We start from the raw sequence: 144,179 nt of genomic DNA on the forward strand, positions 1-144,179 counted from the left end.
AATGTTTACCAGATATCAAATTTAATCCAAGACAAACAAAAGAGTTTGTCAGCTAAATCACAGCATTAAAGCCTAGGTGTTCTGCTTATTTGTTTTGGGCAGTGAGAAATCTCCACTCACTGATTTCAGGGTGAAGTGAGTTTTATTAATTTTTAGCAAATGGCAAGGGAAAACTGTCTACAACTGCAAGTGTGGTCATTTTTCTTTGACTGACATTTGGCATCATTCATCAAAAACAGGAATAATATTCATATAAAGGCACAATTACACTACAGGTACCAGTTTGAGGCCTGCTCACAGCAACGGGGGCTGCGATTTCGCCTACCGAGGCGGGCTCAGTGCGGCCAAGGTGAGTGGTAGGTTGCAACCCCATTCCCGGCTCCATCCCGCTGTGTGAGAAGAATTTTCCGTTGATTGGGCTTGTTAAGCCTGCCCTGCAAGGTTCCTGGCCATTTAAAACAAGACCTGGACGACATTCAGGCTTGGGCTGATAAGTGGCAGGTAACATTCGCGCCACACAAGTACCAGGTAATGACTATCTCCAACAAGCGAGAGTCTAACCACCACCCTGTACAGGTAACTGTAGCTGTAGTAAAGACAGCTGCTTGACGGCAGTCGGATAAATAGGAAGCCATCTTGGCCATGCGGCAGTACTACATGAGCTGGCACTGATTCAAGACCTAATAAAGAGCACTCAACAATATCTACTCGTAAGCCTCTTAATACTACAATATAAGATAACATTACATGGTACCAGGATTTATAGAACGCATGATATGGGCATACCACAACAATGGAAGGGATAAAACCACCGACTAGCCTGCAACTTGAAGGAAATCTGGACGAAAATTGGCACGAATTCAAACAACGCTTTCTTCTCTACCTCACAGCGATCGACGCCACGACTAGCTCTGGAACACGTAAGGTAGCTTTGTTGCTAACAGTGGCTGGCTCACAGGCAATCGAGCTGTATAATACATTTACGTTCGCAGCTGAAGGTGACAAAAATGATCTGGACAAGGTGGTAGATTTGTTCGATAAATACTGCACACCTAAAAAGAATTAAACGTTCGAGAGATTTGTTTTTCGCTCCCATGGGCAAAAGCAAGGAGAATCCTTTGATGTTTTTCTGACGGACTTAAAAACAAAAGCACAAACATGTAACTTTGGAGACTTGAAGGAATCGATAATACGCGATCAGGTCATTTTCGGAATACTTGACAAGAAGGTGAGGGAGAGAATGCTTAGGGACAATGACTTAACTTTGGATGCTGCAGTAAAAATATGTCATGCTAGTGAACTCTCAGCCATGCACACACAAAAATTCGATGGGAGAACTACAGCAACGGGTGTGAGAGCGCTGGGACTGGACAACCTACCAGTGGATATAGTACACAGGAGGGACACAAGAGGGCGCACAGAGTTCAGGACTATGACGCCATATGATTGCAGACGGTGCAGCAATAGACACGTGGCAAGACAGTGTCCGGCTTATGGGAAGAACTGCGCAAAATGTAAAGGCAGGAATCACTTTGCTAAAATGTGCTTTTGGGAAGAGAAAACCGAAGGTAAAAAGACAGTACATGCTATTGAGACTGAAGACACAGAATCGGAGACTTTGTATGTTGGAATGGTGCAAAATGACTTAAAACAGGGTAAAGATATGGAAAAGGAAGTACATTCCGTAGGACTAAAGACTGAAGTTTGGTTATCCCCCTTGCTGGTAAATGGCACCATTGTTCCCTTCAAGCTAGATACAGGTGCTAAGGCAAACCTCATAAGCTGGAGTGATGCATGGAATCTCAAAGTGAGACCAAAAATACTGAACAAGACAATGGCTTTGAAGGCGTACAATGAACAAAGTATTGAAACAAAAGGAACGTGTAGGCTGAATGTTAAGGTAAAAAATTGCATTCACCCATTGACGTTTGTTATAGTGCCTGAAGGACATGAGTCACTGTTGGGGGATAAGGCATGTGTGGATTTCGGCTTGGTAAAACGAGTCTATACTATTAATGAACTGAACTGTGTGCAGAGTGCCCCCCAAGACAGTACAAATATAAAGCATGATGCTATAACACACAAGTACGCGGATGTATTTCAGGGTTTCGATGCACTGCCCTTTACATACTCCATCAAACTGAGAGATGACGCACAACCTGTGATTCACGCACCCAGGAGAGTTCCGGTGGCCCTCCGTGAGAAACTGCGGAAAGAGCTAGACCACATGGAGGGACTAGGTGTCATAAAGAAGACTGAGGAACCGACTGACTGGGTAAATTCCATGGTTTGCGTCAATTCAAAAAAGACTGATAAATTGCGTGTCTGCATGGATCCCAAGGACCTTAACACTAATATAAAGAGAGAGCACTATCAAATCCCAAAGAGAGAGGAAATAGTCAGTGAAATGACAGGAGCAAAATTCTTCTCCAAGATGGACACCTCGCATGGATTCTGGCAGCTGAAACTTGATGAAGAGAGTACTAAGCTGTGCACCTTTAACACCCCGTTTGGTCGATCCTCTTACCAGCGCTTGCCCTTCGGCATTAGCTCCGCCCCAGAAATCTTCCACAGAGCAATGGAGCAAATCATCGAGGGCCTGGATGGTGTGTGGGTGTACGTGGATGATCTGGTAGTATGGGGCTCCACTCAGGGAGAGCACGACACCAGACTGGAAAAAACACTTCAGAGGATACGGCAGTATGGACTCAAATTAAATAAAGACAAATGTCAGTTCAGCGTCAATTAAATCACATTCCTCGGGGACAAGATTTCTGCAGAAGGGATTCAGCCAGACAAGTCAACGGTAAAGGCCATACATGACATGGAAAAACCCAAGGACAAGAAAGGGGTTCAGCGGGCCCTTGGCATGGTTAATTACCTAGGGAAATTCATTCCAAATCTGGCAGTGAAAACCACTCACTTGAGAAAACTGCTGCACCAAGAGACAGAGTTCCAATGGGGACATGAACATGAGAATGAATGGAAGGGGCTGTTACACATTCTAGCAAGTGAACCCCTACTGAAGTTCTTCTGCCCTGAAAAGAGGACAAAAGTGTCCACAGATGCCTCTAAGGATGGATTAGGGGCTGTCCTTCTACAGGAAGATGAAGGAGAATGGCGACCAGTGGCATATGCGTCACGCTCCATGACGGCTACAGAGTGCCGGTATGCGCAAATAGAGAAGGAGTGCCTGGGCTTGGCATTTGGGTGTGAAAAATTTCATACCTACATCTATGGACTTCCCAAGGTTATCCTAGAAACTGACCATAAGCCACTGCTAGGGATCGCAAAAAAGAATCTGTGTGACATGTCATCACGGATACAGCGCCTAATTATGAGACTACAATGTTATGATTTTGAGCTCACATATGTGCCAGGGACACAAATGTTCATAGCAGATACACTATCCAGGGCTGTGCCTCATACCACACAAAACAGTGAAACAGAAGAGGATGTGGACCTTCATGTGGATATGGTCTATGCAGCATTGCCCGCCTCACAGGAGCAACTATCAAAGATAGCAACAGAGACATCAAAGGACCCTGTTCTGAGGAAAGTGGTGAGAAATCTTCAAGAGGGTTGGAAGAAAGGGTCATGTAAACAATATCATCATATTCAGTCTGAGCTTTCTGTGGTCAATGGACTACTGCTTAAGTGTGACAGGATTGTAGTGCCCATCTCTATGCGACGAGAAATGCTTAACAGGATACATGAAGGGCACCTGGGTGTGGAAAAGTCAAAAAGGAGAGCACGTGAGGCACTCTACTGGCCAAACATGAACTCTGATATTGACCAGATGATCAGTGAGTGTGCTACATGTCAGGAGTATCACTACAAGCAAACAAAAGAGCCCCTCATTACCACAGAGCTCCCATCACAACCTTGGGAAAAGGTAGGAACTGATATTTTTCACTACGAAGGAAAAGACTATTTGTTAGTTATTGATTATTACTCTAATTATCCTGAGATTGCTCTCCTACCCAGCACCACGTCAAGAGCTGTGATAACTCACCTGAAGTCAATCTTTTCCAGGCAGGACATCCCTCTAACTCTGGTCTCTGATAATGGCTCTCCCTATGCCAGTCATGAGTTTCAGTCGTTTGCTACAGAGTATGAGTTTAAGCATGTAACCTCCAGCCCGGTCTACCCTCAAGCCAATGGAAAAGTGGAGAAGGGGGTGCAGATTGTAAAAAGACTATTAAAGAAAGCAGCACACAGCAACACTGACCCATATCTGGCATGATGTCGTACAGGGCGGCCCCGCTGGAAAGTGGCAAGTCTCCAGCTGAGCTCTTACTGGATCGCAAAATCCATACTCGACTTCCCAGGCATGTCACACCTGATCACAGAGATGAGGTATGGGCAGACAAGGCCCGGAAACTTCAGCGGAAACAAAAAACGCCCCATGACCGCACAGCCACTGCACTAGTGCCTCTACAGGAGAAGGATGTAGTTCACATTGAAGGGCCTGGGTCATGGAATCAAAGAGCCACCATTCTACAACAGGTTGCCCCCAGGTCATACAGTGTCATGACAGAAAATGGCAATGTGTATCGCAGAAACAGGAGGCACCTACTGAAAACCACCGAGACCTATCAGCCGCAGGAGGACAGAGAGGATGAGCTGATGATGGAAATCCGACAGAGTGATAAGGGGGCGAGGGCAATGCCACAAAGTGATGAAGTACACAGGAGTGACAATGAGACAAGGGATCCATGTGGTACAGACATGAACTTAATGGGCACAACTGGGTTGGCCCAGCAAATACCCGCGCAGCTATGCAGGTCACAGCGCACCAGAAAGCCTGTTGTTAGACTCGACCTGTAGACAAGGGAAAGACTGTAAACAGCTAATGGACTTCTGGGTGTGGGTAGTGTTTATATGTACCGGCAGTTATTGCAAGGTATAGTTACACTGACAGTTTTTACATGTTGTTAATAGTAATTAATAGTAGTTACACTGACTGTTTTTATATGTGTTAATATGTGTTCTATGTGTTATGTTATGTTATGGTGTTTACTGTTTATGTCATCGTTGAGGGGGAAAGATGTACAGATAACTGTAGCTGTAGTAAAGACAGCTGCTTGACGGTAGCTGTAGTAAAGACAGCTGCTTGACGGCAGTCGGATAAATAGGAAGCCATCTTGGCCATGCGGCAGTACTACACGAGCTGGCACTGACTCAAGACCTAATAAAGAGTACACAACGATATCTACTCGTGTGCCTCTTAATACTACGATATAAGATAACATTACACACCCCTTGACATTCAATGGCATTACCATTGCTGAATCCCCCACCATCAACATCCTGGGGGTCACCATTGACCAGAAACTTAACTGGACCAGCCACATAAATACTGTGGCAACAAGAGCAGGTCAGAGGCTAGGTATTCTGCGGTGAGTGTCTCACCTCCTGACTCCCCAAAGCCTTTCAGCCATCTACAAGGCACAAGTAAGGAGTGTGATGGAATACTCTCCACTTGCCTGGATGAGTGCAGCTCCAACAACACTCAAGAAGCTCGACATCATCCAGGACAAAGCAGCCCGCTTGATTGGCACCCCATCCACCACCTTCAACATTCACTCCCTCGACCACCGGTGTACTGTGGCTGCAGTGTGCACCATCTACAAGATGCACTGCAGCAACTCTCCAAGGCATCTTCGGCAGCACCTCCCAAACCCGCGACCTCTTCCACCTAGAAGGACAAGAGCAGCAGGCGCATGGTAACACCACCACCTCCAAGTTCCCCTCCAAGTCACACACCATCCTGACTTAGAAGTATATCGCCGATCCTTCATCATCGCTGGGTCAAAATCCTAGAACTCCCTACCTAACAGCACTGTGGGAGTACCTTCACCACATGGACTGCAGCGGTTCAAGAAGGCAGCTCACCACCACCTTCTCAAGAGCAATTAGGGATGGGCAATAAATTCTGACCTTGCCAGTGACACTCATGTCCCATAAACGAATTAAAAAAGGGACGCGAGTCGGATGACGTCATTTGATGGCGTGTCATCAGCCGGTTTCCTTAAAGGGGCCATGTCCACTTTCATTCTGACAGTTGTGCTGTCAGTGTTCTGCAGCATTGAGGTGCTGCAAACACTGAAAAGCACTGCACAAAGGTGCACGGCTGCATGCTTATGGGGGGAGTCACAGCAAGCAGGGAGGTTCTCTTCCCTTCCAATGGATGGAAGAGACCTCACCAGGAGACCACGCAGCCTGGTTGCAAAGCAGGGCACAAGCAGGGATATGGTCGGAAGGACCAGGCTGCAGTGGCACAAACCTTTCAATGATCTCAATAGATCACGAAACGTTATTACAAAGCCACACTCAACCTCATCCTGCTGTGCCACTCATCACATCCCCATCACTCTGCTTTCCCTACCCTACTCCTGCACATCCTTACTCACACCAACTTACCTTGCACCTCCACCCATCCCCATCTCACAGGCCACCCCACACACTCACCCTCATCCTTGTCCAATCATAACAACTAACAACACACAAGGGTAGGCACTTGGGTGTTTTCACCAATGTTCGTGTAAAATTTCTGTTGATGTGTTGCCAAACATTGAAATCTTTATTTTCCATGTTTTGCCTTCTTGGACAGATTTGTGTGCACCTTTGGAAGTGGCTTAGTGAGTTGCAGTGAATAGTGAGACCTAACATTACACCCCGCAATAATGATGAGTGTGAAAGGAATGGCTTGGGCATTGTAGGGATGCTTTATGGTGCTGGTGCGGGGTGGTGCCAACCTGGCGCATAATTTGGTAGCCAGGGTGTACAGCGTCAAGTGAAGTAAATCTGGCCATGGTAAAGCTATCCCTGGCCTCCCGGGCAGCAATGTGGTCGGGTACTGATGCCCTGTGTCCTGTGCAGCATCAGGTGATTGCGGAACAGGTTGGTGTTGGTGATGCTGGTGTGCCTGGTGATGTTGGTGTTGGGGCTGATCGTGGTGAGATACTGAGGATGAAGGTGAGATTTTTTCAAGGGTACCGATGCTACTGGAATGGATGGCAGCTGAAGTTGAGATGGCAGAAGCGATCTGTCAATGGTGAGAGAGGTTGCACCAAAGAGGTGACAGTGGGTAGAGAGTTTACTCCAAACACTTCCGAACTGCATAAAGCTGAAAAGTGTATTCCAAATCCTGAAGGCTCCAGCTTCTCAGATTGGAACGTGAACAGCTATGAAATGGTAGCTTTTATATCACTTTTGCAACTGTCAACTATTCAGAGGAATGGACAGTCATTGACCGCCCAACGAACTTACCTGACGTGATCCCCGAGCGCCGGGAACCTCGTGAAAAAGTGGTAAAATGGTAAGTACATGGTAAAATGATGTTTAAGTACCTTTTAACAGGCTCTTAAATATCTGAATTGGCTCCCCCGCCGCTTGGTGTCGGGTCTGTAAAGCGCAGACAGACCCGACACTTGGGAAACTGACATGGAGACGGGATGACTTTTCAATTTTGACAGCGGACCCGCCTCCAAACCCACCCTCTGAGCACTGGCAAAATTCCGGCCGAGGATTTGGCAAACCCGAGCTAAACTGCCTATTCTGTATTGTTCTCTGGCCAGAGAAAACAGGATTCTCCATATAAGTCAACTCTTGCTAATATTAAAATGATGAAAATTGATGCTTACAATTTGAGGCAGTCTGAAACCGCTGGCCAAAATTTGACTCAAGAGAATCTACATAATTATTTTAAATAATGTCATATTAGGGGCTTGTGGGGGGAGAAATTGGAGTGAACTTGATTCTGCTGCGTTCATACCCCTTTTTCCATCCATTAAAATTTCCGTTCCATTTGGGGGCCGTCGTATAATACACCGATCCATAACTGGGCAGTTGGAATGCAATGCCATCACTACATCATACAATGTAATTCCTACAATTGGACCCTTAGAGGCAATGGGCATCAGAGGTGCCTGTTCATCACCAGCATCCAGCATTGTTAGGGCAGTGGAGGCAATTAAACTTTAAAAAGCCACAGAGTGATCGACGGTAAGATGTGAACCAACCAAAAAAAACAACACATTTTTTCTTTGAATTTCTTCAGGCTGGCATTATTAGTTATTATAATGATGACAAACCATCTCTAAAATTCTCACTATTACTTTTTATCATGCAGTCGGTACAATTTCAGTCTTTGTTCAGGTTCAAGTCCAATATTGTTCTACATGCTCAACTGCTTCTGTAGATATGTAAGCTCTCCAGCTCTAGTATATGACAGCAAGCAGTATGGCAAATGACATGTTGGCCTTTATTGCTAGAGGGTTGGAGCACAACAGTAAAGAAGTCTTGCTACAATTGTAAAAGGCTCTGGTGAAACCACACCTGGAGTACTATGCAAATTTTTGGTCTCCTTATTTAAGGAAGGATATACTTGCTTGAGAGCGCGTGCAATGAAGGTTCACTAGATTGATCCCTGGGATGAGAGGGTTGTCCAATGAAGAGAAATTGAGTAGATTGGGCCTATACTCTCTGGAGTTTAGAAGAATGAGAGTTGATCTCATTGAAACATATAAGATTCTGAGGGGGATTGACAGGGAAGATGCTGGGAGGTTGTTCCCTCTGGCTGGAGAGTCTAGAACTAGGGGGCATAGTCTCAGGATAAGGGGCAAGCATTTTATGACTGAGTTGAGGAGGAATTTCTTCACTCAGAGGGTTGTGAATCTTTGGAATTCTCTGCCCCAAAGTACTGTGGATGCTGAGTCATTGAGTATATTCAAGGCTGAGATAGATACATTTTTGGACTCCAGAGGAATCAAGAGATATGGGGATAGAGCAGGAAAGTGGAGTTGAGGTCAAAGATCAGCCATGATCTTATTGAATGGCAGAGCAGGCTCGAGTGGCCATATGGCCTACTCCTGCTCTTATTTCTTATGTTCTTATGTTCTTAGTATGGTTTTACCATTTGCATGATATGCTTTACTTAAATGAGTGTATGTCTGCTTTATTGTGAATTGTTATGTGGTAAAAACAATTGTTCAGCTGTTCATCAGGTTTCATTTTCATTATGGAGATCAGGGAGGAATTAGTTATAAAAGAGAGTTGAACTGGGAGGTGTTGCTGATTCCCAGAAAAGAACAGCTTCCACAAAACCAAAGACAGCGTTGGAAGATTGTTTGTGATTTAAAAGTGGCAAAAAATTGTTTTCCTAGTTCTGCAGCAACAAATCCTTTACAGAGAGCAAATTAATCCCTGTCTGTTTGATCATTAATGTCTTTAGTATTTGCCTAATCTTTATCCTGTTTTTGTGCTTCTGTGTGCTCTTTGAACTGCAATAAACACAACAGTAATTTTAACCTGTAAATGCTTTGATCTGTGTGGTGATATTCTGATTATAATTTCTATCAGAAACAAACATGAAAGAACTGAAGATGATGGGTGATTGTACATAAAGTTTACTGCAATTAGAGTAATTGTTAATCCTGAGTCACATAATTTCATCAAAGGCAAATCATGTGACCAGACAGCATCTGGATTATGGGTCACAAGAACCATTTATTGAAGTCTCTGTGAAGTAGCTGGAAAGGGATACAGTGCTTTTAAGACCCAAGTTGTAACATGCACTCTGAGAAAAAAAAGTATCCATTCAATGGAACAATTTCTCAAACACCAAATCATTCCCCACACTTCATTCGCAATTTTACAAACCTCGGCGGGTTCATGGCAGGCGATGTCGGTGGCGGGTCCTGACCCCACTGCTGGCTACATCCCGGCCTCTGAAATGAATTTCCCCACCCACCGCATTTCCTGGCCAATTACATGAAGCGGGTCTGGTGACATCATTTGATGTCATCAGCTGGTTTCCTTAAAGGGACCATGGCCAACTTTCATTGACATTTGTACTGTCAGCGTTCTACAGCATTGAGGTGCTGCAAACACTGGCAATGACTGCACAGAGGTGCAGGGCTGCACCCAGGCTCTCCTATGACTCCCTCCATATGCTTATGAAGGGAGTCACAGCACAAAGGGAGGTCCTCTTCCCTTCCCATTGGCAGACGAGACCTCCCTAGGAGGTCAACACAGCCTGGTTGCACATTGCAGAGGAGGGCACAAGCAGGGATGTGGTCAGGAGGACCTGGGTGCAGTGCCGCAAACGTTTCAATGATCTCAATAGATCACAAAACGTTAGTACAAAGCCACACTCAACCTCATCCTGCTGTGCCTCTCATCACATCCCCATCACTCTGCCTTTCCTACACTTCTCCTGCACATCCTTACTCACACCAACTTATCTTGCATCTCCATCCATCCCTCTCTATCTATCTACATTATCACTTCCCCATCTCTCTAGCCACCCCTCACACTCACCCTCATCCTAGTGCAATCATACCAACTAACAACACACAAGGGTAGGCACTTCGGTGTTTTATGCAATGTTCATGTGAAGTTTCTGTTAATGTGGTGTCAAACATTGAAACCTTTATTTTCAACACTTTGCGTTCTCGGACAGATTTGTGTGCACCTTTGGAAGTGGCTTAGTGAGTTCCAGTGAATGGTGAGACATAACGGTACCACTGCCCCCCCCCCCCTGCAATGGTGATTAGTGTGAAAGGAATGGCTTGGGCATTAGAGAGATGCTTTATTTTGTTGGTGTGGGGTGGTGCCAACCTGGCGCATCATGTGGCAGCCAGTGTGTACAGCATCAAATGAAGTAAATCTCGCCATGGTGAGGTCAGCCCTTGCGTTCCGGGCAGCAATGTGCTCGGATGCTGATACCCTGTGCCCTGTGCAGCATCAGTTGATTGCAGAGAAGGTTGGTGGTGTTGTTGTTGATGCTGCTGGTGTTGGGGCTGATCGTGGTGGGTTTCTGAGGACCAAGGTGAGAGAGTTTCAAGGGCACCTATGCCAATGAAATAGATGGCAGGTGAAGTAGAGATGACAGAAGCGATCTGTCAATGGTGAGAGAGGTAATGAGGTCAGACTGGATGGAGACTTGTGTAAAGACTTGCAGCATGCTGAATCTTTTGTGGAAATGCAATGAGGAAGTGTTTGTGGCTGAGGGAAGATATCTCTGTCAGGTGGGAGCTTTTACTGTATATTTGAAGCTGTCAACTCAACAGCTGATTCAATGGCCACTGAACTCCCACCTCAGCTTGGCAGATGTGATCCACGACAAGCGTGGACCCCATGGGCAAGCTGTCAAATGCAGAAGGTGAGCTGAAATTCATTCTTAAGTGGCTCTAAACAAGCCACTAATTAATTACCTGAATGGTCCCCCGCTGTGAACCCGCCACTGTGCGTCGGGTCTGCTTTGTCCTGACAGACCCGACATTTGGTAAAGGTGCGTGGTGCCAGGTTAACAATGGAGTCCCGACCCGCTGGGGAAAAAAACACTTTCCACTCGGCCCACCACCGATCGCACCCGCTGACCCCCAGGAAGTACAGCCCGAATCTATATGAAGCACATCCAGGTCAGGGTTAGAGCTGGAGTACAGTTCACTTACAGCGTATCTTAGCTCCCTTAAGTAGTAGTTTGGCATTTACATTTCGGCGTCATTGCCAGTTTAGTACCAAATTATGGTCAGTTTTGTCCTGTGAACCATTGTTGAGGCAGTCCCGACATTATTTAACCAGTAAAATCTTTATGGTCGACAGAGAGCGGAAGCTTTCATCTTATCATTCTAGACTGCATGCAAACTCAAACCAAAGGTGAAAGGATAATATTCCAATTCACTGTGGTACTAAGCCTTCTTTATATACAAGCTAGTAGAGCACACCATATAAATGGTAAAACAATACTGCTTTCATCATACATTGCAGCTGTATAACTTTTACTCTGTCAAAATCTGCGTATCAACAGAAGCACTTGAGCATGTAGAACAACATTGGACTTGGACCCAAACAACAAATGTTCTCTTTGAAGTCCTGATTTATTAGCATAGAACTTCTGATCAGTCATGCTCACATATAAACCTGTTAATGCTTATATAACACACACAGGAATGTAGTATGAGCACAATTAAGCATTCGTACATGAACTTCACCTATTGCAAGTTCTAAACTCTAATATCATTTTTAAAAATTCCATTAAAGGTGATTATTAGGGAAAAAATGATACTCCACCAAATCTCTACATATAAGGCAAATTCAGTGTCCCAGACAGCAACTGTAATAAAAATCAAAGAGGGAGAAATTCAGTATTACCCCGTTTGGGGCGTTAGTATCGAGCGGGTGCGAAATTTTGCGCCCAGTGCAAATTATCGCCACCTACTGCTAAATTGACCTGCTTCGCCCCAGGAGGTGCTTGGAGCGCTAAAACAGGCGCTGCATGACTGTCTTAAGGCACTAAGCCTGAGAAGCAAGGCGCTACCACCGAGGGCGGGCACAGTGCAGGTGCGGCCAGTTAGCGATTGGACGCAGACACGCTGGCGCTGGTCAGCTCTTAAAGGGGAGGTTCCATCTTGGATTGCAGCCACACCCAGCGCATCGGAGCCCTGATTCTCGGCCTGGACAGACTTGCTTCCACATTCTTACGCCTCGGACCATGGAGAGGGTCAGGGAGCGAGCGCAGCGGTTCAGCGAGGGGGCCTTGCAGGTTCTGGTTGGCGCGGTGGAGCGCAGGCGATCTATCCTGTTCCCGGACAGTGGCAGGAGGCCGCTGCCCAATGACTATCGCAAAGCTTGGAGGGAGGTGGCTCTTAGAGTGACCTCCAGCAGCATGGTGCTTAGGACCCCTGTGCAATGCAGGAAGAAGTTCAATGACCTCACTCGGGTTGTCAGGGTGAGTACCCTTTTCAGAATCCTCTTCATCCCTGCAAGTCCACCTCACTTTATGGCCAAAGGGTCCTGAAGGCCCCAATGCCCAGCCCCCATCCAACACCTATGGGCCTTTCATGAAACTCACACGCACATTCAGCACTTTACACACTGTAAGGACTATTCCACCATGGGAGGCAGTGCAGCCAAGATCAGGGCTTCACACTGTAAGGGCTATTCCACCATGGGAGGCAGTGCAGCCAAGATCAGGGCTTCACACTGTAAGGGCTATTCCACCATGGGAGGCAGTGCAGCCAAGATCAGGGCTTCACACTGTACTCAGAGCCCGTCCTTTCTCTTGCAGTGCAAGCTGGCCCATAACAGGAGGCAGCAGCAACAGACCGGGGGAGGCCAGCCTCACCTTCAAGCCCTCACCGATCTGGAGCAGCGAGTCCAGCGGATTATGGCAGGCCGGATGATTGGCCCCATCGCCACTGGAGATGCCGACCCCGTTCAGGACAGCAACTTTTTGACCTCTCTCCTTCCACTTGTGCCTCACACCAGCATCCTTTGCCACTATTGAACCAATACAGTACATTGCAGCACTCATGCCTCCCTCGCTGCCACCCTGTCCTCACGCTAAAGCCACTCTTGCACTTCCCTGCTTTCAGATGCTGATTCGCCAGGTGAGGAGGCGGGCCCTCAAGCTGCCACTGTGAGTGACTCTGAAGGCGACGATGAGGAGGAAGCCGGACCATCAGTGCCACCCTCAGCCGTCTTCCCTGGAGGGGAGCAGGGGGGAATGGTGTGAGGAGGGTGAAGCTCCGGGCCAGCGGGCTGCAGCAACGTGGGGGGGGGATTAGGGAAGCTCGGTGGCCTTCTCCCCGGAGGGAGAGTGTGGCCTCGAGTTCTGCTACAGTGAGCGCAGAAGAGGTGCGGCTCCTCGCTGAAATGAGCGCCCAGGCGGAACACAGGCACACTGAGCTCATGGCTGCAGTGGCATGGATGCCCGAATCCATAGAGTCACTGGCAAGGAGTGTCCAGGACTTCGGCGCGTCACTGGCAAGGAGTCTCCAGGACTTCGGTGCAGCACAGGCGGCTGCCATGCAAGTGCTTAGTGCTGCAATGCAGTCAGTGGCTGGTCTCATGCAGACGCAGATTGAGGCCACATGAGCACTGACTGCTGCCACCCTCGCTGGATCGGGCACGAATCGCCGGGGCCCTCGCCACGCTGCAGCAGGCCAGCAGTCTGTGCTTCAGCAGATTGCTCCACATGCTGCAGTGCTGCCCCGTGGGAGTGCCAGTGTGTCGTCCAACCAGGGAGTTGCTGTCCTCTATCAGGATGACAGCATTCCTGCTGCCAACACTGTCACTTCTCCACTGCAGCTGCCACCACCTGTAGGACAGACTGTTACCGCCCATGCAGAGTTGGAGCAGTCAGCAGCCGGGCCCTCCAGGCCCAGAGCTGGTCCAGGCCATTCCTCAAGGGCATCTGCAGTCTCAGTTTCTGACAATCAGCAGCCTTCCCCCAGCCTTGCTGAAGCCACTGGGGTCCCATTGCGGAGGAGCTGCAGGGTGGGAAGGGGCGAATCTCGCAAGCGAAGCAGATCACCCTCGAAGGGCAAAAAGTAGGAGGTGTGGCAAAATGCTGTTAAATGTTTTATTGAAGGCCAAGGATCGTGGTCATTTTTTGGTTACTGTTTTGTTCATTGTCTCCAGGTTGTGAGAGCCAGTTATGTGACTGACTGCTTTTTTTGGGGTTTCTCTCTATTACTTTGTCATGCGGGAAGGGCACACAGTTTGTTCAATAAAGAAGTGTCTTTATTCAGAATGTGCATGTTTGCTCTTTGAAGTATTTGTTGCCTTGACCGGCTTAGGGGTTGCGGCATGGTTCCATTCATGTTCTTTCAATGGCAGAAGCCATTCCTTCAGAGGGGGCCTAGAACCGACTTGCTATAAGCCGCTGATGGACGGCCCTTGCACTTTGTGCCTCCCTCCCATCTTGGTGCTCCTCCTCCTCCTCCTCCTCTGCTGGTGCTCCAATGTCTGGTGGCAGTGGCTGAGTCCTGAGGATTGCCAGGTTATGCAGCATGCAGCACACAACAATAAAATGGGAGACTCGCTCAGGTGAGTACTGAAGGGCTCCCCCGGAATGGTCCAGACAGCGGAACCATTGCTTGAGCACGCCGATTGTGTGCTCAATGATGTTCCTGGTCGCTTGATGGCTCTCATTGTATTGTTCTTCAGCAGGGGTGCTGGGCGAACGGAGCGGGGTCATCAACCAGGTGCACAGAGGATAGCCCTTGTCCCCGAGAAGCCAGCCTCCTGGGTGAGCCGGGGCCTCGAAAAGGTCTGCCACAGAAGTCTGGCGCAGGATGAAGGTGTCGTGGCTGCTGCCTGGAAAGCGGGCATTGACAGCGAGTATCAGCTCTCTGTGGTCACAGACCAACTGGATGTTCAACGAATGGAACCCCTTCCGGTTGTGGTAATCCTCGGCATTCTCTTGCGGCGCCTGCAAAGCCACATGCGTGCAGTCAATGGCGCCCTGGACCATGGGGAAGCCCGCTATCTTGCAAATCCCATTGCGCGCTCTTGCTGCTTGTCCGGGGTCATGGGGAAGGAAATGTACTGATGTCTCCTTTTAAAGAGGGCATTCGTGACTTGACGGATGCAGCAATGTACCGTGAACTGGGAGATATTGGCAATGTCCCCAGTAGCAGATTGGAAGGAGCCGGTGGCATAGAAGTTGAGAGCAACTGTGACCTTCACTGCCACCGACAGAGATGTCCTGCTCCTCAGATGAGGCTGCAGATCTGGCTGAAGCAGGTGGCAGGGCTCAGTGACCACCTCACTACTGATTCACAGCCTCCGAAAACATTGCTCCTCAGACATGTTGAGGTATGAGAACTGTTGGCGGGATACCCTGGGAGGGTAAGGCCTCCTGTGCCGACGCCTGTTGGTCCTCCTCCGTCTGGCCATGATTGGCACTCTCTCTCGGCGTCTCTGAGCCCTCTCAATGTAATGGAGAAGCCCAACGTTCCCACCCATTGCAGCCCACATAGTATGTGGCCACTCAAGGTTATGCCAGTGAAAAAGCTAACCAACTAAAAAGTTCTGGTCAGAATCCAAAAGTACCTGTGCGAGCGCTGACTCAATGCAGAAAGCTCTCTCCCTTTGTCTCTCTGCAAATCTCTCTCTCTCTCACAGAAGGAGTGGTCCAAAAATGGCTACCACAAAGAAGCCAGGAAGAGCCCCCCAGCCCCACAGTGACTGGGAGCCGTTCCAGTCAACCAGTCGCTGGGAGCGACAGATGGAAAGGAGGGGGGCGCCACTGAATTTCCGGTTCGGGGCATCCCAAGGGCGTTGCACCATGAAATGACGTCAGGATCTGCGCGCGCAGCTGAGCGGGCGTTGCGGATTAGCGCCGCCACTAAATGTCCGCTCAATTTCGCAAGAGGCGCAGGTCTCGCCGTGCCCGGGCGCTAGCCGCCTCACGCCCCACTTATCGCCCTCTTAAGGTGCTAACGGGTGGCGCAACCAACTGAATTTCTCCCCCAAAGTATTTCTGTCCAGTTTTGGTTTGATACCTTTTTCTCTAAATCCTGTCATAAGTATTTTAAAAACAACTGCAGTTCAGCTTCTTGAATGAATTTCAATACAATGTTGCAAATTTCATCAGTTACAGGCTAGAAAGAAGAATAACTCAAAGGTAAACATTATTGTGTGATTGGCTTAGTTTATGGCCGACAGTTCCTTTTGAAAATTTGAGTGGTCAGAAATTCAAATGCCAGCAAGTTCTGGCAATCTTTCCTGCGATATAAAAAGCGTAATTCTGTTTGAATCGAAAAATTAATTTGAGAAGATTTGGTCAGTTTGAGACTCCTGAAAGAGAAAAAAAATCAATTTAAATTCCTAAGAAAATGTTATTAATATAGGCTCCCATCGTGGTAAAAAAAAATTCAAGAATCACTGGGGTAGATCTTAACTTTGTGCGATAGTGTGAAACAGGTCAGCAGCCCGTTTAACATCTCTCCCGATTTTATTTCCAGTGACTTTAATTGTACTAATGAATTGCACTTATGACATAATTCGTTATAACTGCAAAAGGAAAAGTAGCTTGTTTTAAGTGACTTTATTTCAGTTGATTCGGTACAATAAATAACATATTAATGATTACATCTCAATAACTATATGGCATTCCTAAACCCAGAACAGTCCACTTTACACAATTTGTTGAATACTTGGCACTGTTTCAATGTGATATCATTAAAACAACCACTTAGGGTAGTGGGAAACTATGCAGAGTTTTTATTTAAACAGGCCCCACTTTTGTTGCTGAGTTTGTTTTCTTATAAGACTTTAATTACTATTGGAAATTCTTTCCATACATTACAACTGCATCTCTCTGGACAAATTTTGAAAAATATTATCATATTTTGATTTCTATTTTGATAAGCATTATAAAACCGATAACTTTGTGTACCTTATCGCTCAAAGTAACTGCAAAGGACTGGCGGATGCATCTTAGACATTATTAAAAACTATAAAGGAACAGTTTGTTTCTAAGCAGCGCTAATGTTTTAATGCAATATATTTTCACTTTTAACAAATTGAAAGTTCCCATACAGAGCAATTGATTTAAAAAGTAAAGCTTCGAGTATTGCATTATTTAAAACCCCGTGGAGTGGACTTTCCGCTTTAGGCACATTCGGTAATCCGGGCACAAATTGAGCTCTAACGCCAACTCATTTGCATATCACCGTATGTAAAATCTGCCAATAACCAACACAATTGGGCAGCGACTTAGAAAGTAATTTAAAAAAAAATTGCATTAAAAAATATTCCTTGATATAAGACTGGTAACCCGGGGCAGTTTTATTAATAAAGCTGAAAATGGGTTTCTCACAAAAAATAAGCATTTTTAATCAGTGTCCAGTCCACCCGGTTTTAAATAACGAAAATGACTTGAAAAAACTATACAGAACCATTTACTAGTTTCTACTGGAGTACAGTAGTCAGTTTCTTAGTAAATTAATGAAAAAAATATTTGAAAGCTTTTAAAACGTGCCTATTAGTGCCCTTGCGCCTAAAAAAAAGCTTAATTTTAAGAGTCTCCTCAAAGGCCCGCAAATGGGCGCAATTAGTGGAAACTCACCACGTTGATTAATTCGATGTGCAGGCATGGCCAGTTTTGTGGGCAGGGCCAGCAATGATTTAAAACCAGCGCAAAAGATTGCGGAAACTCGATTAGCACTGAACATAACTTGCGATTAAAATTCCTTGATCTTTTGCGCTGGTTTGGCCGATTTAGGGCAAATTGCACTGAAAAAACACAGTGTAACTGAGCAGAAACTCCAGGCCCATATTTGAATTTTATTTTAAGTTCCTTGGAACATTTTAGAGCTGTGGATCCTGAATATTCACAATCCTAGCCTGTTTTATTGTCAAATGATAATATATTCAGCTTTTTTCAATTTTCAATTTACAATTTTTTGAAAAGGTGGTTCAGTGATCTGCCTTTAATACTAGAATTTTTACTGCCCATGGCACACCAGCTGCAATAATAATGCAACCCAACGTGCGTTGCTTGATGTCTGGGATCACCTTTACCAAATTGTTTTCCAAGCACCACAAAATATCCCTAACATGCCAGCTGGTCATACTTAGGTTGCAGTTCTTATGTGACAATTATACATAAATAGCTCATTGGTAGGGCCATATTTGCACTAGTACGTACAGTCTTAGGCCTCTACAACAGCTCTGAAGAAACTCGACACCATCCAGGACAAAGCAATCCACTTGATCAGCACCCCATTCACCTGCTTGAACATCCACGCCCTGGCTGTAGTATCTACAGGATGCACTGCAGCAACTCGCCAAGGCTTCTTCAGCAGCACCTCTCAATACTGCGGCCTCCACCACCCAGAAGGGCAGGGGCTGTAGGTGCATGTGAACACCATCACCTCCAAGTTTCACTCCAAGACCCCCTCCAAGTCACACATCATCCTGACTTATATACATATATATATTGCCATTCCTTCATTGTCGCTGGGTCAAAATCCTGGAACTCCTAGCTAAGCACTGTCGGAGCACCTGCACCACACAGACTGCAGCGGTTCAAGAAGAAGACCCACCACCACTTTCTCAAGGGCAACTAGGGATGGGCAATTTATGTCGGCCTTGCCAGCGACATCCATATTCCGAAAATACATTTTTAAAATTATCAGGTTACTCAGTCAGGAATAAAATTTAGAAGAATTCTTTTTTTGCCAGAAAGCATTGAAATTGGGATTAGAATCCCATCAAAAGTAATTATTTTGCAGACAGTTAGTACTTTTAAAGAGGAACTGATGGACATTCCATCACAAAAGCACAATTACAATTACTATAGAGGAAGGGTTGGCACAAATATTATGGAGCAAAATGGCTGTAGTCCTGCTGGGACTATGAAAATGTTGATTGTGGAATGCAATTAAGGTTGAATAATTTGGACTAATAATGAATTTTCCACTCAATTGCTTTCCAGCATTAGGGAAACATTTTACTGTTTCCTCTTTTTGAAACTGTTACTGATGACTATTTCTTTCAGGAGGTTAAATAAATTTGCGAGAATGTTTGACACTGTAAATTGTACAACAACTGTAAGGAGGAGTGGGCTACATCAGTCATGTGGTCCTTTTTATTCTTTCCATAGATTCGTACGCTCTCATATATGTACGTGGAGGAAGTGGAGCCATGAAGTTGAAGTTAGGTTGAATGTAAAGAAAACATTGACAGCAATTGAATGATCAAATGCAAAAGTCTACACACTAGAAAATGAAACTGGCTGCAGTAATTCAAGGCAATTTTAAAATTCTTGATTATGTAAGAATGGAGCAGTACAGTTCAATTTGCAGATGGTCGAATCAATGCAAAAGCTAAAGAACCCAACAGAAAGGAAATGTATGAGCATGGATTTTCTTCCTGAATGCTGCCCGTTTCCTGGAGACCGTACTGGGGCAGATGATGGTTGTAAATGGGCGGGGAGGCCACCTGCTGGAATTTTCAACCCACCCACCCATTGCCCCCCACCACATGTAGAGTGGGTGGGGCTTACTTCTAGATTTTCCTTTATTCCCGCCACCTCCATGCTCCCAGGAAATAATGCCACAAGAAAAGAGGCATAGAATGGTAGCGCAAAAGAGGTAGATGATTCTAAGGCCATCATTTGTTGATTTGCTGCCCAGATTTGTACAGAAAAGGCATTCTGCCCATCACTGAAAACTGATCCAGCAATTCTATGTGCCGTGCCGTGCCATGCATTGCCATGCCGTGCCGTGTACCTCAAGCAAAAGAAGGCCATTAGGTCCATAGGCACTGGTCGCATTTTTTGCTGGATTCATCGCCATGTTTGTTTGGACTTCTGAATATCCAACCTCACTTGTTGCTTTCTCAAATTAACTGGTTGGATTCTAGTTCTAACTGGCACCGTTACCTCAAGAATTCGATCTACATGTATGTTATCGATGTTTGATCATTTTAAATAATTGAATCAGGTCCCCTCTAAGTCTATGGGGGCGAAATTTCCCTGCGCCTCTGGTGGCACTGATCTTCTGCACCCGGAGATCATGGACCATATATTCCGATGCCTACGGGTGGGTACGTGCTGTGTACACAACCGTAGAGACATTGGAAATGCCAGTTTCAGGCATGCGAAGCACATGCGCTGAAAACCGGCATTTCCGATCTGTCAAGAATGCTCTTGACAGATCGGACGCCTGCCCTGGAGAAGGGCCTCTGCAAGCGGAGAGTTCCGCTTTCTGGAGAACCTCCGCCCGCAGAAAACCCTTAGAAATCTTACGCCTGGTAAACGCAGGCATAAGGCCTGCTTTTACCAGCATAAGAGTTGAAAAAAAGTTTTAAAAAAATTATTTTTTTCATTTATCATTTAAAAATACTTTTAAAAAAAGGTAAGTTTATTTTTAGCCCTGTAAAAATCTTGAATTATTTTTTTCAAAAAATTGCATTTTTGTTTAAAATATTTAATTTATTGTAATTTGAACTCATTTTAAAAATGTGATTTTTTTTTAATGTATTTAATGTTTTACTGTGTTTTTGGGGTGATCTCCATTCATATATTTGACAGGTCTATCTATCAAGTGTATGAAGGGAGGCTCCCTTCTCCTATTGGCTCCCCATGGCCCACGTGATCCCAGGGACGCTTGCGTATGCGCCTCTGGGATACATTTCGAGTTTGGAGAGGCCCAGGAGCGCAAGTGTCCGTACCTCGGGAGCCCTCAGGTAAGTTCGTAGATTTTTCCAGATCAGAGGCCTCTGCACGCAGGAAGCCTCCGATCGGAAAATATGGGTACATGACGTCATCTCTGGGCACAGCGCCCCAGCAGCGCCTCAGGAGAAGAATTCGCACTCGCGTCCCGCAGCAGCGCCAGGCGATGTTACCAACTGCTGCAGGGGTTGCGAACAGTGAGGCCGGCCGCTCACAGGACGCAACTTAAAGGCGCGGTGGGCTGACGGCCAAAAGAAATTCCAATTAAAAAAATGTATATTTTTGGCCACACCGGTTGGTGTGTCCGGGCCGCGATTGCTCAACCCGGCACTCTGCTTGAGTGCCGGGCCAGTCGCCCGGCACTCCTGCTCTCTGGTGGCCCAGAAATCTACAATGAAACCTACAGAGCTTGCAGAGTGGGGCCCTTCCCTTTAATACTGGGAAAAGCCCTAAAACGCGGCAGTGCCACACGTGGCCACACGTGGCGCTGCTGAGCACATCACTCCGGATCGGGGCATTCCCCGCCTCTTGCGCTCCAAGGGGCAAGTGGAGCACTTGATTTAGCGCTCCACTTCCTTCTTGGAGCAAAAGGTGGAAACTTAACAAATGTTTGAAATGGTTAGAGCCTGGCGCTAACTTTGCAAACATTTTCCACTTAGTGCCCCAAACGGCCCTCTAGGGGAATTTCTCCCCTATGCCTCCCCAGTGAATCCAAACCCAAGGCATGAAGTCTATCTTCCATGCTGAAAAGTGTGCCTGAGTGGGTGTTGGGTGAGGGTAGGATTGGGTTGAATTTTGATGCTTTCTGTGGTCAAATAGCCTGCTGACATTCATTATCTGGGCTCACGTATGAGGAATGGCCACTTGGGCAAGGCACTAGAGGATGACTGGTGCCCATGGAACCATACCCGAGCAAGGAGTCAACGTCTTCAAGAGAGAAGGGGAGAAAACTGACAGAAAAAAGAGGGAAATAAAAATAAGCATCTGAAGCGCTAATGAAAATATCGACGGTACAATTTCATGGGGGTTCTACCAGTCTCCTGCCGTAACTCTGACAGAAGACTGCTGGAATCCCCAGGGAAACATTTGAAAATGACTGTTTATGCCATTTCCCTAAGGGGTTCTGTCAGGCGCCCACCAGAGTTTCAGCAGGAGACCAGTAGACTTCCTCTGGATCTTTAGGGCTATCCTCTTCTGCATTTTCAGAACAGTTGAAAACAATTTTACAGTAAAGTCTCTTGCTACCCCTGAACATTAGCGGTTCTGTATAACACTCTCCATGGTGCTGCAAAGGAGTGACTGAAACAACAGGTATCCACATAGAAGCAATTTCATGTGTGTATTTGGATGTGGTGTATTTGGATTTTCAAAAGGCTTTCGATAAGGTCCCGCATAAGAGATTAGCGTGTAAAATTAAGGCACATGGGATTGGGGGCAAGGTATTGACTTGAATAGAGAACTGGTTGGCAGACAGAAAGCAAAGAGTTGGAATAAATGGCTCTTTTTCCGAGTGGCAGGCAGTGACTAGTGGGGTACCGCAGGGATCGGTCCTTGGACCCCAGCTATTCACAATATATATTAATGATCTGGATGAGGGAACTAGATGTAATATCTCCAAGTTTGCAGACGACACAAAGCTGGGTGGGCGTGTGTGCTGTGAGGAGGATACCGAGAAACTCCGGTATGATTTGGACAGGTTGGGTAATTGGGCAGAAGCATGGCAGATGCAATATAACGTGGATAAATGCGAGGTTATCCACTTTGGTGTCAAAAACAGGAAGGCAGATTATTATCTGAATGGCAATAGATTGGGAGAAGGGGAAGTGCAACGAGACCTGGGCGTCCTTGTGCACCAGTCGCTGAAAGTAAGCATGCAGGTGCAGCAGGCGGTTAAGAAGGCAAATGGTATGTTGGCCTTCATAGCGAGAGGGTTTGAGTACAGGAACAAGGATGTCTTGCTGCAGTTGTACAGGGCCTTGGTGAGACCACATCTGGAGTATTGTGTGCAGTTTTGGTCGCCTTATCTGAGGAAGGATGTTCTTGCCATGGAAGGAGTGCAGCGAAGATTCACCAGGCTGATACCTGGGATGGCAGGAATGACGTATGAGGAGAGATTGAGTCGATTGGGCTTGTACTCGCTGGAGTTTAGAAGAATGAGAGGGGATCTCATCGAAACTTATAAAATTCTAACAGACCTGGACAGACTAGATGCTGGAAGGATGTTCCCGATGGTCGGGGAGTCCAGAACCAGGGGTCACAGTCTAAGGATAAGGGGTAAGCCATTTAGGACAGAGATGAGGAGGAATTTCTTCACCCAGAGAGTGGTGAAACTGTGAAATTCTCTACCAAAGAAGGCAGTAGAGGCCAATTCATTAAATATATTCAAGAAGGAGTTAGATATATTTCTTAAGGCTAAAGGGATCAAGGGATATGGAGAGAAGGCAGGAACAGGGTACTGAATTTGGACGATCAGCCAGGATCTCATTGAATGGTGGAGCAGGCTCAAGGGGCCAAATGGCCTACTCCTGCTCCTATCTTCTATGTTTCTATGTTTCTATGTTTCAGTGTTACTGTGACATTGATGGCATGACTGAAAGAAAATGAACATCAAAACAAAAAGGAGTCAATTTGTGATTTTACCTTTGGGATACAAGTCACATGCATTCACTAGTATCTTAACATTAGGAGAGTGAAACAATAAGAAATGTCCTTGGAGTCCAGAGACCAGAGCTGACAAACTGACCAAGAAGCAGATACACAACTGTTGAGAACATGGTTCATTTAAGAACTTAGGTGGAAAGGAACCTGATGTGGAACAGACTAACTAAAGTTAGAACAGGCCTTAACATCACAGCTTTTGTTTCATTTTGCATTAAGAGTCATAATAAAATCTGATTCCAATAGTCAATTATTTTGTGTCCATGATACTTTTATTAAACTTTCAAGTATATTTAAAGAAATTGAAAACAGAGGAAAATATATAAAGAATATATAAAGTTTAAATCAAAAGTTCCTATTAACTTGCAAATATCTGAAGTTGCTGACATTAATACTGTAGATAGGTGGGTTAGTTGGATTGAAGGCCATCTCCTGCCTAAAGCTATGTTACTTATGTTTATATACGGATATTTTGATTTAGGACTCATCCAACAACGAGGCAACACTACTATGCACAGCCCTTTCCAAATCTCTAGACTCATGAAATGTGAACAGGAAAATCCAGCGAGTAAGAAATGTAAGTGCAAATAGATCTGAGTTGTCTGGGCTTTGTGGCTGGATTGCCAGTATTCAAGGACAGGACATGACCATTGTTTAGACACATGTGGGTTAACAGAACACTACTTCACATGACATTGTAATGTATGAAGTTACATTCTTATTGAGGAAAGAAAGGCAGTTTGACAAAATATAGCCCATAAAATTGCCCCAATATTTGATTTTTCATCTGCAAAATTGATGGCCCTGTATTTCTGTAGGGGGTGGCGTGTGGTGGTGTTTGGTGCGTGCGCCCAGTCAGTTATGCCTCTGACTGTTTATGAGCGGTTCGAATCGCTCCCATGCCCCTGGATTCTAGACACCGGACTTAGGTACAGGCAGCGATACAGAAAAGACTCGAGTAAACAGGTGGTTTGGATGTAAGCAAACTCAAGATTTTATTAAACAGAAAAATAACACAACCTTATGAGAAGTTATCAGTGTAAAATTACAGATGAATACTAACAATTATACTTATACAGGGAATGGGGAACACACGGCACATTGAGGGAAAACAACTATCTTAACAATCCCCTTATCCTTATCCCACCCTCTATACCTAACTAGATTAAGCTATGAGGGGCCAGAATTTATGCTCACCAATCAAAGATCTGCTGAACTCAAAACAGCGGTGGGATTCGGGGTTCGCTCTTTGTGCGCTCTGGAGCCTGCCGTCGTCACGTGGTCTCCGGGTGCTGCAAGGGTGTTGTCCAGGTACGAGTACCCCAAAGTTAAAGTCTCTGCTTGGGTACTTTGCCTTGCAGGGACGATGGTTCCTCTTCCTCGGTCGGCAGTTGAAGTTTATATGAAGATGGTCACAGGTTAGCTGAGACTGAAAGCCCGATCATTCGAAGCTTGTCTTCAATCGTCTTCCTTAATTCGTCTTCTCAATTCACCTCCTCAATTCGCCTCCTCAATTCGTCTCCTCAATTCGTCTCCTCAATTCGTCTCCTCAATTCGTCTCCTCAATTCGTCTTGCCTCCTCGCCTCGTCGCGTCCCGCCTCGCCTGGCCTGGATTGTCTGTGTCCGCCCGATGCAATGCCTGGGCGTTTCCAGATGGAGTGGGGAAAGGCACGGGCAGAGGCCAGGGGGTAAGCGCGGGACGGGGGAAGAGCAGCAGCCACGAGGGTGAGGAGCAAGAAGAGGCCAGAGAGAAGAGAGAGATTGCTACCCGGGGCCTTCAATTATACTCCTATGGATGGCCCTTATCTGCGTGCCAAATCAGGTTAGTTCTTTGTCTTAATCTTGGCGGGCTATTTTAAATAATGGTAGCAATCCATACTAACTATTTTTAGATGGCCGGTAATCGCATCTACTGGCTCGATAATTGACTTGTTTTGTTATTAATACACCTTGATGGGCCTGTCCAGCCTCGATGGCTTCCTTAATCTGTTCCCGATTACTTATGCAAACTGCTTGATGGCCGTAACTATAGGCCTAACTGGGTTTTGATTTCTCTCCAATTTGATCTAATACATAATTTAAAGTCCTGTCTGGTTTTCAAAATGCAAAGACTCTCTTCACAGAAACTGCAGCTTTGGTTTCGATTTCTCCACGAGCTGCCTGTTGGCCTTTCATTCATGCCTTGAAATTGCCGGTTCTCCACGTCCCTTCTGATGTTGGGCTTGATCAAATCCAGCCGGCATCTTAGGCTTCTATTGAAGAACATCATGGCGGGAGTTAGGTTTGTAACCATATGTGTTACATTCCTGTATGCGAACAAGAAGTTATCCACCTTGTGCTGAAGTTTTATGTCTTCATTACCCATGGCCTTTATGGCTTTCTTGAAGGTCTGGACAAACCTTTCAGCCAATCCATTGGTGGCGGGATGGTATGGGGCGGACGTGTAGTGCTTAACCCCATTGTTTTTTAAGAACTTCCTGAATTCTTCGGACACAAATTGCATTCCATTATCAGAACAGATCTGTTCCGGCAGCCCATTCCTGGCAAATATGATCCTTAATACTGTGATGGTTTTTTCCGTGGTGGTGGAGGACATCTTTATTACCTCCAGCCACTTGGAGTGTGCATCAACCGCGATTAAGAACATTGAGTCCATAAATGGACCAGCAAAGTCGATGTGTACCATTTGCCAGGGAGATGAGGGCCACTCCCATGGATGTAGAGGGGCTTGTGGTGGGGCGTTTTGGACCTTCTGGCATCCTGTACAGCTCTTGGTCATCTCTTCAATTTCTCTATCGATTCCCGGCCACCACACAAACGCTCTGGCTAAGTTCTTCATTTTTACCCCTCCCAGATGACCCTCATGAAGCTCATTGAGCACTCTATCCTTCAATTTGGGTGGAATTACTACTCTGGATCCACACATCAAGGTTCCTCTGCATACTGACAGCTGTTCTCTTCTCGGCGAGAATGCTGGCAGCAGTGGTTCGCCATGTGCTGGCCATCCCTTCACCGTTAAATCATAGACCCAGGAGAGTGTCGGGTCATTTCGTGTTTCCTTTTCTATGTTTGCATTCGTCACCGGGAGACATTCGACTATAGTCGAGTGGAATAACTCCACTGGATCCACTGCCAGTTCTTCTTCCACCGTCGGCAACGGTAGGCGCGACAATCCATCAGCAATCCCATGCTGTTTAGTTCCTTTGTACTCGATGTCATATTGGTGTACCCCTAGGAAAAGGGACCACCTCTGTAGCCATTGTGCCGTCATTATTGGTACGCCCTTCTGAGGGTTGAAAATGGAGACGAGAGGTTGATGATCAGCTAGTAGAGTAAATTTCTGACCGTGCAGGTAGTGATTGAACTTCCTCAACCCCCACACCAGGCTGAGGGCCTCTCTGTCAATCTGGGCATAGTTACGCTCGGCTGAAGTTAACGAGCGTGACGCAAAAGCTATCGGCCTCTCTGAACCATCAAGGAATTCATGTGACAGTATCGCCCCAATGCCGTAGGGAGACGCATCACACACCAGTCTTATCGGTAGTGATGGGTTGTAGTGAGCCAATACTTCTCTTGAAGTGATTAGGTCCTTACTCTTCTGAAAGGCCCGCTTACATTCATCGCTCCATTTCCATGCTACTCCCGTTCGTAGTAGGGCGTTCAGTGGGTGCAGAATTGTGGACAAATTCGGCAAAAACTTATGGTAGTAATTCACCAATCCGAGGAATGACCTCAGTTGCGACACATTTTCAGGCACTGGAGCCTTAACTACCACTTCAATTTTGCCAGGGGACTTATGCAACCCCTCTTCATCAATCACGTGGCCACAATACGATATCTGTTTCTTAAAAAACTCGCACTTGGGGTGATTGGCTCATAGCCCATGTTCACATAGTCTAGTGAGCACCTGCTCTAGGTTGGCAAGGTGTTCACTGTCATCTTCACCTGTCACTAGGATGTCGTCCAAGTAACACTGAGTCCCCGGAATCCCTTGCAGGACTTGTTCCATCGCTCTTTGCCATATCGCCGGAGCTGATGCTGCTCCGAATTCCAGTCGATTATACTGGTAAAGACCTTTGTGAGTATTTATCGTGAGATACTTCCTAGAGGATTCTTCAACCTCCATCTGCAAATATGCTTGTGCTAGGTCAATTTTTGTAAAACGCTTCCCTCCAGATAGTGAGGCGAAGATATCTTCTATCCTTGGAAGAGGATATTGTACTGTGTGAAGGATTGGGTTCACCGTCACCTTGAAGTCCCCACAGATGCGAACCTTCCTTGGCTCCTCAGACTTATTGTATAACGTTTTCTTCATGACAGGGACGATGGGTGTCGCCCACTCGCTCCAGTCTACCTTAGATAGCATGCTTGCATTCTCCAGATTCTCCAGCTCTGCCTCGACGGCTGGGCGAATTGCATATGGTTCCGGTCTTGCTTTGAAAAACTTGGGAATTGCATTCTCCTCTATTTTTATCGAGGCGGTTACGCCTTTAAGAGTGCCCAGTTCTTGTTGAAATACCTCTTTGGCGTCAGCTAAGATTGTTGACAATCATCCAGGAGTGACGTCGTCATCCTTTTTACCAGCCACCATCAGTGCCTGAATGGAGTGCCAGTCTAAACTTATCTTTCTGATCCATTCACGTCCCAATAACGGTGGTCCACCATCTTGCAGAATGTAGAGATACAATTTCCGTATTTTCTTGCCGTTGTATTCGACAGGCACCCTTATTTTTCCTCTGGGGTATACATTTTGCCCCGTATACGTCCTCAAGACAATGGATGTCTCTCTCAAGGGTATGTGTGAGAATAGCCGCTCGTAGTCTCGTCGATTCATGACGGTTAGAGCTGATCCTGTATCCAATTCCATTTTGACTTGGGACCCTGCTATCGTGAGGGTGACCCAAATGGTTCGGTGATCCTCTTTTGCGATTACGTTGTGAAGTTTGAGACAGCTTAGTCTCTTGTTCCCGGATTCACTATCGCTCATCTGGTCTTCGGAACTACTGTCCGTCATCTTTTGTACTTTCCTGTACGGTTCCTTAGTAGCCTTTTTGTTGTCGTTGGTCTTCTTCCCAGACCTGCAAACTCGTGCAATGTGTCCCATCTTTCCGCATTGCCTGCATATTTTGTCCTTGGACCAGCAGTCCTTCTGGTCATGGTTTGTTCTGCCGCAGCGATAACAGTTTGCAAATCCCCGTGTCATTTTGTGGTTGCCGTATTCCTGTGGCTTTTGTTGTATTTCCACAGCTCCCCTTGCTGCTGCTTCGTACGATACTGCCACGCTGAAAGCCTTATCTAGTGTCAGCTCTTTCTCTGAGAGTAACCTCTTCTGGGTTCCTTCACTCAGGAGTCCACAGACAAATTTGTCCCGTAAGGTATCTGCCAGTCCTGCTCCGAACTGGCAGTGCTTTGATAGCTTGCGTAGTTCCGTAAGGTAATCAGCATTGCTCTCATTTTTATGCTGATTTCTCCTGTGGAATTTAAATCTTTCTGCTATCAGCAGCGGTGTAGGATTTAGGTGTTCCTGTAGGATAGCAACAATTTTGTTAAAACTCTTCACCTTCGGTTTGGCTGGAGTAATCAGGTCCCGCAATAGGCCATACGTTCTTGCGCCCATTAAATTTAGCAATACCGAAGCCTTTTTCTCACCGGCTATTTCGTTTGCCTCGCAATATACCTCGACTCTTTCCACATATGTGGTCCAGTCTTCTATTGCATTATCGAAGGCAGTGATATCGCCAGTCTTTGGCATCTTGAAAATCTAAGATGGCGCCTCCCGCGCTTTGCTTTCTTCCCCGATTTAACAAAATGGCGCCTCCCGCGCTTTTGTCTTCTCCGCTGTTGCTGGCGTTTTATGCCTTGATGGCGACGCCCTATGGTCTTCGCGCACTTCCCCCCGCGCTGCTGCTAATGCCGCTCTCCGCGGTTTCCGTGGCAACTGCAGCTCCTCGCGGCTTTTTGCGCGTTTAATTTTAGTTTTATTTATTTCCCCGTCGTCAGAACAACCCTGCGGGACTCTTGCCTCCCTCTTCTCGGGTCTGTACGCCGTCCGGCTTCGTAGCACCGGCCGCGCCCTGTGTGCTCCACCCTCTCTCTCTCTCCTCTACCCGACAACGTTGCTCAGCCCCGTTGCAAGCCACCCACTCGAACTCTAGACCGCCGCAGCCCAGGAAGGATCAGTGTACAACCTGCCACCAGCCCGATTAGCTGAAGCACCATCGACAGGATAACCAAGCCCCGCTCTCGACAGCCTCTGCTGCAAATCTTCAACTCCGCTGACTCAGAGGCGGATGCCCATGGTCGACACCTGTTTCTACTGTTTCTTTCTTCCTTCTGGCCTCGACTTCTGATAACTTCAATTCAGGGATGGATCCCCATGAGGTGGTGCAGATTGTAGGTAAGTTCGTATCTGCTCGTCACCAGTATTATGTCCGTGTATAATTGAGACACGGAGTGCAAGAGTTGATTATAACAAGTCTTTACTGAATGGAGACAACCTGGAAACTGAAACTACAGAAGCCTGCTAGGGCCTTTTATACAGGGGTGGTCACTGCCGGTACTGCAGTCTGAGACCAGTCATTCCCTTAAAGGTACATACACAACAGAAGTTAAGGCCAGTTTTTCAGGGTGGTTTGAAATAGATAGTTGAGTCCCAGAGGATTCAGTTCTGGGGCCACTTCTGTTTACTTTTGATATAGACCTAAAGGGAGTGGTGTCGAAATTTGCAGATGATACAAAAGTAGGAAGTATTGTTACTGCTTTAGAAGACTAAAGGAAGCTGTAGTGTATGTGCCTTTAAGAGCCCCATGTGTACTGTAATGCCAGTAATGGCCACTCAGGCTATATAAGCCTGAGTATTGTGTTGTATCCGTTAGTTCCCCTCCAGACTTTGTTTAGTAAACACCTATCAAACCAACTCCTGTCTTCAGTGTCTCTATCAACACACAGACACAACAGTGGCGACGAGGTGGAAACGGACTTACCTACAATTCGGCAGCACCTCAAGGACATCGATTCTTCTGGCGTCCAGAAGAATCAAGAAGTGAAAGAAGCTGTTGTTTCACCAGCTGGCCAAGCTGGTGGCAGGTACTGCGGTAATCCTTCCTGGGCGTTAGGCTGGGGCTCCAGCGGCTGGCTCTACAGCTGGGCCAAGCAGCGGAATCGGAGGCAAGCAGTAACAAACGGGGAGGGAGCACTCGGGAGACGGCCGGCGCTGCAAGCAGGTCGGCACTCAGACCTAGAGAGAGAGTCCGGCGGGAACGAGTCTCCAACTGTAAATAAATAAATAAATTTTAAAAAGAACGGAAACCGCGGGAAACAGCGTTGTCATCGGCAGCAGCGGTGGGAAAGCACGGGAAGCGCCATATCTTTTCTGCAGAAAAGAAAGAAAAGCGTGGGAAGCGCCATATCTTTTATAAGATGCCTAATTCTGGCAATATTAATGCTTTTGATAATGAGATAGAGGATTGGACCACATATGTGGAAAGAGTGGAGGTATATTGCACCACAAATGGAATAGAAGATGAAAAAATAGCTTCAGTACTTCTAAATCTGATGGGCGCAAAGACATACAAGCTATTACGAAACTTAATCACTCCAGCCGAACCGATGGACAAGAATTTTAAGGAGATTGTTGATACCCTACACTGCCAATTCGAGGCAGGACTGGCAGATTCTCTACGAGACAAATTCGTCTGCGGTCTCCTAAGTGTAGGAACACAAAAAATGCTACTTTCTGAGAAAGATTTAACACTGGACAAGGCTTTCAGTGCAAGAGGAGCTGCAGAGATACAGCAAAAGCCACAGGACTTCAGCACCCATGAAATGACATGGGGTTTCGAGAGATGTTATTGCTGCGGCAGATCCACCCATGACCAGAGGGACTGCTGGTTCAAGGACAAAGCATGCAGGCAATGCGGAAAGATGGGACACATTACACGTGTATGCCAATCTGGAAACAAAAAAATCCACTAACAGGAACAAAATCAATAAGGAAAAGCACAGAAAGGTACAAATGATGACGGACAGTAGCTCCGAAGACCAGAAGAGCGATAGCGACTCCGGGAACAAGAGACTAAGCTCTCTCAAATTACATAATGTAATTGCCAAAGAAGATTACCAGACCATTTGGGTTACCCTCACAATTGCAGGGTCCCAAGTTAAAATGGAGCTAGATATAGGATCAGCTCTGATCGTCATAAATCGACGGGATTACGAGCGGCTATTTCTGCATATACCTTTAAAAGACACATCCATTATCTTGAAAACATATACGGGGCAGAAAGTATACCCCAAAGGAAAAATAAGGGTGCCTGTTGTATACAACGGCAAGGAAATACAGAAGTTGTATTTATACGTTCTACAAGATGGTGGTCCACCGCTGTTGGGACGTGAATGGATCAGGAAAATACGTTTAGACTGGCACTCCATTCAGGCACTGACGGTGACCAGTAAGGAAAAAAATGATGATGACGTCATACCTGAAAGATTAAAAGACATCTTGGCCAACGCCAAGGAAGTGTTTCAAGAGAAACTAGGAACCTTGAAAGGCATCACCGCCTCAATAAAAGTGGAAGATGCAGCAATTCCCAAGTTTTTTAAGGCAAGACCGGTGCCATACGCAATTCGTCCAGCAGTCGAGGCAGAGCTGGAGAATTTGGAAAAGGCAGGCGTATTATCTAAAATGGATTGGAGCGAGTGGGCAACACCCATCGTCCCAGTCATGAAGAAAGCATTGAAGAATGATAAATCTGAAGAACAGAGAAAAACTCGCATCTGTGGAGACTTCAAGGTGACTGTAAACCCGGTCCTTCACATGGTACAGTATCCTCTTCCGAGGATAGAAGATATTTTCGCCTCACTATCCGGAGGGAAACGTTTCACCAAAATTGACTTGGCACAGGCATATCTACAGATGGAGGTTGAAGAGGCCTCTAAAAAATATCTCACGATAAATACACACAAAGGTCTGTACCAGTACAATCGACTGGTTTTCGGAGTAGCATCCGCTCCAGCTATCTGGCAAAGAGCTATGGAGCAAGTCCTTCAAGGGATTCCGGGGACTCAATGCTACCTAGACGACATCCTTGTAACAGGAGAAAACGACAACGAGCACCTTGCCAATTTGGAGCAGGTGCTCACTAGGCTGAGAGAACGGGGCCTACGAGCAAATCGCCCCAAGTGTGAATTTTTCCAAAATCAAATATCATATTGTGGCCACATAATTAATAAGGAAGGGTTGCATAAGTCACCTGAAAAAATTGAAGCGGTCATAAAAGCCCCAGCACCTGAAAATGTTTCACAATTAAGGTCGTTCCTGGGATTCATAAATTACTATCATAAATTTTTACCAAACTTATCAACTCTTCTACACCCTCTTAATGAACTGCTACAAACAGGAGTAATTTGGAAATGGAGCGAAGACTGTAAACGTGCCTTCCATAAATGCAAAGACTTAATCACGTCCAAAGAAGTTTTGGCTCATTACAACCCATCACTGCCAATCAGGCTGGCGTGCGATGCATCCCCTTACGGCATAGGAGCAGTATTATCGCATGAATTCCCTCATGGCTCGGAACGGCCGATAGCTTTTGCGTCACGCTCATTGAACTCAGCTGAGCGTAACTATGCCCAAATCGACAGGGAAGCACTCAGCCTGGTATGGGGAGTGAAGAAATTCAACCATTACCTACACGGACAAAAATTTACCTTGTTGACTGACCATCAACCCCTCATCTCCATATTCAACCCCAAAAAGGGTGTTCCCATTATGACAGCGCAAAGGCTACATAGGTGGTCCCTTTTTCTAGGGGCACACCAATACAACATAGAATACAAAGGATCAAAACAGCATGGGAATGCTGACGGTTTATCGCGCCTACCGTTGCCAACGGTAGAAGAGGCACCTACAGTAGACCCAGTGGAGATGTTCCACTCAACCATAGTGGAATGTCTACCAGTAACAAATTCTGCCATTGAAAAGGAAATGAGAAATGACCCGACTCTCTCATGAGTCTACGACTTAACGGTGAAGGGATGGCCAGCACATGGCGAACCACTGTTGCCAGCATTCTCGCAAAGAAGAGAACAGCTGTCAGTGTGCCGAGGAACCTTGATGTGTGGATCCAGAGTGGTGATTCCACCCAAACTCCAGGATAAAGTGCTAAAGGAGCTTCACGAGGGGCATCTGGGTGGAGTGAAAATGAAGAACCTAGCCAGAGCGTTTGTATGGTGGCCAGGTATCGATGGAGATATCGAAGAGATGACCAAGAGCTGCCTAGGATGCCAGAAGGTCCAAAACGCTCCACCCCAAGCCCCTCTATACCCATGGGAATGGCCCTCATCTCCCTGGCAAAGGGTACACATCGACTTTGCTGGTCCATTTATGGACTCAATGTTCTTAATCGCGGTTGATGCACACTCCAAGTGGCCGGAGGTAATAAAGATGTCCTCCACCACCACGGAAAAAACCATCACAGTATTAAGGACCATATTTGCCAGGAATGGGCTGCCGGAACAGATCTGTTCTGATAATGGACCGCAATTTGTGTCCGAAGAATTCAGGAAGTTCTTAAAAAACAATGGGGTTAAGCACTACACGTCCGCCCCATACCATCCCGCCACCAATGGATTGGCTGAAAGGTTTGTCCAGACCTTCAAGAAAGCCATAAAGGCTATGGGTAATGAAGACATAAAACTTCAGCACAAGGTGGATAACTTCTTGTTCGCAGACAGGAATGCAACACATATGGTTACAAACCAAACTCCCGCCATAATGTTCTTCAATAGAAGCCTAAGATGCCGGCTGGATTTGATCAAGCCCAACATCAGAAGAGACATGGAGAACCGGCAATTTCAAGGCATGAATGAAAGGCCAACTAGAACCTTCCAGATAGGTCAACAAGTTTTGGCCCGGGACTATCGTACCGAGAAATGGCAGCCTGGAACTATCTGCACACGACTAGGACCGCTGATGTATACCGTGGACATCGGAGAAAGCATAATAAGGCGCCATGTTGACCAAATCATAGAGTCATCCGAAAAGGGACAACCTACACCACAACTCTATATGCCTAACGATGAAGTAGAGATACCCATATCTACCTCCAATCCGGTGATACTGGAACCCGATGAACCCGACACTGGCATTCAAGCCAAATCAGCCTTGCCAAAAGAACCTACTACACCACCAGAAACTACTACACCACCGAGGCGTTATCCGGACCGAGTCAGGAAGCCTCCAGAGAGACTGACTTATAATTAATTAACTGCAGCAATGTATAGATTATTTTTCTTGTAACATGTAATTAATAATTGCTTAAAATATTATGTACTGGTTAGCTAAACGGGGAGGAATTGTAGTGTATGTGCCTTTAAGAGCCCCATGTGTACTGTAATGCCGGTAATGGCCACTCGGGCTATATAAGCCTGAGTATTGTGTTGTATCCGTTAGTTCCCCTCCAGACTTTGTTTAGTAAACACCTATCAAGCCAACTCCTGTCTTCAGTGTCTCTATCAACACACAGACACAACAGAAGCAAAGGGATATTAATATGATAAGGGAATGAGCTAAAAGGTGGATGATGGGATTCATTGTCATTAAGTGTGAGGTACTGTAGTATATTTTGGTTAAAAAAACAAACAGCAGTGGGTATACTCTGAATCGAAATAGGCTCAGTATTGTGGAAGGGCAGATGTGGAATCAGCACTTCAGGTTGATAAGACTATAACAAAAGCTAATGAAATTCGGGGTTATCACTGCAGTATAGAATATAAAAGCTAAGAGGTAATGATGAGCCTATATGAATCTTTAATAAGACCTCAATAAGAGTACTGTGTACAGTTTTGGGCTCCACACCATTGAGGCTTTAGAGAGGATACAATGCAGATGCTGCCTGATATGAGGAAGTATAAACATTAAGAAACTCTTGAAAAACTGGGACTTTTATCATTAGAACGTTACAGATCACAGGGCGATATGATATAAATGTTTAAAATTATGCAAAAGAAACTTCTTTACACAGAGAGTTGTGAGGCTATGGAATTCACTCCTGGGTTAATGAATGAGACAGAAACGATGTCAACATTCAAAATTAGATTGGATAGGTAGATGCTGGAAAAGGGGATTAAAGGATATGGGAACAGGGCAGATAAATGTGATTAGGATTACTTGTTCATGTGGAGGTTAACTATGACACTGACTTGCTGGGCCGACTGGCCTGTTTGCATATTGTAACTTCTATATATGTCTAGGGAGGTACGATACTTGGTCAACATCCTTCCTCTCATAGCAGGACCCATAAGATCAGAGTCTACAGTCTTTTCAGCTGTTGTCCACAACCCACTCTTTTGGCTTCCATGTGCTCTGTGACTCATCCAGTGTAATATCCTTAACCCTGCAATCTGTTTTGCCCTGGTATATGTCTCTGGGCTGGTAAGTGGGAGAAAGTAAACAAGGGATGGGTGGTTGATATGGGAGTGCTATGCCCTAAAGCAGAGGAGCTTGGTTTCTTTCTCTCCTCCTTAACCTCCTCTGCTTTGCCTTCCTGTGATTCATCTGGAGAGGAAGGGAGATTATAATAATGGTTGATGGCGAACCAGAGATATTCAGAGCAGCAGTGGGAGTAGTAACAAGAATTCCATTGGAGAACAGTAGCCTGTGCTCCTGCAGCAGCAGATGGACGTAGAGAAGACACACCTATGGCTGGAACAAGCCCTCCAGTTTCTCTGTCCCTGACAGCCACCATGGTGTGCCTCTCCAGCAAATCCAGCTCTGGGTTTCTCTAGATGCCATGACTCTTCTGGGCATTATGTGCCCTCTTGTCCTCCAAGAAGGATGTAGACAGTATGAAAGGGCTTACATAAGAACATAAGAACATAAGAAATAGGAGCGGAGTAGGCCATTCAGCCCCTCGAGCCTGCCCCGCTATTCAATAAGATCATGGCTGATCTGATATTGGCCTCAACGCCACTTTCCAACCTGCTCCCCATAACCCTTGACTCCCCTGTAGCTCAAATATATGTCTATCTCCGCCTTGAATATATTCAATGACTCCCACTCCACAGCTCTCTGGGATAGAGAATTCCAAAGATTCATGACCCTCTGAGAGAAGAAATTCCTCCTCATCTCTGTTTTAAATGGGCGACCCCTTATCCTGAAACTGTGCCCCCTAGTTCTAGATTCCCCCACGAGGGGAAACATCCTCCCTGCATCTATCCTGTCAAGCCCCCCTCAGAATCTTCTATGTTTCAATAAGATCACCTCTCATTCTTCTAAACTCCAATGAGTATAGGCCCAACCTGCTCAATATTTTCTCGTAAGACAGCCCCTTCATCTCAGAAATTAACCTAGTGAACCTTCTCTGAACTGCCTCCAATGCAAGTATATCCCTCCTTAAATAAGGAGACCAAAACTGCATGCTGTACTCCAGGTGTGGTCTCACCAGCGCCCTGTACAGTTGCAGCAAGACTTCCCTACTTTTATACTCCATCCCCCTTGCAATAAAGACCAGCATTCCATTTGCCTTCTTAACTACTTGCTGTATCTGCATGCTAACTTTTTGTGTTTCATGTATGAGGACACCCAGATCCCTCTGTACCACAGCATTATGTAGTCTCTCTCCATTTAAATAATAATTTGCTTTTTTATTTTTCCTACCAAAGTGGATAACCTCACAACTTCCCACATTATACTCCATCTGCCAAATTTTTGCCCACTCACTTAACCTATCTATATCCCTTTGCAGACTCTTTGTGTCCTCCTCACAACTTGCTAACCCACCTATCTTTGTATCATCAGCAAATTTGGGTCCAGTACACTCGGTCCCTTCATCCAAGTCATTAATATAGATTGTAAATAGTTGAGGCCCCAGCACTGATCCCTGTCGCACCCCACAACCTGAAAATGACCCATTTATTCCAACTCTTTGTTTTCTGTTAATTAGTCAATCCTCTATCCATGCTAATATATTACCCCCAACACCATGAACTCTTATCTTGTGCAGTAATCTTTTATGTGGCACCTTATCGAACGCCTTCTGGAAATCCAAATACACTACATCTACTGGTTCCCCTTTATCCACCTTGCTCGTTACATCCTCAAAGAACTCTAGTAAAATTGTCAAACACGATTTCCCTTTCAGAAAACCATGTTTTTTATTAATTTGTTTTTATGGGATTTGGGCGTCGCTGGCAAGGCCAGCATTTATTGCCCATCCCTAGTTGCCCTTGAGAAGGTGGTGTGGAGCTGCCTTCTTGAACCGCTGCAGTCCGAGTGGTGAAGGTACTCCCACAGTGCTATTAGGTAGGGAGTTCCAGGATTTTGACCCAGCGACGATGAAGGATCGGCGATATACTTCTAAGTCAGGATGGTGTGTGACTTGGAGGGGAACTTGGAGGTGGTGGTGTTCCCATGCGCCTGCTGCCCTTGTTCTTCTAGGTGGAAGAGGTCAAGGGTTTGGGAGGTGCTGCCGAAGAAGGCTTGACGAGTTGCTGCAGTGCATCTTGTCGATGGTACACACTGCAGCCACGGTACGCCGGTGGTGGAGGGAGTGAATGTTTAAGGTGGTGGATGGGGTGCCAATCAAGCGGGCTGCTTTGTCCTGGATGGTGTTGAGCTTCTTGAGTGTTGTTGGAGCTGCACTCATCCAGGCAAGTGGAGAGTATTCCATCACACTCCTTACTTGTGCCTTGTAGATGGTGGAAAGGCTTTGGGGAGTCAGGAGGTGAGACACTTGCTGCAGAATACCTAGCCTCTGACATGCTCTTGTTGCCACAGTATTTATGTGGCTGGTCCAGTTAAGTTTCTGGTTAATGGTGACCCCCTAGCATGTTGATAATGGGGGATTTGGCGATGGTAATGTCATTGAATGTCATGGGGAGGTGGTTAGACTCTCCCTTGTTGGAGATAGTCATTGCTTGGCACTTCTGTGGTGCTAATGTTACCTGCCACTTATCAGTCCAAGCCTGAACGTCATCCAGGTCTTGTTGCATGCGGGCATGGACTGCTTCATTATCTGTGGAGTTGTGAATGATGCTGAACACTGTGCAGTCATCAGTGAACATCCCCATTTCTGACCTTATGTTGGAGGGAAAGTCATTGATGAAGCAGCTGAAGATGGTTGGGCCTAGGACACTGCCCTGAGGAACTCCTGCAGCGATGTCCTGGGGCTGTGATGATTGACCTTCAACCACCACAACCATCTTCCTTTGTGTTAGGTTTGACTCCAGCCAGTGGAGCGTTTCCCCCCTGATTCCCATTGACTTCAGTTTTACTAGGGCTCCTTGATGCCAGACTCGGTCAAATGCTGCCTTGATGTCAAGGGCAGTCACTCTCACCTCAACTTTGGAATTCAGCTCCTTTGTCCAGGTTTGGACCAAGGCTGTCATGAGGTCGGGAGCCGAGTGGTCTTGACGGAACCCAAACTGGGCATCAGTGAGCAGGTTATTGGTGAGTAAGTGCCACTTGGTAGCACTGTCGATGACACCTTCCATCACTTTGCTGATGATTGAGAGTAGACTGATGGAGTGGTAATTGGCTGGGTTGGATTTGTCCTACTTTTTGTGGACAGGACATACCTGGGCAGTTTTCCACATTGTCGGATAGATACCAGTGTTGTAGCTGTACTGGAACAGCTTGGCTAGAGGCGCGGCTAGTTCTGGAGCACAAATCTTCAGCACGATAGCTGGGATGTTGTTGGGTCCCATAGCCATTGCTGTATCCAGTGCGCTCAGCCATTTCTTGATATCACGTGGAGTGAATCGAATTGGCTGAAGACTGGCTTCTGTGATGGTGGGGACCTCGGGAGTAGGCCGATATGAATCATCCACTCGGCCCTTCTGGCTGAAGTTGGTTGCAAACGCTTCAGCCTTGTCTTTTGCATTCACGTGCTGGGCTCCATCATCAGTGAGGATGGGGATATTCTTGGAGCCTGCTCCTCCCGTTAGTTGTTTAATGCTCCACCACCATTCACAACTGGATGTGGCAGGGCTGCAGAGCTTTGATCTGATCCGTTGATTGTGGGATTGTTTAGCCCTGTCTATAGCATGCTGCTGCTGCTTTTTAGCATGCATGTAGTCCTCTGTTGCAGCTTCCCCAGGTTGGCACCTCATTTTTAGGTACGCCTGGTGCTGTTCCTGGCATGCTCTTCAACACTCGTTGTTCAACCAGAGTTGGTCCCCTGGCTTGGTGGTAATGGTAGAGTGAGGGATATGCAGGGCCATGAGGTTACAGATGGTGGTGGAATACAATTCTGCTGCTGATGATGGCCCACAGCGCCTCATGGATGCCCAGTTTTGAGCTGCTAGATCTGTTCTGAATCTATCCCATTTAGCACGGTGGTAGTGCCACACAACACAATGGAGGGTGTTCTCAGTGTGAAGACAGGGCTTTGTCTCCACAATGACTGTGCGGTGGTCACTGCTGCCATGGACAGATGTATCTGCGACAGGTAGATTGGTGAGGACGAGGTCAAGTAGGTTTTTCCCTCATATTCGCAGGCCCAGAATGGCAGTTATGCCCTTCAGGACTCGGTCAGCTCGGTCAGTAGTGGTGCTATCGAGCCGCTCTTAGTGATGGACATTGAAGTCCCCCAACCAGAGTACATTCTGTGCCCTTGCTACTCTCAGTGCCTCTTCCAAGTAGTGTTCAACATGGAGGATTACTGATTCATTAGCTGAGGGAGGGCAGTAGGTGGTAATCAACAGGAGGTTTCCTTGCCCATGCTTGACCTGAAGTTATGAGACTTCATGGGGTCTGGAGTCAATGTTGAGGACTCCCAGGACCACTCCTTCCCAACTGTATACCACTGTGCTACCAGCCCTGTTCTGCTGGTGGGACAGGACATACCCAGGGATGGTGATGGAGGAGTTTGGGACATTGGATGAAAGGTGTGATTCTGTGAGTATGACTATGTCAGGCTGTTGCTTGACTAGTCTGTGGGACAGCTTTCCCAATTTTGGAACAAGTCCCCAGATGTTGGTGAGGAGGACTTTGCAGGGTTGACTGGGCTGGGTGTGTCGTTGCCGTGTCCGTAGCCGGTGCCGAGGTCGATGCCAGGTGGTCCGTCCGGTTTCATTCTTATTATTTTGTTTCATAGCAGTTAGTTACAACTGAGTGACTTGCTAGGCCATTTCAGAAGGCAGTTAAGAGTCAACCACATTGCTGGTTGCTGTGGGTCTGGAGTCACATATAGGCCAGACCAGGTAAGCATGGCAGATTTTCTTCCCTAAAGGGCATTAGTGAACCAGATGGGTTTTTATGACAATCTGATAGTTTCATGGTCAACATTACTGATACTAGCTTTTTATTCCAGATTTATTTAATTAACTGAATTTAAATTCCCCAGCTGCTGTGGTGGGATTTGAACTCACATCTCTGGATCATTAGTCCAGGCCTCTAGATTACTAGCCCAGTGACATTACCACTACGCTACCGTTCCCATACTGTTGACTTTGCTTGATTGTATTATGATTTTCTAAATGTCCTGCTATTACTTCCTTAATAATGGATTCCAGCATTTTCCTAATGACAGATGTTAGGCTAACTGGCCTATAGTTTTCTGCTTTTTGCCTCCCTCCTTTCTTGAATAGGGGTGTTACATTTGCGGTTTTCCAATCCGCTGGGACCTTTCCAGAATCCAGGGAATTTTGGTAGATTACAACCAATGCATCCACTATCTCTGCAGCCACTTCTTTTAAGACCCTAGGATGTAGGCCATCAGGTCATGGGGACTTGTCAGCCTTTAGTCCGATTAGTTTGCCTAGTACTTTTTCTCTAGTGATAGCCATTGTTTTAAGTTCCTCCCTCCCTATAGCCCCTGGATTATCAATTATTATTGGGATGCTTTTAGTGTTTTCTACCGTGAAGACTGATACAAAATATTTGTTCAAAGTCTCTGCCATTTCCTTGTTTCCCATTATTAATTCCCCAGTCCCATCCTCTAAGGGAGCAATGTTTACTTTAGCTTGGCTCCTCAGGCATCCAATGCATCGCTGGTGTGGACAGGCTGGTAATGTGAAAGGAAGGACCTGCTGGAACACTTACATGCAAGATTGGGTTTGGAAGAGACAGCAGACATCTGAGGCTCTTGATGGGGGTGTCCATAAAATGGTGGCAGCTGGAAGGTGGGAACCATGGTGAACATAGCATGGTTCTGTTGAAACCATGAAAACTCTGAGGGTGAGAAGTGAACCGGAACCGAGTGGTACAGTGGATTTGGCGAGGGAGGGGAGATGCAGGTTTTTAACTTGCCTTCCCACACCAGGTCGTTAAATTTCTTCTGGTCTTGCTTTGCCATCTTGGGAATCAGGGAGGAGGCATTTACTGTCACTGCAACCTCCCTCCACATAACTTGAGCCACCAACTCATTTGTCTTCTTGCCATGGGGTCCCCAACAGCTGGGATTTCTTTCCCCTCATCTGAATCAATAGTACCTTCAGGTCCCTATTAAAAAAATCACTGAGTAGCACTTGGTAGAGGGGGGCGGGGGAGTGCTGGTGGGGATGGGGGGGGGTGGCGTGCCAATCACTTTGCCAACCTCTTTGCCGCAACTGCTGTGAGTCCCAAGGATTCTGCTGCTATTATTGTGGAACCTGCCTTGCACCTTTGCCACAAGATACTGCTGCTTCTCTTGGCTTCCTCCTATTCACAAACGGCAGATAACAGCTCAGTATGTATCCACAAAGCAATTTCCTTTTGCGCCCAAATCAAGTCTCCCTTTACCTGCTTCAGGTCCACTATGCTGCAGCACCTTTAGATACTGCAGGCTTTTATGCCATGCAGCAGCTGTATGTTTCCATCCACCCCCTCGTAGTGCAACTTTCAAATCTCTAGTGGGAATGCTACTCCAGGCCAGGGATAAATATTCTAATGAGCTGACTCTGGAAGTTTACATGGGGTCAGCAGGTGGAGAGTGGATAGCCCTTGTCTCCGAGCAGCCACCCGCCAGATTGACGTGGTAGCTGGAAGAGTGCTGGCACACCAGTCTGGTGCAGGGTGAAGGCATCGTGGTTGCTGCCAGGATAGCGGGCATTGACATTGAGGATTCGCTGTGTGTGGTCGCACACCAACTGCACATTAAGTGAGTGGTAGCCTTTGCAATTACAGAAGATCTCAGGATTGTCATGTGGTGCCCGCAAAGCCACGTGGGTGCAGTTGATGGTGCCCTGCACCATTGGGTAGCCCACTATCCTGGCAAAGCCACATGCATGCTCATCCTACTTCTCTCTGGTGATCGGGAAGCCAATGTAGTCCCTTCTCCTGCTGTAGAGAGCCTCAGTGACCTCCCGGATGCAATGATGGATAGTGAATTGTGAGATGTTAGATATGTCTCCTGCTGCAGACTGGAAGGATCCGCCGGTGAAGAAATTGAGGGCGACGGCGACCTTGACTGCCACTGGGAGAGCCGTGGCCGCCCTGGTTTGAGGCTGGAGGTCTGGTTGCAGGAGGTGGCAGAGTTCTGTGACCACCTCCTTGGTGAAGCTCTTCACTTAATTGAAGGTAGGAGAAGTGCTGTCGGAAGACCCTCGGAGGGTAAGGCCTCCTGGTGCGAACCCTGATGGCCCTCCTCCTCCCTCTGGGCCCAAGTTCCCATCTTTCTCGCTGCCTCCGCTCCCTCTGTCATAGATCCTGGAGGGCAAGGTCCACTGCCAGTACAGTCCCCATGACTTTTAACAAATGTTGTAGGTTGAAGCTTTTCAGAAAGTTTTGTACTTGCCAGAACATTCCCTGATACCAAAGAACCTTGACATTACTAAAGAACCTTGACATTACTAAAGAAAACTCTTGCAATAGAAGGAAGTTGCACACAGCCAATCAAACTTCACAAACCTGTCAGGTGCGAGTGATTGGTGATGGCCCCTTTAAATACCATCGCTGGAGCCAGCTTCCTGCTGCTGCCGCCACCTCAACCTGTTGTTGTTCTCTCCAGCCGGTAAGTTCATTGGCTGTAACGAAGTTGGGAGATCGGGTGTCAAGTGAGTGTTGCACACTCACTGGCGTCACAATCTCCATGATGGCGAGGTCCCTGGCGATCCAGTTCAGTGGCAGCGCTACCAGCAAGACCGATATGGAACCAGCATCAGGTGTCATTAGAGCGCTCAATGGCGTTTTAGCGCCATCTCGTGGTGCTAACGTGTGGCGCAAACCACACAAATTTCTCTGCGAGGTTTTCCTATTTCTTACTTCCCACAGTGGAGTTTTAGTTCGTTCTGAAACTGTGTTGCAGTAACATTGCCCAGGGAGCTTCTTTCCCCATTGATGAGTCCCCAGTAATTAGCTTCTGAACAGGTGGTTATTCACAACAACAACAATTTGCATTATTAGAGTGCCTTTAATGTAGTAAATCGTCCCATGGCGCCTCAAGCACAACTTGGCACCAAGCCACATAATGAGATATTAGGTCAGGTGACCAAAAGCTTCACCAAAGAGTTGGTTTTAAGGAGCATCTCAAAGGACGAGTGGTAGAGAGGGAATTCCAGGGCTTAGGGCCTAGGCAGCTGAAAGCACGGCCACCAATGGCGGAGCAAAGAAAAGCGGGGATGCTCAAGAGGCCAGAATTGGAGGAGCGCAGGTATCTCAGGGGGTTGTGGGGCTGAAGGAGATTACAGAGATAGGGAGGGGCGAGGCCATGGAGGGATTTGAAAACAAGGATGAGAATTTTATGGTCTTGGCCTGGCTGACTGACTATGATTGCAATATCTAAGGTCAGCGTGAAAGCATTCCTTCTGGCCCTGGTACAAACGTCAGTCCCCTTCAGCAGTACAAGAGAAAAAAGCCAATGGTGCCCAAGCATTAAGCCTCAGGAGTCACATATAAAGTTTAAATTCATATCCCCATCCCTTTGCATAAGTTGCTGACACTAACAGATCTTGATGTTCTGTTTGAGGTTTTATCCATCAATGAGGAAACATTGCTAAGAACTGCTGTTTGCAAATATCTAGGTCCACAAAATTCAAAAAATTGGAAAAAATAAGAAATAACAGGACAAACAGGACTGAATTGTCTGCGGTTCCAAAGCTGGAATGCATGTGGTCCATTGGCTGCAGTTTGGACACTCTTGGCTTAAACTGCATGAAACACTAGAAAAAAGAAACATTGTTTTCTCCCACCCCTTGTGCCTCACAGTTGTTATTTATACCTTTTCTGCCTGGTTTGATACTGTACACTCACGATTTTGTAGTTCCACAGGGACACAGTGAAAACTGCAACTCTGTCGTGCATCTCTCAGACATACACCACAGGAGCCCAAATTTGCTGGTCCCTTATTTACTTATCATGTGATACGGTTTGTCACGGTGCACTCTGAGTGTTGAGGCTCTACAGCAACAGGGTGAAAACTACAACTTCCATGAAGCAGCTCTCTCTCTCTTACACATACACAGAGAATTTGTCAACAGCAGATGTAAATTCCATACACCCAGTCACAGGTAAAATTTCCAACTCCAGCCCAAGGGTGCAGACAGAAAGACAGATCCATGCAGGGAAAACTTTTTGCAGTAATTTCTAACATTAAACAACCAATTTTATATGTACGTTTTTTAAAGGGTTAGAAATTGGGTCGCCCCGGCTGCAAAGTTCCCTTGCGCCCCCTGACCTATTGCCGGGCAATATGTGCGACAAGATCAGGGGTCGGTTTTGCAGCAGCGGCGGCGCTACTTAAAGGGCAGGTGTCGGGCGGCCATTTAAATTTTGGCCGACTGCCATCACCCGCCCCCTTTCACGTTTGTTTGCGGGGTGGCGGACGCGATCGTTCAGCCCAGCACTCCTCTTGAGTGCCCTGCTCCCCGGTGGTCTGGCAGGGCGCCGGTGCGCGCAGTGCTCGGCCCCTCCCCTTTAATCAGGGGAAGAGGCCTGCAATGACGCAGTGCCACGTAGCACCGCGACATTGAGTAGTGCTTCCAGTAGCACTCCACCTCCTTCTTGGGGCACTACTACTGAGTTTACAGGGTGGGGTGCTAATTAGCACCCCGGCGAGGTTAGCACCCCAAAATGGGTCATACCCAATTTTTCCCCCATAGTTTCTTTTTCATTATATAGGACCATAATTTCCAATGCCTACGGGTGTGTACGAGTTGTGTACACACCCATAGGGACCTCGCAAGTGCCGGTTTCAGGCATGCAAAGCGCATGTGCTGAAAACCTGCACTTCCGATCTGTCAAGAATCCTCTTGACAGATCGCACGCCTGCCCTGGAGAAGGGCCTCTGCGGGCAGAGAGTTCTGCTTTCTGGAGAACCTCCTCCCGCTGAAATCCCTTAAAAATCTTACGCCTGGTCTGGTAAAAGCAGGCAGGATGCCTCCTATCGGAAATTACGGGCCAATGTGTTTTATGAGTTAGTTATATCTGGCTGTATACACTGACCTGCGTGAAGAAATAAGATGATGAATGGAGTCAGTATGAAGAAATTATTTGAGGGATTTGATTGGTTGGTTTCTGATAACTGCCAGTTTTGTATTAGTAGTTTAAAAAAAATGGAGCAATTTGATTTTGATTTGTTCAGGTTTAACCAATTAGATATTTAGTAAACAAATCCTAATTTCAGTCGAACACTACATTTTGCCTTATGGACACTTTGAGGTACGATACTCATTGGTGTGGTACTCTGAAGTGCGACACTTTGGGGTGTGACACCTCTGATTTAAGGGATGACATCTTTGAAAAGCATGATAGAATGGGCATGTCTTAGATGCAAGACACTTAATTGTATAGATTTTGTTTCTTTTTCCAGTCATTCTTAATGTTCCAATGAAGTATCTCTAAAACCACAGGCAACATCTCATCAAAACTAAGCTGAAGTTTATACACAGTCTAACTACAATCTGTAAGTTACTAACATTGCTTTAAGATTTACAGATTAGCCTGTTAGATTATTTTTTAATTATTAAAACCTTGTAAGAAGGCTGTAGGATTGAATCCAATATTCTTTATAGGTCACATAAATGTTTTGATGAAGCAAGCTTACTTGGCCCTGGTTGTGATCTTCTAAAGTTCCCTAGATTCTGGAACGGTCCCAGTGGAATGGGAGATAGCAAATGTAACCCCGTTATAGAAGAAGGGAGGGAGGGAAAAAACAGGGAACTACAGGGCAGTTAGTCTGAAATCAATATTAACATGATTAAGGAAGTGGTAACAGGGCACTTAGAAAATCATAATATGCAGAGTCAACATGGTTTTATGAAAGGGAAATCTTGTTTAACAAATTTATTAGAGTCTTTTGAGGATGTAACTAGCAAGTTAGATAAAGGGGAACCAGTGGATGTAGTATATTTGGATTTCCAAAAGGCATTTGATAAGGTGCCACATAAAAGGTTGTTATGCAAGATAAGGGCTCATGGAATTGGAGGTAATGCTTTAGCATGGATAGAGAATTGGTTAATGGACAGAAAACAGAGAGTAGGAATAAATGGGTCATTTTCAGATTGGCAGGCTATAACTAGTGGGGTGTTGCAAGGATCAGTGATTGGGCCTCAGCTATTTACAATCTATGTTAATGACTTAGATGAAGGGATCGAGTGTATTGCATCCATGTTTGCTGATGATACAAAGCTAGGTGGGAAAGTAAGCTGTGAGGAGGACATAAAGAGCCTGTAAAGGGATATAGACAGGTTAAGTGAATGGGCAATAATGTGGCAGATGGAGTATAATGTGGGGAAATGTGAGGTTATTCACTTTGGTAGGAAGAATTGGAAATCAGGATATCTTTTAAATGGAGAGAAATTATTAAATGTTGGTGTTCAGAGAGATCTGGGTGTCCTCGTACAGGAAACACAGAAAGTTAGCATGCAGGTACAGCAAGCAATTCGGAAGGCAAATGGCATGTTGGCCTTTATTGAAAAGGGGTTGGAGTACAAGAGTAAGGAAGTCTTGCTACAATTGTACAGGGCCTTGGTGAGACCACACCTGGGGTACTGCGCACAGTTTTGGTCTCCTTGCCTAAGGAAGGATATACTTGCCTTAGAGGTGGTGCAACGAGGGATCACTAGACTGATCCCTGGGGTGAGAAGGTTGTTCGATGAGGAGAGATTGAGTAGATTGGGCTTATACTCTGGAGTTTAGAAGAATGAGAGGTGATTGCATTGAAACATATAAGATTCTGAGGAGGATTGACCAGGCACATGCTGAGAGATGGTTTCCCTTGGCTGGAGAGCCTAGAACTAGGCAGCATAGTCTCAGGATAAGTGGTCGGCCATTTAGAACTGAGATGAGAAGAAATTTCTTCACACAGAGGGTTGTGAATCTCTACCCCAAAGGATTGCGGATGCTGAGTTGTTGAGTATATTCAAGGCTGAGATAGATTGATTTTTGGACTCAAGGGATGTGGGGATCGAGCGGGAAAGTGGATTTGGGGTTGAAGATCAGACATGATCTTATTGAATGGAGGAGCAGGCTCAAGGGCTTGTATGGCCTACTGCTGCTCCTAATTCTTATGTTCTTATGTACAGTACATGGCACTCTCTCCCTCTCAACAGCATGCATAACTGGTTGCCTTCAATTCATATGTACTTATCCAGGATACGCATAAAATCTATACCATCGTACAACTACTTTTTATATAAATTTCTGTTTTAAATTAAAACAAATACTGCATTGAAGAGCGACTTCAAAACATCGTCCCCAATTTTCCCCTTAGCACTTTGGCGCAAATATATAGTCCATTGGCATAATTCAAATTTCCATTCAGTTTTTTGGCACACGCTGCATTTGCATGGTGATTTATGTTTGTGAAAGATTTTCCCATTAATACTTTGCACCAGTGGTAACTCTATCTGCACTGTGTTATTAATTTGCAGTGAATACTTCATAGAGTGTTATTTACAGCACTCCATGAGATATTTTAACTTCAGCTTTTCAGTCCTCATCAATTATGTTAATTAAATCATTTTGCAGCTGGTCTTAATAATGTCCCAAATAAAAGAGCACACGTATCTTCAGCAGCCAGGCGTCCTGGTAATGGAGATATAATTTGAATGTATGGCAGTTACTGCATGGAAAACAGGAGAAAAACATAGGGCCAACATTCGCGATCGGAAGCTTCCCTCCGACCTGCAAAATGTCTACAAAAGTACCTGGTGGCCCGGGAGGTGCAGAGGCTTGCAATCCTGGACCTCTCCAGGTACGCGCGAGCAGAGGCCCACGTATCCCAGGGGCGCCAGCGTTTCGTAGGCGCTCCTGGGATCATGTGGGCCGGCCCAACCAATAAAAGAAGGGAATCCCCCATTCATACTTTTGACAGTTCTGTATGTCTGGAACTGTCATAAGTATAAATAAGAATCACTTAAAAAATACACCAACACATGAAATATATATATTTTTTAAATTACATATTTAAAATTAATTAAAATATTACATTATTTTCCAAAAAAATTAAATGTTTTTATAGAGCTAAAAATAAACTTATCTTTTTGAAGAGTATTTTTAATTTATAAATGAGTGATAAAATTTTATTTTTCTATTTTTTAAACCTCTTACACTGGTAAAAGCAGGCCTTATGCCTGCTTTAACAGGTGTAAGAATTTGACAGGCATTCAGCGGGCGGAAGTTGTGCAAATAGTGCAACTCTCCACCCGCAGAGGCCCTTCTCTCGCGGATGGGGAAGATCTGTCAAGAGGATTCTTGACAGATCGCAAGTGCCGGGTTTCAGCGCATGCGCTTCACATGCCTGAACCCGGAACTTGGGCGGTCCCCGGAGCGTACACACCTCGTACGCACCCATGGGGGTCGCAAAATACTTTATTCTTTATTCTTCCTGTAAGTTTTCTGGCTGTTTGTGAAAGTCAAGTCAAATGTAGCTTTAGACCATTTAAACAAGTTAAGCTATATGTTCATTACAGACTTGAGGATCAGTTAGTGGATCCATCCTTATAGTATTAAAATTTCCCTCAGGTTCAATGCTGCATCTTTAAATGGTTCTCTGACACCACTCAATCTGCCACGTCTAAGTGTGTAGGTCAAGTTATCAGACTGATGGTCAAAAGACCTGGTGGAGTTAGATTGCCTGCTCTCTAGTCAAGGAGAATACAAGAGCACCAAAAGAAGACTCAACGGGGTAGATTTTCCCGAACCTGTCAAGAAGAAGGCGGGACTTCAACTTTCGGGCTCAGCAGGCCAATTAAGGGCGGGAAGCCATCCTGCCCCGGGTCCCGTCTCCTCGAGGCGGGAAAGGGATTAAATCCTTTTAACTGTCTGTTAACGGGTAGTTAACAAGCAGAAAAAAGGATTAATCTCATTTTACCTTTTCAGGTGAAGGCTTCCCGACCTTGGAGAACCCCGCCAGGCTGGAGGAGTCGAGTAGGAGGTCTGCGGGGGTTGGAGGGGCCTGAAAGTGAGATGTAGATGTGAGTGGTGGGTGCAAGTGTGGAGTGGTAAGTATGTGAGGTGAGTGTTAAGTGTTAGAAAATGTTCACTTACCTTTGTTTCTACCTACAGCCTTCAGCCGAGTGGTTCCGGAGTCCGACATCTTCGTTGTAGATTTCACAGACTGGCTGTTGGATCCTCCAAACCAACAGTCATCTGCTTTCTACAAAGTTGCATGTTTTGATGAGTCCTCAACACAAGGACTCATTAAACTACACAGAATGTCAGTGTTTGACAGCTTCAGAGGGCTGTCAAACACTGACATTTCTTCTTTCAAGAAGTCTTGACAGGTGGCACGTCAGACGTTGATGTGCACTGTCAGTGACTTCCCCCTAATTGGCCTGCTGAGCCTGCAGGGTGGGCTTAACAAGGTCAATCAGGAGAAAATCCTGCTGGTTGGCCAGAACATGATGGAGGCGGGACTGAGACCCGACAAGCAGCAGTCCCGCCTCCAGCACGTCTCCATTCACAAAATCCAGCCCAATGAGTCATAACGGTACAGAAAGAGGCCATTCGGCCCATCGAGTCCATGCCAGCTCTCTGTAGAGCAATCCAGTCAGTCCCATTCCCCCACTCTATCCCCGTAGCCCTGCAAGCTTATTTCCCTCAAGTGCCTATCCTGTCTCCCCTTGAAAACACTTAGGGGTCGATTTTCCTGAAGCTGTCGGGAAGAAGGTGGGACTACAACTTTCGGGTTTTAGACCCGCCTACTTCGACGTCCGGCCAATCCGCGCAATTTTCCCTTGATTGACCTTGTTGAGCCCACCCAGCGGGCTCAGCAGGCCAATTAAGGGCCACCCGGCAACAGGTGATGTCACAGACTACAATTTCATCTGTCAAGAGTTCTTGACAGATGAAATATCAGTGTTTCACAGCTGTTTGAAGTTGTGAAGCACTGACAGTCTGAGTTCTAACCTGAGTCCTTCTGCACAGACTCAGTTAGAAATTTCAGCAGCACTCAAAGCTGAAGGCTGTCACTTTTCACAGATCGCAGCTGTTCAGCTTTCAGTGCCGGCTGAGTGATGGGCTCCTGATGGCTACAGGAAGAAAGGCTGTTAAGGTAAGTACAGGTAAGTAAAAGTTCTTTACACACTTTAGACACACCAAACACACTTACCTTTGCACTCCTGCACCCATCACTCACCTGAGCACTGACATCGCGACCCCTCCAACTCCTTCAACCCGACGGCCCGCCTGCTCTAACCTGGCGTGGTTTGGAGCCGTCGGGAATCCCACACGACGCCCCTCAAAATAGGGATTAGGCTAAAAACTGCCTGTTAACTACCTGTTAACAGGCAGTTAATTGGCACTAATCCCTTCCCACCTGGTTTCGGCGGGTCCCAGTGCGGGGCGGGTACCCGCCACCCCTGAAACTTGCGTGGGGCGGGGTTTTGGGCGGGATGGTGTCGGGACCCCCAAATTCGGGATTTTCCACCCCCCACATGCCTGAAACCCCGCCTGACAGCTCCAGGAAAATCGACCCCTGAGCGTCTCCGCTTCCACCACTTCTGTCGGCAGCAAGTTCCAGGTCCTAACCACTCGCTGCATAAAAATGTTTTTCCTCACTTTACCCCTATATCTCTTGCCCAAAACCTTAAATCTGTGTCCCCTAATCCTTGTACCATCAACTAGTGGCAACAGCCTTTCCCCGTCTAGCCTATTCAAACCCATCATAATCTTGTACACCTCTATCAAATCACCCCTCAACCTCCTTTGTTCTAATGAAAACAAATCCAGCTTCTCCAACCTGTCCTTGTAGCTAAGATCCCCCATCCCCAGAACCAATCTGGTAAATTTCCTCTGCACCCTCTCAAGGGCTTTCACATCCTTCCTAAAGTGTGGTGACCAGAACAGGACGCAATACTCCAGTTGTGGCCTAACCAGCGCTTTAGAAAGGTTCAGCATAACTTCTCTACTTTTGTACTCAATACCTCTTTTGATGAAGCCTCACATCCTAGATGCTTTGCTAACCAGTCTCTCAATATGTCCTGCCACTTTCAGGGACCTTTGTTTGAGAGGTTGAAGTCTGAAGGAATTAGTTGGTACGAGCTACTGGGAGCGATTTTCACTTGGGGCGGGTGGCAGGGGGAGCCATCAAGCCACCTGCCCGAAATCCTTGCTAAGAGGCCCAAGCCATTTTGAGGGCCAGGCCTCATTTCAATATGAAGGATGAGCTGCAGGTGCAGAAGCAGCACTCACAGGCAACTCGCCGTTCAGAGAGCACAGGAAAGCCGACAGATCCAATGCAGAGGTGAGCAGGACATTGGGACTTGGGGGTGGGTGTGGCGGGGGGAAGGTCATTGGGGCAGGGTGGTTTGGATGGGCTGGCAGCAGGCTGAAGAATTTTGTGAGCCAAAAGGAGCATACCCGCTTCACACCTGCCGGGAAACTCCACCGCTGACCCCGCCAAACTGTCGGTGTCGTGATGGGTATAGATTATTTGCTTAAGATGCAAGTATATTTGTTTCAATTTGTTCTTGGGATCTGGGCAACACTGGCAAGGCTACATCCCTAATTGTCTTGAAAAGGTGGTGGTGCGTCTTCTTGAACCATTGCAGTGCTCATGATGGTAGGGAATATTTCATTATCTGTTTAATTTTCCAACTCCAACCCAAATATATTCCTTCTTTTTCTCGATTGATTACAAAGGATGTTGTTTCTCCCCCTTACTGCCTCGGGTAGATTTTTAGTACTTACTTGCTGAAGCTGTGTTTGGTGCAGCACTGCCCAGGCAGGTTTTCCCATTTTCAAGTCTCCAGCGACCATGACAGATGGTCATTCACCATGGTCCGGGTCTCACTGATTGGGTCATTTTCAATGTTGCCGCCTGGCTGGTAATCTGGCAGAACAAATTGCCCACCCTTTATAAAAACTGTCCGGGGGGTGGCGGGGTTCTGCTGCTTAGTTATCATCTATAAATGTTCTGAGCGGTTGTCTTTTGACAGTGGCTGTCACGGTACATTCTGGGTATTGCAGCTCTACAGGATGGAGGATGAATTTCTCTCTTTGATGCACACTGTACACTGCAGCTAGTAATCTCCAGCACCCAGGTCTCAGGTACAATTTCTAACTTAGGCCTTCAGATAGAAAGAGAGGCTTGTGTGAGGGGAAACGTCTTACTGACATTTTATGATGAGTATCTTTTTTTCCGAATTGTGTAATTTTTTATCTGTTCCAATGATAATTCACACTGACCTGAATGAAGAAACAAAAGGATGGCTGAAACTGTGTGAAAGAGTTGTTTGAGCAATTTGACTGGATAGTTTTGTGGTAATTGCTGGTTTGTGAATGGTAGCTTTGAAAAATAATTAAGGATTTAGGTTGACTAGTTTTCTGCTAGTTATTTGATTTCTTTGATATTGTTCGCACTTTGATTCTTTATACTTGATCAATTAGATATTTGGTAATTTAACAGAAAAGTCATTATTTGAATCGATCACAATTTTTTGTCCTAGACATTTGTGAATCTTTGATGCCTTAAAGTCTGAAACTTTTGACGTCTAACACTTCTGAGTCCACACTTCCAGATGTGGAGACTTTGAAAAGTGCAGTGTTACAAACACATGCTAAATGCATGACTTTAAATTATAAAAATGTGTTAATTCTCCAGGATAAATAGTTTATAAGTTATGGGTTAGGTTTGGTATTAGATTAACAATTCTTGAATCGCCTTAGTTTGTATTTTTCCACACCATACATATTTCTTCAAGAAACCTTCTTAATGTTGTGCCTTTTAGGGTGGGCTACAGAAAAAACAAGGTGCCTGATTTTGCTGGAGCGGGGCATCTCGTGGTGTACCCTGTTAGACTTGTTTGTGCAATTTTAATATATAATTTGACATTTTTAAAATTTCCTAAAATAATTCAACCTGAAGGAATGAGACTCCATACTTACACTTATTCACTTTCTGGGCAAGAGAGGTTGATTGGTAGTCATTAAAATGATCATGTGCTTACGCTATTAATTACTAGACTTAACTTTCTGTACTGAGTTTAATGGGCAATTAATGCAAATGCAGCAACTTCATGAAAATCTCCCAGAGAATAAGCGCGAGATGCCATTTTCGCAAAGCTAATGGTGGAGCAGCGCAAATCGGCCATCAACTTGTGGCAATTCGCAGTTCACAGGTTTATCTTTTCCTCGCTACACGTTGCTGGCTAATTTGCGCATTATTAATGGTGTGCGTCATTCACACACTGTTATTTTTTCAGCAAAATCTGGCCCATTATGTTTCAGCAGTAAGTGCTCTGCCAACAAAATTGTTATAGATATGCACAAGAGAAAAAAATATATCACCAATTGCCTAAGATTTCTGGATATAATTGCCGGTTCTGTAGGCATTAAGAGTAGTTGAGTGGTAATTATGCATAGAAAGAAAATCATTCGTAATGTTTTATAGTCCTTTTTTTTCCAACAGTTAACTAAGACTGCAAATCAAAAATGTTTTATGAAGCATTTTTTTTCTTTTTAAGTGTATAATTTTTTGCACATCAAGTAAAAATTGGCTGTTGTTGGTGAATGTAATATTTATCCATTTTGGACTCTACAGTTGAGTTTCTTTGCGCAATTATGTAAGAAATTTCCTCAGGGCTTCCACCAATCAGCTGACGTAACTTCAGCAGAAGCTCCGTTTATTTCTGTTTTCCGCTAAAGTTACGGCGGCCAATTGGAAGAACCCTTGAGGAAATTCTGGGTGCTAAATGTGCACTTAGGGCAATTAATTGGGGATATATCTGTCCAAGGTGAACCATTTACAAACATGGGAACGCTGCAGTTTCCAATCAACAGCTCAATCTCCAATATCTGTAATGTGCTGCAATAATAGTTGATGTCACTGCAGTCCACCATGGAAGGAACAGCAACCAAAAAGTGCCACGATGGTGACATGAAAACTAAGCAATATAGGGGTATCAATTTAAATGCTGTGGCTGCTCCAGTGTCTGACATTGGATTTACTTGTCCAAGAATCCAACAGTCAAGTCTCAACAATGTCAGAGAAAGGGTGGATATCGCCATTTTGCGCTACCGCCCAAGGTGAATTCCTCCCCCCTATTGTTATGTATCAGACAGATCACGGGCAGTCGTGAACAGATGCTGGGCATGCATGGGCCAAATTGGGATATCAGAGCATTGGTACTAAGACCAGCAGTCTGCCCCTGTTATGGGAGACCCTTGGCTACTTTCTGAAGACAGTAATAAGTATTATTTACTTAAAATATTGCATATTTGTTCTTCCCAAAATTGTTTCGATGTTTAAATCCAACTAAAGCCAACGTTTTCTGATCTTGAGCATTTTGTTTTAACTTATTTGCTTGAAAATGACTTTGCTTTATATTTTGAGCAAGGCTCTGGAAAAACCAGACCCTAAAATCAGAAGATTGACTGGTGATTTGCTGTAGTAATTGTTATCAACAATGTACGGTTCTTATGGATGCAACGTGAATATGATGGGCCCATATATGTGCTGTGTATCAACTAGGCCACATATTCATTGCACCAGGAGCAGAGGGCAGGGAGCCCTTGTGTGAGATCTGAGCCATCAAGTGGCCTTGTGGCACCGATCTCCTCTAGTTCGCAGACTCCTCCACAAGCCATGCCAGTACTGGTAACAAACACAACTAACTGAGCAACCACTGAGAAGGAATACTGTACTTAGAATTCTTGGCACAGAAGCTCAAAATGCACTGGACAATAAATAATTCATAAGTAAAGAAAGACATACTGCATTGAATGTGTGCTTCCATTGTTTGTATTTGATACAATTTGGATAAAGTATGTTTACAAAATCAACAATTATTGCATGCCAACATTAAATGTGTGTAAGTAAAGAAAGAAACATTACAACAACTTGTCCAAGGTTATATTGAATGCATTATATACTGAATGTTGTGCTAGTTTGCAAGATTTAGTTGACAATAACATCTTTATTTTGGTTATGTTTCTCATTTAGTAAGATAATTGCTGGGAGGTTTCTCTTGTTTCGCTTTCACAAAAATATTCCATGGTAAAATGTTCTGATATTTTCATGCCACTGAAAGGTCATCTGCTATAAAGGTAGCCTGCTATGGCTCGGCATTCTACATCTCCAAACCAATGTCAAGGCTACATTACCAAAATCTGCAGAGAAGTGTACTTTCTAAGGGGTATAGTGTAGAACACCACAGGGGACATTTTCCACTCGCATTGCCTTGTGTGTGGAGAAAATCAGGTGACAAGTCGGAGCATTGGAAATGTGCTATAAAACAGACACACGTGGTAATGAACTTCCTGATCTGCAGTACAAAAGTTCTTAAAGCTGTAACATCTCTTGCTGTTACAAGTTACATGGGAGCAGCATTTTGTTGGCCTTTTGGATTAGCTTGCTTCTTTGTAAATTTCATTGGTTTTCAGGTCACTTCTCAGCTTAGGCCCGCATCAACTGTTTTGAGAAGTTGCCCACTGCCTAGCGACAGGCTCTGGCTCATAGGATGGGCATTTCTTTGGGAATTCCTTTCCCCTCAGAGAGCTAGAGGACGAAGAAGGGTCCTACAGGCATGAGGAGAGGCACCTAGATCTGAGAAGGGCTCAGCAGAACCACTCCTACCAAGGAGCCAGATGTTCAGACAGCACCACAGTTAGGTGTGTATAATCCGAGGAGCTCTGTCTTCATCGATTCCACTGCACCAGAGAGTGGGCTCAAACTGTGCCATCTCCTGTAGTCAGACCATCAAGTCTCATCGATGACTGTGATGGTTCTGCCTGTGGTGATGAAAGTCAGTGCTGTCTTTACAAGCTGCCTTGGGTGACCTCTGTCAATATCAGCCAGTCTACAGGACAAAGGACGTCATCACTTTTCCTAAGGTTCACAACCAGCAGTGAGAGAGAACTCTTCACTTTTTCCAGAGTGGTTGCCTTCCCAAAAGCACGGAGCCTCGTCAAAGGAATCCATGCTCCTTTCACCAAAGCAATGATTTTTATGACCCTACCGATCATCATTGAAAGGTTTCTATGGAATATAGATGATTGTGCCAGGAAAAAGCCAAAATCATCAGACATTTGCCTTGACAAACTTCTTCAAGGTGTTAAACTAGAAATCAATAAAGGTTAGCAATCAGTACAGCAAAGTAAAATGTCATGTCACTTGATTAAACGCATAACTGGACCTGGGTTACAGGCTCTATGAGCAACAGCATACAGTATTTTGTAAGCATAGTTTATTCAAATTACTTCATATACAGAAATGTTTGTAAGCAACCCAACCTACTTCTTATAGAGTTAAACTGCAATAAATTTGGTAACAACACATATGCTTTTACCTCCTGCATAGCTACAAAGAGGTGAGAGAAACTGAATTCAGGATCCCAGAAACTGGGATATCTTTATGCTTTAGTCTATTTTTACCAGTAACTACACACCTCAATAGGAATGATTTTGTTAATCTTTGCCAAGTAGCCACATTTCACTATTTGCCTCCTTTACTGTAGTGTATGTGCTTTAAGTCAGAACTACTTTTTACAGCTCCTGTATACTGTAGTACCGGCAGTAACCACACCGGTATATAAGCTGTGTGCATGCCTCTGTACCCCAGTCTAGAGATGACCCTCCTCCATTAAAGACCTGTTATTTGTTTATGTACAGCGTCCGTGTAATTATTTATCCACTGAACCACGGATCTAACAGTGGCGACAAGTGTTGATGCGAATCTACCTGCAACATAAAAAAAAAAGTCGAGTCCAGGAACACGGGCGTCGACCGCGAGCAACCGCCCAGCAGTCAGGCAGAGATCAAACTTCGCTGGGGAGGCTGTGGAGAGCCGGGCTTGGTTCCCCAGCCACAACGAGCAGTAAGAGACCGACGACAGGTCCAGAGCAGACCCTTCCCAAGCAGCGGCGGCTGGAGCCGACCGACGGCAGAGAGAGAGAGCCGGGCAGTGTCGACGGGGTAAGAAAGAGGGTGAAGAGAGCAGGGTGCAGCCGGGGGTTGATCACCGAGCGGCGTCGAGGAAAAATACTGCAAACCGGAGAGAGAGAGGGTAAGAAACAGCTGGGTTCTAGACTGAGCGGCGTCGACAAATATCAAGAGAAGAACGCGCAGAGCACAGCCAGGGATCACGGGCTGATCAGGGTCTGCGGGGCGAAGCAAGGGGAGATGCCATTGAGCCGCGGAGAAACAGGGACAGCGCGGGAGGCGCCATTGAGCCGCGGAGAAGAAGGAAGAGCGCGGGAGACACCATTTTGCGAAGCCGCAGCGGAGAAGACGGGCGAGCGCGGGAAGGAAGGAAAGCGCGGGAGACGCCATTTTGTGCCAGCGGAGAAGAAGGGGAAGCGCGGGAGGCGCCATTGGGGATAGTTAACGCACAACCAAGGATGCCGAAGAGTGGCAGTATCTCTACATTCGACAATGAAGTCGAAGATTGGGCGACATATGTGGAACGTATTGAGGTGTACTGCAGGGCGAATGAAGTGCCAGATGCAAATAAAGCACTGGTTCTGTTAAATTCCATGGGTGCAAAAACTTATGGGTTACTGCGAAATCTAATAACCCCAGAGAAGCCGGTAAACAAGAATTTTGAAAGCATAGTAGAAATCCTACAGGACCACTTAAACCCCACACCGCTGCTGATAGCAGAACGATTTAAGTTCCATAAAAGGAACCAACACAAAAACGAAAGCAATGCTGAGTACCTAACGGAACTGCGCAAGCTATCGAAATACTGCCAGTTTGGAGCGGGACTAGCAGACATGTTAAGGGACAAGTTTGTGTGTGGGCTACAAAGTGAAGGAACCCAGAAACGGCTTCTATCAGAAAAGGACCTTACGCTGGGCAAAGCTTTCAATATGGCAGTATCACACGAAGCAGCCGCAAGGGGCGCTGCAGAGATACAACGGAGACCGCAAGAATACGGCACCAACGAAATGACCTATGGAACAGGGAAGTACTATCGCTGCGGCAGAACAACACATGACCAGAAAGATTGTTGGTTCAAGGACCAAGTGTGCAGACAGTGTGGGAAAGCAGGACACATAGCAAGAGTCTGCAGGTCTGGGAAGAAAACCAACAGTAAAAAATCTCCACAGGAGAAGTACAAAAAGGTACACCAGGTGATGGACAGTGGTCCAGACGAACAGAAAAGTGACACAGACTCTGGAAGTAAGGAGCTGGGTTGTCTGAAACTACATAATGTAACCGAAATGGAGGATCACCAGACTATCTGGGTTACACTCAAGATAGGCGGAGTCCAAGTGGAAATGGAATTGGACACAGGGTCAGCTCTAACAGTCATGACATATAAAGGTCAGGAAATACCTAAAATGGATATATATGTATTGCCAAATGGAGGGCCACCACTGCTAGGACGTGAATGGATCCGGAAGATACATTTAGATTGGCATTCCATACAGGCACTGAAGGTGGAGGCCAAAAAGGATGACGACGTCACACCTGGACGACTGTCAAAAATGCTAACTGACGCAAAAGAAGTGTTCCAGGAGGGACTAGGAACACTAAAAGGAATAACAGCAACAATTAAAATAGAGGATAATGCAAGCCCAAAGTTTCTGAAGGCCAGACCAGTGCCTTATGCGATCAGACCAGCGGTTGAAGCACAGCTGGAAGGGTTGGAACGTTCAGGAGTACTGTCCAAAATGGACTGGAGCAAGTGGGCTACACCCATTGTTCCTGTAATGAAGAGGTCGTTGAGTAATACGCCTGGGGAACCAAAGAAGGTCCGCATCTGTGGGGATTTTAAGGTGACAGTGAACCCAGTCCTTCACACGGTGCAATATCCGCTTCCACGAATTGAGGATATTTTCGCCTCGCTATCTGGTGGTAAACGCTTCACCAAAATTGATCTAGCCCAGGAGTACTTGCAAATGGAGGTAGAAGAAGCTTCAAAACATTACCTTACGATCAACACCCATAAAGGTCTCTATCAATACAACCGGCTGGTGTTTGGAGTAGCCTCGGCTCCAGCTATCTGGTAAAGGGCGATGGATCAGGTCCTGCAAGGGATTCCAGGGACCCAGTGTTATTTGGACGACATCTTGGTCACGGGCGAAAATGACGGTGATCGCCTCGCTAACTTGGAGAAGGTGCTCGCCAGATTAAAGGAATATGGGCTACGAGCTAATCGCCACAAGTGCGAGTTTTTCCAGAAACAGATCTCGTATTGCGGTCATGTCATCGATGAAGGGGGGTTACATAAGTCCCCTGACAAGATTGAGGCTGTAGTCAAGGCTCCAGCACCGGAAAATGTGTCACAACTGAGGTCGTTCCTCGGGCTGGTAAACTATTACCACAAGTTCTTACCAAATTTGTCTACGGTATTACACCCGCTGAACACCCTACTGCAAACAGGGGTACCATGGAAGTGGGATGACGAACGTAGATGAGCTTTCCAGAAGTGTAAAGAATTGATCACATCAAAAGAGGTGTTGGCCCATTTCAACCCAGCACTACCAATTCGTTTGGCATGTGATGCATCACCCTACGGCATTGGAGCGGTGCTGTCGCACAAATTCCCAGATGGGTTGGAGAGGCCAGTAGCCTTTGCGTCTCGGTCACTAACCTCAGCCGAGCGCAACTATGCCCAGATTGACAGGGAGGCCCTCAGCCTAGTATGGGGAGTAAAAAAATACAACCATTATCTGCATGGGCAGAAGTTCACCTTGCTGACTGACCACCAACCACTTGTCTCCATCTTTAATCCTAAGAAGGGCATGCCAGTAATGACTGCACAGCGGTTACAAAGATGGTCCCTTTTTCTAGGAGCGAATCAATATGAAATAGAATATAAAGGCACGAAACAGCATGGGAATGCTGATGGGCTATCGCGCCTGCCACTGCCTACTGTGGAGGAAGCACCAGCAGTGGACCCTATCGAGATATTTTATTCGTCGATAATTGAACGATTGCCAGTAACAAACGCGGATATAGAGAAGGAGACCCGCAATGATCCGATGCTGTCACGGGTATATGAATTGACGGTGAGGGGATGGCCAACACATGGCGACTCACTGTTGCCAGCATTCTCATCCAGAAGAGAACAGCTGTCAGTATGCCAGGGGACAGTGATGTGTGGATCCAGAGCGGTGATTCCACCCAAGTTAAGGGAGAGAGTGCTAAAGGAGCTACATGAAGGTCATCTGGGGGGAGTGAAAATGAAAAGCCTTGCTAGGGCTTATGTGTGGTGGCCGGGAATCGATCAACAAATCGAAGTCCTAACTAAGAGCTGCTTAGGATGCCAGAAGGTCCAAAATGCACCACCACATGCCCCTCTACACCCATGGGAGTGGCCCTCCTCTCCATGGCAACGGGTGCACATTGACTTCGCTGGTCAATTCATGGACTCAATGTTCTTAATAGCAGTGGATACTCATTCAAAGTGGCCTGAGGTGATAAAGATGTCTTCAACCACTACAGAGAAAACGATTGCAGTCCTACGGACCATATTCGCCAGAAACGGTTTGCCAGAGCAGATCTGCTCTGATAATGGACCACAGTTTGTGTCCGATGAGTTCCAAAAATTCATGAAAAGGAATGGGGTAAGGCATTACACATCCGCCCCGTATCATCCAGCCACCAATGGATTGGCTGAGAGGTTCGTACAAACCTTTAAGAAGGCGATAAAGGCCATGTGCGACGAGGATATTCCACTACAGCATAAGATGGACAATTTCTTATTAGCCTACCGAAACGCGACACATGCAGTTACCAACCAGACCCCGGCCATGATGTTCTTTAACCAAAGGTTGAGATCTCGTCTGGACTTGCTCAGACCAAATGTGCGAAGAAATGTTGAGGACAAACAATTCCAGCACATCAACGAGAAGCCGACAAGGAGCTTCAATGTAGGGCAACCAGTCTTGGCCCGTGACTATCGAACAGAGAAGTGGCAACCCAGAATGATATGTACAAGGCAGGGGCCATTAATGTACACAGTGGATGTCGGGGAGAACATTGTGAGACGCCACGTCGATCAGATCTTAGCGTCACAGGATGGCGTCAACCCCATGTCTCGAGTACCTGGGGATGAACCCGACATACCGGTAGCATCTACTTCAGACCCAGTAGCAGTGGAACCCGATGAACTACCCGATGAAAAGGGGTCAGAATCGCCTCTGCACCAAGAACAAGAACCTCCGGAAAGGCGCTATCCCGAAAGGGTCAGGAAGCCGCCCCAAAGACTGAATCTATAAATGGACTTTTGTTATTGAATGTACATGTAAAAATGTAATTGTTATTTGAATATTATGGGGGTATTATTAATCTAAAAAGGGAGGAATTGTAGTGTATGTGCTTTAAGTCAGAACTACTTTTTACAGCTCCTGTATACTGTAGTACCGGCAGTAACCACACCGGTATATAAGCTGTGCGCATGCCTCTGTACCCCAGTCTAGAGATGACCCTCCTCCAGTAAAGACCTGTTATTTGTTTATGTACAGCATCCGTGTAATTATTTATCCACTGAACCACGGATCTAACATTTACTATACAGAGGCTCTGTTTGTCCCTCTTTCTAACACTAGGTAGGAACTAATTTGAATTGCTGTTCCCCTTTAAACTCCAGCAACAATCTATCCACTTTACAGAACGTTATCGGCCATTTTGTTTCAAAATAGCCTATTAAATAGTTCCTTTCCTCTAAAGCTTCCTAATATCCCAGAGGTATCCATTATAGAACTTTTTATTTGGCTTCGAGGCCTCATTACGGACTGAAAGATTACAGCGGAAGTACCAGTTCTGACTAAGGATCTACACATAAAATTTTAACTTTTTTTTCTCTTTACAGATGCTGATTGACTTCCTTTAATTTGTCGTATTTTTTCTTCTTGCTTTTTCTGCTTACTGATTTACATTTGCACTTCTTTTGCCTAGCAATTCTACTTAGGTGACGAAAGTAACAAATACCAGCAGTAAATGGGGTAATCAATACCTACTTTCATACCTTGTCCAACATCCAGTATTAGATGAGCCGCAATTTCCTCCAGCTAAACATTGGGAAGACTTTGATCCTCACCACAAATTCTGTACCCTTGCCACTGATTCCATCCCCTACCCAGCCACTGTCTCAGGCTAAACAAGATTGTTTGCAACCTTAGTGCTCTGTTCAACCCAAGCTGAGCTTGACTCCATTTTATCTCTAGCACAAAAGACACCTACTTACACCTTAACTAATCGCCCACCTCCACCTCCACCAGCTGTTGAAACCCTCAACCATGCCTTTGTCACCTCCAGACTCGACTATTCAAATGCTCTGCCAACTGTCTTCCCATCTTTCAATCTCTATAAACATCAGCTCATCCAAAACTCTAATCCTGCCCCAAGAACCAATCACCCATCGTCCATTATCCCTGTTGTTGCTGATTTACATTGGTTCCTGGCCCCCCAATGCCTTCAATTTAAAATGGTCATCCTAATGTTTAAATCCCTTCATGGCATTATCCTTCCCTATCTTCATAAACTCCTCCAGTGCTACAACCCTCCAAACTCTCTGTTCCTCTAACTGCGGCCTTTTGTGCACCGCCCCTCCCCCTCACTCACTCCACCCCTCCATTGGCAACATTGCCTTTAGGTCCCATGCTCTGGACAGCAGATTTCCTTCCCTAAAGGACATTAGGTTTTTATTTTTATTTTTCAGATGGGTTATGACAATCCGATAGTTTCATGGTTACCATTACTGATACTAGCAATTATTCCAGATTTACTTAATTAACTGAATTTAAATTCCCCAGCTGCCATGGTGGGATTTCATGTCTCTGGATCATTAGTCCAGGCCTCCGGATTACTAGCCCAGTGACATTACCACTACGCTCCCGTTCCCTAAGCCGCTCCACCTCCTAGAGGACTCTTTTTGAATTGCACTCTTTGACCAGACCTTTGGTCACTCTTCCAAATACTGTATTATTTCCAGATTAAATTTGAAAGAATTTCACCATCAATGCTCCTTTTTAAAAATAACTCTCAAAAAAGACCTATTATTAATGATGTTTTTCTATTAATTTTGTTGATTCGGAAATATTTTTGATTAAACAATAAATACTGATGACATGAACTGAATTTGCTTCAAGGAGCGATTGAGTCAGACAGCATTAGGGACATTACGGGATTACTGAAGCAGCCTGGGTTAGCAATGGCTGTTAGCTGAGATTAATTACACTCCCTCACATTGTTGGATAGAATGATGTTTCTTAAAATATGTCAGCCAATGATACTAACTTACCATGCATTATTTGCTTTAAAGCCCTAGTGGCAGGAAGGTGAAGAAAAGATGTTAGGTTCATTGTATTGTCAGAATCAAGTTCTAAAAGGTGTAATGTTGGTGGTGATTGTAACAGCTGCTCAGTTAATAATATTCTCATCAGAATCAGTTTTGAGGAGTGCATTGATGTGCCAGCTAATGCATCTTGCTCTAAGGCATTGTTTTTGCTGTTTTATTCAATGTGAGACAGTTTTTGTGCCAGTGAATCAATGGTAATTTATTTATTTAAATCCCTTCCAAATGGCATAGTATGGTGCAATTTAAATGCTGAGCCCATTTCCGTACCAACAGAGAAAGGAAATCACATTTAAAGAAAACACCTTCTAGGAACAAATAGCAACCAACAAAGGAGAGGAAATAAGCCAAGAACAGCAACTAGCCTAAAACCAGTTAAGAACAGCGACCCAAACCAACAGGAACACTAGTTGAACAGAACCTTTCGTTTCCCCCCAGCTCAACTGAATCCCAGGCATTAAGACTAAATAAACTGCTTCAAACCTTAAACACACAATAACCCTCCAGCATATAAACAGTCATGCCAAAGAATCTAAAGTATTAGTACACTCTCCACAAGCAATGTGGAACCAAATTTTATTATATCTTCAAAATTATCGATCTGTATGTATGTATATAGTTTTGAAAAAGTAATGGAAAATATAAATATATACTGTAATATTGAAATATCAAGATTTGATTATCAAAATAAATACCTTTGCATATGCATAAATGTTCACTTCTCCACGATGTATTGTGCAGCTGACTGGTTCCTGAAGCTGCTTTACTTTAAAAATAAATTAATCAATGTTAGTCACTGGATTCCAGCTCCACGTTTTCTACACAGTGCTTTGTAATAGAGATGCACCATGGTAAGTTTGAAGGATGCATATATTTAGATCATGGTAAATGTATTTGGATCACAATGCAAACTGAGCTCTGAGTGTTGTTAAAAGTCAACCACAGGATATTAGGGTAATTCACAATGTCAGCCATGACTCAGTGGTAGCACCCTCACCTCTGAGTCAGGAGGTTGTGGGTTCGGATCCCACTCCACAGACTTGAGCGCATAATCTAGGCTGACACTCCAATGCAGTGCTGAGGCAGTGCTGCACTGTCAGAGCTGCCATCTTTCAGATGAGCTGTTAAACCGAGGCCACGTCTGCCCTGTCAGGTAGATATAAAACATCCCATGGCACTATATGAAGAAGGGTAGGGGAGCTGTCCTCGTGTCCTGGCCAATGTTTATCCCTCAACCAACACCACGAAATCAGATTATCTGGTCATTATCTCACGTCTCATTACTGTGTGTGGGATCTTGCTGTGTGGAAATTGGTTGCCGTGTTTTCCTACATTACAACAGTGACTGCACTTCAAAAAAAAGTACCTAATTGGCTGTAAAGCACTTTAGGTTGTGAAAGGTGCCATATAAATGCAAATCTTTATTTTCAAACTTTGTACTCCTGCCAGGTAATCCCATCTGCCCCTATTATATTTATAACATTGGAAAAGAAAGTACATTAATGAGTAATTTTGTAAATTGTGTGATACAGAAAAATTAATTAAAAACCTTATCACTTCATCAGTATGGAATGCCACCTTGGAAATAAAATTTGACAGTTATTTCTCCCAGCTCTATAAAAAATGAAAAAATAATGAGCCTGGAAAGTACTGTGATCAATGTTATCGCCCAAACACTCGGCACATTTGTATCGAATTCCTTTCTCCGCTATAGTGGCGATTGGACTATGACAGTGACGTTTAAAGTGTAAGTATTGGTAAGATACATATCAGAGGCATAGTTATAAAAACTGCTAAGCAAATAAGCAGAGATAACAGACATGTACTATCAGTTACATCAAGCATATGTAGTATGCATGGCTTACAAATCCTTTCTGTAAAGCAATTTCTGGAGCTCCAACAGCAGTTCTTGTTCTTCAAAAGTAAAGTTTAAAAAAAAGTTAAATACACATTTTATCAGTGTTATTTTTTTCAGTTATGAAATCTGATAATCCAGTGGTCTAGTGAAATTCACTTTATCAGACCTTTGGCATCTCTACGTAACGCTTCAGTTCTTGGAGAAGACGAAAGTATGAAGCCTCATTATTTATGCTTCATTCACTTTAATTTAACAACAGACCGTGTGGTTTGTTCTTTGTAATAAAAGGCAGCTGCTTAATTTTATACAATAGAGGGGAGGTTTTCCTGAGTCTGTGGTACACTGGATCACCTTGGTGCACCGATTATCGGAAAATTGGGCAGGTTGGAGGGCACGCTTGTTGAAGGAACCCAAATGATTTTCCTCCTTTATTCTAATTAGAAAGAAAATCAGGTGTGTTCCTTTACTTAATTCTCAAATACTTGCTGCACCCAGGCGAGCCAGGGCCCAGACTCGGGAAAATCTCTCCTAATTAACTTTCCATCTGCCAGTCATTGCCCGTGGTGGTTCTACCAGTTGTCCACAGAAGATCATCAGAAACCCCGGAGGAATTGTGGAAACAGCCATTTACGCTGTTTCTCCAGGGTTTCCGTCGATTTTGTGCGGAGGTTGTTGTGGGAGATTGGGGAACTCCTGTGAACGTTCTCCCCCATAATACACAGGCTTAATCTAACCACTAACTATAAAGTCTAAAGGCAAATCTGCCTTCCCTGACACATCAAATTTACTCTTGTTGCTTAATACAACAACGACATGCATTTATAGAGGGGGTGAATTTCCAGGTGTTATTTCGTGTGCTGGGTGGGGAAGAAGCAGCCAGCACTGGCCTTGGTGAGGGTGGCAATGCAGGTTGGGCAGTGAGGTGGGGATGGGTCTTACTACCCAACATTTCCATCATTCTCTGCTGCTATCTTACCTGATTTTGGGTGGGATCGCAGAAGAGAATCATGTGTCACACAGTGGAATTTGGATTCAGGTTCGTGCAGCACCTAGGGTAATAAAATATATATATTCCATCAATTTTGTGTTTGAGATTATATTTCCTTACCCCCAAAATAGGAAGGCCTGCAAGTAACCTCTTAAATATGGTCTATGTAAGTACAGGCTCAGTGAATATATAAATTGGTACATTCTCCGGAATAGATTAGGAACATCAGTTTTCATGAAAATCCTGTGAAATCAGCCAGAAGGTCATTCTTCCCAACCTGTATTACAGCACACTGTTGCTTCATCCCGTTGCTATAGCAATGGGATCTTATCTTTTTGACCACGAGCCACACCAACCTTTTCAGCTATTTTCTCTGGCTGCACATGAACACTTCCAGGGGTTTGTTGAACTAAGTAGGTAATGGTGGTAAATCCACAATCCAGCAAGAATCCAGGCTCACAGGGAAGTCGCATGCCGCACAACTGTGACTTCCCAAAATCCGCTGCTTGCAGGAAGTGCTGGATTTTGCAAAATTCCCTCTATCACGTCACAAGATCATACGATAGATTGAGATGCAGAAGGCCCTTCATTCCATTTGATCTAACCCTTCTAGAATACCAGCCGTGGCGCTGGATTTCTCTCTTTGGGGCAGTGTTCTGGCACGGTGGGTCACTAAGAGCGGTCCTGCCAGCACAACGGAGCAGCATGAGGTGGTGTTACAACGGGACCCCCATTGTAGCCCCCAAGGAGGTGGAAAGGGAGCTTATAGAAGAAGAGCCACTAACCTGGTAGGAACTGTAGAGACAGAGGTGCCTGGAGACTTTATTATGCCCTCGCCCTCTATTTGCGGACATTGGGGCCAATTTACCCCACTGTCTGAGCCCACTGGCGGCTTCCACCAGGCGGTGCCAGGGAACAGTGTAAGAGGAGTGGAGGGGAAGGAAATGGGATGAGACCGGGCCCCATCCTCCTATCAACATGTACATGCAGAAAGGACTGCTGGTGGCTACCCTGTCAGTGAAAACCAGGTCGGTGGGCAGTTAGCCCAGTTGATCTGCCAAAATTAATATTCTCATTTGTGGAAGTTTCTGCAATCCCCAAAAACTGTGGCTAGTTACCACCAGGATGTTCTCTAAAGAAGTTTAACATCTGCAAGTCAGATGTTCACCCCATAAGTCTGAGAACAGATATTTTCAAGTTTTATGGTGGAGGCTTGTGGGTGTTGATAGGCTTGGGTAAAAATTCAGATATTCAGATAACCTATTGACTTCTGGCTTTTCAGCATCACCTAGATAACCTGGCTGCCCAATTTATTTGTGTTTGCAGTCTTATAGAGACAGACTTGGTTAAAGGCAGCACCATCGTAACAGCAGAATAATGCATTGAGTGTTACATGGTATAATTTCCCTGCCATTATAAAACAATGTATCATTTGAAAGGCTCAGCACAATACCACAATAAATCCACTAAGCGTCATATTAAAGTGTTTGGCAAATACCTTTTCACTTGTTTGCAAACAAATGGCATGAAGACACATATCATCAAGTGACCTGTCTATGACTTCTTCGCAAAATAGAAGAAAGGTTTGCCAACCACTTTTGTTGTGAATGCAGTATGAATTTGAAAGATTTGGTATGGTAATGCATGTGTAACAGACCATTCGAAGGACTAATACGTGGAATAATTTTCCAACTGTGTTCCCAGTGGGGAGCCTCAGCTGTTGACAGCCGTGCCGGAATTTCTGATATGTGCCTTCAGTGGGATAGGCTTCACGCCCGGAGCCCAATATTGGAATATTACCCCTAATGTGCAAGAAATAAATCCTCCCACTGGTGCCTGGAAAACTTTAGTGGAGAGGAAAGCCAAGATGTTTCACTCCCAGCTGCCCATTGCAGTGTAAATTGGGTGACTGACTGGTGGATAATGGGTGGGAGTTCCAGTTTGCTGGAACTCAGTCTTGTTTAGTGCCTGCCCTGTTTTCCAATAGCATCTGTTGCATGGGGAAAGTCTGGAATCAATGCATTTTTCCTCCTTTTCTTTCAGATAGCAAAGCATTCCAAATGGTAAACACTTTAAAAGGCTAGAAATTCGTTATAACCAAGGAATGGACGGTGTCAGTAGAAGAGTTGGAGAATTAGCGCCAGGCGCTAATGCTTTAGACTGCATGCAAAATTCATCCTCACTGCTCGATAAAATGGTCGGAGTCCTAAATCAAGTCTTAAAACTCAAGCTCATTGGCGTTAGAATTAAAGGGTGGACTAAAATCGGGTGCAGTCTAATCGCAACTCATCATTGCCACAGGCTTTTCCCAGTACTTAAAGAGGAGGTTCAGTGATGCTGTAGCACCTCATTCTCAGCATTGCTGGCTGTGTAGCTGCCTCAGCAAGGAGAAGCAGAACAAGGAGAAGGAGCCGGAGGACTGAACCAGGTGCGCTCATGGCAGGTCCACGCCCCAGGGAGAGAGCCTGCAGATTCTGCGATGAAGCATTGGAGGCATTGGTTTTTACTGTGGAGAGACGGAGGGCAGTGCTCTACCCGGCAAGTGGTAGGAGGCCCTCACTGCAAGTCTGCCACACCATGTGGAGGGAGGTAGCGCAGCATGTCTCGGGCAGCACTGTGGTCCCCAGAACCCACACACAGTGCAGGAAGAAATTTAACGACCTCACTCGGGTGATCAAAGTGAGTGAATGCTTCAACAGATGCTACATACCACCGTCTGTACCACAATCTTCACACTGCCCAAAGCACCACACCCACTGCACTCACCCACCAACAATCTCTACCCACCAACACTCACACCTACAACTCACACCTTGCACACAATGACAACTATTCAATTATGGCAGGCAAATCACCCAAACACATTGCTCCACACTCACTCACACTTTCCTTTCTCTTGCAGGCCAAGGACGTAACAAACAGGGTGGATAAAGGGGAACCAGTGGATGTGGTGTATTTGGACTTCCAAAAGGCATTTGACAAGGTGCCACACAAAAGATTACTGCACAAGATAAAAAACCACGGGATTGGGGGCAATATACTGGCATGGGTGGAAGATTGGCTATCTAACAGAAAACAGAGAGTTGGGATAAATGGTTCATTCTCGGGTTGGCAATCAGTAACTAGTGGTGTTCCGCAGGGGTCAGTGCTGGGACCCCAACTCTTTACAATCTATATTAACGATTTGGAGGAAGGGACCGAGTGCAATGTATCCAAGTTTGCCGATGATACAAAGATGGGAGGGAAAGCAGTGAGTGAGGAGGACATAAAAAACCTGCAAAAGGACATAGACAGGCTGGGTGAGTGTGCAAAAATTTGGCAGATGGAATATAATGTTGGAAAGTGTGTGGTTATGCACTTTGGCAGAAAAAATCAAAGAGCAAGTTATTATCTAAATGGAGAGAAACTGCAAAGTGTTACACGACAAAGGGATCTGGGGGTCCTGGTGCATGAAACACAGAAGGTTAGTATGCAGGTACAGCTGGTGATCAGGAAGGCCAATGGAATCTTGGCTTTTATTGCAAGGGGGATGGAGTATAAAAGCAGGGAAGTCTTGCTGCAGTTATACAGGGTACTGGTGAGGCCACACCTGGAATACTGCGTACAATTTTGGTTTCCATATTTAAGAAAAGATATACTTGCTCTCGAGGCAGTTCAGAGAAGGTTCACTCGGTTGATTCCGAAGATGAGGGGGTTGACTTATGAGGAAATTTCGGTTGAGTAGTTTGGGCCTCTGCTCATTGGAATTCAGAAGAATGAGAGGCGATCTTATCAAAACATATAAGATTGTGAGGGGGCTTGATCGGGTGGATGCGGTGAGGATGTTTCTACTGATGGGTGAGACTAGAACTAGGGGGCATAATCTTAGAATAAGGGGCTGCCCTTTCAAAACTGAGATGAGGAGAAACTTCTTCACTCAGAGGGTAGTAAATCTATGGAATTTGCTACCTCAGAGAGTTGTGGAAGTTGCGACATTAAATACATTTAAAACGGAGATAGACAGTTTCCTAGCTGATAAGGGAATAAGGGGTTATGGGGAGAGGGCAGGGAAGTGGACGTGAGTCTAAGTTTGGATCAGCCATGATCCTATTGAATGGCGGAGCAGGCCCGAGGGGCCGTATGGCCTACTCCTGCTCCTACTACTTATGTTCTTATGTTCAACAGGAGGGAGCAGGAGCACACAGGCAGGGGACAAGCCGACACCCAATGATTGTCTGCGCTGGAGAATCGAGTGCTGCAAATCATTGGATGCCAGATGGTGGGCGCCGTGGCCACTGGCGATAGGGTCAATGGTATGTTCATCCCTACTCTTTCTTCTCACATCCCACTTCCCCCTCACCCCACAAGCGTTTCGAACTTTCAGGCTAATCATGCTGTATGCATGAATTTCTCCCTTCCTGCCCCCCTCCCCTCACCTTAACCCGACTCTTGTGCCTTTTATAATTTCAGATAATGAGCCAGCACCTGAGCAGCCTGTCCCTGAGGGCACGGTAGAGAGCGAGGTGGGAGAAGAGGAGGAGGAAGAACACACCGCGTCACTGCATCTCTCACCTGCAGACACCAGCTCAGATACTGGCACTACGTGTTCTTTAGAGGCTAGTATAGTAGCAGGATCTGCACAGGGTGAGGCAGCAGGGACGAGTGGGCTGCAGCAAGGCCAGGGGGAAAAGGTAGCTCGGGGGCCAGCTCCCTGGAGGGCGAATTCGCACGTGAGTTCTGCTGCACAGGACTCAGGTGAGGACCTCGATGGGGACGCCTTGAGAAGAAGAGTGATGGCATGCACATGGAGATGATAGGTGCAACAGCAAAGGTGCCAGTGAGCCTCTCGGCAATGATAAGGAGCATGGAGGAGTCCACATCCAACATTGCACAAGGCTCTATGCACACCATGGAGCCCATCATTTCCAGTCTGCAAAGGATGGTAGACTCCCAGAGAGACCGTGGCGACCCAGACCTGATGCCGTGTGTGATGGGCAATCTGGCAGCTTGCATTGCAGCACAGGCGGAAGCGACACATATCTTAGTGCTGTAATGCAGTCTATGGTTGGTACCATTCAATCTCAGACTGCTCTCATGCAGTCTCAGCTTGATGCCACACAAGCTCTGACTGCTGCCATTGTGACTGGGTCTACCACCGTCGACCGGGGCTTTCACAGTGTCGCAGCAGGCCAGCAATCTGTGCTCCAACAGATTGCTGGGGATGCTGAGGTGCTGCCCTGGGGAAGTGGCAGTGGGTCAGTGGAGCAGGAACCTGCTGTCCTCTCTCATGATGAGAGCATTCCTGCTCCCACTACTGTCACTCCTCTATTGCCCTTAACACAACCTGTTATCCAGCCAGTCCATACTGCTGCCGCCGATGCTGAGGTGGTGCAGTCTACAGCTGGGTCTTCCAGGTCCAGAGCTGGTCAAGGACGTCCTGCAAGGCCAGCTGATGTCTCCCGCACGGACACTCAGCAGCCTTCCACCAGCCGTGCTGCAGCCACTGGGACAACACTTCGTAGGAGCACTGGAGCAGGAACAGGCACAGTAATGACAGGCACTAAGGGATTGCACAAGGGTGAAAAGCATATATTTTTGGTATAAATATGTGTCCACTACATTTTGATAAATGTATTACTTCACTTACCATTCTTTTGTGGTGTCTCTCATTTCGTCTTTGCGCTGTGATATGTCCTATGTGAGGGATGGAATGATGGGGATGTGGTGAGCAAAGGGGATCTGGGGTTTAAGTCATCCTGGTGTGAGGCTGGAGGTCTGTTTGGAGGAGGTGGCAGAGTTCTTTGACCACCTCCTTGGTGAGGCAGCACCATCTAATACATGGCTCCTCACTTAATTGAAGGTAGGAGAAGTGCTCTCGGAATACCCTTGGAGGATAAGGCCTCCTGGTGAGAGCCCTGATGTCCCTCCTCATCTCTTTGCACACATATTCCCATATTTCTCGCTGCCTACGCTCCCTCTGCCATAGATCCTGGAGGGCAATGTGGCCTGCCAGTACAGCCCCAGTTAATGTGACCAAGTGTAGCAGTTTGAATCTTTGAAGAATAAATGTAGCTACTTTTCAATTGCCAGAAGACTCCTGATATAAAAGAAACTTGAAATTACTGAATGAAACTGTTGCAGTGGGTGAAACTATCAAAATAACCACTGAAACTGCACTAACCTGACAGCTGCAAGTGATTACTGATGATACCTTTAAATAACGTCCCTGGAGCCAACTTCCTGGTGCTGCACCCCAGCTCTCCCTGTCAGTGTTTACTCCAGGCGGTGAGGTAAGTGGTGAGAATCAAATGTTGTGAATCGGGCTGTCAGTGAGCATTGCACACTCACTGATGTCACAATCTACCTGGCATTGATATTCCGGCGATACCTCTTACTAGCGGCGCTATGGGGGGGGGGGCTGGATTTGGCATGTGGCACTGGATTCACCTCGCCCTGGCAATACTGGTCTAGTGCCTCATTAGTGCCATCTACTGGTGCTAACAGGAGGCGCTAAGGGCACAAATTTTTCCCCCTTTGTTCCCTGCCTGAAATGGGGGTAGGGTTTAAATGGTAGCCCCACATCAAGTGGCACAAAGGTAGTGGAGAAAGTGCTTGACAAATGCAAACAAACAAAAAAGAAAATCAATTCAGAAATTAGGATTCTAAAAATCCAACAAAGGTAGCTGATGCATTCACTAACGCCTATTCAGCAGCATCTAGCAACCTGGCTGCCTGTTTTATATGGATGAGAACATGACCTGGCACCAATGAGGTGGAAATGATGGAAAATGAGCCAAATGATGTCACTGAGCTATGTCACACACTGTAATCCTACCTGTAGTCCAGCTCCATCACAGGTCTTGCTCTGCCAGGGCTTCTAAAGGTCACAACAGTCTTGAACTTTTAAGTTCCATGGTCATTCCAGGTTGCCCCTGGAGAGGGCACCAATCAGCTGTGCACAGATGCAACATTAACGACATCTGCCCCATCCCTCCACAAAGATGCCATCGCCTGGGGCCCCTTCACCATGCTGAATAACTCACCAATCTGTAAGAGCTTTTTGAGGTTGTAACGAGCAGAATAGATAAGGGGGAACCGGTGGATGTGGTGTATTTGGATTTTCAGAAGGCATTCGATAAGGTGCCACACAAGAGGTTAGTAAACAAAATTAGGGCTCATGGGATTGGGGGTTAATATGCTAGCATGGATTGAGGATTGGTTAATGGACAGAAAACAGAGAGTTGGAATAAACAGGTCATCTTCGGGTTGGCAGGCTGTAACTAATGGGGTACCGCAAGGATCAGTGCTTGGGCCTCAGCTATTAGAACATAGAACATAAGAACATAAGAAATAGGAGCAGGAGTTAGGCCACTTTGCCCCTCGAGCCTGCGCCACCATTCAATAAGATCATGGCTGATCTTGGGCTCAAAGCCACTTCCCAGACTGCTCCCCATAACCTTTCACTCCCTTATCTTGTAAAAATCTGTCTATCTCTACCTTAAATGTATTTAATGACCCAGCCTCCACGACTCTCTGGGGCAGAGAATTCCACTGATTTACGATCCTCTGAGAGAAGAAATTCCTCCTCATCTCAGTTCTAAAAGGGCAACCCTTTATTCTGAAACTATGCCCCCGAGTTCTAGATTTCCCCACGAGGGGAAACATCTTCTCTGCATCTACCTTGTCGAGCCCCCTCAGTATCTTATATGTTTCAATAAGATCACCTCTCATTTGTCTAAATTCCAATGAGTATAGGCCCAACCTGCTCAACCTTTCTTCATAAGTCCACCCCCTCATCTCAGGAATTAACCTAGTGAATTGTCTCTGAACTGCCTCCAATGCAAGTATATCCTTCCTTAAATAAGGAGACCAAAACTGTACGCAGTACTCAAGTTGTGGTCTCACCAATACCCTGTACAGTTGTAGCAGGACTTCCCTGCTTTTATACTCCAACCCCCTTGAAATAAAGGACAACATTCCATTTGCCTTTTTGACTACTTGCTGTACCTGCATGCTAACTTTTTGTGTTTCATGCACAAAGACCCCCAGGTCCCTCTGAACTGCAGCATTTTGTAATCTCTCTCCATTTAAATAATAGGTTGCATTTTTATTTTTCCTGCCAAAGTGGATAAACTCGCACTTTTCCACATTATACTCCAACTTCCAAATGTTTGCCCACTCACTTACCCTGTCTATATCCCTTTGCAGATTCTTTGAGTCCGCTGCACAACTTGCTCTCCCACCCATCTTTGTATCATCTGCAAACTTGGCTACATTACACTCGGTCCCTTCATCCAAGTCATTAATGTAGATTGTAAATAGTTGAGGCCCCAGCACCGATCCCTTTGGCACCCCACTAGTTACCGTTTGCCAACTGGAAATTGACCCATTTATCCCGACTCTCTGCTTTCTGTTAGTTAGCCAATTCTCTATCCATGCTAATATGTTACCCCCAATTCCGTGAGCTCTTATCTTATGCAGTAGCTTTTATGTGTCACCTTATCGAATGCCTTCTGGAAATCCAAATACAACACAGCCACTGGCTTACCTTTGTCCACCCTGCTCGTTACATCCTCAAAGAACTCCAGCAAATTTGTTAAACATGATTTCCCTTTCATAAAACCATGCTGACTCTGCTTGACTGCATTATGATTTTCCAAATGCCCTGCTACTGCTTCCTTAATGAAGGACTCCAGCATTTTCCCAACAACAGATGTTAGGCTAACTGGTCTATAGTTTCCTGCTTTCTGTCTCCCTTCTTTCTTAAATAAGGGTGTTACATTTGCGGTTTTCCAATCCGCTGGGACCTCTCCAGAGTCCAGGGAATTTTGGTATCTACTATCTCAGCAGCCACTTCTTTTAAGACCCTGGGATGCAGGCCATCTGGTCCAGGGGACTTGTCTTCTTTCAGTCCCATTATTTTACCAAATACTATTTCATTAGTGATAGTGATTGTCTTTAGTTCCCCCCTCCCTGTGGCCCCTTGATTATCCATTATTGGGAATTATTATTACAAGAGGATTATTCACAATCTACATCAATGATTTGGATGAGGGGACCAAATGTAATATATCCAAGTTTGCTGATGATACAAAGCTGGGTGGGAATGTAAGTTGTGAGGCGGATGCAAGGAGGCTTCAAGGGGATATAGACAGGCTAAGTGAATGGGCAAGAACATGGCAAATGGAATATAACGTGGAGAAATGTGAAGTTATCCACTTTGACAGAAAAAATAGAAAAGCAGAGCATTTTTTAAATCATGAGCGATTGGGAAATGTTGGTGTTCAGAGGGACCTGGGTGTCCTTGTACATGAATCACTGAAAGTTAACATGCAGGTACAGCAAGCAATTAGGAAAGCAAATGGTATGTTGGCTTTAATTACAAGAGGATTTGAGTATAAGAGTAAAGACGTCTTACTGCAATTAGATAGGGCCCTGGTGAGACCACACCTGGAGTACTGTGTACAGTTTTGGTCTCCTTACCTAAGGAAGGATATACTCGCCATAGAGGGAGTGCAACGAAGGTTCACTAGACTGATTCCTGGGATGGGGAGATTGTCCTATGAGGAGAGATTGAGTAGACTAGGCCTATAGGGGAAGAAATTCAGTATCGCCCCGTTTGGGGCGCTATTATTGGCGGTGCGCAAAGTTTAGCGCCTGGTGCTAATTATCGCCTCCGACAGCAAACATGGCTTTTATCACCCCTGGAGGTGATTGGAGCGCTAAATCAGGCGCTACACACCTCTCTTAAGGCGCTAAGGCAGAGGAGCGAGGCGCTACCTCACAGCGCTGGCGAAGCTCATGTGATTTCAGTCAGCAATGGAACACAGACACACTGGCACCATCCAGTTCTTAAAGGGGAGTTCTGACGAATGGTTATCGACCTGAAACTTTAAATCTGTTTCTCTCTTCACAGATGCTGCTTGACCTGCTGAGTTTCTCCTGCATTTTCTGTTTCTATCTCAAAGGGGAGGGATGATCTTGCTCTGCATCCACATCCTGCTCATTGCAGCCTTGAATCTCGGCCTGAATCTCGGCCTGGAGAGACCTGTACATCAAATCTGCTGGAAAGAACAATGGAGAGATGCAGGGAAAGAGCTCAGATTGCAGCCCCCACAGTCTCTTCTAAATCAATACAAGGAAGGGCAAATCAAAACCAACCTGCAAAGTGCTGCTCAGTACCCAAAACTCCTTCACACAACGTTGAATCTCTCCAGAAGTCTCTCTCGCTCTCTCGGAATGTGTGGTGCTAAAATGTCACCGACAAAAAAAAGGCAGGAAGTGGTCGCCTTTAAATAGCGCTCCCCTAGTCCCTTTCTGACAGCATAACGCTCCCCTCAACCTGTCATTGCTAGCGGCAGGCAGTAAGGCAGGGGGTGCCACTCAATTTCCAGTCTGGGGCGCTAACGGGGCGTTGCGCACTCGACTATGTCATGATCTGCCGGCGCAGGAGATTGTGGCGGTATTGTTTAGCGCCACTGCAAAATGTCCGGTCAATTTCACGAGGGGTGCAGATATCGCCGCGCCCGGGCGCTAGTTGCTTTGCGCCCCACTTAGCGCCCTCTTAAGGCGCTAACGGGTGGCGCTACCAACTGAATTTTTCCCCCATATTCTCCAGAGTTTAGAAGAATGATAGGTGATCTCATTGAATCATACAAAATTCTTACAGGAATTGACAGGGTAGATGCAGGGAAGATGTTTCCCCTGGTTGGGGAGTCTACAACCAGAGGTCACCGTCTCAGAATAAGGGGTCGGCCATTTAGGACTGAGATGAGGAGAAACTTCTTTACTCAGAGGCTGGTGAATCTTTGGAATTCTCTACCCCAGAGGGCTGTATAGGTTCGGTCGTTGAGTATATTCAAGACAGAGATCGATAGATTTGTGAATATTAAGGGAATCTAGGAATATGGAGCTAGTGCAGGAAAGTGGAGATGAGCTAGAAGATCAGCCTTGATCTTACTGAATGGCGGAGCAGGCTCGAGGGGCTGAATGGCTGACTCCTGCTCCCATTTCTTTTGTTCTTATGTTCGCTGTGCTCAATAACTCACTAAGCTCCCATTCATGAAAGCAACTGCCGCACCTTTCCAAAAACAAAGTCTGAACACATGGGGAGGTGCATTTTGAGTTTAGACGATGGTGTAAAATGCACAATGCTGTCTCAGCCGCCCATTAAGCACCTCACCTCATTTTTGTTTGCGTTGAAGTCATGCATATGGGCCCAGAAATTCGGGTCTCCACGGATGAGTACGCATGGGGTACTCACCCGTAGGCCCGATGGAAGTGCCGGTTTCCTGCATGCACTGCACATGCGCAGGAAACCGGCACTTCCGTTCCTCTGAACGAAGGGGTTCAGAGGTCGAACGCGTGCACGGGGGAGGCTGCGCGTTCGCATCAAACTTCATTTTTTTTTAAAGGTTTCTCCGGGAACGTAAGCCTGCAGAAGTTAGAAATGTAAAAAGCAGGTGTAAGGCCTGCTTTTTACAAGGAAAGTGGTGAATTAATGAAAATTAAAACATTTTTTCCACAGATTTATTATTTTTAAATACTTTAAAGCAAGGTAAGTTTATTTTTAGCCCCATTAGAATATAAAATTATTTTTTTCAAAAGTTTAAATTATTGTTTAAAATAGTTATTTCATGTAATTTATAGTTTATTTAAAAAATGTGATTTTTTAAAAATTAATTTGAAGGTTTAGTGATATTTTGGGGCCGTAGTATTTATAAGTCTTGACAGCACTTCCAGTCAGACTTATGAATGGAGCATTCCCTGCTCCGATTGGCTGCCCATGGCCCACGTGATCCCAGGGGATGCTTCGAACTAACTGCGCCCCTGGGATACGCAAGCACTGCGCGCCGGCAACTGGACCAGGCCCCGGATTGGAATTCCACGGGGCCCTACAGCTCAACGGCCGGCGTGCAAGGTAAGTGCAGATCGGGGGCTTGCACCCGCGGGAAGCCCCTGACCCGAATTTCTGGGCCATTAGGTGTGATGACAGGTGAGTGTAAGCAAGCCGTTATATTTCATTTTCAACATTCAAATCCACAAAACGGTGGGCAAGGGCTCAGCGCCCTGTGCCCTGCAGCAGATCTCGCTGACATTTGGACAACAATAAATCAGCCAAAATAATGCTGACGATGCCCAGAAATTAAGGAAAGGTCAGCAGTTATGACATGAAGCAGACACTGGTCCCGCCCAGTCACATACTGGAAAACCTAGGCTGAAGAGACAAACACCATTGCTTGAGAGGTTACAGGTTCTTAATGAAGGGAGAGGAGAAAATAAGCGTGTAAACTGTATTGGACTTGTTGGATGAAATCATTACTTACAGACCATCACACACAGCACGGTGGCATAGTGGTTAGCACTGTTGCCTCACAGCGCCAGGGACCCAGGTTCAAATCCGGCCTCGGGTGACTGTCTGTGTGGAGTTTGCACATTCTCCCCGTGTTTGCGTGGGTTTTCTCCGGGTGCTCCGGTTTCCTCCCACAGTCCAAAGATGTGCGGGTTAGGTTGATTGGCCATGATAAAAAAAAAAAAAATTGACCCTTAGTGTTAGGGGGGATTAAATACGTGGGGTTACAGGGTTACGGGGATAGGGCTTGGGTGGGATGGCTGTCGGTGTAGGGACCGGGTGCTAGGGTTTGGATGATCAGCCATGATCTCGTTGAATGGCGGAGCAGGCTTGAAGGGCCGAATGGCCTACTCCTGCTCCTATCTTCTATGTTTCTATGAAGGAACAAATGTTTCTTCTGTGGCTTATAATTAATATTACCAAGAAAATACAGTGCAGCTCAAGAATTGAGGTGGTGAAGGAAGGGTGTCAAATGACAGCAGCTCATTTGGCAAGAACAAAAAAAATTACTGGTTCTAAGCTTTTGATTTGTAAATGTAATTGTCTACGTGTCTACCTGCCATGATTTCAGGTCTTGATTTTAACCGGGGGCCACCTTTCAGTGCGTGAGATTTGATATCAGTTCATAATTCACCTGTTCCGCAAAATGTGAGGCCCGGGGTATTTTAACTACCGTGACATCATTTAAATCCCACCGGCCGAATTCCCACCTGTTCAAGGTAAAAGTCGGCAGGAAAAGCCACAAATTTGCATGGCTCAGAGGCCCCCCGCCAAGAGCAGGTAAGTCTGCAGGATCGGCTGCCGGGCTGTCCCGTGGGAATCCCCATGATTGGAGGTGGGGGGGGGGACGCATTGGTCATGGCAGGATAGGCCTAAGATTTTCTTGTGAGCTCCAGAAGGAGCACTCCATCTCCTCCTGGCCTCACAAGGAATTCTTTTTATAAATTGAATTTACCTTTAGGGGCCTCTTCTGGCCCCAATCCAGTTCCTCGCTGGGTAGGCCTAAAGGGAAACTCACTGCCAGAAAATGAAGTGCCAACCTGGTGAAGTTACAACGTAGGACTACATATATTCCGCTAAAAAGCGGAAGCAGCGTGCTATAGACAGAGCTAAGCAATCCCACAACCAGCAGAACAGTCCTGCCACATCCAGTCGTGAATGGTGGTGGGCAGTTAAACAATTAACAAGAGGAGGAGGCTCCATGAACAACCCCGTCCTCAATGATGGTGGAGCCCAGCATGTGAGTGCAAAAGACAAGGTTGAAGCGTTTGCAACCATCTTCAGCCAGAAGAGCCAAGTAGATGATCATTCTTGGCCTCCTCCTAAGGTCCCCACCAATCTTCAGCCAATTCGATTCACTCCACGTGATATCAAGAAATGGCTGAACACACTGGATACAGCAAAGGCTATAGCCCCATAAAACATCCCGGCTGTAGTGCTGAAGACTTGTGCTCCAGAAATTAGCCACCTCTAGCCAAGCTGTTCCAGTACAGCTACAACACTGGCATCTACCGGACAATGTGGAAAATTGCCCAGGTATTTCCTGCCATAAAAAGCAGCACAAATCCAAGCCAGCCAATTACCGCCCCATCAGTCTACTCTCAATCATCAGCAAAGTGATGGAAGGTGTCGTCAACAGTGCTATCAAGCGGCACTTACTCACCAATAACCTGCTCACTGATGCCCAGTTTGGGTTCTGCCAGGACCACTCAGCTCCAGACCTCATTACAGCCTTGGTCCAAACATGGACAAAAGAGTTGAAGAGTGACTGCCCTTGATATCAAGGCAGCATTTGACCAAGTGTGGCACCAAGGAGCCCTCTTAAAATTGAAGTCACTGGCTGGAGTCATACCTAGCACAAAGGAAAATGGTTGTGGTTGTTGGAGGCCAATCATCTCAGCCCCAAAATATCACTCCAGGAGTTCCTGAGACCAGTGTCCTAGGCCCAACCAACTTCAGCTGTTTCATCAATGACCTTCCCTCCATCATAAGGTCAGAAGTGGGGATGTTCACTGATGACTGCACAGTGTTCAATTCCATTCGCAACTCCTCAGATAATTAAGCAGTCTGTGCTCGCATGCAACAAGACCTGGCCGACATTCAGACTTTGGCTGATAAGTGGCAGGTAACATTCACGCCAGGCAATGGCCACACACGTGCCAGGCAATGACCATGTCCAACAAGGGAGAGTCTAACCACCGCCCCTTGACATTCAACAACATTACCATCACCGAATCCCCCACCATCAACATCCTGGGGGTTACCATTGATTAGAAACTTAACTGGACCAGCCACATGAATACTGTGGCTACAAGAGCAGACCAGAGGCTGGGTATTCTGCAGCGAGTGTCTCACCTCCTGACTCCTCAAAGCCTTACCACCATCTACAAGGCATAAGTCAGGAATGTGATGGAATACTCTCCACTTGCCTGGATGAGTGCAGCTCCAACAACACTCAAAAAGCTCAATATCATCCAGGACAAAGCAGCCCATTTGATTGGCAGCCCATCCACCACCTTAAACATTAACTCCCTCCACCACTGGCATACCGTGGCTGCAGTGTCACGAAGAGAGAATATGCACACTATGTCAGACAAACAGAAACTCTACAGCTATGGATTACACAGTAGCTCGTTTTAGAGATTCGTAAACATGGTGATGGGGCTTCTCTGTGTGTCAGTTATGCAGCTGACTAAAAATAAATTTCAACACGGACCATAGATTCACCCAGAGTATTTTCTTATCTACATGACTCACTGATACACCATGCATTGCAGTTACTAAAGAATAGCCACTAGGGTGAGCTATTGGAAGCCATCCACTACTTGCGGAACCTTACTTCCCAATAAGTCACCTTTCTTCAGAAAAGGAGTAGCAGGGAGGACAATTGTAGAGAGAAAAATGGAGCATATGACAAAATAGATTAGTAATGTTCATAACCTGTGGACCATTTACTTTTGGCCATTGGGTTGGAATAAAAGCATGTGCAAGTCTTGAGGTAATTGTACAGTACTTCTGGTTTCATGGCTATTGCATACAACCTGGCTAAAACAACAAAAAAAGCACACAAGAAAATAGGAATGTAAAAAAAAGTTATTTAGTTAGTCTTGCATATCTCATGTACGATTATGGTTTTTGTTTTGGACCCATACAGACTGGTTTCATGTCCATGCTGCATGAGGACATTCACATACGAAGATTAATGAACAGTGAGTAACAAAGACATGTGAGTGATTTTAAGGCAGTAATCTAATCAGTGGCTCTAAGTGCTATCATTAGGCACAAGAGCAAAATGTAAACATTTTCTATCTATCATGTGAACCCCAAAGTTTAAACAGAGCTTAAACCATTCATTTATATCTGTTTTTGTTTATGATATTCACTGTTTCAATTTGATATGGAATTTTATTTTGTTGTCATGCTGGCAGTGACTAGGAGTGTGAGTGCCAGCTGGTGGACACTCATGTCCAAGATTCAGGAAGACGTTCAAGCAAGAGGATTAACGACTATGGTGCAATTGCTATAGATTTACCGAGAAATAAGCTGCAATTGATTACCAGGAAATTCTACACCCAGTAGGTATGACACGTTAATAAATTAATGATATTTGTGACAATCAGTTCAAATGTTATTGTGTAGCCAATGCACATGAATAAACTTTTTTATTAGCTAAACCATGTAATATACCAGCAGTCCAGAGGTTCAGTCATTGCTGAAGTTTATTCTGAAGAATGGATTGAATGGATCTCTGCTGCCATCTTAAGGGCAAAACCATTTTTTGCATGAATTTCAGATTCACTCCTATCTAAATCTATTTTTAAGTGAGGAACAAGATTTAAAGTTCTCATTACAAATTGCCTGCTTATTTCAGTATGAATTTGATCATTTTTTGGGGAAATATTTTATTTATCTATTCTCTAACATCATCAACAGCATATCACTATCTAAATGCATAAAGATGTGTTTCGGCAGCATTCATTTCTGCTTTCATTTAGATTCATAATGTGATTTTCTTAGGATGGGCAATATTGGGTTGTGCTAGTGGAAATGCTACTACTGCCCAAAGACCCATTTTGATCCCTTCAGCGATGGAATAAAAAAATGTAGATGGATTTTAAGGTGGACCGCAGCCATTTTCTTTAGCCAAGTTCCATTCCTTTTTTTCCATCACTGGCAATGCCCGAGAAGTTAAGAATGATGCTGTTGGTTAGAAGTAGAGCTCAGCTCACTTCATCCCCTTAGCCTCAGCAGCTCTTTACCCACTGGCAATGCTAGAAAGGAGAAATCCAGACTGCAGCAGCAGCTTATTATTAACCCTAGCAAACATGGAAAACCAGGTTACCGTAGGTGGTTGCACATCTCTTGGCAATAATACCATCAACTATTTTCTTGTGGTTTACTTTGGTGACATTTTTTTGAATTGTCTAGGTACCTTCACAATATCCTCTTCTTTAAATGAATGAAATGTTGGGGCAGGTACTCGGCTTAGGTGGTTCCAGACAGTCCAGTCCATTGAACCTAAACTTGTTCCAATGTAATGTCTCCTTCCCCCAGCTCAATAGCAAAAGGAAAGCTTGGCTTTGTGCTAAAAAAAATTGTCCATGCAGTTATTTGAATAAAAATAACATTTTAGCCCTTTAAAGCACAAAGCAAGGGAAACTCTTTGGCCCTGAAGTTCTTTGGAGCCTTGGGAGATCAGAATGAAGGCAGGTGGAACTTTGGCCTGCCAGTGATGTGAATTGACAGATTAACTCATTGGTGTAAGCGTGGACGGCCCAGAAGAGAAATTCTGGAGCACAGTGGGAGAATGGCATTGGGGGAGGGGGTGAAGCCTTGTTGCTGCAGGGGGGGGAAGTCAGTATGTTGCAGCAATTGGCAGAAGCCAAAGAGCTGCTGAATATTTATCTCACCTTTTTTGACAGTTTGAAAACAGATAATCAGAAGAAGTAGCAGCATCTGTAAATGCCCAGAGACATCATGGCAGCCTGTCAGCAGCCCCAGCCGAATCCCGGCCAGGAAAAAGACCGAAATGCGGCGGCAGGGGGCAGTGACACTGAACTCCCCCGGACGCCAGACCAATGCCATAATAAATTCAATGATATGATGAGGGCAGGTAAGTTAAGAGGACTGCCACATCGCCCTATTCACTTTCACATCACAGGCCCGCTTCCACTGCTCACCCTCACTTCCTGAATAGGACGCAAGTTCCTCCTGCAGAGAGCGCCGTGGGCCTATTGCACCCTTGCTCTTCCACTTAATACCTGTGTTTGGAACTCCTCTCACAAACCTTCATTGCATACTGAGTCCTTCCAGCACTTGTCCTCCTGTAACATTAGCTGCCTTTTGTCACCTGGAAGGCATGCTTGAGAAGCCTGTCTTCACCTGATATTGTTCTTCTTGTCTGTAAGGGACAGGCCACCAGGTTGGGGGGAAATCTCTGTAATCAGGCAACTCCCTCTCTATCTGTAGCAAGCAATGGAGCTGCTGGTTAACAGTGGGCTGGTGCCCTCTGTAGGTGACTGTGTGTAAAGCATCACCAACTCCTGCTCCAGCCCCAGTCTGCCAACCAGCAAGAAAGCTCAGGAAGGTTGTTGTCTTTCTACCATTCCTCTCTCTGGGTGGTCTATGCCCATTATTACCTCCTCTTATTTCTTCTGCAGATCAATCACAGCATGGAGGACTGTGGGGAAGCAGAGGAGCAGGAGGCAATTCGACCCTCTCCAACTCGGCCCCTCTCTTTCAAGCCCTGCATCACTCTCTCTCTATTCACACTCACCAGCTCAGATAACTTCACCTGGGGGGAGGGGGGAAAATAAAATATTGGTGATGAGGAATTAGCACTGGGACGGTCACAGAGCACGAGGGAACCAGAGGAGTGGAAGGGGAGAAAGCACTGGGACGGTCACAGAGCACGAGGGAGCCAGAGGAGTGGAAGGGGACTCAGCACTGGGACGGTCACAGAGCACGAGGGAGCCAGAGGAGTGGAAGGGGACTCAGCACTGGGATGTTCACAGAGCATGAGGGAGCCAGAGGAGTGGAAGGGGACTCAGCAATGGGACGGTCACAGAGCACGAGGGAGCCAGAGGAGTGGAAGGTGAGTCAGCACTGGGACAGTCGCAGAGCACGAGGGAGCCAGAGGAGTGGAAGGGGACTCAGCACTGGGACAGTCACAGAGCACGAGGAAGCCAGAGGAGTGGAAGGGGACTCAGCACTGGGAGTCACAGAGCACGAGGGATCCAGAGGAGTGGAAGGAGACTCGGCACTGGGACAGTCACAGAGCACGAGGGAGCCAGAGGAGTGGAAGGGGACTCAGCACTGGGAGTCACAGATCACGAGGGAGCCAGAGGAGTGGAAGGGATCTCAGCACTGGGAGTCACAGAGCACGAAGGTGCCAGAGGAGTGGAAGGGGACTCAGCACCAGGACGGTCACAGAGCACGAGGGAGCCAGAGGAGTGGAAGGGGACTCAGCACTGAGACGGTCACAGAGCACGTGGGAGCCAGAGGAGTGGAAGGGGACTCAGCACTGGGACAGTCGCAGAGCATGAGGGAGCCAGAGGAGTGGAAGGGGTCTCAGCACTGTGACAGTCGCAAAGCACGAGGGAGCCAGAGGAGTGGAAGAGGACTCAGCACTGGGAAAGTCACAGAGCACGAGGGAGCCATGGGACTGGAAGGGGACTCAGTACTGGGACAGTCACAGAGCACGAGGGATCCAGAGGAGTGGAAGGAGACTCAGCACTAGGACAGTCACAGAGCGCTAGGGAGCCAGAGGAGTGGAAGGGGACTCAGCACTAGGGCGGTCAGAGAGCACGAGGGAGCCAGAGGAGAGGAAGGGGACTCAGCACTGGGACGGTCACAGAGCAGGAGGGAGCCAGAGGAGTGGAAGGGGACTCAGCACTGGGAGTCACAGAGCATGAGGGAACCAGAGGAGTGGAAGGGGACTCAGCACTGGGATGGACACAGAGCATGAAGGAGCCAGAGGAGTGCAAGAGGACTCAGGACTGGGACAGTCACAGAGCACGAGGGAGCCAGAGGAGTGGAAGGAGACTCAGCACTGGGAGTCACAGAGCACGAGGGAGCCAGGGGAGTGGAAGGGGACTCAGCACTGGGAGACACAGAGCACGAGGGAGCCAGAGGAGTGGAAGGAGACTCAGCACTGGGATGGTCACAGAACACGAGGGAGCCAGAGGAGTGGAAAGGCACTCAGCACTGGGACGATCACCGAGCACGAGGGAGCCAGAGGAGTGGAAGGGGAGCAAGCACTGGGACGGACACAGAGCACGAGGGAGCCAGAGGAGTGGAAGGGGACTCAGCACTGGGACGGTCACAGAGCACGAGGGAGCCAGAGGAGTGGAAGGGGACTCAGCACTGGGATGTTCACAGAGCATGAGGGAGCCAGAGGAGTGGAAGGTGAGTCAGCACTGGGACAGTCACAGAGCACGAGGAAGCCAGAGGAGTGGAAGGGGACTCAGCACTGGGAGTCACAGAGCATGAGGGATCCAGAGGAGTGGAAGGAGACTCAGCACTGGGACAGTCACAGAGCACGAGGGAGCCAGAGGAGTGGAAGGGGACTCAGCACTGGGAGTCACAGATCACGAGGGAGCCAGAGGAGTGGAAGGGATCTCAGCACTGGGAGTCACAGAGCACGAGGGATCCAGAGGAGTGGAAGGAGACTCAGCACTGGGACAGTCACAGAGCACGAGGGATCCAGAGGAGTGGAAGGAGACTCCGCACTAGGACAGTCACAGATCACTACGGAGCCAGAGCAGTGGAAGGGGACTCAGCACTAGGGCGGTCACAGAGCACAAGGGAGCCAGAGGAGAGGAAGGGGACTCAGCACTGGGACGGTCACAGAGCAGGAGGGAGCCAGAGGAGTGGAAGGGGACTCAGCACTGGGAGTCACAGAGCATGAGGGAACCAGAGGAGTGGAAGGGGACTCAGCACTGGGACGGTCATAAAGCACGAGGGAGCCAGAGGAGTGGAAGGGGACTCAGCACTGGGACAGTCGCAGAGCACGAGGGAGCCAGAGGAGTGGAAGGGGACTCAGCACTGGGACGGTCACAGAGCACGAGCGAGCCAGAGGAGTGAAAGGGGACTCAGCACTGGGACGTTCACAGAGCACGAGTCAGCCAGAGAAGTGGAAGGGGACTCAGCACTGGGAGTCACAGAGCATGAGGGAGCCAGAGGAGTGGAAGGGGACTCAGCACTGGGACGGTCACAGAGCACGAGGGCACCAGAGGAGTGGAAGGGGACTCAGCACTGGGAGTCACCGAGCACGAGGGAGCCAGAGGAGTGGAAGGGGACTCGGCAATGGGAGTCACAGAGCACGAAGGAGCCAGAGGAGTGGAAGGGGACTCAACACTGGGAGTCACAGAGCACGAGGGAGCCAGAGGAGTGGAAGGGGACTCAGCACTGGGACAGTCGCAGAGCACGAGGGAGCCAGAGGAGTGGAAGGGGACTCGGCACTGGGACGGTCACAGAGCACGAGGGAGCCAGAGGAGTGGAAGGTGAGTCAGCACTGGGACAGTCGCAGAGCACGAGGGAGCCAGAGGAGAGGAAGGGGACTCAGCACTGGGACAGTCGCAGAGCACGAGGGAGCCAGAGGAGTGGAAGGGGACTCAGCACTGGGAGTCACAGAGCAAGAGAGATCCAGAGGAGTGGAAGGAGACTCAGCACTGGGACAGTCACAGAGCACGAGGGAGCCAGAGGAGTGGAAGGGGACTCAGCACTGGGACAGTCACAGAGCACGAGGGATCCAGAGGAATGGAAGGAGACTCAGCACTGGGACAGTCACAGAGCACGAGGGAGTCAGAGGAGTGGAAGGGGACTCAGCACTGGGAGTCACAGAGCACGAGGGAGCCAGAGGAGTGGAAGGGGACTCAACACCAGGACGGTGACAGAGCACGAGGGAGCCAGAGGGGTAGAAGGGGACTCGGCACTGGGACGGTCACAGCACGAGGGTGCCAGAGGAGTGGAAGGGGACTCAGCACTGGGAGTCACAGAGCACAAGGGAGCCAGAGGAGTGGAAGGGGACTCAGCACTGGGACAGTCGCAGAGCACGAGCTAGCCAGAGGAGTGGAAGGGGACTCAGCACTGGGAGTCACAGAGCATGAGGGAGCCAGAGGAGTGGAAGGAGACTCAGCACTGGGAGTCACAGAGCACGAGGGAGCCAGGGGAGTGGAAGGGGACTCAGCACTGGGAGACACAGAGCACGAGGGAGCCAGAGGAGTGGAAGGAGACTCGGCACTGGGATGGTCACAGAACACAAGGGAGCCAGAGGAGTGGAAGGGGACTCAGCTCTGGGACAGTCGCAGAGCACGAGGGAGCCAGAGGAGTGGAAGGGGACTCAGCACTGGGACGGTCACAGAGCACGAGGGAGCCAAAGGAGTGGAACGGGACTCAGCACTGGGACAGTCGCAGAGCACAAGGGTGCCAGAAGAGTGGAAGGGAACTCAGCACTGGGACGGTCACAGAGCACGAGGGAGCCAGAGGAGTGGAACGGGACTCAGCACTGGGACAGTCGCAGAGCACAAGGGTGCCAGAAGAGTGGAAGGGAACTCAGCACTGGGATGGACACACAGCATGAACGAGCCAGAGGAGTGCAAGGGGACTCAGGACTTGGACAGTCACAGAGCACGAGGGAGCCAGAGGAGTGGAAGGGGACTCAGCACTGGCAGTCACAGAGCACGAGGGAGCCAGAGGAGTGGAAGGAGACTCAGCACTGGGATGGTCACCGAGCACGAGGGAGCCAGAGGAGTGGCAGGGGACTCAGCACTGGGATGGTCACAGAGCACTAGGGAGCCAGAGGAGTGGAACAGGACTCAGCACTGGGACAGTCGCAGAGCACAAGAGAGCCAGAGGAGTGGAAGGTAACTCGGCACTGGGACAGTCACAGAGCACGAGGGAGCCAGAGGAGTGGAAGGAGACTCAGGACTGGGAGACACAGAGCACGAGGGAGCCAGAGGAGTGGAAGGGGACTCAGCACTGGGACAGTCGCAGAGCACAAGGGAGCCAGAGGATTGGAAGGGGTCTCAGCACTGGGACGGTCACAGAGCACGAGGAAGCCAGAGGAGTGGAAGGGGACTCAGCACTGGGACGGTCACAGAGCACGAGGGAGCCAGAGGAGTGGAAGAGGTCTCAGTACTGGGAGTCACAGAGCACGAAGGTGCCAGAGGAGTGGAAGGGTACTCAGCACCAGGACGGTGACAGTGCACGAGGGAGCCAGAGGAGTGGAAGGTGAGTCAGCACTGGGACAGCCGCAGAGCACGAGGGAGCCAGAGGAGTGGAAGGAGACTCAGCACTGGGACAGTCACAGAGCATGAGGGATCCAGAGGAGTGGAAGGAGACTCAGCACTGGGACAGTCACAGAGCATGAGGGAGCCAGAGGAGTGGAAGGGGACTCAGCACTGGGAGTCACAGAGCACGAGGGAGCCAGAGGAGTGGAAGAGGTCTCAGTACTGGGAGTCACAGAGCACGAAGGTGCCAGAGGAGTGGAAGGGTACTCAGCACCAGGACGGTGACAGTGCACGAGGGAGCCAGAGGAGTGGAAGGGGACTCAGCACTGGGACGGTCACAGAGCACAAGGGAACCAGAAAAGTGAAAGGGGACTCAGCACTGGGATGGTCACAGAGCACGAGGGAGCCAGAGGAGTGGAAGGGGACTCAGCACTGGGAGTCACAGAGCACGAGGGAGCCAGAGGAGTGGAAGGGGACTCAGCACTGGGACGGTCACAGAGCATGAGGGAGCCAGAGGAGTGGAAGGTAACTCGGCACTGGGACGGTCACAGAGCACGAGGGAGCCAGAGGAGTGGAAGGAGACTCAGGACTGGGAGACACAGAGCACGAGGGAGCCAGAGGAGTGGAAGGGGACTCAGCACTGGGACAGTCGCAGAGCACAAGGGAGCCAGAGGATTGGAAGGGGTCTCAGCACTGGGACGGTCACAGAGCACGAGGAAGCCAGAGGAGTGGAAGGGGACTCAGCACTGGGACGGTCACAGAGCACGAGGGAGCCAGAGGAGTGGAAGAGGTCTCAGTACTGGGAGTCACAGAGCACGAAGGTGCCAGAGGAGTGGAAGGGTACTCAGCACCAGGACGGTGACAGTGCACGAGGGAGCCAGAGGAGTGGAAGGTGAGTCAGCACTGGGACAGCCGCAGAGCACGAGGGAGCCAGAGGAGTGGAAGGAGACTCAGCACTGGGACAGTCACAGAGCATGAGGGATCCAGAGGAGTGGAAGGAGACTCAGCACTGGGACAGTCACAGAGCATGAGGGAGCCAGAGGAGTGGAAGGGGACTCAGCACTGGGAGTCACAGAGCACGAGGGAGCCAGAGGAGTGGAAGAGGTCTCAGTACTGGGAGTCACAGAGCACGAAGGTGCCAGAGGAGTGGAAGGGTACTCAGCACCAGGACGGTGACAGTGCACGAGGGAGCCAGAGGAGTGGAAGGGGACTCAGCACTGGGACGGTCACAGAGCACAAGGGAACCAGAAAAGTGAAAGGGGACTCAGCACTGGGATGGTCACAGAGCACGAGGGAGCCAGAGGAGTGGAAGGGGACTCAGCACTGGGAGTCACAGAGCACGAGGGAGCCAGAGGAGTGGAAGGGGACTCAGCACTGGGACGGTCACAGAGCATGAGGGAGCCAGAGGAGTGGAAGGGGACTCAGCACTGGGAGTCACAGAGCACAAGGGAGCCAGAGGAGTGGAAGGGGACTCAGCACTGGGACAGTCACAGAGCACGATGGAGCCAGAGGAGTGGAAGGGGACTCAGCACTGTGACGGTCACAGAGCACGATGGAGCCAGAGGAGTGAAAGGGGACTCAGCACTGGGACAGTCACGGAGCACGAGGGATCAAGAGGAGTGGGAGGGGACTCAGCACTAGGGTGGTCACAGAGCACAAGGGAGCCAGAGGAGTGGAAGGGGACTCAGCACTGGGATGGTCACAGAGCACGAGGGAGCCAGAGGAGTGGATGGAGACTCAGCACTGGGACAGTCACAGAGCACAAGGGAGCCAGAGGAGTGGATGGAGACTCAGCACTGGGACGGTCACAGAGCACAAGGGAGCCAGAGGAGTGGACGGGGACTCAGTAGGTCGCAACCAAAAGCTGCAAAGGTGCCTGCCCTTGGTTGAAGAGCCAATAGATTTCAGATTACATGGGTGCTACTCTTAAAAGAAAGATATTTGGCAATAACCAAACCAGAGACCTGATAGCAGATGCATCTGTAGCGATGTGGAACAGGAGCATTGCTGGGCCACTTGTATTATATTTGAATCAGTTTGTTTTGAATTTATTAGGAGGTCCCTTTCCTGAGTGCAATCCAACAGCCCTGCTAGAAGGGCACACTTGTGAATGATGGGTTAGGATGTGGTTGGGTTTGGGTTGGTTTCCCCCATGGCCCACTGACACCAGCTGTCCAGGCTCACAGATGAAGAATGAGCACTTTGATAAGATATTGATGAGCATGGAATTACACCAGTATAACTGGTTAGCTGCAGCACAGTACAGATAGAGGAAGAAATTCTAGGGGGAAAATAGAAAAGAAAAGAATCAAATTTTGTTTTTAATGTCTTGCATCTAGTGAACGTCCCTCACATTTCAAACATTATACTTCAGACATCGCACGTCAACAGAGCAATCTTAATACAAGATGGAAAAAAGTGAGTAAGCAAACCATTTCCTTCTGTTTTTTCTAACCTTGTTAATCTGCCTTCTGCCCAAGGGTAGATGCTGGTGATTTGCAAGCAGTTGCCAACCTTCAAAAAAATTTCCTCAGCAAATAGCCTGTAATTGCCCTTCGAATGCACCTATTTTCCCCACAGAGAATAGCCGGGCCCTGAATTTACAGGTTAACCACCCTGGTTAAATGCTCCACCTTAGCTAAGTATCACCCAAATCCCCGTTATTATGAGCAATGCTATGGAGGATCAACTAGTAACAAAGAAATATTAGCAATTGTCAATCTATAATAAAAATTATCACTGTTCATAATTAGATTTGCCTGGAGTTCCCTGCCTGGCGTAATGTTAAATAGGGCTCAATGTGACATTTGCTAGATAAAATAGTAATGAGAAATGGGGAGGAAAAAAAGCCTTCACTGTGGGGTGCAGACAGTGGCTAATGATGTTAAACAACATCTCCTGCTGCTCATACTGCTTATAAACAGTGTTCTTCCACTAATATTTTAGAATTAGCTACAAACAAGTTATGTGGTCAGGTGATTAATACAAACAAGACTAACAGCATACAAAGGGATCTGGATCAATTAAATGAACTAACTAATTAATGCCAGATGGAGTTTAATGTGGACAAATGTAAGATAATAGATATTGGTACATGAAACCTGTCTCCAACATAAAGGTGTGGAATAATAAAAAGGGAAAGGCATTTTATCATTCAAGTTAATGTATGTATCTGGTCAATGTGAAGCTGTTATCCACAAAATTAATCAAGTACTGGAATGTATCTCAAGGGAATTTGATCATAAATCAGAACAAATTATTTTAATCCTGTACAGATGAGGCCATGTTTGAAATATTATGTTCAATTTGAGCCCCCTGCCTTCAAAATGGCACTGATAAATTAGAGAGGATTCAGAAAAGAATAACAAAGATGATCCAGGATCTAGGGCTTTAAGTTATAAAGAGAGACCAACAGAGCTGACCTATTAAGACAAAATACAATTGGTGGAGGTGTGGCAGAGCCACTGAGGGACTCTGAACAACTGTACATAATTCCCTTTAACGATGTGTTAGCTACAGACTAAATCTGTACCATTGTATATACTGCTTGCATGTACAGTGCGCGGTCCCTTTAAGAGCGCGGGCAAACGCGATGACGTCATGCCGCTAATCACGTGATACCCAAATGCGGGAAAAACGTGATGACATCATGACGCCATTCACGGGACCGCCCAGGCAGTCCTCGTGGAGCCTCCGACCTGTTAATACCTGCATTCATAGTTCTCTTGCATCAATCTGTTTAAACTCGTTAGTTTGGCATTAAAAACCTTTTTGATTGCCTGCGTCGAACTCAATCTATAGATAGGAATATGACCATTCCTACATTGGCGACCCCAACTTTTGTGAACGGATTTCGCAAAAGGAACACAGCATGGAGGCAAACGCCGTTTCGTTGAAGCTGCCGCAGTTCTGGGAGCAACAAGCGACCTCGTGGTTCATCCAAGTTGAAGCCCAGTTCGCCTTGAGAGGCATCGTTGAGGGTCAGACCCGATACTTATACGTCATCTCTGCACTCGACGGCTCTACCGCCTCACGGATCGTCAGTCTTCTCGAGAACCCCCCGGCGGACCGCAAGTATGAGACCCTCAAGGCGCGTTTGCTACAGGTTTTCAGGCTCACAAAATCAGAGCGCGCCCGTCGGCTGCTCGCTATGCCCAGGATCGGGGACTCCAAACCTTCCGAGCTGATGAGCCAAATGCTCACACTCCTCGGCTCCAAACCGGAATGCTTTCTCTTCAGAGACTTATTCCTCAGCCAATTACCGGGGCAAGTGCAAGTGGCCTTGGCGAGATCTGAGGTCGAAGACTGCGCAGCACTCGCTGCCGAGGCAGACAAAATATTCGCAGTTACACAACAGTACTGCACTGCCACGAGGCACCCATCCTCCACAGACGCCGCCCCAGCTCCTCAGCCCGCGGGGCTGTGCTTCTACCATGCGCGGTTTGGCGTGAAGGCGAGATGTTGCCGCCCTCCCTGCAGCTTCTCTCAAAAAAAACAACTCCGTCCAATGAAAAACGGGTCTAACGGGTGCCCCGCGGCCGCGATGGCAATCGGCAATGCAGGCAAGTTGCTCTTCATCACAGATACCCTCTCCGGTCGTCGGTTCCTGTGCAACACCGGAGCGCAGTGCAGCATTCTACCCGTGTCAGCTCTTGATGTACAGTCTGGGAGGCACGGCCTCCCCCTCGAAGTGGCTAATGGTGGAGCTATTCAGACCTTTGGCAGACGGCGGGTCCAGGTGTGCTTCGGCGACCAGCGGTTTTTCTGGGAATTCGTTACGGCCAAGGTTTCGCAAGCCATTCTTGGTGCAGATTTCCTGTGCACCAACGGCCTCCTGGTCGATGTAAGGAACCGGCAGCTGATCAACGTTTCACTCTATCCGTTGCCAACGTAGTAACACCATGTCGCGCACCGTCTCCTGCGCTTTCCCGACTCCGAATGAGTTCGCTCGCCTGCTAGGTGAATTTCCAGACCTGACCAGGCCCATGTACTACTCCATGGCCATGAAACATGATGTGGAACACCACATCACCACCACCGGCCCCCCGGTCCACGTGCGGGCCCGGCGCCTCGAACCTGGCAAGCTAGCGGTCGTGAAGGCGGAGTTCGCAACAATGGAACGCTTAGGGATTATTCGCAGGTCGAATAGTCCCTGGTCTTCGCCTCTTCACATTGTTCCGAAACCTGGCGGCGGATGGCGGCCCTGCGGCGACTATCGGCGCCTAAACGACGCCACCACTCCTGATCAATGCCGATCCCCCACATCCAGGATTTCTCTGCCCATTTGGCAGGAAACACCGTGTTTTCCAAGGTTGACCTTGTCCGAGGCTACCACCAGGTCCCGGTGCACCCGCAAGATGTCCAAAAGACCGCAGTCATCACCCCTTTCAGTCTCTTCGAATTTTTAAGGATGCCATTTGGGTTGGAGAACGCCGCCCAGGCTTTCTAGCGCCTCATGGATGCCGTGCTGCAGGACCACAAGTTCCTTTTCGTCTACTTAGACGATATCCTCATTGCCAGTCCTAATAAGGAGGAACACATCTCTCACCTACGCACCCTCTTTCGACGCCTCAGCCAACACGGCCTGATTATCAACCCAGCCAAGTGTCAGTTTGGTCTGCACCAAATTGATTTCCTGGGACATTGCATTACCTCAGAGGGAGCAGTTCCTTTGCAAGTGAAGGTAGAGGCGGTGACATCCTTTCCACGCCCACAGAACATAAAGGCCTTGCAGGAGTTCCTCGGCATGGTAAACTTTTACCACCGCTTCGTGCCTAAGGCAGCACTGCTCATGCAGCCCCTGTACGAGGCCCTCAAGGGCAAGTCTGGCAAGGATTTGGTAGGCTGGATGGTTGACATGGACTGGGCATTCACCGACACCAAGAGCGCCTTAGCCAACGCGACCATGCTGGCGCACCCGCTACCAGGAGCCACCATCGCCCTCACCACCGACGCATCAGATTACGCAATCGGCGCCGTTCAGGAGCAGTGGGTGAATGGGACGTGGCAGCCGTTGGCATTCTTCAGCCGTCAACTGCGGCGTAACGAGTGAGCGTACAGTACTTTCGACAGGGAGTTACTAGCCCTTTTTCTGGCCATCCGCCATTTCCGGTTCTTGTTGGAAGGACATCCTTTCACCGCTTTCGTCGACCATAAGCCACTGACTTTTGCCATGGCCAAGACCACCGAACCGTGGTCGTCTCGCCAACAACGTCAGCTGACACACATCTCCGAATTTACCACAGATATTCAGCACGTGGCCAGTAAAGACAACCTGGTGGCAGATTGCCTCTCCCTCGCAACCGTGCATGCGGTCCAGCTGGGCATCGACTACGCCCTCATGGCAGCAGACCAAGTCTCAGACCCAGAAGTGCAGGCTTACCACACCAACACCACTAGACTCCAGTTGGCCAATGTCAGGTTCCATTCGGCTGGTACCACGTTGCTGTGTGACATCTCCGTTCAGGACCTTCGCCCTATTGTGCCGGTCGCCTGGCGCCGCAAGGTGTTTGATGCCATACATGGGTTGTCACACCCAGGAATGAAGGCTGCTCAGAAGCTAATGTCATCTAAGTTCGTTTGGTGGGGCATGCATAAAGATGTCCGCGACTGGGCCAACACCTGCGTGGTCTGCCAAAAGACCAAGGTACAGTGCCACATCCAGGCTCCATTGGCCACCTTTGCAGTTCCTGAGCGACGGTTTGACCACGTTAATGTGGACCTGGTAGGACCACTTCCACCTTCCCATGGTTTTACACACATCCTGACCATAGTAGATCGCACCACCAGATGGCCGGAGGCGGTTCCCCTGTCATCTACTACTTCAGTGGACGTGGCCAGGACATTCATCTATTCATGGGTCGCCCGTTTTGGAGTGCCTGCTGACATCTCTTTGGACCGGGGACCGCAGTTTTCCTCTGAACTCTGGAATGCGGTGGCTCAACGACTCGGTATCAAGTTACACCGCACCACAGCCTACCACCCACAAGCGAACGGTCTGTGCGAAAATTTTCACCGATCGCTTAAGGCCGCACTGAGGGCTAGCCTCCAAGACGCTGGATGGGCAGACAAGCTGCCGTGGGTCATGTTGGGTCTTCGCACGGCCCCCAAGGAAGATCTTCACTTCCACAGCAGAACTCGTTTATGGTCAGCTGCTGCGAGTGCCAGGGGATTTCCTGCCAACACCAACGGAGCCATGGTCCGCCTCACGCCAGCTTATCAGTCACCAGGAAGCAGCCAGATGTTTTGCGCTGGTTCCCACATCGCATCACGGGTTTCAGGGCTCTCACGTTCCAGCGGAGCTGAAACAAGCCGACTACGTGTTCATCCGCCACGATGCTCACCGGGATCCACTCAAGGCCCCATACACTGGTCCTTTCCGCATGTTAGAGGCAGGAGACAAAACCTTCAAGGTGGATGTCGGTGGTAAATCGGACCACATTTCGGTCGACCGTTTGAAGCCAGCACACCTGGACCTTGACCGTCCCGTCGAGACCGCACAGCCACCGAGACGAGGTCGGCCGCCCACCATCATCATGCCAGAACAAGTGCAACCACCCGCCAGACCACCCGCCGTCCAACAGCTTCTGTTACAGGAATACAGGAGTCGTTCTGACAGGCTTGTCAGACCCCCTCACCGTTTGACTTTTTCCGTTAAAGACAATTCTGGGGGGGCGCATGTGGCAGAGCCACTGAGGGACTCTGAACAACTGTACGTAGTTCCCTTTAACGATGTGTTAGCTACAGACTAAATCTGTACCATTGTATATACTGTTTGCATGAACAGTGCGCGGTCCCTTTAAGAGCGCGGGCAAACGCAATGACGTCATGCCGCTAATCATGTGATCACCCAAACGCGGGAAAAATGTGATGACGTCATGACGCCATCCACGGGACCGCCCAGGCAGTCCTCATGGAGCCTCCGACCTGTTAAGACCTGTATTCATAGTTCTCTTGCATCAATCTGTTTAAACTCGTTAGTTTGACATTAAAAACCTTTTTGATTGATTGCCTGCGTTGAACTCAATCTCTAGATAGGAATTTGACCATTCCTACAGAGGGACATTTTTTTGGGGCCAAGATATATGTATGCTATATATAAAATGATACTGGCATCCATGTTAAGTTTGGTATGTTTATATACAAGGAATAGCATGATACCAAATTACTCAGCAGAGTAATGTGCCTGCTGCTGATTGTTGTACAGTGGACCCTGCTGGAAAATGCACAGACAATGTTCAATACAGACTGGATCAGTCACAGCTGTGATGTCTCCCAGTTCAATGGCCTATTGATGCTGCCTAAGGCAGGTCAGTTGGGAGGGGTACTGCAGGGTTGACTATGGAAACAAACCACAGACAAGTCACTGCCTTCAGGAGACAAGAAAAAAGAAGAAAATCGCAAGAAAGTAAAAACATGGATGTACACTTGCAATGCAAGGTACCCGCAGAGCCTCATTCAAAGTCATGAAGTTCCGCCCACAGAAAGTTTATGTTGGATTTGCAAATCTTAATAAAGCCACCTTAAATGACAGCTGTGTATTTGTCTTTCCATTATCCCTTTTAATTGTTCTCATTTCCTGAGAATTTATTTTTTAACATTCCTCTAAAGTAAAGTTATTTTCCCAGTTTTGATTCTAGCAAATAAAATACTTTAAATGAAAGGACTTCAAAAAATGTAAATGCAAGTAAACATTCCTCTGATTTTTAATATTTTCAAACTATTCTGCTATCTAATTTTTTTTAATTTTCTCAGGATTTTTCTTTTTTCCTATAGGCTACATCCACAGCCAGTGACATGATGACCTGTGAGATCAGCTGCTCCAGATTGGCTCAAGCCAGTCCAAAGTCACAGCCCTACTCTCACACAGGTAGATCTCCCCCATCAGTGATACCATTGGAGTGAAGCAACTCTGACATGGTGGGTCTCAGCCGGGGTGGGCTCCCTGCGAACTATTTCCAGGTCAGGCCACTGATTTCTATTCTCCTTTTGTAGCATTCCATCTGAATTTAGGATAGTATTGTTTGAAGAACACAGGGACAATAAGAGACCAGTAAGTGATGTATTACACAAATTTTAGCAGTCACAGGATGATTCTTTTGATAGGTTTTTTTTAAAAAAAGCATTGCAGGAAAACAGTTTAATTTTTGTGACCAAAGCATGTATTTTCAGTTTAAATTTTTTAAAAAGCACTTTTTTCAATATTAAGGCCGCGATTTCCCCTACTGAGGCGGGTCCATGGCGCCCGGGTCGGTGGCAGGTCCCGACCTCACTGCTGGCTCCAGCCCACTCTGTAGAATGATTTTACATTGATTGGGCTTGTTAAGCCCACCCAGCGCGTTTGCCGGCCAATTGAAGGAAGTGGGTCTGATGACGTCACTTGATGATGCGTCATCAGCCGGTTTCCTTAAAGGGACAATGTGCAAATTGATTTTGACAGTTGTGCTGTCAGTGTTCTACAACATTGATGTGCTGCAAACACTGACAAGCACTGCACAGAGGTGCACGGCTACACCCAGGCTCTCCCATGACTCCCTCCATTTGCTTATGGAGGGAGTCACAGCACGCAGGGAGGTCCTCTTCCCTTCCAATGGGCAGAAGAGACCTCCCCAGGCGATCAACGCAGCCTGGTTGCACATTGCACAGGAGGACACAAGCAGGGATGTCGTCAGGAGGACCTGGCTGCAGTGGCGCAAACATTTCAATGATCTCAGTAGATCACGAAACATTACTGCAGAACCACATTCAACTCATTCTGCTGTGCCACTCATCACATCCTCATCACTCTGCCTTCCCTACCCTACTCCTGCACATACTTACATCAACTTACCTTGCAGCTCCACCCATCCCTCTGCATCTACATTATCACTTCCCCATCTCACTAGACACCCCTCACACTCACCCTCATCCTAGTCCAATCATACCAACTAACAACACACAAGGGTAGGCACTTGTATGTTTTAGCCAATGTTCATGTGAAGTTTCTGTTAATGTGCTGTCAAACATTGAAATCTTTATTTTCAACACTTTGTGTTCTTGGATAGATTTGTGTGCACCTTTGGAAGTGACTCAGTGAGTTGCAGTGAATGGTGAGACATAACGGTACCCCCCGCAATGGTGATTAGTGTGAAAGGAATGGCTTGGACATTGTAGGGATGCTTTATAGTGTTGGTGTGAGGTGGTGCCAATCTGGTGCATCATGTGGCAGCCAGGGTGTACAACCTCAAGTTAAGTAAATCTGGCTATGGTGAGGCCATCCTTGGTGTCCCGGGCAGCAATGTGCTCGGGTGCTGATGTCCTGTATCCTGTGCAGCATCAGTTTATTGCAGAGAAGGTTGGTGTTGTTGTTGTTGGTGCTGCTGGTGTGCCTGGTGCTGCTGGTGTTGGTGCTGATCGTGGTGGGATTCTGAGGACCAAGGTGAGATAGTTTCAATGGTACTGATGCTGATGTAATAGACAGGTGAAGTTGAGATGACAGAGCGATCTGTCAATGGTGAGAGAGGTTGTTCCAATGAGGTGACACTGGATAGAGAGTTTACTCCAAACACTTGCAACCTGCATAAAGCTCAATCTGTCTTCCAAATGCAGTAAGCAACAGCTTCTGAGTTTGGAAAGTGAACAGCTGTGAGATGGGAGCTTTTATAGCACATTTGCAGCTGTAAAGTAATGAGATGATCCCATGGTGATACAACTCCCGACTTGCTTATCTGACGTGATCCCCGTGGGCGACCTCATAAAATTTAAAGGTGAGCTCAAAACACTTTTGCAGTGGCTCTTAACAAGGTCATAATGATCTAAATTGTCTCCCCTGCCGCTGCATGTCGGGTCTGTTCAGCGTTGACAGACCCGACATCTGGGAATGTCTCGTGTCAGTGAGTTGACAGCAGGTTCCTGACCCCGCTGTCAAAAAATAAATGTTCCCACCTGACCAGCCACTAAACACACCTGCTTACCCCCCTTAAAAAATTCCCCCCTAAGTTCCCAAAAATTATTTAAAGGGCCAGTACAAACAAGAGAAAGGAGAAGCAGGAGGTAGAATGATGAGGATGTGATCTGATAAATGGAGTGGGGGCGGGGATAACTTTTAGTTTATCAAAAGCTTTTCCCGACCCCACAAAAATAAATTAAACTTACTTTTTGGGCTCCTCTTTAGCTGGATGACCAGTCGATACTGGGTAGAGCTCTGCCCAGTTGAGTACTAAAATTACAATCTGGGTTCTATGTACTTAATTTGCTTATTAAAAGGAACTACCTCCTAACTCAGGTGAGCACCCCTTGGGAAGATAGCGTTGGCCACAATGTCAGTGGGAATGGGGCAGTAATTCATTCCTTACCATTTTTGGGACGCTACCGCACTGTTTCCAGTGGTTGGGAGGCCTCAAAATCTCCCTCATGTTTGAGTTGGTAACATTATTCACAGGTTTACAAATAATTCACTGCTTTAGGTCAGGAACTACAGCATTTGTTCAAATTGCTCCTGTTACAAGATCATCTCCCCTTCGTGTCAATAAACTGGAATGTTTAGAGATGAATCAGGTGGTAGTGTGGAGTCTGGATTTCGGTGACAGTCTGACTTCTTTGGCTGTAGACGGGTATTAGAAAATTTGGAAGTGAGCCTCCACTTTCTCAGCTTTTCTCTCTCATTCACTTTTATCCTGTATTTACCTGGAATCTTTGCCTTAAAGTCTGAGATTTCTGGAATGTTCTGGTGTTTTCCTTGGTGCCCCAGGTTCATGGAGACGGACGATTGTGAGAAATGAAGGTGGGTGTATCTAGTCAGGCTGCTTTTCAATAAAGAGTGCAAGGATAGAAATATTCAAAGGATAATGGTAAGAAACTTTGAAAGGATGGGACCTGGTTTGGGTCGATTGTCTGCTTCATTCTTCCTGTTGAAATCTAAAAGTATTCCAATATTACTTGGCCTCAAAGGTCCTACAACATTTTCAGGAAATTATCCACTTTCCATTCTAATGTCTTAAGCTGCAATGTAAAGCCGTAAACTGTAAGGTCTAATTGAACTAGTACTTCTTTCATAGTGTTTGCTGGATTTATGATCACGGATATGAGTTCAAAGGATTGTGCTCTCTGAAATGCACGTGAACATTGTATATCTTACCTCATATGTTAGCAACTCGCTGAGCAGACAGACAATGCAATCAGTACTTCTGCATCATGGAAATTAATAAATCTTGTTTTGTTTGTTGCATGGCATATATGGCAGACAATTTTTCAGAACAAAATTGTATATATTACATATATAACCTAACGCAATGTATAGCATCTTGGGATGCTTTATCTTCTTGGGATAATCAATATGCATCAAAATGTTATTGATTTGTTTATTAATACCCTCAATATTTGTACAATTCATCATCATTTCTGTGTAATGAGGATTAAAATCAAGGATGTTAAGTTATCAACACCAGCTTCTATTGGTTTCTATTTCTACACTGAGGGGTATTTATACATAAAAAATTTTTTTTCAAATATCCTTTTGTGAAATTGCTGCATCTCAAGATTGGTAATAATAATGCTTTCTGTAAAATAAAGAAATTCAGTAAGAATATTGAGTGTTTGGGGCCTGTATACCAAATTAAAAAATTAAGAAGTTCCTTGTGAAGAATTATCTCCCATTCAGATGTTTCTTGATGGGCTGGAAACCAGAAAGATTCTTTACATGTTGGCAGCTGGACCCAAAAGCTATAAAATGTGATAAATGTTATTAGTTTATTCTGTATCAGAATTTCTTAGCCAGAAATTGCTGATTTTAATCCTTATTACATGGAAATTATGATGAATTGTACAAATATTTAGGGTGTTAATAAACAAATCAAGAAGATTTTTGATGCATATTGATTATGCATATTGAATTTGCCAGAAATTGCTGCGTAAAAATTAATTGTTTTCGTCAGTTAAAAGACACGATAAATATTAATCCTAATGTAGTTAAGAGTTCAGCACAGGTTTACCATCACTTACTTGACTAGCTTGGGATTGTGCTTTGTGTTTCATGCAATGGATGATTTAAAGGGGAATAAAATTGACACATTAACAGTTAAAAGTTACTCATTAATTACCTAGAAATGTTATTTACGATGAAATAAATTTCTAAAAGACAGTTTAGCTTTATCTCTCTTAAAGCATTTTTTTTCAGCAATCCTTGTTTTTAAAAATGCTACTGCATAATTCCTAAACACCAACAATGCATGGCAACAGTTAAAAGTTAATTCTGCTTAGTTATTGCAGAAATGACTGAATCACAGCCCTTTGAGGTATCATTGGTTGATTTATGATGTAATAACATTTATCAGTGTCTTGTCATAGTCTGTTGAACATAGCCATCTCGAATTAACTAGTGTCACACTTTGTCATTCTCACTGGCAACATCTGCAGTCATAAACCTTTCCACATGAAAGATGAAAGAGTTGCTGTTTTTCATTTCACCAGCTTTAGTTATGCAGTAAATGTTATTCCCACAAGTAATGCAAATAACAAATTTGATTAAATTTGATACATTTATCAAACAAATTTTGTTTTCTATTTGTCCGCATTTGTAATCTGGCTCACGAGTCAAATCAGCACAAATGGATTGAGTGTAGTTGCGTGTAATGATATTGTTAGGTATAGCTGGGTTCTCAGTTTTTTGTGCATGTAAAGATAATACTTTTAACTTGGCAGATCTGACACTGGGAAGGAGAATTGATGGTGTTAACCAGAATGGTGGATGGTATTTGATACACAAGTCCACTGCCAGTTTACATTGGCATGCATATGATTGTACAAACAATAAGACCCACCACTGGGTGGATTCGGCTCACATCAATTCCAATTTGTAATGGGCTCACCAGCAAAGTACATATGAGATGCACTCTGGCACATCTGTGACAAAATAAAAGGGGTTAATAGTAATCAATGAATGTCTTAACACACAGAAGTTAAGATTGCATATAACTAACTAATTGATAATAAGCCAGTTCTTTAGGGCCCAGGGTCAGTTGAGACGCTTTATTATACATCTTAGTATAACTCTAGGCACGACTCTCTCATGGCACTTTATTAAAAACTTTTTAGAAATCCAAGTAGGTGATGTCTACCATTTTAGTGATTTCTTAAAAAATTGGATCAGGTTTGTCAAACATAACCTTTGTTTTCTGAAGTCATGTTGCGTATCCCCCCCCCCCCCCCCCATCAAGTCCGAGTGTTATGCGTGATCATTAATGATGCTTTCCGGTAACTTCCCAACATTGAGGGAAATTAATGTTTACGAATTAAATAGGAAAAATTATGTGGAAAATAACTGCAGAAAACTCTTGCTGATCATTTTTGTGTAATTTTTTATTCAGTTCAGGACATTAAGGTATAATTTTGAATGCTTGTATGCATAAAATACATGGAGCTATAAAATAATCGGCCCTATTTTTTTTAAAGTACATAAAAAGTAATAATTAGTATGCATGTTGACAACATTGTAATCTGGATTACATGGTTAGTCACTGTCCCAACAGACCAGTAGTCTAAAACAATTGTATTTTCCCTCCAATCCCCATGTGAGCCCTCCCTGCCCTTCGTAACAATTGACTCTCCTCTTGCTGTCTGGTCACTATTGTAAGATTTGCAAAATTTCTACATTTCCCCAAAGGCTGTTATTAATAAACGGGACCCTGCATGGACATTTTAAATTGAAAAGGGTACCCAAGATGGTGTCCGTGCCTCATGGCAGAAAGCCTGTGAGATTTTAAAACTTGGACTCTGCAGCACAGGCAGCTTGTGGAGAAATCGAAACCAAAGCTGCAGTTTCTGTGAAGAGAGACTTTATATTTTGAAAACCAGACAGGACTTTGAATTATGTATAAGATCAAATTGGAGACAAATCTAAACCCAGTTAGGCCTATAGTTAAGGCCATCAAGCCGTTTGCATAAATAATCGGCAACAGATTAAGGAAGCCATCGAGGCTGGACAGGCCCATCAAGGAACATTCATAACAAAACAAGTCAATTATCGGGCCGGTAGATGTGATTACCGGCCGTCTAAAAACAGTTAGTATAGATTGCTACCATTATTTAAAATAGCCCGCCAAGATTAAGACAAAGAACTAACCTGATTTGCCGCTGAGATAAGGGTTTTCGAAAAGAGTATAATTGAAGGCCCCGGGTAGCAATCGCAATTTCTCTCTCTCTCTGCTCGGCTCTTCTGCCCCTCGCCCTCGTGGCTGTTGCTCTTTCCCCGTCCCGCGCTTACCCCCTGGCCTTTGCCCGTACCTTTTCCCACTCCATCTGGAAATCGCCCAGGCACTGCATCGGGCGGACACGGACAATTCAGGCCAGGTGAGGCAGGACGCGATGAGGGGAGGAGGGAAGACCAACTGAGGAGACGAACTGAGGATAGGCTTTGAATCATCGGGCCTTCAGTCTCGGCCAACCTGCGACTATCTTTATGCAAACTTAAACTGTCGGCCGAAGAAGAGGAACCATCATCCCTGCAAGGTAAAGTGCCCAAACAGAGATTTTAACTTTGGGGTACTCGAATCTGGACAACGCCCTTGCAGCACCTGGAGACTACGTGACGACAGCAGGCTCCAGAGAGCACCAAGAGCGAACCCCGAACCCCACTGCTGTTTTGAGTTCAGCAAACCCTTTTGATTGGTGAGCATAAATTCTGGCCCCTCATAGCTTAATCTAGTTAGGTATAGGGGGTGGGATAAGAATAAGGGGATTGTTAAGATAGTTGTTTCCCTCGATGTGCCATGTGTTCCCCATTCCCTGTATGAGTATAGTTATTTGTATTTGCCTGTAATTTTATATGCTGGTAACTTCTCATAAGACTGTGTTAATTTTTCTGTTTAATAAAATTGAGTTTTGCTTACATCCAAACCACCTGTCTACTCGAGTCTTTTCTGTATCGCTACCTGTACCCAAGTCCGGTGTCGAGAATCTCAGGGGCGTGGGAGCGATTCGAACCGCTCACGGGCAGTCAGAGGCATAACTGGCTGGGCTCACGCGCCACCCCCTACACTATTGGGAAATCTAAACCCCCCCAGTAAAAACTTCAAGGGAATTACAGCTGCTCCCATGCCTCCATGGTCTCAGTTCCCCTCATGTAGCATTTCTGTGACATTATTATGCCAATTCACTAAATCAAATTGTAGCTTTCACACTTCCTCTGTCATACCTCTTTCAGCTGCCTAATAATAATAATAATAATAATAATAATTCAACTTTATTGTCATTGCACAAGTACATGAACAACAAAATGTGATCTTGCAAGCTCCCATGACTGGGAGAAGCAAAGCTGCTGCGTCAGTGCGCGCCGCCATTCCATTTCCACCATTCCGACAATCTTCAGCCCACTGCCCGGGCTTGCTCACCAGCTGCTCCTCCCATGGCTCCTTCCGTGACCTTCTCAACAACCGCCCCTCCTCGGGGCTCCTTCCGTGACCTTCTGCACTTGGTCTTCCCTGATGGTCACCCCTTCCAGGATACTAACCAGGCCTGGCTCTGCTTAGCTTCTCAAGCCTTGCCAGTGACCCTGTCCCTAGTCCCAGGAACAGGCCTAGGCCCTAAGCAGTGGAATTCCCTCCCTAAACCTCTCTGCCGCTTTACCTCTCCTCCTTTAAGACTCTCATTAAAATCTACCTCTTTGACCAAGCTTTTGGTCATCTGCCCTAATAACGCCCGTGTGGCTCGGTGTCAAATTTTGTTTGATAACATTCCTGTGAAGCGTTTAAGGTGCTATATTAGTACAAGTTATTATTGCTGTTATCTTGGCCTTGCCTTCTTTCTTCTCTCAGGAAACTATTGCTATTTCTCTAACTCCAACCACTGCCCTGTTTCTCGGTACCAAAACCACTTCCCATTTCTTTCTACCAAACCGCTGCCCCCAATCTTCTGTATCAACCCAAATCCTGTTTCTTTGTACCCAACCAACATCCTATTTCTCTTGTCAAACTGCTGCCCTAATTCTCCACATGAAGCAATTGCACCATTCTTTTCTACTAAACCAGTTCTCTTGTTTTTCTGGCCTAGGCTTGCTTCATAGATCATGGCCCAGAAATTCGGGTCGGAGGCTTCTCGTGGGTGCAAGCCCCCGACCTGCACTTACCTTGCGCGCCGGCAGTTGAGCTGCAGGGCCCCGTGGAATTCCGCTCCGGGGCCTGGTCTAGCTGCCGGCGCGCTGTGCTTGCGTGTCCCAGGGGCGTAGTTAGTGCGATGCGTCCACTGGGATCACGTGAGCCATGGGCAGCCAATCGGAGGAGGAAAAAGCCCATTCATAAGATTGACAGGAAGACCTGTGAAAACTTATGACTACTACGGGCCCCAAAATAGCAGTAAACCTTCAAATAAATTTTTAAAAAACATCACACTTTTTAAATAAACTATAAATGACATTAAATAACTATTTTAAACAATAATTTAAATTTTTGAAATTTTTTTTAAAATAAAAAACGGGGCTAAAAATAAACTTACCTTGCTTTAAAGTATTTAAAAATAATAAACCTGTGGAAATAATGTTTTAATTTTAATTAATTGACCACATACCTTGTAAAAAGCAGGCCTTATGCCTGCTTTTTAAATGTGTAAATCCTGCAGGCTTAACCTCGCGTGAAAACCTGCAAAAAAAACCTAAGTTCAAAGCGCACGCACAGCCTCCCCTGTGCGCGCCTTCGACCTCTGAACCCCTTCGTTCAGAGGATCGGAAGTGCCGGTTTCCTGCGCATGCGCAGTGCATGCAGGAAACCGGCATTTCCATTCGGCCTACGGGTGAGTACCCTGTGCGTACTCACCCGTGGAGAGCCGAATTTCTGGGCCATGCATGACTGTATACAAAACCTTTGTACAAAACCTATTCCCTCCACAGAAGTTAGACCTACTGGATCTCGCATGGGTGGAAAATACAACAGTCAATTACAATAAACTAACTGAAACACAGTAAAGATCAGCAGAAATAGAACACTCCAGCCCAGAAATTACTATTGCCGATTTTAGTGTATAAATGCTAAAATTAAAAATAAGTGGGTTAACGTCTCCATTAAAATATCGAACAGAGGAATATCATTATCATGTATTGTTTGTACACTAATATCACAAACAGTAATAATAGGCTTACATCGCCAACAATTTGATGTCAGTTGCACTTCACACATAAAATGGACCTTTCTAACTTTAAAATGGTTCCGTCATCGCCTATATATTGATTAAAAATCAAACAATATAAATCCTATTATTTAAAGATAACTGTGCGCACTCTGCATGCAGTTACATTAAAACATTTATTTTGCAATTAGCTCCCGGAAAGAATCAATCTGTAACTATGTTTTTATATACTGGCAAGGATCCTTTTTTTGGTTGACTGCTATGTCGAGTAAGAAAGACTTGCATTTATATAGCGCCTTTCATGACCACCAGACATCTCTAAGCACTTTACAGCCAATAGAGTACTTTTGAAGTGTAGTCACTGTTTAATGTGGGAAACACGGCAGCCAATTTGCACATAGCAAGGTCCCAGATAATGACCAGATAATCTGTTTTAGTTATGTTGGTTGAGGGATAAATATTGGCCAGGACACCAGGGATAACTCTTCTGCTCTTCTTCGAAATAGTGCCATGGGATCTTTTACATCCACCTGAAAGAGCAGATGGGGCCTCGGCTTAACATCTCATCTGAAAGACGGCACCTCCAACAGTGCAGCACTCCCTCAGCATTGCACTGGAGTGTTAGCCTAGCTTTATGTGCTCACGTCCCTGGAGTGGGACTTGAACCCACAACCTTCTGACTCAGAGGTGAGAGTGCTACCAACTGAGCCACCGCTGACACTTAGGGCTGGATTTTGTCAATGGGGAGCTTTTGGAGGTGGGATTCCCACTTGTCGGGTTTTAGTCCCGCCTCCATTGACTTGTGGCCAACCCACGCTATTTTCAGAGCCCCAGCGGGCTTAGCAGACCAATTAAGGGGAAGCCAGTTACAAAGAACATCAGATGTTTTGACAGATGAATTGTCATCATTTGACAGTTCTGTGAAGCTGTCAAACACTGACATTCTATGTTGTTTGATGAGTTCTTGTATTCAAGACTCATCAAGCCTCTTTTGTGAGCAGAAATTAGATGGCTGTTACATCAGAGAATGCAGCAGCCATTCTGTCATCTCTGCCGGTGAGATGCGCGAGTCTCCGCATACCCAACGTTTGAAGCCTGCAGGAAGAAACAAAGGTAAGTAAACATTTTCTATCACTTTCCGCTTACCTCACATACTTACCTCTCCACACTTGCACCCATCACTTACCTCCACAGCGCACATTTTTGTACCCCTCCAACCCCCGCAGACCCACTGCTCGCCTCGCTGACCCTGGCGGGGTTTCCCGACGTCGGGAAGCCCGCACCTCTGGTGGTAAAATGGGGATAATTCTCTTAAATGCCTGTTAACTACCTGTTAACAGGCAGTTAAGTGGCTGTAATCCCCTTCCCGCCTCCAGGAGACGGGACCCGGCGCAGGTTGGCTACCCACCTCCTGGGAAGATGGCACGGAGGCGGGTTGGGGGCGGGATGGGTACCCGCCCCCAGATTCTGCCATTTTCCCGGCAGTTCCACCTCCAAACCCGCCTCCCCAGGGCTGGCAAAATCGCCCCCTCAGTGTAGTGTATGTACCTTTTAAGGGGAGAACTACTTTTTACAGCTCCTGTATATAACCCTGAGTAGGGATCTGTACTGTTTAGTTTTAGAGCAAACCTCACCCAGTAAACAGCTGTTGATTGTTTCTCTGCAGCCTCTGTCGATTATTTGAAGGACACACTATCTAAAGATTCACGGATTTAACATTGGCGACGAGTCATTTCGAACCTACCTGCAACTCTGAAGAAGAAGGCCGATTCCACCAGTGCGGGCGTTGACCATCCAGGGAGGACTTGAGCATCGCAGAGGAGGCTGTAGAGAGCTGGGCTTGGTTCTCCAGTCGCGACGATCCAGCGCAGCGGGCTGGCAGCAGGTACGGCGCAGACCCTTCCCGGACAGCGGCGGCGGGAGCCGACCGACGGCACAGAAAAAGGCCGAGCAGCATTGATGGGTAAGAGAGAGGGTAAAGCGCACAGGGCGCAGCCGGGGTTGAAGACCGAGCGGCGTCAACGAGAGAGGGTAAAGCGCACAGGGCGCAGCCGGGGTTGAAGACCGAGCGGCGTCAACGAGAGAAGTGCGTAGGAAAACACGTAGAGTGCGGCCGGTGTTCAAGGGCTGAGCAGCGTCCGCGGGGGAAGATAAGAAAGCGCGGGAGACGCCATTTGGGCCGCAGCGGAGAAGAAAGGGAAGCGCAGGAGACGCCATTTTGAGCCAGCGGAGAAGAAGGGAGAGCGCGGGAGACGCCATTTTAGCCAGTCTAACCACACCCAGGGATGCAGAAGAGTGGCGGTGTCACAATGTTCGACAATGAAGTCGAAGATTGGGCGACATATGTAGAACGCATAGAAATGTACTGCAAGGCGAATGAAGTGCCAGATGCCAGGAAAGCACTGGTATTGTTGAATTCCATGGGTGCAAAAACGTACGGCTTACTGCAAAACCTAGTAACCCCAGAGAAGCCAGTGGAAAAGGATTTTGAAAGCATAGTGGCAATCCTACAGGACCACTTAAACCCCACACCGCTGCTGATAGCAGAAAGATTTAATTTTCACAAAAGGAACCAGCATAAAGACGAAAGTAATGCTGAGTATTTAACGGAACTGCGCAAGCTATTGAAACACTGCCAGTTTGGAACGGGACTAGCAGATACTTTAAGGGACAAGTTTGTGTGTGGGCTTCACAGTGAAGGAACCCAGAAATGGCTTCTATCAGAAAAGGATCTTACGCTGGACAAGGCTTTCAACATGGCAGTATCACACGAAGCAGCCGCACGGGGCGCTGCAGAGATACAACGGAGACTGCAAGAATATGGCACCAATGAAATGTCATATGGAGCAGTGAAGTGTTATCGCTGCGGCAGAACAACACACGACCATAAGGATTGTTGGTTCAAGGACCAAGTGTGCAGACAGTGTGGAAAAGTAGGACACATAACAAGAGTCTGCAGGTCGGAAAAGAAAACCAGCAGCAAGAAATATCCACAGGAGAAGTATAAAAAGGTACATAAGGTGACGGAGAGTAGTTCAGACGAACAGAAAAGTGATACAGACTCCGGAAGCAAGGAGCTGGGTTGTCTGAAACTACATAATGTAACCAAAATGGAGGATCACCAAACTATCTGGGTCACGCTCAAGATAGACGGAGTCTAAGTGAAAATGGAATTGGACACAGGATCAGCCCTAACAGTCATAAACCGAAGGGACTACAAGCAGCTATTCTCACATATACCCTTGAGAGATACAGAGATTGTCTTGAAGACGTACACGGGGCAAAAAGTCTGCCCCAAAGGAAAAATAAGGGTGAACGTGATATACAACGGCAAGGAAACACCAAAAATGGACCTATATGTATTGCCAGATAGAGGACCACCACTACTAGGATGTGAATGGATCCGGAAGATACAGTTAGATTGGCATGCCATACAAGCACTGACGGTAGATGCCAAAAAGGATGACAACGTCACACCTGGACGACTGTCAAAAATGCTAACTGACGCACAAGAAGTGTTCCAGCAGGGACTCGGAACACTAAAAGGCATAACAGCGATGATCAAAATAGAGGAAAATGCAAGCCCAAAGTTTTTTAAGGCCAGATTGGTGCCTTAAGCGATCCGCCCAGCCGTCGAAGCAGAGCTGGAAGGTTTGGAATGTTCTGGAGTACTGTCCAAAGTGGACTGGAGTGAGTGGGCTACACCCATCGTTCCTGTAATGAAGAGGTCATTGAGTAACACGCCTGGGGAACCAAAGAAGATTCGCATCTGTGGGGACTTTAAGGTGACAGTGAACCCAGTCCTTCACATGGTACAATATCCGCTTCCGCGGATTGAAGATATTTTCGCCTCGCTATCTGGAGGAAAACGCTTCACTAAGATTGATCTGGCCCAGGCGTACCTGCAAATGGAGGTAGAAGAAGCCTCGAAACAGTACCTCACGATCAACACTCATAAAGGTCTCTACCAATACAACCGGCTGGTGTTTGGGGTAGCATCAGCTCTGGCTATTTGGCAAAGGGCAATGGATCAAGTCCTGCAAGGGATTCCAGGGACCCAGTGTTATTTGGATGACATCCTGGTCACGGGCGAAAATGACAGTGATCACCTCGCCAACCTGGAGCAGGTGCTCACTAGATTGAAAGAATATGGGCTCCGAGCTAATCGCCACAAATGCGAGTTTTTCCAGAAGCAGATCTCGTATTGTTGCCACGTCATTGATGAAGAGGGGTTACATAAGTCCCCTGAAAAGATTGAGGCAGTAGTCAAGGCTCCAGCACCGGAAAATGTGTCACAACTGAGGTCGTTCCTCTGGCTGGTGAACTACTACCATAAGTTCTTGTCGAATTTGTCTACAGTACTACACCCACTGGGTACCATGGAAGTGGAATGACGATGTAAACGAGCTTTCCAGGAGTGCAAAGAATTGATCACATCAAAAGAGGTGTTGGCTCATTTCAACCCAGCACTACCAATTCGGTTGGCGTGTGATGCATCACCCTATGGTATTGGAGCGGTGCTATCGCACAAATTCCCGGACGGCTTGGAGAGCCAGTAGCCTTTGCGTCTCGGTCACTAACCTCAGCCAAGCGTAACTACGCCCAGATTGACAGGGAGGCCTTCAGCCTAGTGTGGGGAGTAAAAAAGTTCAACCACTATCTGCACGGGCAGAAGTTCACCTTGCTGACTGACCACCAACCACTTGTCTCCATCTTTAATCCAAAGAAGGGCGTTCCGGTGATGACTGCGCAACGGCTACAAAGATGGTCCCTTTTTCTAGGGGTGAACCATTATGAAATAGAGTATAAGGGCACGAAACAGCATGGAAACGCTGATGGGCTATCATGCCTGCCACTGCCTACTGTGGAGGAAGCACCAGCAGTGGACCCTGTCGAAATATTTTATTCGACTATAATTGAACGCTTGCCAGTAACTAACGCGGATATAGAGAAGGAGACCCGCAATGACCCGACACTGTCTCGGGTATATGACTTGACGGTGAAGGGATGGCCAACACATGGCGACTCACTGTTGCCAGCATTCTCATCCAGAAGAGAACAGCTGTCAGTATGCCAGGGGACCTTGATGTGTGGATCCCGAGTGGTAATTCCACCCAAGTTAAGGGAGAGAGTGCTCAATGAGCTTCACGAAGGCCATGTGGGAAGGGTGAAAATGAAAAGCCTTGCTAGGGCTTATGTGTGGTGGCCGGGGATTGATCAGCAAATCGAGGACCTGACAAAGAGCTGCTCAGGATGCCAGAAGGTCCAAAATGCACCACCATATGCCCCTCTTCACCCATGGGAGTGGCCCTCCCCTCCATGGCAATGGGTGCATATTGATTTTGCTGATCCATTCATGGACTCGATGTTTTTAATAGCCGTGGATGCACACTCGAAATGGCCTGAGGTGATCAAAATGTCTTCCACCACCACGGAGAAAACGATTGCAGTCCTATGGACCATATTTGCCAGGAACGGCTTGCCAGAGCAGATTTGCTCTGATAACGGACCACAGTTTGTGTCCGAAGAGTTTCGGAAATTTATGAAAAGGAATACACATCCGCCCCGTATCATCCAGCCACAAATGGATTGGCTGAGAGGTTCGTACAAACGTTTAAAAAGGTAGTAAGGGCCATGTGCGATGACGACATTCCACTGCAGCATAAGGTGGACAATTTCCTGTTAGCCTACAGAAATGCGACACATGCAGTTACCAACCAGACCCCGGCCATGATGTTCTTTAACTGAAGGTTGAGATCTCGTCTGGATTTGCTCAGACCAAATGTACGAAGAAATGTTGAGAATAAGCAATTCCAGCACATCAATGAGAAGTCGACAAGGAGCTTCAATATAGGGCAACCAGTCTTGGCCCGCGACTACTGAACAGAGAAATGGCAACGAGGAACGATATGCACACGGCAGGGGCCACTAATGTACTCAGTGAATGTTGGGGAGAACATTGTGAGACGCCATGTCGACCAGATCCTAGCGTCACAGGAACGAGTCAACCCCATGTCTCGCGTACCTGGTAATGAACCCAACATACAGGTAGCATCTACCCCAGAAACAGTAGTATCGGAAGCTGATGAACCAACCGACGACAGGGGGCCAGAATCGCCTCCACACCAAGAGCAAGACATTCAGGAAAGGCGCTATCCAGAAAGGATCAGGAAGCCGCTGTGGTAAACCACGTTCACTATCGTATCACTGTTAGTAGTTAGCACTGTTCACCACTGTTCATTATAACTGTATCACTGACCACTATTGTATCACGGTACGAGGTCGCCTCTTGCCACACTGCTATACCTGGGATGACCACTGCCGACTCCGCCTTGGCTCCACCCACCAGGCCAGGTATAAAGGTGAGCGACTGGCTGGTATTCCTCCTGCTTGGATCGGATCACCCACGAGAGTGGGCTCTGTTATTTAGTCAATAAAAACCTTTAGTCACCTTCGTAACTCTTCGCCTTTTATTGGAGGAATTGATAGGTATATCAGCCGCCCCAAGACTGAATTTATAAATGGACTATTTTCAGTTAATGTTGCATGTTAAAAGTGTTAATTGTTAAATGAATGTTATGGTACTGTTAATCTAAAAGGGGAGGAATTGTAGTGTATGTACCTTTAAGGGGAGAGCTACTTTTTACAGCTCCTGTATACTGTAGTACCGGCAGTGACCACACCTGTATATAACCCTGAGTAGGGATATGTACTGTTTAGTTTTAGAGCAACCCTCACCCAGTAAACACCTGTTGATTGTTTCTCTGCAGTCTCTGTCGATTATTTGAAGGACCACTACCTAAAGATTCACGGATTTAACACTCAGTAAACAATTAACTGCTATGAAAGCTTAACTCGGTTCAAGGTAAGCTAATCTGTCATAAATTATGAGATTTGAATTTTGCTCTTAAACAAGGCTGAAGTCTAATTGTGGGGAAACTAACAGACCGTTTACATGTCCCTGCTTGAGCAGAACTCTGGGTGCAACCCTGACGGGTTCAAAAGTGTCAATATCCACAATGCATGGTGTGTGTTCGTGATTCAGAGCTATCTTACAGCAGTAACAAACCAGCTAAATTGATTAAGTCACAGAAAGCAAGAAAAAATATTTGGTCATTCAGAATGGGTACCAGACTTCCAGAAAGGACAGGGACACCATAACTTATCCCAATGAGTTGACCTCATCCATCCAGCACATGTTAACTATATCTTGAATGGAACTTTGAGCTGCTCAGAATGATGGAATTCTTTAAACGACACCATGTACACATTATTGTTGCAGAGCAAAAATGTTTATTCCCTGCAGTCAGTTAATTCAGCTGAAGAATATATGTATTTGATGCTCATCTACACAGTTGGATTGAAATTGCCTCCAGTTTTGATCCTCTAGTCACAAGTGCTTCAGGGGTAAGCAAAGACTGAATGGGACTGAATTTCACCTACCTGGGCATGAGACCCTCTGTAGGCAAGGTATTTATAATTAATCTGTGGATAAAGCTGCTCATTTTATTCAATAGGATACAATAACATTCAGTAAGGAAGAAATTGAAAGCTATGCATCTATAGAAGTAGGAAACTGTATGCCAGTAATAATGATATATTGACTAACAGTCAGATTAGAGTGAATTATAAACACGTAACACAACTGAGAGATTCCGCTAACATCATAAACCATGACATTTTAAAATATCATACGGACATTGCTGTACTGTAGCCTATAACCTACTATGGAGACAAATTTAATGAGATCCAGGAATTAAAATGGCCCGGACCTCAGGCCGAGGAGTTCGTGCTGGACACCCAACCGCCCTGAACCTGCCCCAGGTTAAAATCGAGGCTAATGTGTTGAGACTGCATTTGTTTCACTAATTCGCAGTTGCCCACCTCCCCCAAAAGACCAGTTTCATCTATTGAAGCCACACTTGTAAATTTGCCGCTGCACTCAAAAGTCTTGGCCCAGAATTTGCTGTGGGTAACAATAGCGAACTAACAGTGTTCATCGTTATTACCACTTTGAAACTGACCGCAACTTCAAGATGTAGCACATGCGCATCTAAACGAGGAAATCCTGAAGTTGCGGTCAGTCATTCACTGTTCCGACACTGGCTGCGCTGTGGCCCCTCCCCCATAGCCAGCAATCAGTGTAATCAGGGAAATCAGTGAAACTGATGAAAACTTGGGCTTTCCGCGGTAATATCGCTCTTAAATATCTCATTAAATGTTAAGCCTTAATGGATTAGGTATAACTTGGGTTTTAACAACGTATTGACTGCTAAACAAATGTTATGGACTTGAAAAACTAATTTTACATTTGGGGAGTGTCAAATTTCTCCATTATGATAAAAATTACAATTTTTAAGGAACATTTCAAAAAATGTTTTTTATTTAAGTTTGTTATATTTCAGGTTCTACCTTATCCCCCTGTGAGAGCTCCAATCTTTATTTTGCTCTCTGTAACATTTTTTAAAAGTCTGGATAAAAGCAGTTTCTCATTTCCTGGTTCCCTGTCTGTGAAAATTCTGTGATGTGATTGGCTGCTTAGACAGCTTGTTGATGTCACAGCAGATCGCACTAGGGATTCCCACTACAGAGTGCTGCAATCAATTACGCACCGAAACAGGCAAACTTCTCGTCACAGGAGTTTTAAAAGAAAAAAATAATTTGGCAATGGGATAGGAGTTAGTGAGGACAGAAAGGTTGAGGGTGGTGTTTATTGAGGATGGGTTAATGACAGCAGTTTGTAAGGTAGGGAGACAGTACAACTTACAATATTGCTAAACTGGAGGTCAGGAACGGAAGTTGCATGATAAGGTGTTTAGTGGGAATGGATTCAAGGGATCAGGAGATGAGTCTCGTGGATGAGTTAAGCTTGAAGAGGACAAGGGAAAGCTGATGTAGTAACTAGGTGTTAAATGGTTAAACCAATTGTGTGCCAGGTACACTCTGTAAGAATATAGGCTTATGAGGGTGTTTAGAGGGATTAGGCATTGCAAGAGTTAAATGACCCTAAACTTTTTGCTAGAACTGCTGATTTGCAAAATGCACTGCTTTTGGACTCTCAGAATGACGTCGATCACAAGTATCCTTATTATTGCAAAAGCTAATAGTTATTGTTAGAAGAGAGGGAAAAACAGTGTCAACAATGAAATCTCTCATCTCTCTTTGGATGTGGGAATGCACTGAGGGCTTTTGTAATTTGTTGAAATAGCATCAAATATAATCCCCTTTACTATTTTTCAGTATTAAGTTTTGCTAGATTGCAGTTTAATAAATTTACTAGTCTATAGTTTTATTACTTTAGTTTTATTTCTCTATTAGAATTAGGGAAAAGTAAATGTTTAATTTAGGTTTTATTTACAGTTAGAACTCCTGTTATCTTCAAGGTCCATGGGGTGCATCATCAACTGTGGAAACAGAAGACAAGAATGGAACAAGCTTGTGCCAAGGCTAAAAAGCAGATAAGGGAGTCTCCAAGGCCTGAGCCTGGACACAGAACTTGTAGTGCCTATGATTGGATGGATTTTTCTGTAGTTCCGGTTTTTGGGGTATATACTAGAGGGTTGGCTCATTCTCAGTATAGAAGGGCCAAGGAGGACACAAGACAGGTGTACAAGTGTATGTGAGTAGGGGGTATGGGGAATAGGTCACCCCTTCTACCCAAGGATCAACAAAGTAATGTAATTCTCAATTGTTCCTTGTAAACTGCTGCTCAAATAATGTGCGCATTAAGTCCCACTTATGCTTAAATAAAAATCAGAACTGTTACCAATGTGGACAATAGCTTCAAATTATTGAACAGACAATCTAAAGGGACCTTAAAGTTATTACACACTGGAATTTAATTTAGGTTTAATGAAATGGGGTCAAGGGAGCAGGAGGTGAGTCTCGTGGCTAAGCTAAGCTTGGAGAGGACAAGGAAAAGCTGACTGAGATGAACTAGAAAGAGACTAGGGTCTTTTTAATATTCAGTTATCTTCCATTCTAGACACTCAGGGCTGGATTTTGCCAGCCCTGGGGAGGCAGGTTTGGAGGCGTGACTGCTGGGAAAATGGCAGAATTTGGGGGCAGGTGCCCAACCCGCCTCCATGCCATCTTGCCAGGAGGTGGGTAGCCGACCCGCGCCGGGTCCCGCCTCCTCGAGGCAGGAAGGGGATTAATGCCAATTAACTGCCTGTTAACAGGTAGTTAACAGGCAGTTTTTTGGCTAATCCCTATTTTGAGCCCTGAAGTGTGGGCTTCCCGATGGCTCCTAACCTCGCCACGGTCAGCGAGGTGGGCCGTCGGTCTGCGGGGGTTGGAGGGGCCGAGATGTCCGGTGTGCAGGTGAGTAATGGGTGCATGTGTGCAGAGGTAAGTGTGTGAGGTGTGTGTAAAGTGTTTTAATAAGTTCTACTTACCTTTACTTCTTCCTGCAGGCTTCCTCCCTCAGCTTACCGGCGCAGAAAGCAGACTTGCTGCTGAATAGTCAAAAGCTGCAGCCTTCTGCTTTCTGGTCAGGAAGGCTTTCTAATTGAGTCTTGAGTAAAGACACAACTTAGAAGACAGATTGTCAGTGTTTGACAGCTTCACTGAGCTGTCAAATGATGACATTTCATCTGTCAAAAGCTCTTGACTGATGAAACGGCACTCGCTGACATCACCTGTAACTAGCTTTCCCTTAATTGGCCTGCTAAGCCCGCAGGGCGGGCTTAACAAGGTCAATCAAGGGAAAATAGCGTGGATTGGCCACAAGTCGATGGAGGCGGGACTAAAACCCAACAAGTGGGAGTCCCGCCTCCAAAAGCTCCCCATTGACAAAATCCAGCCCTCAATATCCCATACAGATTGAAGAGGGATCATTGACAATTATCAGTATTTGATCCATGTAATATTTAAAGCAATTCAACGTTTATTGACTATGCTGGTGATATAAGATTCTTGCTTTGACGACTCCCTCAGAAATATTTTAGCATTATATCATTCATCTACTGCCTGTAATTCTTATATTCTGCAATAAATCAGTCCAATATGCCTTCATCCATGCATCTAAAGAGAATAGTGGCTCCCCTGCGTAGCTGTGATCAATCGCCCCACTTTTCTGTCCTCACTTTAACTTTCCTTGTCAGCTGCATCTCAGTTGGTAGCACACTCGCCTCTGAGTCAGAAGGTTGTGGATTCAAGTCCCACTCCAGGGACTTGAGTACATAAAGCTAGACTGACACTCCAGTGCAGTGCTGAGGGAGTGCTGCACTGTTGGAGGTGCCGTCTTTCAGATGAGATGTTAAACCGAGGCCCCGTCTGCTCTTTCAGGTGGATGTAAAATATCCCGTGGCACTATTTCGAAGAAGAGCAGGGGAGTTAGCCCCGGTGTCCTGGCCAATATTTATCCCTCAACCAACATAACAAAAACAGTTTATTTTGGTCATTATCACATTGCTGTTTGTGGGACATTACTGTGCGCAAATTGGCTGCCGCGTTTCCTATATTACAACAGTGGCTCCACTTCTAAACTACTTCATTGTCTGTGAAGGGCTTTGAGATGTCCAGTGGTCGTGAAAGGCGCTATATAAATGCAAGTCAGTCTTTCTTTCTTCTTTCCTTTTAATGGTTAGCTGCAGCCTCTTAAAGAGCTGCTCCCTCACTGGATTTTTCAATCCCTAGTGAGTTACAGTCTTATATTTTAAACGCTTTTTTGTAACTTTACAATGACATGTCATATTGTTACTGTCTACATTTTACTTACGTGGTGTTTTCTGGCTGATGTGCTGCTACAATAGCTCCAACTGTCTGATAATTTAATAAAATGGGATTGAGATGACTCAATGGGCTGGATTTTCCAAGCCCTGAGGAAGCAGGCATGGAGGCAGGATAGCCGATAAAATTGGAGAAAGTGGGGGCGGATGGCAAACCCGCCCCCATCCCGCCTCCGTGCCCTTTTGCCAGGAGGTGGGAGGATGTGCAGCTTCAATGTCCCATCTCCTGGAGGCGGGAAAGGCATTTAATCCTTTTAACTGCCTGTTAACAGGTAGTTAACAGGCAGAAAAAAGGATTAGTGCCATTTTACCTTCACAGGTGAAGGCTTCCCGACCTCGGAGAACCCTGCCAGGTTGGAGGAGACATGGAGGAGGTCTGCGGTGGTCGGAGGCACCTGGAAGTAAGGTGTAGAGGTGAGTGATGGGTGTAAGTGTGGAGTGGTAAGCATGTAAGGTGAGTGATAAGTTTTAAAAAGTGTGCACTTACCTTGTTTTCTTCATACAGCCTTTAGCCGCACTGGATGGGGAGAGCTGACATTCTCCTTGTCAATTTCACATAATGGCTGTTGGATCCTCCGATCCTACAGACTTGTGAAATTTACAAAGTTGAAAGGTTTGATGAGTCCTCACCACAAAGACTCAGCAAGCTAAAGAGAATGTCAGTGTTTGACAGCTTCACAGAGCTGTCAAACGCTGTCATTGCTTCTTTCAAGAAGTCTTGACAGATAGATCACGTCAATGTCTGACGTACTGTCAGTGAATTCCTCCCTAATTGGCCTGCTGAGCCCGCAGGGCGGGCTTAACAAGCTCAATCAGGAGAAAATCCCTCTGATTGGTCAGGCGAGGATGGAGGCAGGACATTAATATGACAAGCAGTAGTCCCACCTCCAACTTGCCTCCATTCACAAAATCCAGCCCAATGTGTATGTTCACCAGTGCCTGCAACACAGAAAGCAGGCTTCGCTCCATTTTCTGAAGGGATTGCATTGCCCAGCCCCCCTTTCCCCCCACCCCTCCCTCTGCAATTTGAATATACTACAGGCACAAGAAAAACTGTTGGTCTGTAACTCACTAGGGATTGAAAAATCCAGTGAGGGAGCAGCTCTTTAAGAGGCTGCAGCTAACCATTAAAAGGAAAGTTAAAGTGAGGACAGAAAAGTGGGTCTATTTGTAAGGGGTGGGTTGTGAGGTCAGCTTTGCCTGTGACTCCTGAGTGGTTCGAATCGCTCCCACTCCCTTGGTTCTAGACCTGGACTTATTTGGGGGTTGTAATGAAATTGCAGCAGACAACTGAATTTGATGCAAGAACTTTGGTTTTTATTTGAGAAGGAAAAATACAATGGCCCTGAAATTAGGATCGGGAGCTTGCCGCGCGTGCAAGCCCCCGATGTGCACTTACCCGGCGCGCTGACATTTTAATCCTGGCCCGCATTGCATTTCCTCTCACTGGCCCGCTTGAGGTCCTGCCGCGCTGTGCGTGCGTGACCCAGCGGCGTACTTAGTGCGATGAGCCGGCTGGGATCACGTGAGCACAGGGCAACCAATGGGAGGTTGCAAAAGTTCATTCATGAGTTTGAGAGTAAGAGCTGTCAAACTCATGAAAACGCCTGGCCCCAAAACACTACTTAAACTTGAAAGAAAATTTTAAAAAACATTGCACTACTTAAATGAACCATAAATAACTGTAAAAAACTATTTTAAACAATAATTTTAAAATTTGAAAAAAATTATTATATAAAAAATCGGGGCTAAAACTAAACTTACCTTACTGTAAATTCTTTAAAAATAATAAACCTGTGGAAATTTTTTTTATAAATTGTATTAATAGACCACTTACCTGTAAAACTAAGTACTTACGTGTGGTTTTTCAATGCGTAAAAACCGGAGGCCTTTACACATGCGCAACTCTCTAAAAATAAAGGAAATCCAAGTCGCACGCGCAGACTCCTGCATGCACGCATTCAGCCTCTTAACCCCTTGGGTCAGAGGAGAGGAAATGCCGGTTTTCCCCGCATGCGCTGTGCATGCTGAAAACCGGCAATTCCTCCGGGCACACGCGTGAGTACCCCGTCCGTACTCACGCGTTGGGAGAGGAATTACTGGGCCAATACAATAATCTTAACACTTTAATAAAATGGGGAAACACTTCGACATACACGAGGGAAAAATTACAGTAGACAAATACCTCACCCCTCCCAATCCCACCTTACTAGCTAAGTTGGACTCTAAAGGATCAGGGATAATGCTCACCAACTCAGGAATAGTTTGTAGAGTGGGAAAAAACTTGCAGATCTTCGGTTTCTTCCGAGTTGGTTTCTTGTTGGTCGTGGTGGCCCAGTATTACCTGGTTGGCTTCTGGTAATATTTGGTTGTTGGTTTCGTGGGGCCCTTGGTGCCGCGAGGTGTCCGGTGATGTGTTACTTCTTTGAGAGAGAGAGAACTGCTTCCAGATGCTTGCTTCTGAAACCGCCGAGTTTCGATGGTGTTTTAAACTTGAACGATGGGTCACTCCTTTCTTCTCGAACTGGTTGAACTGTTTCTGTTGAACTCCTTCTGCTGAACTGTACTGATCAAACTCATCGAACTGATTTCTTGTGGAGACAGGTCTTTAGTTTATACTAATTGAGGCCTGCTTATCTGCCCGCCAAATCTTCTCTGGCCCATTGTTAAATTTTGGGCGGGCTCATTAACATTGATTGGTCCCATTTATTTAACTGGTTTCAGGATGGTCCATCGAAACCTAAATTGGCTTTAAATGACTGTTTAATCTTTGGTCCGATTAGTGAGTTTTGTCTTTTCCTGCTGGGGCCAGGGTCCCTTTTGTTGATCAGTGGCATGTACTGCATTATGCATATTCTTGATGGCTCTGTATCTTTGGCGGGAACTGCCCCTCCGTAGGCCTATTGTCATTTATGTGGAATGACTAAGACAGTCCAGAACATTCCCAGACAGTTTGGCCTATGCCAATATTCAAACTGTTTGTTTTACAGAGGCTCATCCCATCCCCTTTGTCGCAGCCTTCCACAGGCCTGGACATGTCCTTTTTAAAATAATCAAAATCCTGAGGTTTTAACTTTGAGCCCCTTTTTGGCCCAATATTCTTTAAAACAGTAATCTTCTTGGTTTGGGGGAATCTGTAGAATTTTGTGAACCTTACACTCCCCCCTGTGATACTTTATTATCCATTATAGTATCATCCTGGGTGAGCAAAATTTTTGATCCCTGGGAGCCAACCCTCCCTTGTATTATCTAGACTAAAACCCAAAAAACAAAACACTCTCCTGTTCCCCTTTAGGTGTAGTGTTCAAAATATATACAAGGTACGGAAATCCGGTTACATTCACACCCAAGCAAGGAGGGGGTCCAACACCTCTGCACCACTTGGAAAAAATTACACACACATAGGGAAAAAAAATAACGACACACACACTCATCAAACTTTATTTTTAATAACAGTTAAAGTTTGTTTTATACCTGGTCATAGACTTTATTTTTATGTTTGTCCCATGCTCCCTCATATTGAGAGCGGTGCATCCAGTCCCTCCCCTTGCACTTTGTGCACAGCAAGTAGAAAACTACCGAGCTGGCAAACGACTAAAATGTGTGAAGCCATTCGAATCCAAGAAGGGACCTCTATATTTTCAATAATATCCCACCAAGGTGGAACTACGACATCCAAGATCTTGGCCACTATCTCGACTGTCTTCTGCTCTAATGTATAGAAATGTTTCTGTGATATGACCACTGCTTTTAATAGGGCGGTAAGATGTTTGGGTAGAGGGGGAATTTCATAGCCAAAATGTGTTACGTAATTTTGCAGGTTGGTAATGTTTTCCCTGACAGTGAGGTGAACAGTTGAGGGTTCAGGGATGGGTACAATCTGTTCCTGGGGCACTTGAACTTCTGCCTCGGGTTTAAAACAGAAACTGCTGTCACTCACCGGACACCAGATGTGCTGTCCATGCCGGTAGTGGGGCGCACTTGTGGTGACACAATATGTCCCACCCCCTATGAATGCTACCTGTGGGGAAACATGGCCTTGTGCCATTACCTCCATGGTACAGTTCACAGGTTATGCGCCAACAGCTTTAAACCCCCACTGTGGTCTCAAATAGGCATTCAAGTGCTGGGGACACAGTATTATATGTGCTTCCCGGCTCCGGCACCCGGAGAGGTCTGTACCTGTCATAGCATGCTCCCACTTTATGACATAAGGTGGGACCTCTGCAAAGTGGACGTGTGCACTCCCTTGAATGACTCCAATGTTCTTCACCCTGTATACCGGTGTGGGTCGGGTTGTCCCACCCATGACCGGCATCCTCACTACTATCCCCATGATAGTGTGATTGGAACGTCCACAATCTACTGGGACAGGGTAGGCTTCAGAGGCTAGGCGGAGCTGACACGGGCTCAGCGAATTACTAAACGGGTGGAGGGCTGCAAAGTGCTTGTTGCTAATCCAGGAGGGGACTAAACCTTGTTTTAATTCCTCCAGGTTGCTGCGGCCCTCACCCAGCAACCATGCCCCGTATAGCACGCACACCTCATTCTGTGCAGCTTGATCCGAAGCATTCCTGTCCTCCCATATGAGTGCATTTACTGTTTTGGCATGTCTCTCCAGCTCAGCAATGATCTCTTTTAAATGGACCATCATAGCTTGGTCCTCGTGTAGCTCTGAGCCTACCACTGTGTTCTCCTCTGTTAGGATTTTTCTTAATTGGGTCTTTAAACCATTTATCTGTGTTTGTAACTCTATATCATCTGGGCTATTTACTACTGAGGATCCTGTACTATAAGCTGTGAAAATATAATTCCAGGCTCCCCTTCCTTGTCTCCCCACACTCATATTATGCTCAGGATGTAAACTGTACAGTTTCACTTTGTCTACACTGGCAAAGTCAAATTCATAAAATTTCTTAAACATTTCCTTCAGCAGGGCTTGGTACAACTGTTCTGTCTCCTTAGGGCACCACTCAGGTAAGTGTACCTCGGTCAGGTTCAGGATCACTGAGGCCACTGCATAGTGTACCCCCTGGTACAGCAACTTATCGGTTGGCACTAGGACTAAACCATTCTCTGGTCCCTTGGTGGTGGTAGGACACCTCTGGACTAAAGTCCGTGATGTCGTGGTTGTGGGCAGGGGCTTCCGACGGCAGGTTACGAGTTCAGTGGCATTGACTGGGATTGGGGAGTGTGGGACCGCGCACGCAGGCAGGCTAGAATCCCACTTCATCCCCTCCCTGGCATCTTGCCATTGTCTGTGGAAGATGATGGATATGCCTGCGGGGCAGACTTTCTTTGACCCCCACATACAAACATAAATCCCCTGATCCGGCTCCCACCACTTGTCCCAGCACACATTCATTCCCCCTCGGATCCCTGTAATCGTCCAATGGGTGTTGTTCCCCAATCGTTCCCAATCGACTGCGGGGTTTCCTATGTCCCTGCTCAGCTTTCTGAGCCACCACCACCTATCCAGAGGAATCTGTCCCTTACATGTCAAACACACGCGTTTCCCCTCGGTGACACTGACCCTTGTAGCAACGATCTGTACCCTGGGGCGCGGGATGGAGGTCTCCCCGTACGTGAACCCAGTCTGGCTGGAGTACTAGGTCGAGTTAGACCCCAACCACCCTGGCCACCTTCCCTCATGGAAGTAGATGGCGAGCTCCTCCACACCCCATTCGCCACCCCCTGCGGTAACGATCGGTGCTCTCTCTCCCGAGCACCCATAGATGTGGGAGTTCTCCATGTTTCCTAGGTCACCGATGCTCACCCCTACCAGGGCGAGCAGGAGCAGAACCTTTCTCATGCTGATTTCCTTTCCGTAGGGGTACATAAAAAAGATAGCCATGTCTCGAGAAGGTCCTCTGGCCTGACAGTTACCAAAATTTTCAAAACTTAACTTATCATAAACTAAAATTAGACTATTAAAATTCCAAAAACTACTAAACTGTAAAAACACACTTAAACTAAAAGCTATATACATCCGCTGCCCATCTCCGGACGGCCAGGCTAATCCCTGTTAGGCCTCTGCCTTTTGTGGAATCTGGGCAGCTTGTACGGTTGGGCGTAAGGTGACCTGTGCCACCGGACCCGGAGAGTCCTTCTTAAAAGAACTGTTTTTTTTTTGTTTCCCAGATGATCGGGGGAGTGTGCCCTCCTGTGCTGCAGCACACTACCCCCTTTGATGTGGCTGCTGAGTCCCTGTCCTGTCCTGTGGGTTCCCCACAGCCTGATGCCGCAGGCTGGGGACCCTTGTCTCTCTCTCTCTGCCTAACGCTACCTCTCCTGTGAGTCCCTCACCTTTGGAGGCTGGAGGCTGAAGGCTGGGGATCCCTGTCCTTAGACTGGTCCCTGACCTTGGGCATTGCTTTTTGGGTTGCGGCCCTTCTGGGGCTGGACCATTTAAATTGGTCCACTTGTGACCATGGGAGTTTCTGCAGTGGTATGCAAGGAGACCTCCTTAGGGCTCCAGCTGCTGGGGGCGTGTCCCAGATAAGTGGTGGGAGGGCCCCTCCAGTCACACAAGCCACTGCCCCCACTGGCGCTGCCTGTGAATCTGCCACAGCTGCAGGCTGATGATCTCTATCTTTAAAACGGTTCACCCTTGCTGGCCATTCCCCTTTCTCGGTTTTAAACAGTTTACACTGGTTAATGTGGCTAGCAGCCTGCCAGTGAACCTGTTTTAAAGTCTCGTCCGCTGCCCCGAACAGGCCTTCTATGGACTCCCCATTCTCTCTCTTTACCAGGACAGCCTTAAGGACAGAATCATGGGCTTGGACCTGCTTTAAGTTCGGGGACAAAGCTACCCACTGTGTGCCTCCCTTGTCCCGGATTGCAGCTACTGGACCTGCTCTACAGGGATCCCAGAACTCTCCTTCCCTGGACCCCTGCTTGGCCACCTCGTCGGTCTTTTGGTTACCCTCCCACGTGGTATGGAGGGATCCTAAATCTATGGCCAAAGGTTTGGACATTTCCCCAGCCTGCTCATTCTCTGTGAATCCCATTAGGCTAAATGGGACCTTGTTAGACCTGGGTGAATTGGTCAGGTCTTCCGAATGGACCACCGTGCTGGAAGCTCCAGTGTCCACCAAATATCTCCCCTGCACCGTCTCCACCCCCATCTTAACACAGGGCCTGCCCCCCCTCATTGTATTCAAGGGGACACAAGTCGACCGGCTGCACTGGTTCTAGTCATAGGTCTGGGTTGTATGGGGCAGATGGGGTTAAAGCACCAGTGGTGGTGGCTACCTTGCCTGGGCCAGCCAACAAACCTCGAAGTGCAGCTACTAATGAATCAAGCGTGGGGGGAGAGGTCGGTGTTTCTGTCTTTGGGGCAGGAGCTGGGGAGTTTTTCCCTACATTATCCTTCCAAGGATTTCTACAGTCCCTCCTCCAGTGCCCACTTTTCCCGCACCCGAAGCAGTTACGCCTCATATCGGAAGGGTTACCCCCTTCCTGGTGCCACTCTTTCTTACTCTGGCTAGGTTTTATTTCATATACTTCTCCTTTTGGTGGGTGCTCTTCTATCCCTCTACTGTTCTGGTAAGCCAGGGTCAGTTGTCTGACCACTGTCTCCTCGGTGACCCGGGGGACTTTCGGGTCAAACCAAAGCTCAGCCTTAGCTCTGATCCGTGGCAAACAGTTTGCCACCAGTCTTCGGAGTCAGTGGGCCAGCTCGTTCTGGTTCAGGTGAGCCCGGTTGAGAACTCCATTACAGGCACTCCTGTACACAGGCCACAGCCTGTCTGCGAAAGCCTGTGGGGTCTCCCCTGCTAACTGGGGTCTTTAACCGATCTTTTGACCTCTGTGAAGCACCTTGGGGCAGTTTTCTACATTAAAGGTGCTATATAAATTCAAATTATTGTTGACATTTGCCTTTTTCTAATTATTCCCTTTTCAATCTTTAAATCAAACCTAATGAAGTTATGATAACTGTTTTCTAGATGGTCCCATATTCTTACATTGCCTTAATTTCATAGAACTAGATCCAGCACTGCCTCTTTCCACATTAGGATAAAACACACACATCTATAAAGCAGCCCTAAGCACATTGTAGAAACCCTTAAATATAAATATAAACAATGTAGAGGAGATGTGGTTTGGGAGACGCAGATTGGGTGATCACTCTGCTGAACACCTCTATTCAATCTGTAGGCATGACCTGGAGCTTCCGGTCGCTTGCTATTTTAAATCTGCGTCCCACTCCCGCTCTGACCTCTCTGTCCTCGGCCTCTTACACTGTTCCACCGAAGCTCAACGGAAGCTCAAGGAATGGCACCTCATTTTTCGATTAGGCACTTTACAACCTTCCAGACTCAACACCGAGTTCAACAATTTCAGATCATAACCTCTGCTCCCATTTTTTTGGACAGCAGGTGCTGGTAATGATTCTGCTGTTCATTTAAATCTCTCCTGCCTTCCACCCTATCACAGACCTTCCCTTTTGTTCTTCCTGTTATGTTCATAAATAAATAGACGTTTTCATTATGAACAGCTAGCTTGAGCTAGTCATTTATTCAGCCATGTGGACTAGTGTACAGGCATCCATCTTGACTACTGCCTTGTGGGTAGCCCACTACTAAACATACAGCTCCACCTAGTGTACCATTCTAGAATGACATGTTGCTGATCATTACATCCCCCTTCCTTAGAGGTTAAACAAAATCAATATCAATCAATCATAACGACATAAACATCTTCACAACAGTCAACACATTTTCAAAGCTTTACTTTATGAACTCTAAGCTTTTCATTCTTTTATTATAGTTTTCTTTGTACTCAAAGATTAAGTCTATCAGGCTTTTTTACTTCACGTGTGGATCTTCTCAGCACAGGTAAGTCTGATGTGTTTTCATGAGAGCCTGTATGTGTGTTTGTGTTAGATTGTTCTGGTGGTGAGTGACAAGATTCAGTTGCGGCATTGTCATCGATTTGCTCTTGGATAGTTTCTTGTGTTTTCAGGAGGGAACGGCGGTTCCTCCTGAGAATCTGTCCTTCCTCAGTTCTAACAGTGTATGTCCTTGGTCCTACTTCCTCAAGAACTGTAGCTTTCCTGTTCCATGCATCTGGATCCTCAATCCTGACAACATCATCCCTTGTCAATGGTTTCAGAGTTTTGGATGACTTGTCATAGTGTGATTTGTTTCAGCTTTAACAGTTGAAGTCTCTGTCTCAGTTCCTTATTCTGCTTTTCTTTTGCACAGCAGGGTAGCATGGTGCGCAACTTGCGACCCATTAGGAGTTCAGCAGGTGAAGAACCACAGTCTAAAGGGAAGGCTCGGTAGCTCAGCAGGGCGAGATAAGGATCAGACTTGCTTTCTTCAGTAGCTGTTTGAGAACTTGAACACATTTCTCTGCCTTACCATTCGACTGAGCATACAGAGGACTGGATGTGATGTGCTGAAAGTCATAATGTGCTGCAAACTGTTGCCACGCCTTACAGTTGAAGCATGGACCATTGTCGCTAACGGCAATCCTGGGAATTCCATGTCTGGCGAAGATGGATTTAACATGCATTATGACACTGTTTGCTGATGTGCTTGAGAGCAGTGCCATCTCAGGATAGTTAGAATAGTAGTCAATCACTATTAGATAGTCTTTACCATTCAAATGAAAGAGGTCCATACCAACCTTTTGCCATGGTGCTGTTGGTAAGTCAGCTACTATCATTGGTTCCTTTCCTTGTTTGTTTTGGTGTTTCTGACATGTCTCACATATGCCTATCATGTTCTCAATGTCCTTATTTATGCCAGGCCAATAAACGGTGTCTCTTGCTCTCCTTTTGCATTTTTCAATTCCGAGCTGTCCCTCATGAATCCTTTTGAGCATGTCTTGATGTAGAGCCTGTGGAATGACTATTCTGTTCTGTTTTAGTAATAGTCCACTTGCGACACTCAACTCTGACCTGATGTGATAGTACTTTGGACAGGAACCTTTTGGCCAACCATGATGAATGTTCTCTATTACTGTTTGTAACACTGTATCTTTTACTGTTTCTTCTGCTATTTGCTTTGATTTTGTGTCTGACACGGGCAGCGCAGCAGTGACCATACTCACATGAACATCCACGTCTTCCTCAGTAGAGCTCACATGACTCATTGTGGGTGCTCGGGATAGTGCATCTGCTAACACTATGTGTTTGTCTGGTGTGTAGATCAGTTCAAAGTCATATCTTTGCAGCTTCATCATGAGTCGTTGAATCCTTGGAGACATCTCATTCAGATTTTTTTTTATGATGACAACCAGTGGGCAGTGGTCTGTCTCAACTGTGAAGGTGGGAAGTCCATATATGTAGCCATGGAACTTTTCTAGTCCAACTACCAAGCCTAGACATTCCTTTTCAATCTGGGCGTATCGACACTCAGAATCAGTAATAGACCTGGAGGCATAGGCAACAGGCTTCCAATCTTCACCCTCTGCTTGTAGCAAGACCGCGCCTAGGCCATCTTTTGATGCATCCGTTGACACTTTGATTCTCTTTGTTGGGTCAAAGAAGGTGAGTACAGGTGTGGTTGTCAGCACTGTTTTGAGGTTCATCCACTCTTGTTCATGTCTTTCTGTCCATGCAAACTCATTTGTTTTGTGTAGCAGGTCTCGCAGACAGGCTGTCTTGGCTGACAAGTTAGGAATGAACTTTCCAGTGAAGTTTATCATCCCCATGATGCGTAGCACTCCTTTTTTGTCAGTGGGTCGGGGCATGTTGAGTATGGCATTTACTTTTTCCATATCTGGCTCTATTCCTTTACCAGATAGATTATCTCCTAGGAAAGTGACTTCCTGGACGCCAAACTGACACTTGGCTTTGTTGAGCTTCAGTCCATTCTGGCGTATGCTCTGTAGCACTTTAGTCAGTCTCTCATTGTGTTCTTTCAGTGTGGAGCCCCAGATGATGACGTCATCAACATAGACCCGAACTCCTTCCAGACCTTCAATTATGTGTTCCATCACTCTATGAAAGATTTCAGGTGCAGATATTATCCCGAAAGGCATTCTGAGGAAACAATACCTGCCAAATGGTGTGTTGAAGGTACAGTATTTGGTGCTCTCTTCATCCAGTTTTAGTTGCCAAAATCCTTGTGAGGCATCGAGCTTTGTGAAGTATCTGGCACCTGACATTTCACTGGTGACTTCTTCTTGCTTGGGAATCTGGTAGTGTTCACATTTTATGTTTGCATTTAAGTCCTTTGGATCCATGCATATTCTTAGATCATTGTTCTTTTTCTTTACACATACCATGGAGTTAACCCAGTCTGTTGGCTCTTCGACTTTCCTGATGACTCCTAGTGTGGTCATTCTGTCCAGTTCTTTCTTGAGCCGGTCACGCAGGGGTGCTGGAACTCTCCGTGGAGCATGTACCACTGGCTGAGCATCCTGCTTTAGCTGGATCTTGTAAGTGAATGGTAGAACTCCAAATACTTTAAACACATCCTGGAAATTACTCACTACAGAATCCATTGAGTCATCTGGTCTGCTTATGGCACAGTTTATACGGTAGACTCTCTTGATCAGTTCTAAGTCCTCACAAGCTTTGTCACCTAGTAGTGAATCAAGTCCTTCAGCCACAACAGAAAACATGAGATGATGCACTTTGTCTTTGACTGTCACTTTAAGTCTGCATACACCTAAGCTATCTATTTTCTGTCCATTATAGTTCTTCAGTAGTACTGACTTTTTCTGTATTTTGGGCTTTTCTTTCATATTTTTAATGTCACTCATACTGATTAAGTTTGCTTTTGCCCCAGTGTCTAGTTTCAATGTAACTAATGCTCCATTTACCTGCAGTGGCATCATTCCTCTTTTACTGCATTAACTTTATGTTCAGCATTGTCTATTCCTGAGGGCTGCACCTTTTCTGTATCCTTTTCGATATTGTCACATGACACCATTCCTACAAAAAATGTCTCACTTAAATCAATGTCCTCAATCACATTGACTTGTTGCCCTTTCTTTGTTTTTACTTTTGAAAAGCATTGTTTGGCAAAGTGATTCTTTCCATTACATTTTGTGCACATTTTCCCAAACGCAGGGCATTGTCTTGACTGGTGCTGGTAACCACAGCGTTTACAATTAAAAGTTCCATCCTCCGATTGCTTTGCATTTCTGTTCTGCCCACGTTTCTTCCCCTTGTAGGACACAGCACCGACAGCAGCACAGTCACTCATTACAGTCGCATTATTATTAATTTCACTGAAAGTCTTTGCGTGCTGTTGAGCTAGCTCACTGGCATGGCATATTTTCACAGCATTCTCCAATGTTAGTTCGGTTTCTCTCAACAGACGTTCCCTGAACTTTTTATCATGAATACCAAACACAATCTGGTCACGAATCATGGATGATTTCAGTTCAGAGAAATTACATGTCTGTGCTTTCCGTTTCAGATCGGTCACAAAGCTATCAAAAGTCTCAATTTGCTGCTGTGTCCGTGAACGGAACACGTACCTCTCATAGGTCTCGTTCTTTTTGGGAGAACAATGTGTATCAAACTTCTTTAGCACATCGTCAATGTAGCGGTTCGTGTAGATCGCCACTAAATAAGAGAGTTTGACTTCGACGAACTATTAACAAGTTGTTTATTTACAGGAACAGACTAATTACATCAGGTAAGGTAGCAGGTAAGATGGCTGACTGTAGGAGCACAGTGGTATAGGTCTTGTCCCAGTGGGGACTCCACGAGGACTGAGTTAGCAGTCCTGTGGAGAGCGTGATGATGTCATCGCGTTTGTGTTGTGACGTCATCACGTTGTTCGCGTTTCCCACGCTTAGGGCATCACGTGATGCGCGTCGTTGCATCGCTGGCTGCTGAGGCTGAAGTCGCGAGCGCGGGAGCGGGAGCTGGAGGCCAGGCTGAGCCGATGCTTGCCGCGGGAGCTGAAGATCGTGTCGCTCCCATCGGCTGGCCAATGCGGCCGAAGTCGCAAGGCCGGGCTGTGCCGGCGGCTGTCCTGGAAGGCCAAGTCGGGCCGGCGGCCGTCGCATGTACGTCACGTGGTACGTGATGTGACGTCAGCGCGCTAGGGCGTGTCTTAAAGGGGCAACGGGCCAAACAGGTAGGTTAAAGGGGCAATGGCCCAAACAGGTAAGTTATACATACAGTAAGGTAAGTTAAAGGGAATTATGTATCTCACTGTAAGGGACAACCGGTGGTACTGCCACATAGGCCCCCGCAGAATTCGCTTTAATGAAAGTCCAAGGATGAGATGGTCTGACGAGCTGGTGGTCACGGCAGTCGTGCTGTCTCGACTTGGTAGGTGAGGTCTGAAGATGCTGCTCGTGAGCGGATCCTTACGCGCGTCGTGGCGAATAAAGTGTATCCGTCAGGCGAAGGACCGTGGAGACGTGCGAAACAGCAGGCCTTGTCAGAATGACGGGCAGGTTGGGCGAACGCGGGCGATGACTCTGTTGACGTTGGAGCAAGTCCTTGTTACGACGAACTCTGCAGGAATGCCAAACGAACGTTCCAGAAGGACTTGACAGGCGAGCGAAACCTTCAGGAGGCTGGAACACGCGGAACGGTGCATGCCATAGTGCTACGACGTTTAACACAACAGAGGGTAAAGAGTTACTGCGTTAACCAGTGTTCGGTGAGGCTAGCAACTTTCACGTGGCTGATCGCGGCCGCAGGATGCCCGTTGGACCCGTCCTCGATGTGTGCAGCTTCAGTAGACGTTTGCGTTTGTTAAAGGGAAAACTGGAGAAAGGGCGGCAACGGTCCAGGTTGTTGTTGCTTTCAAGAGGGGTTAACTCTGCCTGGAGGGCAGCAACACTTGTAATAGTTGTAGATTTAGGAGAACACAGCCGGGAGGGCGGCACGCTTTTTGTTCATGCCGAATCGTGTAGTAGGTAACACAACCAGCAGGCTGAAGGGCTGCTGTGTTGTCGGCGGAGAAGGAGTCGTCGTTTTTCGCGAGTGATGGGTCCTCGTGCGCGAGGAGTGGGTCCTCGTATTTCGCGGGGGTGAGTCCTTGTGGTATCCTCCTCTTGATCAAATACAAATGTATTAAATACCTCTATCACCTGCGGGCTTGCAACCGTGAGCAGTAATGCTATTTTCCTTGCGTCTGGCTTCATACCGAACCCGATGGCAGCAATGTAGAGTTCGAATTGTTGTTTGAAAGTCCGCCAATTGCAATCGACATTCCCTGTGAGTTTCAAACCCTCCGGTGGCTTCAAATTCTCCATGTCGCGTTTCACAATATTCAGCAGATATTACCACTCCTAGTACCATGTTATGTTCATAAATAAATAGACGTTTTCATTATGAACAGCTAGCTTGAGCTAGTCATTTATTCAGCCATGTGGACTAGTGTACAGGCATACATCTTGACTACTGCCTTGTGGGTAGCCCACTACTAAACATACAGCTCCACCTAGTGTACCATTCTAGAATGACATGTTACTGATCATTACACTTCCTCCCCTCCCCCCTTTCCCAACCTCTGTACTTGTTTAAAACCTGTTACTTCTGTAATTTTTTCCAGTTCTGATGAAAGGTCATCGACCTGAAACATGAACTCTGTTTCTCTCTCCTCAGATGCTCCTGGCCTGCTGAGTATTTCCAGCATTTTCTGTTTATATTTCAGATTTCCAGCATTGGCAGTATTTTGCTTTTATTGTAGAAACCCTTCTCCTTCGTTACCACCTACATTTCTTTTACCCCAATCTATTGTTGAATTCGTCACCTGTTATTATGGCCCTATTGTTTCTGCATTTATCTCTAATTTGTCTACATACTTCTTACCTCTATCTCCTTTACACTTTTCGATGGTCTATAATAAACTCTCAATAAAGTGATGGTTCTCTTCTTATTCCTTCACTCCAACCAATTAGATTCAGCATTTTCACCATCCCATATATTAGTCTTTTATTCTGGTGTTGTAATGTAATCTTTGGTATGACCACCCTCTCTTTTTTTGCAACCAGGAATGCTTAACTTCCAGCCCTGCCTTAGTCTAAGCCACATCACTGTTAATGCTATCATATCACACCCTCCATTGTAATTTGTGCCTGTAGCTCACCAATTTTATTCAGAATACTTTGTGCATTCATGTAGGTTCAACTCAAACCTGCCTCTCTCTGTTTAGCAATCTATTTTTAATCCATTCTCCTTCTGATCGATTCTTTATTAGTCGCCTGTTTTTCTCTTATGCTTCTTATTATTAACATTGACTTTCTTATTAAAGTGAGGTTGTGTGAAACAGAGGAAGATCCAGTGAGCGTGATCTCTGCTCAATTTCCTAATCCTTGATTGCCCATTACACTTCCGTGTCACTGGAGATGCCGACCAGAAATTTGGCCCAGTGGATTATATCGCACTCAAAGCACGTTGGTATATATTTCATACACCTCACAGAACGTATTGTTGGAAATGTTTTATATCTGACTCTCCCAGCAACTCAGCTGGTTAAGGCAGTGAGTTTGAATAAGCTGTGCTGACTTAGCTTATCTCAACCAGGATAGTTGTAGGGGTGCTATAATTGACCAATGTCATTGGGATAGGGAGGGGGAAAATCAGTCAGACCTCCACATCTGCTCACTGTCCAAGACAAGATTGGGCTGGCTGTGATGCCAACCTCTCTATCTTCCCCCTCCTTCACCCAGTTGAATAGTCTGTTGACACTCACTGTCTAGGTTCACAAATGAGGAATGGTCACTGAAGTAAGAAGTACTGTAAAATGACCAGTGCTAATAAAACCATGTCCCAGCAAGGCAGCCATTCCTTTAAGGGGCAGAGAGAAAAATTGACGAAAAATGGGAAGAGAAAATGCTTTATTTCAATTCAGCCAACAGCTGCATCATAAATGCATTTTGTTTGTGGTTAATTATTTATTTGTCCTCACAAAAATATGTTGTCCGATCATTTCCTGCTTGGTAGTCGGTAATTCTTTGGGGACTGCTTCGCAATTGTGATGTTGGCCCATTAGTACCAAACAGCATCCCGTTATCCAGCCTCGGGCAATGCAGGTAACTGGGAGGAATGTAAATTTAGTTTAGGAAGTAGTAATTCTTTAAGTCCTCAATGCACTTTCAATAACATTTGTGCTGTAGGTTGTATGGGGTTTGCTTAGCAGCATTATGCTTGTTCATTATGAATTCTCAGAAATAAATCCTGCTTCATTACTGATATATTTTCAGTACACATCAAAATTCTGCAAGTATAACCAATGGTTTTTCTGAAGAGAGTAACACTCTGCAGCAATGCTGAAGAGACAGCAGAGTAATTGACAGTTCAGCCTATCATGTCTCTTTACTTGTTTCTCTTGGATCAGCTTAGTATGATTCAGCTAGGGCCTAGCTTTGCACAGTGGTAATTAACTAGCAAACTGATAACAAATATAATAACATTAAACAGATTTTGTGGCTCTATATTTACACTTGCAGGCAAGACCAGAACTAGGAGCCATAAATATAAGAGAGTGGCCTAGAAATTCAGTCTGGCCACTTTTGGGGCGGTAAAGTCGGGCGGGCGGTAAAGTTAGCGACCGCCGGAAAGTGTAGGCCACTTCGCTGAAATTCAGTAGATTTGGGCGAGCGCTGAAACTGGCGTTGCACTGCTATCTTCAGGCGCTAAGCCGGCGATGCGGACTGATAACGCCGAGGCCGGGCGCAGCGCAGGTGCGGTCATGTTTTGATTGACAGCAGACACCCTGACGCCGGCCAGCTCTTAAAGGGGGAAGGGTCGACTTTGACTGCTGCCACGCCCTGCATAGTGGAGCCCTGCAGCTAGGCCTCAACACTGCTGGTGGACCCAAATAGCGCCTGACGCCATGGAGAAGGCCCGTGAACGAGCGCAGCGCTTCTCAGAGCATGCTTTGAGGGTGCTGGTTAATGGTGTGGAAAAGAAAAGAGAGATCTTGTGCCCGGACAGTGGCAAGAAGGCTCCCAGGAGGCAGTACAGGAGAGCCTGGAAGAAAATCGCCCACAGGGTGTCATCCACCAGCGATGTCCCCAGGAGTGTGGACCAATGCCGCAAGAAGTACAACGACCTCACTCGGATGGTGAAGGTGAGTACCCTTTCCAGTGTCCTCCTCATCCTTGCATGTGCACCTCACATTATGGGCAAAGGGACCTCAAAGGCCTAATGGGCAGCCCTCCTCCCGCAGCTATGGCACTGGCATGATCATCAATAGCACTTTCTGCACTTAACACACTGGCCAAGCTATTCGACCATGGGAGGCAGTGCACACAGCAACAGGGCACCACACTGGCCAAGCTATTCGACCATGGGAGGCAGTGCACACAGCAACAGGGCACCACACTGGCCAAGCTATTCTACCATGGGAGGCAGTGCACACAGCAACAGGGCACCACACTGTACTTAGAGGCCGTCCTTTCTCTTGCAGGCCAAGCTGGCGCGGAATTTGAGGAGCCAGTCTGCCACCGGGGGAGGCCGTCCCCAGTACCAGGCGCTCAGTGAGCTGGAGGAGAGCGTGGCTCGACTCATGCGTGGCCGGGTGACTGGCCCTGTTGCCATTGGAGATGCGGACCCTGTACTGGGACCCACTGGTAAGGACATGACCGGTTGGACCTCTCTCGTTGCCCTTGCACTTCAGATCTACATCCTTTCCCACTGTCCGACCAATGCGCATAATGCCACCACTCATGCCTCCCTCGCTGACGCCCTGTCCTCACTCTAAAGCTACTCTTGTGCCTTCCTGCTTTCAGCTGGTGAGGAGGAGGTGGTCCCTGAAGCTCAGAGTGCCAGGCCCTTGGAGGAGGAGGACGACGAGGACCAGGAGGAAGGCGGCACATCGGGGGAACCCTCATCCGCGCCAGGGGATGGCAATGGAGGGGAGACGTCTGGCCTGGAGGAGAGGCAGGGGGAAGTGTTGCAGGGGAGGGCAGTTCCTGGGCCCAGTGGGGTCGAGGCACGCGGGAAGGGTCGGGCAGCTCGGCGGCCTTCTCCCCAGAGGGAGAGTCTGCCCTCCAGTCCGGAGACGGTCCTCGCCCAGGAGGTGCGCCTCCTTGATGAGATGTCCGCGGCATCGGAGCGGCGCCACAAGGAGTTCATGGGGGTTGTGGGACAGTTGCCTCAGGCCATTGAGTCCCTGGCTCATAGTGTGGTCGCTTTCGGGGAATCACAGGCCAGGGGGGTCGAGCAGCTCGCGGCAGCACACGACAGGGGTGTCCAGCAACTCGCGGCAGCGCAGGACAGGGGTGTCCAGCAACTCGCGGCAGCGCAGGACAGGGGTGTCCAGCAACTCGCGGCAGCGCAGGACGCGAGTCGCGAGTCCATGAGTGGTGCCGTCCAGACACTGGCAGATCTGATGCGGGCACATACCAGGGCAGTTCGGGCACTCACTTCTGCCACACTCGCTGTGGCGCGGAAGCATCGCCAGGGCACCCGCCGCCCTGCTGCAGCACAGCGGTCTGGCCTCCACCAGATTGCTGCGCTTGCTGCACTGCCAGCCCGGCCGAGTGCCAGTGTCTCTGGCGAACAGCGCGCGCCTGGCATCAGCCAGCTTGCCCCCATTGGTGCAGCCGACACTGCCACTCCCCCAGCCAAGGTGCGACGAGCTGCTGCTGAGACTGATGCTGGCCAGCCACAGCTGCAGCAGTCAGCAGCCGGCCCCTCCCGGGCTGGGCCTCGTCTAGGCCGACCCCCAAGGGCATCTGCCGTCACGCATTGTGGCCCTCATGAGCCTTCCCCCAGCCTTGCCACACCCACAGGGCCCAGGTTGAGGTGGAGCAGCAGGTCGGGCAGGGGCCGGAGAAGCCTGCATAAGGACTTGCCCTCTCGGCACACCCAGTAGAGTGTGGTGATAGCGGTTTTTTTTATATGGGGGTGTTTGTGTTCTGGGGGGGGCTTATTTTGGTAAGGCCGAAGATGAAGGCATTTTTTGTTTTTATGGGGGTGTTTGTGTTGTGGAGAGGGGGGCTTATTTTTGTAAGGCCGATGATGAAGGCCAATTGGATGGGCAAGTTTTGTTATTCCTCCCCAGGTTGTGGGAGTGACAGATGTTTTTGACTGTTTTTTGGGGGTCTCGTCTGTTTTTCTGTTTCATGTGGGAAGGGCCCTGAGTTTGTAAAATAAAGCTTTTTATTTATTCAGCATGTCCAGGTGTCATGTTTCAAGTGGTTGTTGCATTAATCGGCTGAGGGCTTGCGGAGCGGCTGCATTCAGGTGCGTTCATTGCCACAGGCCATTCCCTGACAGGGGGCCTAGAAGTGTCGTTCAATAAGCCGCCGGCGGACGGCCCTTGGACCTTGTGGCTCCCTCCTGGGCTGGTACTCCTCCTCCTCCGCCTCCTCCTCCTCATGGTCCTCCTGCTCATCCTCCTGAGGTGGTGGTGCAACGTCAGGTGGCAGTGCCTGAGTCCTGCGGATAGCCAGGTTGTGCAGCATGCAGCACACGACGACGAACTGGGAGACTCTATCCGGCGAATACTGTAGAGATCCGCCGGAACGATCCAGGCAGCGGAACCGTTGCTTGAGGACGCCAATCGTTTGCTCTATGATGTTCCTTGTGGCTTGATGGCTTTCGTTGTATGCCTCCTCTGCTGGGGTCCTGGGCGCGCGGAGCGGGGTCATGAGCCATGTACACAAAGGGTAGCCCTTGTCCCCAATAAGCCATCCCCTTGGTGGAGGCTGTGCCTCGAACATGTCAGCCACAGTAGTCTGGCGCAGGATAAATGCATCGTGGCTGCTTCCTGGAAAGCGGGCATTGACGGCTAGGATGCGCTGCCTGTGGTCACACACCAGCTGTACATTGAGGGAATGGTAGCCCTTCCGGTTGCGGTAATCCTCGGCATTGTCGATAGGTGCCCGCATAGCCACATGCGTGCAGTCAATGGCGCCCTGCACCATGGGGAAGTCCACGATCCTGCCAAATCCGACTGCACGCTGCTCCTGCCTCTCTAGGGTCATGGGGAAGGAGATGAATTGGTGTCTCCTCGCGAAAAGGGCATCGGTGACCTGCCGGATGCAGCGATGCACGGCGAACTGGGAGATGTTCGCTATGTCCCCAGCAGCGGCTTGGAAGGAGCCGCTTGCATAAAAGTTCAGAGCCACCGTGACCTTCACTGCCACCGAGAGAGACGTCCTGCACATCAGCTGTGGACGCAGATCTCTGTGAAGCAGCTGGCAGATCTCTGCAACCACCTCCCTTCTGAAGCGCAGCCTCTTAACACAATGCGCCGCAGTCATGGTGAGATAGGACACCTGCTGCCGGTATTGCCTGAGTGGGTAAGGCCTACGTTGCCGACGCCTGATGGCCCCTCTGCATCTAGGCATGGCTGGCCCTCTCACACAGCGTCTGCGAGCCCTTCGCACATAATGCTGCAACTGAGGGTTGGAACCCCATACAGCCCCCATAATAAACTTGCAAACAGTGAAATCACAATGATTCAAATGTCAAAGCTCTGGCCAGAAGCCAAAAATACCTCTCCTATGTTGTCCCAAATCAGTAAGCTCTGTTCCTTGGTCTCTGTCCAGAAATCCAAAGCAGTAAAGTCATTGCAGCAAAATGGCTGGGCTTTATAGGTCAGTGTAAGTGCCCTTTAATTAGCGCTCCCCGAGGCCCACAGGGCCTCTGTTGCGTTCCACTTCACAGTTCTTAACAGCGCCACGCCCACATTGGGCGGGCGCCACTGAATTTCCGGTTTGGGGCGCACAAACAGCGTTGCACGACGAAATGACGTCATAAGCTGCGCGCGCAGCTGAGCGGGCGCAAACACTTTGCGCCGGCGCTAAATGTCTACTGAATTTGGGCGTAGGCACAGATCGGCCTGCGCCCGGGTGCTAAGTGCCTAGCGCTGGAAATATACCCCTCTTATGGCGTTAACGGCTGGCGAACGCAACTCAATTTCTAGGCCAGTCTCTAATAAATCCAAAAAGGAATTCAGGAAAAGCTTCTTTACCCTAGAATGGTTTGAATGTGGAACTCGCTACTACAGGGAGTAGTTGAGGCGAATAGCATCGATTCAAGGGGAAGCTAGTTAAACACATGAGGGAGCAAGGAATAGAAGGATATGTTGATGGGGTTACATGACGAAGGGTGGGAGAAGGCTCATATGGAGCATAAACACTGGCATGGACCAGTTGGGCCAAATGGCCTGTTTCTGTGGTGCAAATACTTTATAATACTTTGTAACCTTTATTTAGACTCACTTCCTTCGCTCCTAATGTTTTTGATACGAGCTGGATAGTTGGAGTCCTCACACCCTATCTTGGATCCTGAGCTTCCCAGTGGTCATCAAGTCTGATTATTATTATTAGAGATATAACAATACCTTTAAACACTGCACAGCCTTCATTGGCACTCTATTTAGCAAGCTTAGTCTTGTACCCAAAGAGAGCACCTCGTATAACAGGTAGGTACTGCATAACATTCATTAGGGTCAGAGTGATCTCCTGCACTAGCTTTGGGCTTGGAGAGGTATTTTCCAGATTTCTTTTCTTCCCTAATTGGCCAGGGTGTTCATCTGTTTTTTGCCTCTCCCAGGAGATTACATGACTTTCGGGTGGGGTGGGGAGTGAATATATTGTGAAGCACAGGGCATCGTAGTTGTGTGGGACAAGCTGGTTGGATCAGTGGGTCTTTTCCTGTCTGTCAGTGTTCGTATGTTATCTCCCACAATTTAGTTTATATAGAAAATTCTACTGCTTGGATATGCCTATCTGTTTTATGGAGATCATAGCAGATATTTATAGGATTACTGTTTTCTAAAATGAGAAGCATTAGCCCATCTTATTTCCAAGCAGAGGATTTTCCTGGATATTAAAATGAAGCTTATCATTCTGCTCCTTGACCAGTACAGGTATTTTTACTCACGGTGGTCCATCCGTAGCAGCGCCTGAATGTCCTTTGGGAGGGATGCACAGAGCAGCTTCCAAATTATCTTTGCATAGTCTGTCCAAGTACTCACGTGGCCAGGAAATATAGTTGGGGGAAGGGCAATCATCTTTGTTTCTTTGGCTGTTTGAAAGTAGATTAGCACATGGGTTAGTTGGGTGTCCATTCAGCAGCCATTTGTTCACCTAAAATGTTCATTTTTTTTCCTTTGACATCATGTGGACATAGAGGAATAATGTAAGGTAAATGGAGTTGACTCAAATGTGTACGATGGAAAGCAAATTATGTTGGATTCAATGGGTGGTGTTCAAAAAATCCCAGGTAGTTCTTTTAATGAAAAATACTAACAGCTATGACCTTCTTTATTAAATCTGAATCAAGGCTCAAGAATTCTAAAACTAAGTATGTTGCAAGTGTTACTTACAAACTATCTATTGCAATAGTCTACTAATTCAATTTAAAAAATCAATAATTGCAGTTTTCTAGGCCTTGTAGTTGCAAAGTTCAGCAGCTAAAACAATTTACTGTTCTTGACTGTGAGTCAGCTTTCCCGAGATGCATCTCATTGCTCTGTTAAGCATCTTAGCAGCCAAATATAATTTTATATATTGTATAAAAAGAAAATTGGATGCTAATCATAGAATCATTGAATAGTAAAAAGAAAAAAAAGACTTGCATTTATACAGCGCCTTTTCACGACCACCGGACATCTCAAAGCACTTTACAGCCAATGAAGTACTTTTTGAAGTGTAGTCACTGTTGTAATGTTGTAAGTACAGCACAGGAGGCCATTCGGCCCATCGAGTCTGCGCCGGCTCTTTCGAAGAGCAATCCAGTTATTCCCATTCTCCGGCTCTTTCCCCATATCCCTGCAATTTTTTCTCCTTCAAGTATTTATCCAATATTTATTCCCTTTTGAAGGCTACTATTGAATCTGTATCCACTGCCCTATCAGGCAGTGCATTCCAAATCCTAACCACTCATTGCCTAAAAAGTTTTAATAAGAAAAAAATTCTGAAAATGCTGGGAATACTTAAGAGATCAAAGTTCTGACAAACACTTGAAATGCCAACCTGTCTTTTCTCTGTCGACTTGAATAGTGTGTTTCTTAAAAGGACTGTTTTTTTCTGATCACTAGATGGTGCTGATGAATCATCAAATTACATTTTGCAGCCAATTTCTGTCCTCTAAGCAACCAGTTTACCAAACCTTTTTTATGTATAGGACAGAAATATTCAGTTAGCTATAATTTACAGATATTACAAGTATTTTTGACTGCAGTGAAAGATTAATAAGATTCAATTCTGGCCTCTTGCACATTCCCTGATTTTCATCGCTCCACCATTGACGGCCATACCTAGGCCCTAAGCTCTGGAATCCTGTTCTGAAACCTCTCTGCCTCCCTCTCCTTCTTTAAGTCGCTCCTTAAAACCTACCTCTTAGGCCAAGCTTTTGGTTACATGTTCTAATATCTCCTTATGTGGCTCAGTGTCAAATGTTGTCTGATTGGGCTCCTATGAAGTGCCTTGGGCCATTTTTACTGCGTTAAAGGCGCCATATAAATACAACTTGTTGATGAGAGCACAAAGTTACAGAGAGTGCAGCATGCTTGTAGGACAGTGTTGAGCAATATGGGGGAAATAATCTTCATGTTAGAGATGCCACAGTTTAAAGCTTCAATGTCACATGTTATTTCCGACTTGCAAGATGCCATTTTATATGACAAGCGGGTCTCCCATGGCATTACACACAGTAACTCAGATAATATGCTGTTATTTTGTATGATGTCATGCAATGTACAATATATTATTCTGCTAAGGTTGATGTCATATAAGTTGGCCTGTCGCTTTGAGGCCAGTAAGTCTAACTGCCACAAGTAAACACAGTGTGATAACAACAGAAAACGCTGGAAAAACTCAGCAGGCCAGGCAACACCCATGGAGCGAGAAACAGAGTCAATGTTTCGGGTCGAAACTCTTCTGTAGAAGGGTTTTGACCCGAAACGTTGACTCTGTTTCTCTCTCCACAGATGTTGCCCGGCCTGCTGAGTTTTTCCAGCGTTTTCTGTTGTTATTTTGGATTTCCAGCATCCGCAGTATTTTGCTATCGTAAACATAGCGTGAGGTCAACTCAGATTCATTGTTGTTTAGGTCAGTGAGCCTTGCAGATTTAAATAGTATGGTAGTCCATTTCAAGCTGGAGGTTTGAAGTACAGATCAGAAGGAAACAGCATTTAAAAATTGCTCTGCACCTGTAACAAAGTGTGATGTTTGGATTGTGATGTCTGAGTATGCTGATATTCTATTTTAATATATTCTGGATAGATAATTATGTGTCTTTAAACATGATTTTTTTTACATAAATGCATTGCCAGACTAACAATAATTTTTGGGTTATTGTAAAATGTCACATGTACAGTTCTTTTAATATTTTCCAAATCCATTTTAGAGCAAACCTGTAGAGACTGCCATCTTATTCCAAACTTATTAACAATACATTCAAATAAATATGATCTATAAAAAAAAATCATCTATAAAAGCACCTGGAAATCTTTTAATTATTGCAAGACAAATGGGAATTATCACAGCTCATGTGAACCTCAAAGACGGACATGTATGAAAATCATTCTGTGTGTCTCCTTCGCTCTCCCATCCATTTTTGGGGGTGGAATTTGCTATGTTTTTACTCCTGGAAACGCGTGTAACCGAGATGTAGAACAAATACCTAGAATACAAGATTGAGGAAACCCATGTACAAGTGTGTTCCGCACATAATTACACTATGCTCTAATTTCCTCGTTCTTTACGCCCGTCGATCCCTGTTCCCAAATGCATTTCATCTCATTATAACGGCTCCAACCCCCGGGCTAAAAAGTTCTGTGTTTTATTGTGGGGTTTTTTTTGTGT

At 46.6% G+C, this 144,179-nt stretch overlaps 1 protein-coding gene across 2 annotated transcripts in view; it reads right to left on the reverse strand.

Moving 5' to 3' along the window:
- Window positions 1-135,238: 135,238 nt before the first annotated feature.
- The window catches only part of cimip2c (ciliary microtubule inner protein 2C), a 127,333-nt gene continuing 118,392 nt past the window's right edge, over window positions 135,239-144,179 (reverse strand). The window contains exons 4-5 of one of the 2 annotated variants that reach the window (XM_085996218.1): window positions 141,347-141,396; window positions 135,239-135,447 (exon numbers count right to left, since the gene is read on the reverse strand). In XM_085996218.1, coding sequence (XP_085852344.1) covers window positions 135,302-135,447; window positions 141,347-141,396 — 196 coding nt within the window. In that variant the 3' untranslated portion in view covers window positions 135,239-135,301. Of the gene's footprint in view, window positions 135,448-141,252; window positions 141,397-144,179 lie in introns of both variants that reach the window. The other variant, XM_085996217.1, reaches the window with a different exon arrangement.

Source organism: Somniosus microcephalus, chromosome 9 (assembly GCF_052327205.1).
Source record: "Somniosus microcephalus isolate GS21.2 chromosome 9, FLI_Smic_1.0, whole genome shotgun sequence".
Classification (NCBI taxonomy): Eukaryota; Metazoa; Chordata; class Chondrichthyes; order Squaliformes; family Somniosidae; genus Somniosus; species Somniosus microcephalus.